This window comes from Maniola jurtina, chromosome W (genome assembly GCF_905333055.1).
Source record: "Maniola jurtina chromosome W, ilManJurt1.1, whole genome shotgun sequence".
NCBI classification, from domain to species: Eukaryota; Metazoa; Arthropoda; class Insecta; order Lepidoptera; family Nymphalidae; genus Maniola; species Maniola jurtina.
Window position 1 is genome coordinate 5,464,672 of NC_060057.1, and position 144,179 is coordinate 5,608,850.

At 37.5% G+C, this 144,179-nt stretch overlaps 2 protein-coding genes and 1 long non-coding RNA gene across 3 annotated transcripts; 2 read left to right on the forward strand and 1 right to left on the reverse strand.

The window, feature by feature from the left end:
* Positions 1 to 26,175: 26,175 nt before the first annotated feature.
* On the forward strand, positions 26,176 to 28,104 carry LOC123879936. The gene has a single exon (XM_045927798.1). It carries the CDS (start codon positions 26,256 to 26,258, stop codon positions 27,225 to 27,227), a length of 972 nt encoding a protein of 323 aa, XP_045783754.1. The 5' UTR covers positions 26,176 to 26,255; the 3' UTR covers positions 27,228 to 28,104.
* A 1,456-nt stretch (positions 28,105 to 29,560) lies between these two features.
* On the reverse strand, positions 29,561 to 29,927 carry LOC123879870. The gene is made up of 2 exons (XR_006799082.1): positions 29,861 to 29,927; positions 29,561 to 29,810 (listed from the first exon to the last, which is right to left on the reverse strand). It is a non-coding gene; the product is annotated as an uncharacterized LOC123879870 (long non-coding RNA).
* Positions 29,928 to 41,974: 12,047 nt separating this feature from the next.
* On the forward strand, positions 41,975 to 117,982 carry LOC123879832. The gene is made up of 8 exons (XM_045927725.1): positions 41,975 to 41,979; positions 49,274 to 49,278; positions 56,576 to 56,640; positions 57,558 to 57,643; positions 64,667 to 64,835; positions 113,050 to 113,167; positions 116,703 to 116,869; positions 117,720 to 117,982. Exons 4-8 carry the CDS (start codon positions 57,569 to 57,571, stop codon positions 117,890 to 117,892), a joined length of 702 nt encoding a protein of 233 aa, XP_045783681.1. The 5' UTR covers positions 41,975 to 41,979; positions 49,274 to 49,278; positions 56,576 to 56,640; positions 57,558 to 57,568; the 3' UTR covers positions 117,893 to 117,982.
* The last annotated feature ends 26,197 nt before the right edge of the window (positions 117,983 to 144,179 follow it).

Sequence of the window (144,179 nt, forward strand, 5' to 3'; positions counted from 1 at the left end):
GTGGCACCCTTACTCCATTTTTTAATGAATGGCGTATTGTTCCAGGCTGATTTTTGTATGTCTGTAATAAATTTGGCTACTTCCAAATTGAGCTGGTCTGGGCATTTTAAGGGGACCTTTAGGTTTATAATATTGGCTAACTCTATTTTAAAGCTCTCCCAGTCTGTATTGTTATTCACAAGAGTGAGCTTGCTTTCCTTGAATGCAATGTTATGTTTATCCAATATTAACAATATTGGCGAATGGTCCGAATTCATATCGTATTTTCCTTCAATATTTAGGTACTTTGGTGAGATATTCTTAGATATAAAGAAATCTATCAGATCTGGGGTTTTTCGAGGATCAGTAGGCCAATAGGTCGGCATACCAGTACTGATCACGTCGCATCTTAGGTCTTTAATCGCACTCAACAATTCTTTTCCTTTTGTTGTTGTTAGTCTAGAGCCCCAGAAAATATTTTTGGCGTTAAAATCGCCACCAATTATAAATCTGTGTCCATATTGACTCAAGAATCTTGTGTATTCATATTTTTTTAGAGAATGCCGTGGTGGGCAGTATATGGCTACTATTGTAATTGGGTATCGTTCTGTTTTGATATTTACTGCCACTGCTTGGATTTCTAACTCCTCATGTTTACTTTCTTCGTAATGGGAAATATTCTCTTTTATTATAACAGCACTACCTCCTCTGGCTGAATTATTGGGATGTAGGGCATGGTATACTTTATATCCCTTAAATTTGATATAGGATTCTTTTGTAAAATGTGTTTCGGAGATCAGACATATGTCTATATTTTCAGTATCTAGGACTACTTGTAGCTCATATTGATGTTGGAATAGTCCATTAGAATTCCATGCCAATATTTTTAGTTCCTTTCCCATTATTTGGTTTTAAAGGGAGCTTTGTTATTGCTTTTTTCAAGTTTTCGCAAGCGATCATCAAATGATGACAATAGTTTTAGGATCTCGTCTAGTTTATTTGAGGTAGGATCGCTCGTGTTATTACTGTCGGACATTTTATTTGATGCTACTTGTGCATATGTTACCTTTTTATTAGGATTTCCTTTGTTGATTTCGGCAAGTCGGTTCTTAATAGCTGGAGTTTGTTTTGCTTTATCACTTGCTGCTTGAGTGTTTTGAGAAGATGGATTTTTGTATTTCTTGTTCCTAATGGATTGCATCTCCTTGGCTACTATGCAGCCTCTATAATTAGCTGGATGAGCTTCCCCACAGTGGATACATTTAGGTTTCTGCTCAGCTGGTTTTTTGCATTCAATACTCAGATGTTTTCCAGTGCATTTGACACATCTTGGCTCTCTAGAACAGTACTTTTGGGTGTGCCCATACGTTTGACATCTATTACATTGTGGTATGAGCTTTGATGATCTCAGTGGATGTATTTCCACTTTGCATCCAAGAATCGAAGTGATTCTATAAATTTTGTTGATGTCTTCTCCATTTTTAAAGCTAAGCAAGAACATGTTTAGAGGTTCCTTATTTTTCCACCTTAGCTTGTTGACGGCATTTTCAACCTTAAACCCCTTATTCTGTAGGTCTTCGATTATTCTTTCTGGCTTGCAAGTAAAATGCAACTTTTTGGCCATGACTTTAATGGGCCTTTCTTGCTTGTTTTCATAAGAATGCCACAGGAAATTCCCTGCAGTCAGTATCTTAGTGATTGACCGATATGTATCTTCGTTGTTGGCATTTATTTTAACATTGTTGCCATTTAACATTTTGATTCGAAAAGAGTCTCCGGATGGACCTTCTGTTAATAAGTCATAAAATGACTGATAGTTTGTTACATCGTCTACAATTATTGGCGGGGGTGGTGGGACTTTCTTTGTCCTTTCTTGAGGGGAATCATCATGCTGATTTATAGATGTGGACTGTGCAGGTGTGTAAGTGTTAGATGAATTATTCTTATGTTATGTATTTTTTTTTAGAATGCTTTGGATTGGCATTTATTCAATTCATCGTCACAAGAAACGTTCGGAAATGTTGTATATAACGGAGGCCGAGGGTGTTATCAGGTTGTCGTGGGCATATTTTTCACTTTTTTTATTACTTAGTTGTGGGTAGGCGAACATACAATCGTGAGTTCGCAAACAGATGTCGCTCTACAATTCAGTAGTACAACCATTTCATAACAGATGGTGCTTTAAATAATGGCCACTTTAATGTTAGTCTCCGATATATTATATAACTAGCTATTACCCGCGGCTTCGCTCGCGTGACTCAAGGTTTTAATAATAATTGAGGTTTGTTACAGTATTTTTTGGTGCAATGCCTAAGTTATTTTATCATGTGTTTTAGCATGCTATCCTGCGGGAACCATTTGTTTTTGGAAAGAAAAAGTAGTCTATATTACTTTTTTCCTCGACTATGTCTATGCAAAAAATGACGTCAATTCATAGGTCTGTTGTGGCGATATTAAATGACAAATGCATGAAAAATAGTAGTATGCTATCTTTTTTCTTCAATTATATCTATGCAAAAAGTGCCGTCAATCCGGAGCTCTGTTGCGGCGTTATTGAACGACAAATGCGTGAAAGATAGCGTGCTATCCTGCGGGAACTGTTTGTTTTTCCGGGATTAAAAGTAGCCTATATCCTTCCTCGGAATATAACCTAAGTCGGTACCAAATTTCATTCAAATCGGTTCAGCGGTTGAGCCGTGAAAGCGTAGCAGACAGACAGACACACTTTCGCATTTATAATATTAGTATGGATTATGTCCTCAGCTATGTCTATGCAAAAAATAGCATCAATCCGTAGCTCTGTTGCGGCGTAATTGAATGACAAATGCGTGAACGATAGCATGTTATCCTACAGGAACTGTTAGTTTTTTTTTTTTTTGAGAGAAAAGTAACTTGTATCACTTTTTAGATCCTCAACTATGTCTATGCAAAAAAATGCCGTCAATCCGTAGCTCTGTTGCGGCGTTATTGAACGACAAATATGCGTGAAAATAGTATGCTATCCCGCGGGAACTATAAGTTTTTGATGTGACAACGTCTTATAATTCGATAGCAGCCGGCTGCACGCACGAAAAAACATGACTCATGCGGCGTTACCTCGCCGCGGGCGAGGTAACGCCGCGATCGGCCTTTGTTGTCACGTTCAACTATCGTCAGGAAACCGACTTTACAGACAACCAATTTTTTTTTTTAAAGTTGCCTATATCAATTGCTAGGTCTTCAACTATGTCTATGTAAAAAATGCCGTCAATCTGTAGCTCTGTTGCGGAGTTATTGAACGACAAATGTGTGAAAGATAGCGTGCCATCCCGCGGGAACTGTTCGTTTCTTTCGGAAAAAAGTTGCCTATGTCCTTCCCCGGAAAATAACCTAAGTCATTACCAAATTTCATTCAAATCGGTTCAGCGGTTGAGCCGTGAAAGCGTAGCAGACAGACAGACAGACAGACAGACGGACGGACGGACGGACGGACGGACGGACGGACGGACGGACGGACGGACGGACGGACGGACGGACGGACGGACAGCGTAGTCTAAGTAGTAGGGCGAATTACATACGTATTACGTACAAAACATCTCACATAACACCCCTGAAGTATAAGTATTTACATATACACCAAAATATACAGGGCTTGTCTGGCAAAGAATATGAAATTGAACTTTTTATTAAAAATTAGATATTGATATTCTATGCCTTACTGAGCATTGGCTCAATAGTTATCAATTAATTGTCAATCTTGGGAATTATTCATTGTCAAGTGCGTTCACAAGAAAGAAGGCTATTCGCGGAGGATCTATGATAATAACCCGCAACAACATTAATTACAAGGAACGAAAAGACATTCTTAATCTTTCGGTGAACGCACTATTGAGCTGTCCTGTGTTGAGCTGGAGCGATATATTATAGTTTGCGCATACCGACCTCCTTCAGGTGACTTTTCTCTGTTTGAGGACGTCATGGAGGAGGCACTGAGGCGGATATGTAGGTCATCAAAAAAAATATTGATTTGTGGAGACTTTAATATTGATATTTTACTTCACACCTCCTTTACAGACAGATTACTTAACTTTTTAAAAGTTTTAATTTAGAAAACATTTTTGTTGAGCCCACACGTGTAACTGCAACTTCAGCTACTTGTATTGATAACATTTTTGGTGATTGTAAAATTGTTAAAAAATCCATTATCACCACTCTTAGATCCGACCACTGTGGACAAATGATATCTGTTCCCAGCTCTCAACAAAATATAACAAAAGTTATAAAGTATAGGCCAGTCACCACCAAAAAAGTAAGGCAATTCAAACTCAATATTTTATCTACTTTACCTACAATTGACCTTACACAGGGTGGTCCGGATGAACTCTATAAAGCTTTTTTTAGCTGTATAAACTCCCAATTTAATTGTATTTTTAAAGTCATAGAAAAAAGATTGTTTAAAAATCTTAAATTTAGTGAGTGGGCTACTGCTGGCATTTATAAAAGTAGGAACAAGCTGTTTGACTTGTATGCAGAAAAGCAATATAATTATACTCCAACATTTGTTCAGTATGTAAGAAATTATTCAAAATTATTTAGAAATGTTTGCATACAAGCTAAGTCAATTCACATAAAACAGAAAATTATTAATTCTGATAATAAAATCAAAGCAGCTTGGGATATCATCACAGATGAAACTGGGAAACGTAAAGTGGAAAATAATAAATTGGAACTTAAAATTAACAACCATATTACTGACTCCGACTTAGAAATAGCAAACGTATTTGAGGACTTTTTTCGAAACATTCCAGTTACCACTACCAGTTCCCTTAACTCGTCGCCAACGGAAGCCTACACTCTTCTAAGGAGCAATGTTTCTGAGTGCAGTGTATTATTTAAATTTGAACACGTTACCCCATATGATATTGTTAAAGTATTCAAATCGCTACAGTACAAAAAAACAGGAGACCTATGGGGAATTTCAGTAAAAGTAATCAGCAATATTATTGATATTGTTGCTCCATATCTTGCTCTAATCTTTAATGAGTCCGTAGATTCAGGATCCTTTCCAGATCTTATGAAATACAGTAAATTAATTCCTCTTTTTAAATCGGGTAGTAAAACTGACCCAAATAATTACAGGCCAATTTCAATTTTACCGACTTTTAGCAAGATATTTGAAAAAATTATGCTCAACCAACTGCTCCAGCACTTTAATCTGAATAAATTACTTCATTCGGAGCAGTATGGTTTTACTAAAGGTCGATCAACAATCGATGCGGGCGCAATGCTTTTAAAGCATATATTCGATGCATGGGAGAACTCACAGAATGCTATTGGAATTTTCTGTGATTTGTCTAAAGCATTCGATTGCGTTTCGCATGAGACTCTCTTGGCTAAATTGAACCACTATGGAATCAAAGACTCTGCGCTTAGTCTCATTGCGTCCTACCTCAGTGATCGTATACAAACTGTATGTGTAAATGATGTGAAGTCATCCGGATCAGCCTCACTACCCATTAGTGAGGCTGATCCGGATTCCACAAGGCTCTATCTTAGGTCCCTTCATGTTTTTGGTATATATAAACGATTTACCATATTTCGTCCAAAATAATTGCGATATTGTATTATTTGCTGATGATACGTCTTTGATTTTTAAAGTCGATAGAAATTATAATAATTTTGACGATGTAAATAGAACCATATCGCAGGTTACTCATTGGTTTACTGTTAATAATTTGCTTTTAAATGCAAAGAAAACTAGGTGTGTCGAATTCGCATTGCCCAATACTAAGACGGCAAATGATTTTAATTTAATGGTAAATAATGATATGTTGAAAGTAGAAGAAACTACCGTGTTCCTAGGGATAACTTTAGATGCAAAGCTTCAATGGAACGCCCATATATCAACACTTGCTGGTAAACTCAGCTCTGCTGCTTACGCTGTTAGAAAGATTCGACAGATAACTGATGTGGAAACTGCAAAAATTGTATATTTTGCCTATTTTCACAGTATTATGTCTTACGGTACTATAGTAAGATTACTATGGGGTAAAGCGGCAGATATTGGAAAAATTTTCGTATTACAAAAAAGGGCAATACGCGCAATCTATAATTTAAAACCGCGCGATTCCCTACGAGAGAAATTTAAGGAAATAGGTATTCTTACAGTAGCTTCTCAATATATTTACGCTAATATAATTTTTGTACGACAAAACATTCATAGTTACAAAAAAATCGGTGATTTCCACGACCGGCAAACTAGAAACCGTAATAGGCTCGCATATCCTACGCTCCGCCTCAGGAAAGTGGGAAAATCGTTTGTGGGAATGAGTGTAATATTTTATAATAAAATTCCACAATCAATTTTAGACTTGCCTTTACACAAGTTTAAAAAATCTATTAAAAGTATGCTCCTGAAAAAAGCTTATTATACAATCGAAGATTATGTAAATGACAAAAAAGCTTGGATTTGATTCGCTCCAGCAATATACGGCGCTGCAATTGCTTGTATACAGTATTATTGTAAATTGTACATTTGAAAAGAGCAACCGCCGAGTTTCTTGCTGGTTCTTCTCGGTAGGAACAGCATTCCGAACCAGTGGTAGATTATTTTGACGATTCAAAAGCACTTGTAAAAGTTTAATTGAATAAAAATAATTTGAATTTGAATTTGAATATGTACGGAACCCTCGGTGCGCGAGTCCCACTCGTACTTGGCCGATTTAGGTGAAAAATTAAAATGTTAGGCTTATTCAAATGAAAACTTAGTCAACTAACCCCGGTCTCCCCTACTCCATAACTTACATAAGTAAGTAAAAAATTGTTCTGTAAAAATTGATATTATTCTAATTTTATTCTATCTAAATTATTAAATATATTAATAGGTACCTAGTACATCCAGACACGGATCCTGGGCTAGCACACATAGGTACCTACCGACACATAATTTTATTACAAAAATGTTTAGGTACTTACGTGTCTTGTTCAGTAGGTATATTGAAGAATGATAAGTCCGGTTTATTGGAGTCGTTATTGAGACACCCGAAGACACCACAATAAATTTTGGCTTTTTTTGAAGTCATAATTGTTATTAACAAAACAAAAAAGAGCGAGCGTGCAACGTAATACGCAATTGCGCGCGATTAGCATGGTGGCGCGGCCCGTACTGCCGGCCGCTTGAGCCGGTTGAGACTATGCGAATGTGTGCGTGAAACTTCCGTGCGTACACGGCGCCCGTTGCTCACGCATACATTCAAACCGGCGGCGGCCACTTTGTATGAAGTTAAACTACTGTTCTGTTTGTACTGTGCTAGTACGTATCGAGCACAAATAATCCCTAACCAATACTACAAACCGCAGTTTAGACAAAAAGGAGCATTAATCTTGTGGGTAATCTCATGTGGGCTTAATGTGGGTAATCCCACTTCTGATATAGGCAAAACAGGATGATCCCTAAGATAATAGAAACGAATAAACTGCCATCGTACTTCTGATGTAGTCACTTCTAATGATTATTAAGATTGAAGCATGATCTAACCACTAGTAAACCTGGATAATAACTAAGCGGATACGTCAGGATAGCAACCTTTAGATTAACCGAGCCTTCAGAGGCGCACTAACGATATTCTTGGAATATCAAATGATATTCAACTACCCGCAACTACGAACATGATAACTCTCACTTACTGCACGTGACAACTTCCAGCGTGACTAGGTAAACCTTTTTTTTTTTTTTGTTCTCGTGAGGAAAATCCATCATGGATACCACTGACTACGGGGGAGCACAGTGGTTATGTCGGACTCCTACCGACTAAAAACCTCACGAAGTTCCATCCCACCGCTGATGATGGAGCACAAGGGACCGTAAACACCTCGTTACTCCGCCAGCGGATGTCTGCCTCAGCAGACCCACCACTGGGACACTACGTGCACCCAAACACCGTTAGAGGCATGCCGGAACCACAGCACGCCAACCAACCCGAGGACCACATAGTGAGCGACAGACCACCCCGTGTCCATCACCCACAGGTCCTCCTGAGGGCTAGGGTTCGCGGGAAGGGCAATTTCCTTTTCCACGTACCCTATCCTCAACATCTCCCTCGCCCGTCACCAAACTGGACAGGCGAGAGACCGGTGGGGCAGCCAGTGACTGGATGGGTGATGAAGCCCCATCACCAACCACCCAACACAGCCGCACCCTCCGCTCATGGGGCTATGCCCCATGGGTGCGTCTACTGCGCCCTCTGCTAGGGACACCCAGAGGGACGCGCGGACAACACCCCCTCCCCGCCAGGTCAATTAGCCATGGCTAACAATATCCCATGAAGAGAAACTGTTAACCATGTTACCAGGGTACACCGGCCCAAGCGCTGCTCTTCCCGAAAGGGACTCGCAACACTCAGGCACACGAGGAGGTTACCTGGCTGGTACCCCGTGACTAGGTAAACCTAACCTAACCTACCTAGACCGGCTCCGCCACCCCTACACCGGTCGGAGTACAATGTTGAGGCTGTCCGTCAGAGTGAATAGCTTTTTGTCAAGTCTAAAAGCCATTTTGGTCTCGTTCCGCTTCGTACTTTATATTTAAAGTGGATACCACTGCTTTGACTGCAAGGCCAGTTTTGAGTTCTCGCGTATTGAAACATAATACATCTTGAGTTGTAATGGTATTTTCTCTGTCGATGACTCACTAGTATGATGTACACTAGCCGTTTATATATTTCTTTATCTGTTACAACGTAATCCAAAAGATACCTATTGAAGTGAACTGAGACCGTCTGAAAACAGATTCTCTAACCACTATACAAGCTCGGCTCGCACTCTTCCAGAAAATGATGTTTGGTTTTGCGAGTATGCTTCCGATCACAATTTCAGTGACTTAGAAACGTACGGCAAGCAACCTTTCCCGGTGGGTGCTGATGGTCGCAAAGTTGAGATACCCTAAAAGGCGTTGCGCCTGTTTGAGGGCCCAACTGCCGGTTTCTAAGAGAGACCACAGACTCTGACCAACTTTTGTTATCCCGTCTGGGGGTAGGGACTCCTGTTGAGGTGTGTGTCCGATTTTACTCCCCAATAATCGCGGTCGAAAGCGATCTCCTTTGCGTTGTGATCGATTTCTCGACATTGAAACCTAGGCCGGTTAAGAGTGATAGCCAGTAAGGTTATGAGCTTTCAAAATTTTCTTGGACTGGTGACAATGTGAAGTCGTCCAAATACACCAGTAGGCGAAAACATTTGTCGCGCACTACTTGAGCAGCCCAATTTGACACAAAGGCGAAAGTGGTGCGGTCGCCAGATATAAGGATAAGAAAGTTATGTTCCAAAACCAACATGTCGATTGGGTGATTTAATTTTAGGCGCAATAATAAGCCAGACTTTTGAGCATAGAGTCGTCCGTTTAGAAACTGGTATTTGAATGGTAAAGAAAACCAAACGCATGAATATGTATCGGTTGCAATATTCTTGGGTATCAGTCCATTCAGTCAGTTTATTTGGTTACGTGACCTGGTACACATATCTATGGCGGCGCCTCCACCTGAACCAATTTTATCTCTTAAGAGAGAGAGAGAGAGAGAGAGAGAGTGAAATATCAAGGACAAGAGCGAATTAGACTTTAGGCCGCAGGGCTACGTGAGCCAAATTGCACTTTATTTGCGTTGTAACGAGTCATTATTTATTGTAAGGTTAATTTTAAAAATTGATTTGAACTGTCAACAATAATATAAAACTATTAATGAATCCAATGAAGGTAGTTTGATAACATCTATATTTGGCTCATTCGACGTCATACAATCCGTTGCTAGGAGGCCAACAAGACTGAACCTGCACGAATACGGGTGTTTTGAAGGTTTCAGTCCAGTTCCCATCTGAGATTCGGAGCGACATCGCACCCCTTCGGCATTTGGACTGCGAACCTGTAGTGAAACGACCAGCTGCTCGATAGTGACTGCTTCATTCATAAAGTTTTCTATCTACTTACCTTGGATACAATATTTAAGTAGTTACTTACTTACGTATACAACATCTTTCCCCTAACACAAACAATCTAAGAAACAATAAAACTAAACGAGATCTAAAATATTACAAAATAGAACACCGTATATAATACCAAAATATAACTTATACTAAACATTATAATCAATAAAACTTAGACTAAACCTTATTTTCTATTAAAAAATAATGCTAGTTGCTCACGAGCTTTACGCGCTGCCGTTCGACCCTGACCGTCATCCAATCCACTAGGCGAGGCACTAGCCGACCGATAGCTAACCTCGTCGTCAGAGCAGCTGCCGTATGTCGCATCCTTAACGCGTTGTAATTTGTTGTCACTGTATGGTAAGTTGTTTAAAAGAAAACAAGCCTGTGCATCGACTTCCGATGATACTTTATCGTGCATGGGTTCCGCCAGTGCCGCTCGCGATAACGTATCGGCCAGGTACATGTACTTTCCAGGTTTATCAACCACATTAAAATCATAACACTGAATACGTAACATCATACGCTGTAATCTCGCAGGAACTCCATCTAAAGCTTTTTTAAAAAGAGATTCGAGTGGCTTGTGCTCGGTTTCTATCACGACGTCCGACCTTCCATACACGTACTGGTGAAACCTCTCTAATGCAAATACTATCGCTAGCATCTCTTTTTCGATTTGCGCGTATCTCGTCTGGGTCTCTGTGAGCGTAACCGAAGCGAATTCTACCGGGCGGCCCGCCTGCAACAGCGCGGCCACGGGCGCGGCGCCAAGCGCGTGCGCGCTCGCGTCCACCGTCAGCAGCACGGGATGCGTGCGCGAGTACAGCGCCAGCACCGGCGCGCGGCACAGCGCGCCTTTCAGCGCTTGCACCGCCCGCTCGTGATTACTATCCCAACACCACTCTGCACCTTTCCGCAATAAGCCTCTAAGAGGATTCACAAGATTGGCATAGTCGGGAATGAACTTTGACAAATAGTTTGTCATGCCCAGAAATCTCTCTAATGAGCCTCGGTTGCTCGGACTAGGCGTGTCGCTAATAGCTCGTAATTTATTAGTATCGATTTGCATACCCCTCTCACTAAACGTATGACCTAAGTACGTAACCTGTTGAACACAAAACTCGCATTTGTCGCGATTAACAATTTGCTTTTAAATGCAAAGAAAACCAAGTGTGTCGAATTCGCACTGCCCAATACCAAGACGACAAATAACATAAAATTAATGATAAATAATGATATGTTGAAAGTAGAGGAGACCACCGTGTTCCTGGGGATAACTTTAGATGCAAAGCTTCAATGGAACGCCCATATATCAACACTTGCTGGCAAACTCAGCTCTGCTGCTTACGCTGTTAGAAAGATTCGACAAATAACTGACGTGGAAACTGCAAAAATTGTATATTTTGCCTATTTTCACAGTATTATGTCTTACGGAATCTTGCTATGGGGTAAAGCGGCAGATATTGGAAAAATTTTCGTTTTACAAAAAAGGGCAATACGCGCAATTTATAATTTAAAACCGCGCGATTCCCTACGAGAGAAATTTAAGGAAATAGGTATTCTTACAGTAGCTTCTCAATACATTTACAATAATATAATTTTTGTACGACAAAACATCCTCAGCTACAAAAAAATCGGTGATTTCCATGACAGGCCAACTAGAAATCGTAATAAGCTCGCAACTCCTACGCTCCGCCTCAGAAAAGTGGGAAAGTCATTTGTGGGAATGAGTGTAATATTTTATAATAAAATTCCACAGTCAATATTAGACTTGCCTTTACCAAAGTTTAAAAAATCCATTAAAAGTATGCTCCTGGCAAAAGCATATTACACAATCGAAGATTATGTAAATGATAAAAAAGCATGGATTTGACTCGCTCCAGCAATGCGCGGGTCTGCAATTGCTTGTATAGTATAGAATATTATTGTAAATTGCACAATTGAAAAGAGCAACCGCCGAGTTTCTTGCTGGTTCTTCTCGGTAGGAACGGCATTCCGAACCAGTGGTAAATTATTTGACGATTCAAAAGCACTTGTAAAAGTTTATTTGAATAAAAATCTATTCTATTCTATTCTATTCTATTAAACCTAATACCTACCTCACGCGCCCTGTCTAGTAACGATTTCAGTCTGGCATCGTGTTCTTCGATAGTACGTCCGTGTACTATAATGTCGTCGACGAACGACTCGACCCCATCTAAATCCTCAAGAAATTGGCGAATTTTCGCATGGAACACCTCACTAGCACAGCTCACGCCGTACGGTAGCCGCAAAAACTGATAACGACCAAACGGAGTGCCGAACGTGCACAGGTCAGCACTCTGGTCATCGAGTTCGATCATCCAAAACCCCGAGCGCGCATCTAATTTACTAAAATACTTTGCGCCGTGCAGCGTGGTAGCTATCTCGGTGAGCGTGGGCAGCGGGTAGTGCGCGCGGCGGATGGCGCGGTTGAGCGGCCGCGGGTCGAGGCACACGCGCACGCTGCCGTCTTTTTTCGCTGGAAGTACGGTCGACGTCGAAAGTCCATACATAGCTTAAAGGCTAAAACCGTGCAGCAAGGAATGCTTTGAATCACTCGCATGCTCACTCACACAAATAAATATTAACTGTCAATAATATTATCAACCTTAAGTAAACTACATAAGGTTCAAACGATTTCAGTTCAATACTTCCATAAAATGTCTACAATATCAACCTTAAGACAACAACCATTAAGTTTAAAATAATTTTCTATTCCTACTCGACCTATCTATTGACTTTAGTGATTGTTTATTTCATAACTCTGCGTATACTCACTCTCAGTGTCGTAGTAACATAGTCGGCACACAATGCATTAGCTCCAAATGATCTAGGTTCGAATCTCTTATTGCATTTTTTTAGTTTTTAATAAAATGACTTTTTGTTTATATAATTATTGTTTATTGATATTATAAAAAGAGTAAATAGGAATAAAACACTTTTTACTAGATAATCGACTTTATTGTGATCTTTTCATTGTTATCTTTTTACATTTGCTAAAAAGTAATAAATAGATAATATTAGCTATTTTTTTTCAATCTATTTTAAAGGTTATAGCTTAAGTAATCGTTTTCATAAAGAAAAGAAAATTGAAGCTAAACCTTACAAAAACTAGTAATCATTCGGCGGCGCTGCTTTTGTTGTCTGTTAAAGATATATTATTAACATAATATAAGTTAAGAAAAGAAAATACTTTATGTTCTATGTTTAAAGACTTAAAAAGTAAAATGGATATAACTTTATAAGTAAATTGTTTAAGTATTTAATATAACCTCCACTATTTTCAATAACAGCAAGCAAGCGCCACCGCATGGATCCGACTATATTGAAACAGATATTATCCGTTCTTCTAATATTCTCCCACACTTCCATATAGTGAGCCTCTAATTCCTCTGCAGTCCTCTCGTTTCGCATATTCCGTCTGGTGATCTTGCTGGCCAGGGAATAATAGTTATGTCTGGGTTTTCATTAAGCCAATCACGCACTATATGTGCTCGATGCAAAGGACAGTTATCATGCACAAAAGATAGTTGTGGCATATTAACAACTGGATACACACACCACACAGTCGGCAACATGCTGTCACGTAACACTTCCACATAATGTGCAGCTGTGGGGCGCCCTGCAATTGACACTAGTTCACCAGGTGCAGCGGCAGTCATCCAGCCCCACATATTGACAGATATCCGTCCAGATTCCATGTTTGGGACAACATCTTCATATTTTTCGACCATAGATCTCCGCTGTGAATCATTAATATGACGTGGGTGGCCACTTCGCGGTCTAGATGTTAAATTACCTTCTTCTTCGTGGCGCGACACCCCCAACGCTTTTCGGTGATGCACTAAAAACCAAACAGTGAGATTAATATAACACCAAATAAAACAACACTTTAACCTACTAAGTATCTTGTCTAAATTTTATGAATATTCCTTCGATCACTTATTCGAGTATTCGAGTATTATTTACTTACAAAACTTTATGTAATGCTATGTTTATGAACACAATTTCTTAACCTAATACACGTTATCTAACAATAAAAACAATACTCACGGTGAAATCAGTTTCATTGCAAATGTTCAAAATCAGTTTTATCAACAATACACATTAGCCTGCATTATTCTTGAAGACAAGTAAAATAAAACGTTTTCAACACTTAAGAAACAACATGAATTAATGTTGTAGCCTTTGCAAGTAACGACTGTCAAAATCTTTTGTCCGTCGGTACTCAGTGACCATATTTTATCTAACTTCGTAACTGCGATTTCTTAAACTACCCACTTAAGCTATTATTAGTCTAAACGTATCATTTAAAAAAATAAAAACAGAAAAAAGCTTACACGGACCCGAGATTCGAACCAGAAACCGTCGCGTTTGCAGTCCGGGTACCCCCGCGCTGCGCCATTCAACTCTTTTGCTTTATATATGAAATTTTTAGATATTACTCAGGCTTACAAATTGAATGACTTGTATAATATTACAGTGCAAGTGTGTGCGTGACAGAGTGCATGCAAGGCAACTTGTTTACTTATTCTATATGGACTTTTGACGTCGACTGTACAATGGCATTCACCCAGGGCGTCGGATGTGTCACTTTTCTTATTATACCCATCTGTTCCATGTTTTCTAGTTCACTTTTTAATTTATCTCTTATACCTATTGGTATTTTACGAACCGGACATACTGACGGGCACGCATTTTTATCTATTACGATTCTACTCGTATACTTTCCCGGCAACTTACCTACACCTCGAAACAAATCACTATAATAATCTATATTTATTGTATAGATACGCTTAATAACGCCTATGCTCTCACAGGTATCCTTTCCGAGAACATTTTGAACATTCATCTCTGGATATAACAAAGTTAATAACATATTCATTCTGTTTATACGACCACAGCATATCCAGTGAGCCTACGATAGGCAAATAATTTCCACAAAATGATTGAGCCCTTAATTCACATGTTTTTAAATCATTTACCGTATATCCTAATTTCTTAAAAGTCTTAAGTGATAATACATTCAAATCCGAACCAGAGTCTAATTTAAAATATTCTGACATACCATTTTTACACAGTGTTAATTTTTCAAACCACTTACTGTTTTTATTCCGGATATCGTTTTGCAGAGTAGACACATAAAATAAGTCATTATCGTATTCCTTATTTACTTCAAACACTTTTCTAGTAGCTTTTAATGGACAGAAGTTTTTTTTATGACCCCGGTTATTACATAAAAAGCACTTTATTAATTTCGATGGACACATCTGGGAATTAGAATGAAATTCACCACACGAACACTTTGTATCACTATTTGTATTCGACCGAGAATCGAACCGGCGACCCGTTGCGTAGCGCGCGCCGCGCACGAAGCTGGAGCCTGCGAGCCGTCCGCCCGCGCCCGCGCCCGCGCCGCCGGCCGCGTCGCTCCCTCCGGCCATCGCCCGTGCGCGCGCACCGAACAACGCATCCACGCAAGTCCCGCTCGCCGCTGAGTTGACTTCTTCAATTTGTTTTCCTTCTGTGAGCGATATTTCATTGGCGTGGCAAATCTTCATAGCTTTTTCCAAGGTTAAGTCGTCCGTTCTAAGTAGTCTATCTCTCACTGTGTTATCAGAAACTCCACAAACTATGCGGTCTCTTATCAATCCATCTTCCAAGTGTTCAAACTCACAGTGCTGACTTAATATACGTAATGCTGTGACGTATGCGTCCACGTTCTCCCCGGCTTCTTGATTACGTGTGAAGAATCGAAATCTGGCCATCGTTGTGTTAGGTTTAGTTTCGAAGTATTCGTTAAATTTTTTAACAAGAACTTCAATGTCATCCTGATTCTCATCCTTCGAAAATTTGAAGGCCGAATATATATCGTAGCCATCCGGTCCAATAAGATTTATAAGTAGACTCGCCTGTACCTCTTTTGTCTCTTTATGTACTCCCGAGGCCTTCAAAAACACACTAAACTGTTTGTACCATTTACGCCACGCGTCCGCCCGACTAGTTGGGCCACCCTCCAATATCAAATCGGCAGGAGGCCGTGCGTGCTCCATCGTAAATTCGTCGAATCCTAGTTGCACGTAACTAACTATCCGACATTTAAACAGTTCAAAACCAAATTCTACCGCGAATCACTTTAATTATAATAAATAAAAGAGCAGCGCTGTCGCCATGTAGTGAAACGACCAGCTGCTCGATAGTGACTGCTTTATTCATAAAGTTTTCTATCTACCTACCTTGGATACAATATTTAAGTAGTTACTTACTTACGTATACAACAGAACCGGACAACCAGATGTTGCGACAGCAATCCCGCTCTAATTAAATTAGTCTTTTTAAATTAAAACTCTCTGACAACCTCCACTCATTGAACCAATGTTCCATGCGAAGGTTTTGGGAGGACATTCCAATAATTCGATAAAAATATTTAAATAATACCTGCTTTTCTGAGTGACCCCAATATTATTAAAATGTATTTGCAGAGTGAGCGTTCTGTAAGGTACTAAGTTAATGTCGTCACGCTTGACCACAATAACACCCGATGGAAGGAGATGATGCGGTCCAAGATGGGACGCGTTCACATAGAAGATACTCATTCACTCTTATTCCAAGGACATCCGAACTACAATTCGGCAGGAAATACAGATCGCGGAAAAGTATTCCAAACCTTAGCCAAGTATTTTGAACAGCGATGAAATAGACGATGTAGTTTGCAAGGCTGGTTTAAGTAGATACCTGATTTTATCAAAACCCCGAATTTGTAAGGTAATGCTGCGAAAAGACGGTACTTTGATACTCTTTTAGAAACTTTTAAAGTTGAAGGAACCAATGGAGATTGATTTAAAATAATTCAGGCTTAGTTACGTAGTTCGTAAAACCCATATACCCCATACCTACCTGTCTTAATATTGTTTGAGACAGTCGCCCGAAACAACTTTTTAGAGTAATTTTCATGATTTTTATTTTATGAACTATTTTCATATGGCTCCCCCTTTTTCTTTCCATCAGAGAAGTCACTTTGTTTTTTTATATTTTTCTTATTGTTAAATTATGAAATTGTATTTCGAAGAAGAGAGCAGTTCTAAAATTCTTACGAAAGTGCTAGACACTTTAAAAGTTATTGATTCCCTATGATCTGAAGAATTGAACTTATTTGACAATGCCGCACACTACGTCACATATTTTGAAACCACGAAATATTACCAATATTTTGCCTGGGGGCCCCAGGCTGGGGCGTAAAAAAGGGAACCCGTAAAACACTAGTAGTTGTTTCAGTAAGAAAATATGAAGCCTAGGAGGTAGTTGAATTTAGTAAATTCGGTTCGGGCATTGGTAATTTAGCACAAAATATTTCAATTTGACTCACCCTTTGGAAGGTAACTCAAACCTTAGTTTCAACTTTTACGAGGCACAATGTGCTCTGAGCTGCTACGGCGCCCTGATTGATTGCGGCGCCCCACGCAGCTGCGGTGCCTTGAGCGATGCGGCGGCTGCCGCGCTCCGAGCGGCTGCGGTGACCTGAGCCACTACGGCGTTCTTGACGAACTTTCACTTCCCACTCACACATTTCATACTTCACACACCACACGATGACGAGTTTTCTGGCCGAACTATTTTGTCGGCCTCGGACGGCACGGAAATTTCTACCATTTTTAAAGATCACTCCTTCTCGATGAGAGAAAGGGATCAAAAAATATATATACGATTCAATCTACGAATCGCATGCACAAATTCACTTACGTAACGGAAAAATATTTAGTAAAAAACCAAAATTTTCTACTTAAATAATCATAAAACTTTTTACTTCTATCTCAAAAGTTTTATATAAAATCTAACGACTTGCGTGGTCGAAAGACGACGCAACAATGACGAAATATGTTGGCTTGTTGTGGCTTGTGTTAGTTAGTTCACAGAATGGCTGTTGGCGGCGTTGGAGGCACGGGTTGCGTGATGGAAATCAACGAGATCTAGCGAAAAGGCGTGAAAGGAGCGATGTACTCTCTTCATATTGGACTTCATATTGGACTTCGGACGTCAAACGGAACACATAATAATAATATCATCATATTTTATGTTACTGATCCACGATTTTAAAGTAAACGTCTCCATCACTTTAGAAGAGTTAATAGCTTCTGTTTTGGTCTCACCATATGTGACAGCAAACAAAGGTTTCTTTTTACTGAGCCAATATCTTGATTCACCTACATTACTAAGTTTATCTAAACTATACCCGCCCCCCCAACCTGATCCAGCTAATATTTTTAGAATATTTAGATATTTAGTTGCTCTTTCACTAATCTCATTTAAGTGTCTCGTCCACCTTAAAGATTTGTCTAACCAGATACCCAAATATCTTATATTATTTACAATTTGTACAATTTAACCGTGAATTTTAATATTAAATTGCTCTGTTTTCCGCTGTCTTGTAAATAAACATATTTTAGTTTTAATAATAATAATAATAATAAATAGGCTTTATTGCTTACTTATTGCTAGTGACAAACATACATAATTGTTATAAGTAAATTAAATCTATAAAAAAAAAACTAACAATAGCAATAGGCAAAATAATTTACTAGGAGAGAGTTCCAAGCCAATTAGCCTTAACTTTTCCACCACGATATTAACGGTACATTGCATTTTGAAAATTAGTTCTTGCCAATTAGTCCCTTTTATGTAGAACACAAAATCATCTGCATATTGACTAATAGCTACATCTGGAATAATATTTTGTGTAATTCCTCGCGTTACTCATAAATTTCCATCTTATTGTACCAACTTTCTCGCAAATAAATTATCTTATCTTATCTTATCTTATCTTACTATATTAAATATTAGTGGAGAAATTGGGTCACCTTGAGCTAAGCCCATACTAGTCCATCTCACTATATTTGAACCTCCCTTATTATCAGCTACAATTCTTAAATACCTTTCACTTAAGTAACATAAATATCTGCATATTTGCGAACCTACACCGATTTCATCAAGTGCTTTGACAGCTTCGCTTACAACAACATTATTATATGCTCCTTCTATATCTAAAAATAAAGCTAATGTAGGCACGTTTTTAGAAAATCCTTCTTGAACACATGAAGTTACACGAGTAATACAGTCTAAACAAGATCGACCTCTTCTAAAGCCAGAGGTGCTTTGAGATAATAATTGATATTTTTCAACAAACCACTCGATGCGTTTCGTTAACATAGAATGAAATATCTTACAAATGCATGAAATACGTGCAATAGGTCTTAAATTATTAGAGACAGAACCATTAATACCTGGTTTTGGAATTGGCACAATCGTCACCTCTCGCCACTGATTCGGTATTTGGCCACCAACAATAATGGCATTATAAAGGTTGAGTAACTCTAATTTCGCGTTTAAAGGTAAGTTATAAATCATCGAATATGTTACTGCATCTTCTCCAGGTGCCGTGTCTTTCTTTTTTAAACACGCTATCAACTCTTGTAAAGTAAAAGCTGATTCTAAAATAGTGTTCCTAGATTTTAATTCTGGCATCGATGCTAATGCATAATCTGATGCTAGCTTAGACAATAATTCTACTTTTTGGACATCAGAGGCATACACTTTCCGTTTTTTGCATCCTTTTACCCATCGCATCTTATCCCACATAACAGACGCGGACGTTTCCTCACAAATACTATCACACATATTCTGCCAATCAAGTGACTTATAACGACATACGACCCTTTTAGTCTCTTGAATTTTTTCCTCTAATTTGTTAAGATTACCGGGTGTTGGATTGCGACGAAAATTCTTCAAATCTAACCTACGCTTAGCGACAGCCTCCGATATAGGATCACACCAATAAGACTGGGGTTTAAATTTTGACTTTGGACTAGTGCAAATTTTAATCTTAGGTAAATGTTTATTAGCAGCATCATTTATTCTGTCTATAAAGGAATCATAACTCTGTTGTATATTTTGAATGTTCATAGGAGAGTGAAATGATTCTTGAAGTGTTTCCTGGTAAGAATCCCAGTTAGCCTTTTTAAAATTACGCTTTTCAACCAATTGTACCTTTTTCATAAAATTGATAGTAAATTTAATTACTAAATGGTCACTACCTAAATTTTCTTTAGTTACCTGCCATCTAATGCTAATCGCTATATCCGAAGAGACAAATGTGACATCTGGAGAAGTTTCTTGCAAATTATTCTGATTTAATTTAATCCTCGTAGCTTCACCATCATTAATTGTAACCAAACCAGAGTCAAGACAAGCATCCTGTAACTGGTTCCCTCTAACATCACATTTATTCGCCCAATCAGTGTGGTGACCATTAAAATCACCGGCAATTATGCTACTTTCCCCGAATTTTGAGAAAATTCCATCCCAATCAGCCTGTGTAGTGCGAACAGATGATGGACAATATACAGAGACAATGTTTTTTAAATTATTACAGTTAAGAACCTTAATATATACTATTTCTATTCCTACATTACTAATATCTATATTACAAAGTCTAGCTTTTACACTCTTATGCACTATTATCGCTACACCACCATAACCATAAATTCGGTCTTTCCTAAATATTTTGATAACGACATTTATTTTGAAATCCAAGATGGCAGACATGCATTTTTTAAGAAAAAATCGATATGGGTGTCGTTTTACGGGTTTTTCGGGGTGAATTGTGCATCTTAATAAATAAATTCAACCGAACCACGTCACGCGAGCTGCTTTAGCAGCTCGCGCACCGAGCGAAACACTAGTTTATTATACTATATACAGGGTGGTCAAAAAGTCGTGGATCAAACGCAATAGGGAGATAGAGGAGGTCATTTTCAGCAAAAAAGTTTTCTACAGCATGGCCATATTTAAATTGCCCTAAGAGTTATGAATATTTTAGTGTTTTTTAACAAAATACCAAATTTTCTTACAATTAGACTAATTAAAAAAAAAATGAGATAAAAAACAATAAAACAAACGATGTTGTGTCATTACTAGATAATGTATCAGCACTACAAACCTTCTATTGAGGCTCTGGCTATCAAATTACAAGAGCAATTAATTTTTTTCCAAAACTTTTAAAGCGTTACCAAAAATTAAGTGTCACTTTAAAAGCGCACTGTGAAAAAAAAATGTACTACGGAAAAGTGACCCTGTATCAGAAAAACTTGCTGATTTAATGCCAATTTAAATGAGTTATAACACATTACTTTTTGTTTCGTAATTCTAGTATTATAATCGTTTTTTCATGTCAAGATGCAAATTTCAGTAGATTAGTTTAATTCAAAATAATTTTGAAGATTATCATGCTGCTAGTTAAACTGCTAGTTTTTTGTACGTTGGAATGCTAGAAACATCACTGTGCTTGTCACACTTAAAATTTGTTAAAAGAACAGAAACTCTTCACTACCACCACGTGCCAGAACTACCCAGAACGCCCTCTTTTCTAGGAAACAAAAGGATAAAAAAACTATGCCTCTCTTTCACATCCTTCCTTATTCCAACAATGCAAATAGAAAGGATGATTAGTGTGAACGAGAGGCATAGTTTCTTTATCCTTTTGTTTTCTAGAAAAGATGAACTACTTGTAAGACGGTCGTTCTGGGTAGTTCTGGCACGTGGTGGTAGTGAAGAGTTTCTGTTCTTTTCACAAATTTTAAGTGTGACAAGCACAGTGATGTTTCTAGCATTCCAACGTACAAAAAACTAGCAGTTTAACTAGCAGCATGATAATATTCAAAATTATTTTGAATTAAACTAATCTACTGAAATTTGCACCTTGATATGAAAAAACGATTATAATACCAGAATTACGAAACAAAGAGTAATGTGTTATACCTCATTTAAATTGGCATTAAATCAGCAAGTTTTTCTGATACAGGGTCATTTTTCCGTAGTACATTTTTTTTTCACAGTGCGCTTTTAAAGTGACACTTAATTTTTGGTAACGCTTTAAAAGTTTTGGAAAAAAATTAATTGCTCTTGTAATTTGATAGCCAGAGCCTCAATAGAAGGTTTGTAGTGCTGATACATTATCTAGTAATGACAAAACATCGTTTGTTTTATTGTTTTTTATCTCATTTTTTTTTTAATTAGTCTAATTGTAAGAGAATCTGGTATTTTGTTAAAAAACCCAAAAATATTCATAACTCTTAGGGCAATTTAAATATGGCCATGCTGTAGAAAACTTTTTTGCTGGAAATGACCTCCTCTATCTCCCTATTTCGTTTGATCCGCGACTTTTTGACCACTCGATTACCACTGACTGACTCATTGACATAATTGTTCTCCTAGAAAGAGAAGGAAAATGATATAATGATGTAGGGGAGATGTGTTCGGGTGGGGGAGTCGACTGGGGAAAAATTATGACATTTCGGAAAAACAAGATGGCGGCCGACGTGATTTTTGCAGCTCCTTTGTTTTTTAAGGGATTCCGTTCAAACTCGCAACTATTAAAGAATGTAGTAAATGGTTAACAAAAAATGTGGAAAAAATTGGAAAAACAAGATGGCGGCCGAGCCGTAGCGTTTTCAAAATTTTGATTTTTCGACCCCGAACCGCGGCGCCACAGATCCGAAACGGGGTAATCGAGGATAATTAGTTTTTCTGGTTTCGCCCACGATTATCTTGTATTTTGACAGAACGGGAGTGGTTTTTAAAAATTCAAGATGTCATGGAGGCCGTTTCGTTCGAGGTACGAAAAAACGCAATTTTAAAAGTTAAATATCTCAAAGTTGGCAACATCGGAGCGATTCGGTTTTTATGAAGCGATTGTACGTATAGACTCGGGGTATAGATTGGAGGACAAAAATTACCCCACTTTTAGGGAAATTTCAAGATTTTCGGGAAATTGTAAAAAATCGAAATACGCACTTTTAGCAAAATCCGAGTATGAGCGATTACGTGTTTTGCTCGTACAAATGACATTTGGGTATTGTTGTCGCCGGAGACTGGCAACACTGGAATTTATCAAAGAAAAAGTGATTTTCGACGTGGTGTTTTTTCAGGGGCGATCGTTTCACGTGGGTGCGAGCGAGAGGAGAGATTGCAACGTCATCGGGAGCGGTATATCCTGTAGTTATTGGAAAAGTTGTACAACGATGTAATTTATTTCTGTAAAACGAGTTGGCGGCCATTTTGTATTTTTTTTAATTTTTCGAAAGTTTGAACACGTTTTTGAGGCAGTTGGCAACATTTTGGAAAGTCAATATGTATGAATCGATTGTGTATCTCGGCTGGCAGTATGGAGATATGCAACCGGTGTTGCCACATTTGGGGAGATTTTCGAGATTTTCAACTAGAAAACTCCTGTAAAATTTTGTATGAAAAATTTTTTTTTCACTGATAGTGTCGTATAGAAAACAAAAAGTTAGTAAGCCAAAATTATGGAGAGAGCTGATGATTGAGGGTTTCGGAGACGGATGGAGGGCCCGCTTAAGGTATTGAAGATAGGTGGAGGGTGCTCGAGCAAATGTCATTCATGACGTCATCCAATTGCCAAAAAGCTGAAAAAAAATTCAAAATGGCGAAGAAAAGATGGCCGCCATACAAATTTCGCCGGCGTCCAGCTCGGAGGGTATAAAAGATGGAGGTGTGGTTTCTTGGAAAAAGAGAATCAGGATCCGAAGGTCTACTCGATGAATAGAAAAAAAATTCAAAATGGCGGAATTTATTTTTCCATACATTTTGTATGGCGATTATGAATGTCTCATTTTCCTAGAAAGAGACGCAAAACAATACATTGATGTATGGGAGATATGTTCGGATGCGCAATATGAGTAGGGGAAAATTATGACATTTCAGAAAAACAAGATGGCGGCCTATATGATTTTCGCAACTCTTTTGTTTTCCAACCGATTTCGTTGAAACTCACAATCTTTGAAGAATGTAGTAAACAATTAATAGAAAAAGTGGAAAATTTTGGAAAAACAAGATGGCCGCCGTACAAATTTCGTCGGTGTCTATCTCGGAGGCTATAAAAGATGGAAGAGTGGTTTTTGGCAAAAGATTATCAGGGTCCGAAGGTCTACTCGATGAATAGAAAAAAAATTCAAAATGGCGGAATTTTTTTTCCCATAGAAAATGTATGGTGAGTATTGGATGTCTCATTCTCCTAGAAAGAGACAGAAAACGATACAATGATGTTAGGGAGATATGTTTAAGTACACGATATGAGTAGGGAAAAATTCTGTGGTCGTAAGGAAAAGGGGCACAAGTCAGATACGCGGCTACAGCTCGTTTCGCCAGTACGGACCAAAGAAAGAAATTAGTCGAGACAGCGTTTCTTAAAATCAAGATACCGTTTGAAATATACATTATATTGTGATTTAATTTATAGTTTTCTTTTGTAAATGAGCTCATATAATAAATAATCCAATTTTTTTTAATTTATTATTATATATTTTAAATTAATGTGACTTGTGCCTCTTTTCTAAACCCAACTTCGGCTGCCAACCTTACGTCATACTAACTTAGGCCATTTTTTAGTAAGCAGTTATTAATAAAAACGAACAAATTAAGATAATTTGTTTGTTATACTATTCATTAATTTGATAAAAATACTTATAATCTTAGATCACCGGATGTAGCTGGTTCAAATCTCAATAATTGGAAGTATTTGTGTTATTAACACAGATTTTTAGATGATTCTATGTTTATGTAAATGTGATTTTGATATTATATTATATTAAATATTATATTATATTAGATTTAGATTTATATTAGGTACATTTAATTTTTGGTTGTCTGTAAATTATTTTTAAAAGTGATGTTAACAAGAATTGCTGCAAACCAAAGGTAAACCTTTATTTGCTGAAGGGTTCTTTGTTTCTTCAATTTTCTAGATTAGCAAAATCTGCTTTTATTTGATGACTGTCAAGTTGGTGTCTCTTTTTCAATGGGCTCTACTAATTTAATTATCATATGTATCGCTTCATAGGTATTACACGTGTCTAGAACTGGCTTTTGAATTTAAGACCAGTGCTCTTAAATATTTTGCCAAAGTGTAATCTGGAAACTGGATATGTCTTCTTTATACATTTCGTACCCACATAAATTGTTAAGTTCAAGCCTAATAGAAGATAGGCTTTGCCTGTGTGTCGTCGTGAATAATGAGATCTATAAGTTAGGTAAGTCATAAAGTAAGTAGATTATGTGGTCAAGAATTATTTATTCTTTTCTTCCGAAATTTTAGAAGGTGGAGTTGTAAGATCTAGTTTTGTCATTACTTGTAATGATGCCGGATTTTTTTTTTTTTTTTTTTTGGAAGAAGGATTTTTAATAACTGTTCGCATAAATTTGTCTGTCTCACAAAATGTCTGTTTGAAAGATTCTTATTTCAACTAAGACTTCTAAACTCCAGACAATCTAATCCCGAAATACATGGTCAATTGGTTAATGTAATTGACATTTCTTCCAAAAATAAATTTTGTCCACTGATCGTTAAACGGACCTAAATCTTTTTAGGACCATGTGAAATCAGTTGTGCTAAATATAAAACTCTCTTATTGAAATCACTATGATTTCAGTACTCTTGAAATATCTGACTTTGCTGCTCAAAGGTAAATTTTATAAGCAGATTTCTTCCTGCAATCTGATTAATGTTTTACTCATAGATATGTGTTTTACTTTACTCGCACTAACTATTCTTCCTTTTTGGTTTATATAATGTATCCTCTGTTTCTTTTAAGTTTTATAATGGACCTTATATTGTTAGTCTTCCTCTTTCTTTCGTTGTGAGTAAGATGAATCTAGAATAAGAAATATAGTTCTGAATTTACCGGTAGTATACAAATTATACAACAAAATTATAGGAGTAGGGCGTAGGACTACGGACACGTTTTGACAATAAAAAAATAACAAATAAGTTATAACTAAACCGTTAACTAAGTAATAATAAATTAGAAAACTTATTACCTACTTAGGTACTTCCGAAGTGGTACAAAAGAATCCATAACTGACTTAAATGAAACAATGGTGGTGGAATCTTGCGCAAAGGTCCAGGTGCCTAGCAAACAGTGTTGTCCTGTAATGGGATCGGTGACCTAACGGTTCGATAGTAATAATTGGCCCAAAAAAACACCAAAACAATTAAACAGTGCAACTTCGGTCATTTATCATGAGCTTTTTTTGTTCTGAAACGCAACGATTTGAGAACTAAGTAGACATGATGCCATATTCCAAACCAAAAATTTTGCGAAACCTTGTTACAAGTAGGAATGATTTAAGTTGTGCCCCTATTAGTCGTCGACTAACGGTCGCACGTAACACACGCACGTTAAGCGATCACATACATAATTCCAATAGTACCTACTTAGTACCCACCTGCAATGCAGTCTAAGTGTGATGTGTGTAAAAGAACGATTACAAAATCACTACCGGGATTAGAATGCAGTAAGTGTGACAGAGTTGTGCATCTTAACACCAGATGCAGTGGTCTGACTGGTAAGCAAATCGCCGCCCTCAAAGCGGCCACCAGCTTAGAGTGGACTTGCCTTGAATGCCAGCGGGAGTCACCAAGACGCAATTCATCAATCATTATGCCGGAAGAAGACGACGAAGACGACAACACACCTGTCCAAATTGACGCAAAGAAGCTGTTGAGCAACATCTCCAAGGAAGTTGAAAAGGCGATTAAAAGCGAAATGCGTGAACTTAATGAGGCATTGCAGTTTCATAGTGGAAAGCTAGACGAAGTCGTGGAGTGTATGGACGCATTTAAACAAACCATTAAAGTACTCGAAAGGAAAAATGTGGAGCTAACCAATAAAAATAATAACCTAGAAACTCGTGTTGGAGCCCTCGAGCAAAGGTTACAAGAAATCGAGCAAGAAAAGCTTACAAATTCAGTGGAGATTGCAAATGTACCATACCAGAGCATAGAAGCGGACAGTAAAATATTGGAAAAGGTGGCCCTGAAACTCCAACTACCCACTGGAGGTATAAAAAGCTCACGAAGACTCCAAGGGAAGAAAGAACAACCGCCGAACATTAGAGTGGAATTACAAGACGAATGTACTCAAGAACAATGGATTACGGCTGCTAAAAGCATCAAAACTATGGTAGTGGACCTTTGCCCCTCCGAGAAAAATAATAAGGATATAGTTTACATTAGTGAAGCAATGACGAAAACCAACAAGACTTTACTGTGGAAGGCTAAGCAAGAACTAAAGATTAACCAGAAATTCAAGTACGTATGGTTTAAAAAAGGATTCGTAAAGGCACGCAAAGACGACGGTTCAAAAACCTATATTTTACGAACAATGGCGGATGTAAACGCCCTCATAAAGAACAAATCATAGGCATTATCTGTTAGTCATATTATTTCATTAAAAAAAAAAGTTATACCTGCGTTTTAATATGGACAGTTCACTAGACGAAATCTACGAATTATCGGACTGTATGAATATTAATGACTTTTTAAATAACATCTCTAATACAAACATAAACCTATTGTGTGTACATTTCAACATTAGATCTCTTATAAAAAACTTCGCCACGCTTGAACAGTGTATACTTACTTCAAATAAATGTATTGACGTAGTTATCCTCACCGAAGCTAATATATCTGATAAAATTAGTTGCCTTTATCATATAAATGGCTATCAAATGTTCACAGCTCTAAGAAAGTCAAGAAGGGGCGGTGGCATTATCGTTTATGTACGTAATAAAAACAAATGTAGCATAAAAAATATTAGAACAAACTACTTCGAAAATATATTATTTACAATAACCACCCCTTCTAACTACACTGCGAACATTTGTGCTACTTACCGTCCTCCTAATACAAGTAAAAATCTATTTATCGACGAACTCTTTACCACTATTGATAAATTCGCAAAAACCACAGATTTTTACTTTCTAGGAGATATTAACATAAATCTGAGACTAGACAACCCTATAAAACATAAATACAGTAACATGCTGCACAGCCTAGGCCTTATGTGTGGGATCACTGCACATACTAGGATTGAATTATGTAATGGCAAAATAAGCAAATCGTGTATAGATCACATTTATGCTCGATCCCGCACACAAGACCTGTATACGGCGGCGATCGGTACGACACTGGCTGACCACCGGGCGGTGATACTCGCTTGCCTCGGCGCTCGAGCACAGGATGTTCCGAAATATAGAACTTGTCTTAACAACCAAAAATTATTCTCATCATTAGAACAGATAGAATGGGGGTCTACAAATAACATGACGTGTCCAATATCTATATATAATTACCTAAAGACTAGACTTACGGAATGCTACAAAAAATCTGAATATAAAATAAAAATAAAACCTAACAACGTACGAAGTCAAAACGTATGGATCAATAAAAAAATTATTCAAGCATGTGAGTATAGGGATGATTTGTTCATAAAATGGATAAAAAACACAAATGATCTAATCGCAAAACAAAAATACAATAAAGCCCGAAACTACGCGAATATGTTAATTAAAAAAACTAAAAATAAAACCACAAAGTCGGACATCATCGCAAACAAAAATAACCCTAAAAATCTATGGAGTATATTGAATAGGCTAACTGGCAAAATGAAGTCTTCAATAGACGAAGTACTGCAAAGTACCTTTGGTGGTCATTGCAAAGACATTGCAAACAATTTTGCGGATACGTTTAACAATAGCGTCAAACGGATAATTCCTAAATGCTCCGAACCATTGCTCGATAATTCAACATATAGCTCTTCAGCAAATGTCACCATGCGCTTTAAGCCTGCAGATCCCAAATCTGTAGAAAAAATAATTAAATCTCTAAACAGTAATAAAGCACCAGGAGTAGATCGGATAAGAGCTATTGACATAAAGATGCTAAGTGAAAAAATTAAAGCAATCCTATCGAACCTGATAAATGCAAGCGTAATTACAGGTAAGTATCCCACTGAACTAAAAACTGGCATTGTAAGACCAATACATAAAAAAGGTAGTAGGTTGGATTGTGATAATTATAGACCGATAACGATATTACCTACGGTTGACAAAATAGTCGAAAAATACATAAGTAATCAAATACACAATTTTTATGATAGCAATGACATACAATGTAACGAAGCGTTACATGTTATATTGTATTTATATTATTATTTTATCTATTTATTATTAAAAATCATATTTTTTGATATAACTAAGTATAATTTATAATTGTATGCAATAGTATATAAAGTTAAGTGTTGCAATTACCGAACGCATATTTTAATGGCGTCCTGTTTTCTAATGTCAGCCGACTTTTGACGGCTGAAGTCAGCTTGTTTGACAGGAGATTTTCGGTTCGCCGCCACTCCTGGATATATTTTTTTCATCCTGAATAAATATCTGGAATACGTGTTTTTTTTCAAATGTTTTTTTATCTAAAATAATTTCTGCTGTGTAATTTTGCTCCCGTTAAAGGGTAAGTTTTGGATGGTACTTAAAACAATGTAAATCGTAGTTATTGCGTTGTCATTTTTCCGCCATGTTTCATACTTAGTAATTTTTCAAATTTCGATTATTTTGTTAGTTTATTGTAATAATCATAACCTTAGTAGTTAATTTTACCCTTTGCATTAACTATTTCGTAGTTTATTCATTAGAATTTTTCACGTAGATTGCATCATCATTTAAAATTCTCAGCCGACCCTCATTTTTATATTTTTTTGTTAACAATTTCGTTCTTTTAATATTTTGGGCCTTCTGCCATTTATTTAGCCTACTTAATTGTAAACTCCGTTCTGGTTTCTTAACACCGGCAATTCTACCACGTCGAAGTACCTACCTTGTGTTCGACGAGGCCCGGGTTCGATTCCAAAACGGAGATTGATACACCAGTTGATAACCCACCTTGGTTATCAATTTCAGGAGCAGAGTTTGGACTTTAAAGCCACGTTTGTGGTTAAAACCTTCAGCACGCCCATCCACGTCAGCACCGTCGGGATCCCACGGCCAAGACTCGCTGACCAATACTCCGCGCCTCACACCACCTAAGAGGCCATCGTCACAGGGGAGTACGGTCTCACACTCCCTAAGGAATTTGCCGAAATCGACCTATACCACGACCCTACAAATTTGTGTGCCACCGACTAGCTAAGCCGCGGTAGTTTCTGTACCATTTCTAAACTTAATTAGTATTATTAAACTTTACCGTGTGCTAATCAATCTTCCATTTTTTTAATTCTTATTAACTTTTCTAACACCCGGTACAACTAACAAACAATCAATATGGATTCCAACCACGTAAGAACACTACTCAACTGCTTTCAGCATTCACAGATAGTATATACAAACATATTGACAATAAAAAGCATATTCTGGCCGTATTCATTGACTACAGCAAGGCTTTCGATACATTAAGACATAATAAACTATTGCAAACCTTAGAAGACAGCGGAATTAGAGGTAAGCTACTCACATGGTGTGAAAACTACCTGCAAGAAAGATCTTACAGGGTAAGAGTTGGTGACGAGGATAGTCTTCCAGTACAGGTAACGGAAGGAACGGCACAAGGATCTGTACTTGGACCTTTGCACTACCTTACTTACGTAAATAGTCTGTCCAACACCATAAAGAAGTGTGAGATCTACCAATTTGCAGACGACACTTGTTTAGTTGCCGCGGCCGACAATATAGAAGAGGCGCTCACGCAACTTCAAGCTGATTTCGACTCGCTGGCAAAATGGTCTCACGACGCTGGGCTGGTGCTCAGTGCCAGCAAAACTAAACTGATATACATTAGCACCAGCCACAATAGAAGCTCGTACAAGCCTAAACTAATAGCGCATAATCACCATTGCCTTCATGTGAATACCGCTAAGAATCTGACACCTTGTACCTGTGATGCAATCGACGTAGTTGACAAGCACACCTATCTTGGGCTTGTCATCGACAGTCGACTTAACTGGACAGACCACGTAAACCATGTATGTGACAGGCTTAGAGGGATTTTAGCTAAATTTTCGCTAATAAAATCTAAAATACCATACAAAACTCTCTTATTACTGTACATATCTTTGGCTGAATCAGTTATATCATATGGGTTGTCAAGCTACGGGAGAACATACAAAACTCACCTGGATAAAATATTTGCACTTCAAATACGCATCCTAAAGCAAATAGTTCCAAATAAAATCAAATTAGCTCATAAAGATGATTACCGTAAACTATTTGCTTTCTGCAAAATAATACCAGTACATGAAAAAACAGAACTGACATTATTACTTGAACAATATTTTAATGAAAACTTAAGGAAAGTGCAGACCCCATATTCAGCTCGAAGAATTGACAACCCTAAACTCCTCTTACCTAAATATAACAACTTATATGGAAAAAGAAGATTGAATTACGTCATACCTAACTTAATTAATCAGCTCCCTAAGTCATTAACCGACGTAATAAATCAAAAAAATATAAAAGTTAAATTAAAGGAATACTACCAACAAATTATAATTTCGAAGTATAATAATTAAACTGTATATTAGGCAGTTTAATTATTGTACCTATTTAATTTTGTAAATAACGTGCCATAATTATCGAAATATTGAATTTAGAAATAAATATCTACTTGCTACTATAACTAACACTTACTAATAATATTAATATCTTAATTCACTAATAATACTAACAACTAAACTTACTTATAATACTTATAACTTGCAAATAATAATACTAACAACTTAACTTACCACTAACATATACTAATATCAAGCAATATTTAGCATCATAATTGATAGTTGAATTACTTGACCTAAACATTGCACTTACACAAAACAAAATCATCCTGTACCAAAGTTATAAATCACACACGAAGTAGTGTTAGTAAGATATCATATTACATGAAATAGTGTGAGTGAGCGTCAACTGGTTTTACCACGTCTTACGCTATTTGCACCATCCTACCTACCAACTTTTTTTTTATCTACCTACATATATTCATAATTCTTAATGATAACCCATATTTAGCCTAATGTTGTTAGTTTATAAGTTTAGTAGTAAGTACCAGTAGAAATTGTTATACTAGATTAAATTATTGTTACGTGCACTACACATTGTCGACGACACCTATAACAGGTGTGCGGAAAAACTGATCAAGTTTATGTACACACCTGTTTTGTAAAATTTGTAAAAATTTGTTCCTAAATAAATAAATTATTATTATTATTATTATTATTCTTTGTTAAGAAGTGGTTAAGACAAACGATAATCGACTTGTGCCCAATTTTTGTTTAGTTTTTATTCTGGAATAAATAAAGTTTTCGTAAAATATGCCTCTTTCCCTTGAAGCTTGAAATAATATATTTCATTAGTGAGTTTTTGTAATTTTAGTGAAAAATGCGACTTGTGCCCCTTTTCCTTCCGACCACAGAATTATGATATTTTAGAAAAACAAGATGGCGGCCGACGTGATTTTTGCAACTTTTTTTGTTTTCCAACCGATTTCGTTGAAACTCGCAATCTTTGAAGAATGTAGTAAACGATTAATAGAAAAAGTGGAAAATTTTGGAAAAACAAGATGGCCGACATACAAATTTCGCCGGTGTCCAGCTCGGAGGGTATAAAAGATGGAAGTGTGGTTTCTCGGCAAGAGATGATCAGGGTCCGAAGGTCTACTCGATGAATAGAAAAAAAATTCAAAATGGCGGAATTTATTTTTCCATACATTTTGGATGGCGAATATTTTATGTTTTATTCTCCTAGAAAGAAACAATAAACGATACGATGATGTTTGGGAGATATGTTCGGGTGAACGATATGAGTAGGGAAAAATTATGATATTTCAGAAAAACAAGATGGCGGCCGACGTGATTTTTGCAACTCTTTTGTTTTCCAACCGATTTCGTTGAAACTTGCAATCTTTGAAGAATGTAGTAAACGATTAATAGAAAAAGTGGAAAATTTTGGAAAAACAAGATGGCCGCCGTACAAATTTCGTCAGTGTCTATCTCGGAGGCTACAAAAGATGGAAGAGTGGTTTCTTGGCAAAAGATGATCAGGGTCCGAAGGTCTACTCGGTGGAACAAACTCTGCATGCTCGCGGACCACTTTAGTGGTCCGCGCACCCACGCACCCTACTTTATTAACCTCAACTACCCCGTTTTTACAAAAAATGATATGGATGTCGTTTTCAGGGTTTTCCAGGGTGCTGATTATGATAACGACATTTATTTTGAAATCCAAGATGGCGGACATGCATTTTTTAAGAAAAAAATCGATATGGGTGTCCTTTTATGGTGTTTTTGGGGTGAATTTTGTATCTTAATAAATAAATTCGATTTAATACAATATAGTGAAACCTAACCACGTCACGCGAGCTGCTTTAGCAGCTCGCGCACCGAGCGAAACACTAGTATTATATATAACGCTGACGTCTATCACTTAATTTCTTTTTATCATAATATATAAGCAAAGCCTGTCGATATTTACAGTTTTCTTCACACATAATCTTCCTGATCTCCTTTTCTTTGAGAAATACTGGACAGGACATTCTTTCAAGTGCCATATAATTCCCATTGCAGTTAATGCAAGAATATATCTTGGTCTCACAATTTGAGTGTTGTTCTCCACATTTTGGGCAAAAATCCTTCTTCCTTGGACAAAATTTCTTTGTGTGGCCATAGCGCCAGCAGGAAGAGCACTGCGTGACAGGAAATGTGAATGGTTCCACCTTAAACCTGCACCCGTATATAAGTATATACGAGGGTAAGGTAGGACTCCTAAAACACACCCTCACTGATTCACTCTCAATCCAGTCACCATTATCTAAACATCTCCTTAATCTCTTAGTAGATAAAATTTCGAATTCACTTTCGAAACTCGCCAGCATTTTTTCCTCTTGAACATCCAAATCAATATTTCGTACTACACCGAATATCATTTGCAACCACTCATTATCATTAACTGACATCTATAATCTGCTTCCGCAAACCTTTTATTGCTTAGTAGCTTATGAGCATTTTCTTTGTCACCAAACTCTGTCAAAACTTTAAAAGGACTTTTATATTTAATACTCAATATGCTTAGTATATTTTCTGATCGTAATAGTTTCGCTAGTGCCATTTGTTTAGGCAAAATTTCCTTTGACGTAACCCTCACCTCAATCTTCTCATTTTCTTCTGTTTGTCACATCATATCGATGTCATCATTCAAATCACTGCTTCCCGACTTGCGTACAACGAGACGTTTGGTACGCCGCCGCGCTACCATTGTAAATCCTTCTTCGTCAATAGTAGCGGCGCGAGTATCACGCAGTTTGTCACGCAAACTTTTTTCCCGTTGCCTTTTTTCGCATCGTACACTTTCGTCAAATTCATTTTCACACGAAATATAACGTTCGCACTCCATTTCCTTACTAAATTCACTCATATTCCCATTTGATTATTTTGGTGAGGGTAAACAAAAAACTTTTATCAATTATTGAGAAAGCGCCCGCTCCAAACGAGTGCGTTCGCACGAATGTAAATTACATTTGAGTGAAAGGTGTTACCTGCGATAACTTTTCGACTTTATTAGTTGCATGACTATTAACTAGCTACGACAAAAAAGTATATAATTGCATTAAAACCAATCATTTTATAGCAGATACATTAAACACACGTTTGAAGTGAAACTTAAAACTACTACATTTAATTTGTAGATCTATTGTGTAGCGTTTAATATCTTTTATCCTGCGCACGCCTCCGTCCCTGGATGACGTCTATGTCTGGTGCAGTTGCTGAGAAAGAAAAAAAAAAAAAACAATAAGAAAATTGAATTTGGCTATTTCCCGAATTCCAATAAGTGGCCTCCAATCTACTGTCGTGATTCGATTTTTACTGTTTAATAATTCCATAATTATTCAGAGTTTTGAGCAAATCGTGTTTGTCCATAGTCAATATTATTTTCAAGTGGCAACTTTAATAATATCATTTATTATGTCCACATTTTGGCCAAGTCTTTATACATATTTTAATATAATATTCCTCTTTAATATTATTACTCAAAGAATATTGCTTATTTTTACAAAAAATGTGAAAAAAAATTCATTCTCTTGCAGCCACACCTCCACCCGCCCAAGTGTTTGCGATGGCACAGGTACCTGCACCCGCCCAAGTATTTGCGATGGCACAGACACCTCCAGCGGTGGTACCCATGTAAGTAAATAATACACTTTGTACTGATATTTCTATAAAGCTACTAGAGGATGCCCGCGACTTCGTCCGCGTGGATTAAGGTTTTTAAAGATCCCATGGGAACTGTTTGATTTTCTGGGATAAAAAGGGGATAAAAACTTGCCTATGTCAATTACAGGGACGCAAGCTACCTCGGTACCTAATTTCATAGAAATCGGTTAAGCGGATGGGTTTTAGGGAATCCCGTAGGAACTCTATGTTTATTCGGAATAAAAAGTAGCCTATGTCCGTCCCCGGGATATAATAAATAAATAAATAAATAATTAAAAGTTTATTTAGCTCAATTACAGAATCACAAAAAAAAACAGGAATAAAAATAAAAATACAATTAAACTTAAATATTAATTAAACTTAAAACTAGAAAATACTATTAAACTATTGTTGTGTCTGTGAGCTAAAAGGGCTCTGCCTCAGCAAGATGCTGCAGTATTTGACTACTGCAGCGCTGATTTTCAGGCAGAGCCCTGGTGTCACGACCTGACAACGAAACAGTGCATCTGCATATTAGATTAAATAACAGAAATAAAAAGCAATCTAAAAAAAAAAAGAATTACTAGTAGGGTAGAAAAAATATTATATACAGGGTGGTCAAAAAGTCGTGGATCAAACGCAATAGGGAGATAGAGGAGGTCAATTCCAGCAAAAAAAAAAATTCTACAGCATGGCCATATTTAAATTGCCCTAAAAGTTATGAATATTTTTGGGGTTTTTAACAAAATACCAAATTCTCTTACAATTACACTAATTAAAAAAAAAATGTGATAAAAAACAATAAAACAAACAATGTTGTGTCATTACTAGATAATGTATCAGCACTATAAACCTTCTTTTGAGGCTCTGGCTGCCAAATTAGAAGAGCAATTAATTTTTTCCCAAAACTTTTAAAGTGTTACCAAAAATTAAGTGTCACTTTAAAAGCGCACTGTGAAAAAAAAATGTACTACGAAAAAATGACCCTATATTAGAAAAACTTGCTGATTTAATGCCAATTCAAATGAGGTATAATACATTACTTTTTGTTTCGTAATTCTAGTATTATAATCGTTTTTTCATGTCAAGATGCAAATTTCAGTAGATTAGTTTAATTCAAAATAATTTTGAAGATTATCATGCTGCTAGTTAAACTGCTAGTTTTTTGTACGTTGGAATGCTAGAAACATCACTATGCTTGTCACACTTAAAATTTGTGAAAATAACAGAAACTTTTCACTACCACCACGTGCCAGAACTACCCAGAACGCCCGTCTTGCAAGTAGTTCATCTTTTCTTTTCATCTATTACTGATATATAACAGATCACTATCTGAGGGTGAATTTCCAAGGATGTGGAAAAAGGCTAGGGTGGTCCCGGTTTTCAAAAGCGGGGACAGAAAGGACATAACTAAATATAGACCTATATGTATTTTATCGGTGTTTTCAAAAGTGTTTGAATCATTAATCTGTCCAGTATTAACATGGTATATGAAATCAACAATAATAGAGAACCAACATGGGTTCATTAAGAAAAGATCAACTACATCTAATTTAGCACTTTTTGTTGATGACTTATCAAAAGCCCTCGACCAATCTAAACAAATAGATTGTGTTTATACTGATTTAGCCAAAGCATTTGATGTAGTCGATCACAATATCCTGTTGGCAAAGCTTGCAAAATACGGTATTTGTGGAAATCTTCTTAATTGGTTAGAGTCATATTTAAAAAACCGCAACATGAATGTGGTCATCGGAGGATATCAATCCAATTCCTTCGTTGCAACTTCAGGAGTACCACAGGGATCCATTCTTGGCCCTGCGCTATTTGGTATATTCATTAATGACATTGCCGAATGCTTTTTGTACTGTCAATTCCATCTTTATGCAGACGACCTCAAATTGTATAACACAATTAATAATGTTAGTGATGCCATAAACATGCAACAGGATATAAATAGACTTTCAGTGTGGTGTAATAATAATAATTTAAAATTAAATTGCTTAAAATGTTATAGTATAACATTTAGCAGGAAAGTAAACAATATTAACTTTGATTACATTATTGATGGCAACATTTTAGAAAACGTTAAACAAATAAGTGACCTTGGGATCATAATCGATCATAAACTCAGCTTTATACCACATACGGATTACGTTATTACAAAGGCACTTAAATTATTAGGTTTTATTATTCGAAATACCAAAGAATTTAAAAAGTCTTCTACGAAACTAACACTTTTTAACTCATTGATCCGAAGTAGACTCGAGTATTGCTCTGCGGCCTGGAATCCGTACTACCAAGTGCATAAAAGTAGGATAGAAAGGGTGCAAAAGAAATTTTTACGGCACGTAGCCTACAAAGAAAATATTTTAAAGGAAATTAATAATTATAATGATCTTTTAAAACGTTATAAAACCCTTTCACTATCCAATCGCAGAGAAATGATAGATCTCTGTTTCTTACATAAGATTATAAATGGGGATATTGATTGTCCAAATTTATTAAATAGAATACGACTGTCAATACCAAAACAAAACGCAAGATCACTTATAAAGAGCAAGCAAACATTTAGGGCCAGAATATGTAAAAGTAACCTTGGTAGTGCTGCTCCTCTGAATAGAATTGTGATATCCTATAATAATGTGTTCAGAAAAGCTAACCTAGATATTTTTCAACACTCCGCTTCGTTATTTAAAAACAAAATTAAAAACCACCTAATGAGTCTTTAAATATTCCATAGTAACTCTAATATAAAATATTTAAAGATTCATTTTGAAATTGTAGGGTGCTATTTTTATTCTTTTTAGTTTTTATTGTTAGTTTTAAAAATTGTTGTACTTTTGGCTTTAATTTAATTATTATAGATCTTATGCAAAGAATGTCTTAGGTTAAGTTTTACTATTTAGAAGTTTTAGATTAAGCATGTTGAGTTAGCCTGTAAGTGAGTATACATTGATAGTCCTAAGTTTATATAAGTCGTCATAATTACTTTTCTTTGTATACCGTTGGCTTCCTATTAAATAAAATAAAATAAAATAAAAAATAAAATTTAAATATGGCCATGCTGTAGAATTTTTTTTGCTGGAAATGACCTCCTCTATCTCCCTATTGCGTTTGATCCACGACTTTTTGACCACCCTGTATATATTATAATTTATTGTATATACATACATATATAGATATTATACAAATATAAACATGAGTAGGGTCGACATGTCTTCAGCAAGGAATACGATTTTTTAATTTTTTATCTTTACTGTAGACTTCATGGAACAAAGAGGCAGCTTAGCATTATGGGAAACTGGTGTAGGTAGCAGGTATAAGTATAGTGCAGTGCATGGAAGATTTGGAATGAACCTTAACCCAACGCTTTTTGTTTTTCTAAAACATATTTTTTTAATTTTTTTTTTAAAAGAAATTGCGGATTTTAATACACGGGCTGGGGGCGGGAGATCATTCCAGATCTTGCAGGCTGCGTGTTTAAAAGTGCCTCGGAATGCGGCAGTTTTGTGCCTTGCCATAGCAATTCGGGGTGCAGATCTTATACTGTATTTGCTTTTTTCTTTGACCCATTTTATTTTAGCGTGCAAATATGCTGGCTTCCCTGCCAGAAAGTATGCCAAATAGCATTGTCGCTAAGTGTAGGTTACGCCGCGATTCCATGTTTAACATATTTGCGTTGTTTGTATGTGGGCTGACATGTGACCGAGGCGCTATGGAGAAACAAAATCGGGCACAATCGTTCTGAACCCTCTGCACTAACTTTGCTGACCTGGCTAACAAACATGGCCCGTAAACAGTGTCAGCATAGTTTAATTTTGATAGGATCAAAGCATCACGTAGACGTATCCTAACATCAGTACTCAGATAGGGGCGCATTTTGTTAATGACTTTTAGTCTATAGAAACAATTTTTAACGATATTTTTGAGGTGTGTTTCAAAACGCAGATTTGAATCAAAAAAAAATTGGTTGTCTGTAAAGTCGGTTGACTGACGATAGTTGAACGTGACAACAAAGGACGATTGTGCTTCTTTGTCGCTCGTTCCACGCTCTCGCTTGCACTTCAAGCCTTAAATGGAACGTCTCAGAGCGAGGTAACACCGCATGAGTCATGTTTTTTTGTGCGTGCAGCCGGCTCTATCGAATTATAAGACGTTGTCACGTCAATAACTCCTAAATTTCGTGCTTCATAAACTCTTTCCACCACCTCGTTTCCTATTTGAATGGTAGGGTTATATGATTCAATTTTAGCTATGGTTCCCTTTGTCCCTATAATCATTAGTTTAGTTTTTTGAGGATTAAGGTTGAGAGAGTTTGAATCTGACCAGTTTGCTATATTTGCAAGATCCTGACTAATTTTATCACAGCTTCAATTGTGTCTGATGGCCGGAAGGAGTAATAAAGTTGGACGTCGTCTGCGTATAAATGATATGAGCAATGTTTGATACTGTGAATCATATCTGCAGTGTACAATGCGAACAATATGGGGCTTAATATTGACCCCTGAGGAACTCCCCTACGGACTGGTAAGGTTGAAGAGGTTAACGTGTTGCCATTCGTTTGGCTTGTAAGGACTAACTGTTCCCTATTTTTAAAATAGCTGTCAAACCACTTAACCGTCTTGTTAGTGAAACCATAGTAGGTTAATTTGGATAGGAGTAAGGATGTATTAATGGAATCGAAAGCCCTGGAATAGTCTAGCAGAACCGACATGGTCCCCATGCGCTGATCTTGTGCAGTAAGTATATTATCTACTACATCCATGAGTGCTGTCGTTGTGCTATGGCTTTTACGAAAGCCAGATTGAAAAATAGGTAGTATATTTTTCTCCTCAATGTATTTGGTCATTTGACTGCATATCACCTTTTCCAAAATTTCGTCAGCTAATTTAAAATGAAAAGTGTCAGGACCAAACCTATTAAATTCAAAGAAAGTATAAGTGGACAATTTGGTCGTATTTTTATAAGGGACTAGCTGATACCCGCGACTTCGTTCGCGTGGATGAATTTTTTTTTTAAATTCCCGTGGGAACTCTTTGATTTTCCGGGATAAAAGTAGCCTATGTGCTAATCCAGGGTATAATCTATCTCCATCCTAAATTTCAGCCCAATCCATCCAGTAGTTTTTGCGTGAAGGAGTAACAAACATACACACAAACACACACACACACACACATACAAACTTTCTCCTTTATAATATTAGTGTGATGTGATTTCTAAAAAGTGCTTATTAATAAGTTCTGGGTTATTTAAAGACGTAGGGAGCTCATGTTCTTGCTTTTTTTTAATTACTAAAAATGATTTTAGATTTTTCCACATCACTACTGGGTTCTTAATATGTATGTTTATAAAGTATCTATAATAGGCATGTTTTTCTGCTTCAATGGCTTCAAGTACAGTTTTTTTAGGTCTTTGTAAAATATTTTATGTGAGTCTTTTTGCGTTGATTTGTACCTCTTGTAGCTTGCGTTTCGTAATTTAATGATTGATTTTATGGTATAAGTTATCCATGGACACTGCTGTTCTTTTTAAAGCGTTTTTTTACGCGGGGCGTGGAGATCAAAAATGTTTAATATATTGTTATTAAATGAAGCTAGCATGCTGTTTACTTCGCTCTCAATATTTATGTCCTTCCAGGGTACGTCGTTCAGATGCTGGTTAAAAAGTTGAGGGTCTACGTCTTTTAGAGGTCTGGTCATTATCCAGCGGGGTTTACTTTTTTCTTTCTTTATATTTAATGTGGTTGTAACTACCGCATGGTTTCCTAAATCGGGGATATGTTTCACAGCAACTTCTCGCACCTTTGCATCCGTACAGATTAAATCTATGAGAGTTTCACTATGGTCGGTGAAGTGAGTAGGTTGCGTCACTAACTGAGTCAGGTTTATGCAATGAATAAAGTCTTTAAAAAGCTTTGATTTAGCGTAGCTTAGATTTATCAAATTTATATTAAAATCGCCAAATAAAACCATGTTATCACAATCAGACGGACAAGTGACAGATTGCGTTAGTGCGTCTAGAAACAAATTAACATCCTGCCATGGCGGTCTATACGCTGTGCCCACGACAATACGTCTACCATTCGTTTTAGTCTCTATCCACATTTGCTCTACAGAGTGAAGGTTGGGGTGATCGCATATTTTAATTCTGATGTCTTTTTTTAAATAAAACCCCACTCCACCACCTCGGCCGCCACGAACGTCAGCTGGGCGCGGCTTATGGCGCAGCTTGTATCCCGGAACTATCGGCGCGAGTCCCTCTTCCCCTTCACGAATCCAAGTTTCATTAATTGCAATTATGTCCACATTTATTTCAGCCATTGCCTCAATAAACTGCTCATGTCTAGTTCCTAGAGAACCGTCATTAAATAATCCAATTTTAAAGTATGTAGACTTATCTTTTTTAACATTCATTTTTTTGAATTTTAAAAGAATTTTTGTGCATGTTAGAATTTTGTGCTGGTGTTTTAGTTTTAAAGTAAAATATAAAAATACACAGACATATAAAATACGTAACTTGTTTAGTAGGGAATTTACATTAGAAGTCTTAAAAATATCATACAGAGTAATCTTTCTTGAGACAGCGACCCGTCGACCTTGCGAACTAATCAAATTATAATAGATGAGTATTTGCGTGTAGCGTTTTATTTCTATTGTAGTAATATTTTTATAAAGATTGCTCATGACTAGGTGTGCGCACTGCAGAGAAGCACCTTGTATCTGTACTCTACATAATTTCCGGGAAAAAAATAGTAAAACTGTTCGAATATATACTCGGAAATGTAAATAGCTAAAACATAGTAATATAGTAACATAGATCTTAAATAATAAAGTTTTTATCTTAAAATAGTTCTTATTTTTAGAAACGCCATCATGGTCGTATAAATAAACACTAATAAGTAATTTATACAAAGTCATAACAATTGCTAACAACAGTTTAGAGACACATTTTCCTAGTTTTTCTTCAACCCAACTGGCATATCGCCAAAAATCCGTACTAGATCACCTTCTGATTTTATTAGGTGAGCTGATTTACCATCTCCTTGGCGCACATACCTATATTTTGCCGCGCTTGGTCCATGAGTATCTCCACTGCATATGTTTGGCTATTTCTCGAACTTGATAAAAAAGTTGCTTGTTTTTTCTCGTTAGCCTCTCGTTCACGTAGAACCGCCTAGCCGGCGAGTCGAGGCCCAAGGCTTCAGTGGTGACACCTCGGCGCGTCCGGGCACTGCGTAGGAATTCATCACGCAAGTTTCGTCGCGACAGCCGCACCACCATTCGACGACCGCGGCCGGCCTCCGCTGTTTGCGAGCTGTTTTCGATCTTTTTACCGACTCTTTCCGCGAAAATGATATCCCTTTCATCGAGGCTTAGCCCTAGTATAAGTTAACCCTGTACCAAATTTCGTCGGTTAAACTGTTGGGCCGTGAAAAGGTAACAGACAGACAGACACACTTTCGCATTTATAATTTGTTGCGCCAGTTTAAAATAAAATATAACTAATTAAATTAAAATATTATTTACGCGGTGTCTTCCAAAAAAATCCACTTTCCTACACCCTGAAATAAGCAGCACTGAAGAAATCAGAAAGGCGCGAACCCCGAGCTTCCTTAATTGACATAACAATCGACTAAATTAAAAAAGTTAACCACAATGGCTATTCTCTTCACAAAAATCATGGACGCAAGTCGTTGAGCTCGAAATTTTATAAAATAATTTAAATTAACGTATTCCCGAGTGTGTTCATTGCGAAAGTCTTGGGACCCCCATAAAACTTTCTATATGAGTGTGCCGAATAACATAAGTGAAGTGATTTTGCGTTGTGTTTTTCGGAGACAAGGGAATTGAAGAAGAATTGGCGCCATTGCAGAAGAAGAACAAAGGTTTAGTGCTGCATTTCCCGTCTAGATTCTGAATTTCCTATCCTTCGTATTTAACACCCGCGTCATTTCGATTTATTTACTACAGTCCACATTTCGATTAGAATACTACTGCCATACATACCATAACTGGCGCAATCATATAAGTGGTCCTTCGAACCGGATATAAGTGGTTACTTCTCCGGAATATTCCAGCATATTTCGTTTGTTAGAATACTTTTTAGGCTCTAACAAATGATATTTTATAATATTTACATATAATATTCATTGAGAATATATGTATTTTAGTTAAAAAGAAAAAACGTGGCAATTGCATCATCTTTCTTCTTTGCCTAAAATACTGGCATAAACAGCTTATAGCATTGAGTTAGGCATACTGTTTATTTACGTGTATTTATGTATATTTTGATAAATACATAGCTTATTTGTATAATATTAACAATTAAAATAAATCTTGAATATCTTCGATACTTACCGTCTGTTTTACGACAACTTGAAAAAGTTATTGCGGGTTACTTGACTCTTAAGTTCTAACGCATAAGATTGAGATTCGTTTGAACTAAACGCGAGTCGATCATAGATTGCCGCGCGTCGGGCGGCGCCACTGCGCTCGCTCTGACGGCGCTCGCTCGCTGATTACGTTAACTACGCAATTCAACTGACTGCTTATTTATTTTCGTATTTTAATAATTTACCTATACAATTATACATTTTGTGATTTTGTTTACGTATTAATTACTTACGCGTTATAAAAATGCCGCCTAAAGTTGATTCTAAATCGAATGAAGACTCGAGTGAGGGTGAAGATATTCAAGATGCTAAATTGACCATTTTACTTGCCAAACGTGAAGCTACATTTGGAATTATGCAAAATATCTTCGAATTGTCTCGTGATGACGACATTCATACTAATGACGAAAAAAGGCAACATTTTCTCGATGAATCGTCACAGATTGATTCGTTGCGCGAAAGATTCGAGTCCATCGTGGACGATTGTGATTCTCGTTTATTGCAATTAAATCCTGAAGCAACTCCTAATTATCACTGTCTGTATGCTTTTGAGACTTTGTATAGTAGGGTCAAACGGATTCTGTCAAAATGCTCAACTTCCGATTCGACACCGGAAACATATTATACTGTGAGTCCCGCGCTTCTAAAGGCCAGGCCAAAGCTGGCTCCCAAATCGATATTAGATTTCGATGGTGACATAAAATCCTTTCAGATGTTCTATACGACCTTCAAGTCAGTGGTAGATAATAATCCATTAATTTGACTGTACCTTACTCGATGCTTAAATAATATGAGATAGGCGCCATTTGTCCCGCCTTAACGCATCTATCTCGCTCTATCATATAGCGCTGTCCCTCTCTCTCCACCACCACCGCCAGCAGTGTGGAACGTGGCCACAAGTTGGCCGCGTTTTCCATTTTATTCATTGGCGTTTTGTTTCCCGCCGAGAACGGTTGTGTTTGCTAAAATGCAGCACTCTGGAGAAAAAATTACCTGGATTGGATAAAGTATTATAATACTCATGCAAGAGTATAATTACTTAACAATATTTCATAAAGGTTGTAAACCAGGTCACGTGAGTTTTTCAATTTATTTAATTCTTATAAATGTTTGAGTATAGAAATGCTTTTATTTCTTAAGCAAAATTTTACTGCATAGCTAAATTCATTGGCTATTTATGAAAATGTCATCTTAGAGGTAGTTTGTTAATTTAAATACATGATTCAACAGATAGTTTGACATCGAATGAATCGAATATCGATTTTATTAAGCTACCGTCAATGAATCCTATATAATTTCCAACAATTAATTGTGAACGAAAAACTACTTCATAAGGTAGGTTGTTTTTAAAACATTTGCCGTTTTTGTTACATTCAGCGCCACAAAAACCACAGTTGGTTTTACCTGGCACTGAGTTAATTAATTATAGCTATACAATAAAAAATAAAACTATAGAAACCAGCATAATGCCAGATTGGTAATGTAGGTACATAGTGTTTAATCTTGTGGGTAAGTAAGAACAATGTGCGCGACGCGCAACGTCGTGAACATTCACGTCATTCGTACTTTTAAATGCTATCATTTCTAGGGAAAAAAATGTTGAAATATTTATTGGTTAAAAAAACTAATGCTATTTATGATTTAATATGAAAGGTATCCGGTAGTACCGGTGCTTCCGTTTTCATTTACTTTTAGATTCTTGCAGAGTAAAAGTACATAATTGATTACATTGAAAGGAAAAGGTTCAGGTACCAGTTTTCAGATTAATCGAGCCTATTGAAAGTGAACAAATTTATAGCTTATTAAATGATGTAAAACTTTTGTGCCTACCCATCTACCACGATAAATATATTATCTCTCACGATATGTTGATAATTTGACCGGCTTTCATGAACTGAACCCGTGGTAGATGCCTTTTACGATTCAAAAGAACTGGTATAAGTCTAATTGAATAAAAACATTTTGAATTTGAATTGTATTCATGGTCATATTCAGAACAACGGTATTAGAGTTACCTAAGAGAAGCGAAAGTCTAAGGCTCGAAGAAATGTTAAAAGGCCTTTTATAAATCTACCTTCGCCGCGCAGGCGTATTTTTGGAAATCTGAGTGACTCTTCGTGGGAGTATACATGGCAGTGTTTTTGGTCATTTCAGAATCTAGCTCCGCCTCGCAGGCGCAGCTTAAAAATTAAATCCCACCAAAAACATTTCATGTAAAAAGGTAGACAAGACTCACAAGTTCATAATGTTTTCACTGTTAAAAAGTTATGAGATCTCTAATAGAGCCAAGCCCCTAGCTGAGCTTGTAAGTAGAGTGATTTGTTATTTATTGTTATAAATGTGATACAGTCAAGAACATTTAAGAGCTATATTTCTTTGGACTTCGGATAGGTCCCATGGCCAGCACAAATCTAAGCTCAGCTAGGGGCTTGGCTCTATTAGAGATCTCATAACTTTTTAACAGTGAAAACATTATGAACTTGTGAGTCTTGGCTACCTTTTTACATGAAATGTTTTTGGTGGGATTTCATTTCTTTTTGGTAGGTGCCCTAGATTTTTTTGGATCTATTTTTTGTAGGTACATCATTTTCATGGCCCACTCTCTATCGTTACCTCTTTTTTAAAAGCTTTTATTCAACTTGCAATGTACTCGTATGTAAATATGTTTGTTCGGGTGGAATCTTGCAACTCAATTTTGAAGCAGATATACCAAATTTCAGTCTTTTAGGACTTCAGGAAACACAGATACTTGGTACGTAATGATAAATCTGCCACGGACATCTTATCCTGAAAACTTAAGAATTCGAGCAACAGATTTTACAGATATGCATCTCATATACGAGAAGATGGAGGGGGACCCGATTTCTTAATTTATCTGTTGCTCATAATTCTTGAAATTCCTACTTAATGCCAAATTTCAGTCTTCTTGGACTTCAGAAAGTACCCTAGAATTTGTGACTAAAGGTTTTGAATGTCGATAAATCTGAAACTATAAAAGCTAGACAATTGATACTCAGTGCGTTTAATGAATCTGCCAAGGACATCTTATCCTGAAAATATCAGCATTCTAGCGATAGAATTTACAGATTTGCTTCCCCCATACAGAGGCGTAGAGGGATGAAATTTCCAATTTCTTAATTTTCCTGTAGTTTGTATGCAATTTCTAGTCTACATACCAAATTTCAGTCTTCTAGGACTTCGAGAAGTACCCTAGAGTTACTGAATAGAAGTTTTGACTGTCAATTAATCTGAAACTATAAAAGCTAGACAATTGATACTCAATGCGTTTAATAAATCTGCCAAGTACATCTTAACCTGAAAATATCAGCATTCTAGCGACAGAATTTACAGATTTGCTTTTCTCATAAGAGGCGTAGAGGGGGGAAATTCCAATTTCTCAATTTTTCTGTAGTTTGTATGCAATTTCTAGTCTACATACAAATTTCAGTCTTCTAGAACTTCGGGAAGTACCCTAGAATTACAGACTAGAAGTTTTGACTGTCAATAAATCTGAAACTATAAAAGCTAGACAATTGATACTCAATGCGTTTAATCAATCTGCCAAGGACATTTAATCCTGAAAATATCAGCATTCTAGCGACAGAATTTACAGATTTGCTTTTCTCATAAGAGGCGTAGAGGGGGAGAAATTCCAATTTCTCAATTTTCCTGTAGTTTGTATGCAATTTCTAGTCTACATACCAAATTTCAGCCTTCTAGGACTTCGGGAAGTACCCTAGAATTACAGACTATGAATTGTGATGATCATCAGTGAGGGACGAAAACGGCGTATTTTAGGTTTTAAAATTTTAATTCATGGATGAACCAAAAACTACATGTTCTGACTTTATTTATTGATTTTTCTCGTGCATTTGACACATTAGATCACAACAAGCTTATTACAAGATTAGAAAACTCAGGTATACGGGGATCTCTTTTAAATTGGTGTCAAAACTATCTGAGTAATAGAAGCTACCGCGTTAGGATCTGTGACAGCTATAGCGCACCAATCACAGTAACTGAGGGCACAGCTCAAGGTTCCGTGCTTGGACCATTGCATTTTATAGCTTACGTGAATGATATGAATAAGATATTTAGCCACTGTACTACGTACCAATATGCTGATGATACATGCATGCTTGTAGCAGCTAAAGATGTCAATGATGCCTTGCTAATGCTACAGGAAGACTTTGATAATTTAAATAAATGGTGTCATGATAGTGGTTTAATATTAAACTCTCAAAAGACAAAATTAGTCCACATACATTCACCAAATTTAAAAGCTAACAGCATGTTAAAACATAAACTTATTGCGCATAATCATAATTGTTTGCACCAACCACATAGCAACTGTAATTGTCCCACTATTGAAATAGTTAACTCGCATAAATACTTAGGATTAATAATTGACCATAAGTTCAACTGGCATGAGCACATAAAGCATGTCTGTGATAAGCTCAGAGCATTCTTGGCAAACTTATTTATAATTAGAAAGAGGTTAAATTTTAAAGTCAAATTGATGCTGTACAATGCTCTTGCCGACTCCATAATTGCTTATGGGTTGAGTAGCTATGGTCGAACCGACAAGTCGCACTTACAACATGTTTATCAGTTGCAACTGAGGATTTTAAAAACCATTGTTCCTCTAAATATTAAACTACTTGCAAAAAATAATGAAAATCTTATATTTAAGTATTGTAAAGTGATTAATATTTATGACAAAGTACAATTTACGCTTCTGAAAGAACAATTTTTTAATTTAGCCATACAAAAGGAAGTTAGTAACAAAATTCAGACACGCAAAGTAACTCAAAAAAAACTAGTTACCATCTTTGCAAAAAATAAATATGGTGAGCGCACTAGCGCGTACATGATCCCTCGCCTAATAAATAGTTTAGATAATAGTTTTAGATCAGGACTTACCGAATGTAACCTTAAACACAAGTTAAAATCATACTTTCAAAACAAATATCAACAATTCCCATTTTTGAAAAATTAAATATAACAAATTATTATTTTGTAACGTTCCCTAGTGCTTCTATAAATAATGTATATATTATTTATGGAAGCACTATACCCAAAATCTTTTAATGGACGGAATGATAAGCAACAATACTAAACCTTAGTGGTTTTTTTTGTTGTGTTAAAAGCATTTGTAAAACGTTCAATATTTGATAGTTAATAAAAAAAAAAAAAAGGTATCAATAAATCTGTAACCATAAAAGCTAGATATTTGATATTTGGTATATTTGGTAAATTTGCTGAGGACACCTTATACTGAAAATTTCAGCTTTCTAGCGTCATCCAGACCGAAGTTATGACGGGTCGAAAATACGGCGAAACACTTGGAGAAAAAGGTACTACGTAGCGCCCCGGCCGCCGTTTGGCTCGTCTTGGCGGGGGCACTGCCGTGCCCCCTGATGCCTCCTCGTGGGAGGGCATGGGCCATTTAAAAACCTAGACCCACCTCGCAGATGCAGCTTAGAAATTAAATGCCTCCTCGCGGGAGTGCATGGGCCATTTAAAAACCTAGATCCACCTCGCAGGTGCAGCTTAGAAATTAAATGCCTCCTCGCGGGAGTGCATAGGCCATTTTAAAAACCTAGATCCACCTCGCAGGTGTAGCTTAGAAATTAAATGCCTCCTCGCGGGAGTGCATGGGCCATTTAAAAACCTAGATCCACCTCGCAGGTGCAGCTTAGAAATTAAATGCCTCCTCGCGGGAGTGCATAGGCCATTTTAAAAACCTAGATCCACCTCGCAGGTGTAGCTTAGAAATTAAATGCCTCCTCGTGGGAGTGCATGGGCCATTTAATAAGCTAACTACGCCTCGCAGGCGCAGTGTAAAAGCCAAGTAAGCAACTCCTCGCGGGAGTGTGCATGACATTGTTATGGTCTCAGTGGAATATCTATCAGTCGCTCTTGGGCGCCACCGATATATTTTATGCTAAGGTTTACGCTCCGTTATACCTGTTTTTTCGTCGAAACCTCCTTTGGTTCGTCTTGGTTGAGGAAAAATATCTGAAGAACTTTAGCTCAATTTTACAGGTATAGGCTTATGACCTAATGTTTTTGGCCGAGTAAAAATCTAGCTACGCCTCGCAGGCACAGTTGAACTACGCGGGCTGGTCAGCACACCTCGTGCATTTATGTTTGTAATGGTTCATGCCTACTTGCCCTTGTAGGGTAGTCGTTGCTAGGAGAACAGCTGCTCTCGTTTCAGTCACGACGTAAATAATTTTATGGTCTTTTGCATGACCTTATTAAGGAAGTTATAGGTTCAAAGCGATACCGAATGCAAATATATTGATATAAATTTCAGAGGCCACTTGCGTCGCGTTATAAACAAATTGGGAAAAGTAAAAGCTCCGAAATTACACATAGGAATATAAATATATTCTTATATCTCATAAAGCGTATCGCATACCGCTTTTTACAAGCTCCCGATATTTTTAATGGGAGTCATCCGAACATCGCAGTCCTATTGCCATAAATTGACATCTACAGTGTGTAGGTACAGTGAGCAATGCAATCATCTTGAATCGGCTGTCGCTCTTTTGCTGCTGGCTAATTGCAGCAAGTATTAAGTTTATAACAATGTGTTATTCACATCTCTCAAGCTAAAGGAGCCATACTTCTGACCAAGTAAAGGTGCCTATAAATAACATGAAAGGAAAGCCAAAAAAGCAATTTATTATTTTTATTTGGAAAACTTAATTCTATCATTACACGCTAATTCAATGGATAAGTTAACCTAAATTCATTATCATGATAAACGCATCACCAGCTCACTACAGAGCACGGCTGTCTTCAATAAATGAGAAGGGTTAAATAGTTTGAATTATATAATACTATTTTTACTATTTACAACTAACCTAATGACTCTATACTCGTCATATATCGTTGTGGTCTATATGAGCTTGCCCAGTGATCAACTGATCAGGTAGATTTGTTCAGTGACTGACATGAGCGTGCGAACTTCGTGCGTGAGTGGCGCCCGCAGCAGTACGCGAGTGCGAGTGCATGTTTGCGCCAACAGTGGCGGCTTGCGTCCACGTGACCCACTCTTTCGGCTCTCGAAATTGTATTTTCTGAAGAATAGCAGGTTTTTGCACCTTCTCTCATATTATTGGTCTGCATGAAGCGAAAGATTTGAGATGATGGTATCAGAATCTCCTTTCTTCCAGCTACATGCCTTTTGCAGTTTATTCTCTCACAAACAACGTTGTATGGACATCGCGTTTCGTGCTTGATTGGGCAGACTTCTCTTTGTCGAGCCTTGGACCAAACCGATGCATTCCAGGAGAAATTTACGGTTATTGTAAGTTTCAATCAATCAATATATTTTTGATGTAAATGCATGTATGCTAAGTGCAATGCATTTGATGGAAAGTCAACAAGGATGTTAGAGTTTATTTAAAAGTATCACCTCATTTCCAAGGTCATGGTCAGCTTTTTCGACTAGCAGGGACTTATGACAGAAGAGGACGCAATCTGCTCCTCTCTTGGAACTGGCATTGTGGCTACCAGATTACTATTATCATTATTTATTATTTATAATAGACTAAGCAGCTTTCGCTGATTCGTCTATATCAGAAGTGCTTCGAGTTTTCTGAATGTTTGTTTAATGTTTAAAAAAGTTTAAAAAATCTATTAAAAGTATGCTCCTGAAAAAAGCTTATTATACAATCGAAGATTATGTAAATGACAAAAAAGCTTGGATTTGATGCGCTCCAGCAATACACGGCGCTGCAATTGCTTGTATACAGTATGGCATATTATTGTAAATTGTACATTTGAAAAGAGCAACCGCCGAGTTTCTTGCTGGTTCTTCTCGGTAGGAACAGCATTCCGAACCAGTGGTAGATTATTTTGACGATTCAAAAGCACTTGTAAAAGTTTAATTGAATAAAAATAATTTGAATTTGAATTTGAATTTGTTTTCTTGAACTGGTTAACAGAGCTTGTCATAACCACATCCTTGAGCAATTATTCCATATGTGACCGACTCTGTTGGTCAGAAAGTGTTTTAATGGATTTGACAATGATAAGGACATGTAGCTTCATATAATGCCTAAATCTAAGATTGCTCCTTCTCCGAAACATGCTTTCAAAGTTGGGACATTTAATAGTTATTTAGTATTTTGTACGTTTCGATCCTGGATCGTCTAATACATTTTCAGTTTTGCAACAAAACAACGGTCATGCCGACTATGTTTCTAGACTTGGCATTCCTCTGAATTAGCATTTGCTAACCGCATACTCGTATGGCGGAGAAAGACTTTAGAATGAAATGCTAGATTTATTCGCACCTAGCCGTGCCTGGCGTAGCAAAGCTTTTTTAAATTGTGCTGCTATCTCATTCTATAATCTTAAACAAGACAGCCTTCTTACATGGAAAATTTAATGTTAACTGTTAAAATCGTTTTCCAGTTCAAAGTCACATGACAAAAATTTTCATATGCTCTGCTCGTGGCAGAAGATTCATGGTTATACTTTTAAAATAAAACAACCCATTTATTTTTCAAAATTTTTGGTTCAGAAACTGATGATCTGATGAGCAGACAAAAATTCGTTTCAAATCTATCGAATTTTTATATTTCGAATAATAACTTTGATCCAGCCTGATGTATCAGAACTTAAGATCTGTTTAGGGGTTGTGATTTAATTTCATAGTTATTCGTAATTGTGACATGGTTATTAATTCTGAGTGAATTAGATCTGTGTGCAAGGATGCTACAAGAGGCATTTACACAATACCTTACCTTGTATATGTTATAAGTGGGCTGTAATCCTAAAATCTACGACATCTTCTATGATGTTGCTGGATTTAAAAGTCATGTGTAGGTCTGGATCGTAAAAGTTCCAGCAGCAAGGTATGTCCGACGCTGGAGCGATATCAGTCCAATCCAAGATGTCAAATGAACAGGTTAAGACAGTTTTATTGTACAGTTTGTTCGGATACTATTGTGCAAGGAATGAATTTTCGTACCGAATCAGCTTACCGTGCCCCTAACTATGTCCTGATCCTCGACACGGGCTATTTGGGTAACATTACCATAAAACTTTCAATAATTTGAAACTGTGAGAATATTCCTTGTTTACACCAGTGAAATATCCACTTTTATGATTGAGCTTGGTCGATTTCTTTTCATATCTTTTGTGAATTGTACGAGCATTGCTGACTGTCTTCAAGTCAGCGTAGTTAAACATTGTTGTCATAAAATGTCAAAGTCAAAAAATTATTCAAAGTAGTACTTACCTACCTTGTCTTTGTCACTTTTCGATTGTCAAATTTTGGGTTCTTATGATGATGTATTGGTGATACTTAAATACGTAAACTTCAAAACTAAAGTAACGAGGGTTCGAAATGCGCCCAGGTATGAGAAAGGCTCACAAGGCTCAGCTGGGTCCTGTTCTTTAAATTATCACCCCTTCACAAAATTATTAATATTTAATAATAACAAATCTTTATTGACTTCACAAAATGTAGTGTTTACAAGCTATCGGAGTTGTTAAGAAACTCATTCCTAAGCTTTCTTATTATTTAAATAATCCTTTACATTGTGATAGGATTTCCAGTAAGTTTCGTTTTATGAAACTTTAAGCTTGTTGAGAGACGTCTCCAAAAGGTTTTTATTCCTATTTTGCTTCGAAGTTAAAATCTTTAAAACATTGTAATATTGAGCGCGCCAAGATAGATCTTGGAATGACTAAGCATTGTGCCAGAAGACAGTTTGTAATAACTACGTTTTATCACCATAGCTGGGCATTAACTCATTAATCCCTTCATCATTAATTAATGAAGTCAACATTTCGGCTAACAATAAGTCATTACAAGTCCTTGGTCTGGTTCAAAGTGTCCTAGCTACAGCCGCCCAACGCAAGTTGTAGAGTGTTACTTTATAGCTTTTTCATGCTTAGTTTAAAATAAAAAAAAAGTTGGTAGGTAGGATGTAGTGCGAATAGCGTAAGACGTGGTAAAACCAGTCGACGCTCACTCACACTACTTCATGTAATATGCTATCTTACTAACACTACTTCGTGTGTGATTTATAACTTTGGTACAGGGATGATTTTGTTTTGTGTAAGTGCAATGTTTAGGTCAAGTAATGTAACTATCAATTACGATGCTAAATATATGATTGATATTATTATATGTTAGTAGTAAGTTAAGTTAGTATTATTATTGCAAGTTATAAGTATTATAAGTAAGCTTAGTTGTTAGTATTATTAGTGAATTAAGATGTTTTCAACAATTCTCAAAATTACCAAATTGACAACCAGTAATTAATCTAATCACGATTTAACATCAAAATAAACCACCAAAACATTAAAATGAAAACAACCAATCAATAATAGAAAACTATACGACTCACAGCAAATCACACTTATCACCTAAATCATAACCTCACCGCTCAATGACTGCAGAAAAAGTACCCGCGAACGTGGAAGCGATCGTATTCTATGCCGGTTGTTTGTGACGGTATCAGGAGGTACCTAACAATACATATTTTAATATAATATTCCTCTTTAATATTGTTACTCAAAGAATATTGTTTATTTTTACAAAAAATGTGAAAAAAAATTCATTCTCTTGCAGCCGCACCTCCACCCGCCCAAGTGTTTGCTATGGCACAGGCACCTCCAGCGGTGGTACCTATGTAAGTAAATAATACACTTTGTACTGATATTTCTATAAAGCTATTGATTGAAGAAGATAATTGCTGTAACAAAACCTGCATGCCTGAGAGTTCTCCATAAGGTTCTCCAAGGTATGTGAAGTCTGCGAATCCATTTTTGACCAGCGTGGCGAAACCTTCTCATTCTGAAAAGAGACCCTGGGTCTCTACTACAATAAGTGCAATCCTTTACGCGGCATCCTACGTAAGTCAGTGTCCTGAGTGACGGCGCACCACGCAGGCGGAAAGAACGGCGCATTAGGGTGGTGGCATAGTCACGCTCACCGCCAGCGCCGGCGGTGAACGCGCGGGACACAAGCCTGATAGTTTTTATATCGTTTCATAGTGAAATTGACCCGCGCTAACGGGCCGCGCTGTATAGTAAACCGCGCGCGGTTCGTCCATCACGAATGTCCAAGCCGGCAAGCTGAGCGATACTAAACACTTTTCATAGTTTTGCGCGGGTCATCAGCGCGATTACAAGCCGCGCTTGCCGCCCGCGCTGGCGGTAAATGTGACTATGCAACCACCCTTAAACACATTTGTTTCGACACGTTTGAATCCGTCCGTAGTGCGAGCGGGTGCGCACTTCCCCGCGTGCACTAATCTATCTGTTTATATCATAACGTCATAGTCAAAACTATTTCACGTCACCTCAACTTTTAATACATTTATGATAATATTATAGGTAAAAAATGAAAGTTCATACCATTATTATTTTATAAATAAATATACTTACTGGTGTAAACTTATTAAAAATATTATCATTTATTAAGCCCACATTTTAACCAAGTCCTTATATATATTTTAATATTATATTCCTCTTAAATATTGTTAGGTACTCAAAGAATATTACTTATTATTGCAAGAAATAAGGAAAAAATCCATTATTTTGCAGCCGCGCCTCCACCAGTGGTACCTATGTAAGTACAGATCTATATATTTTATTATATAAGAGCGAAAGGTCACCTACTGATTAAACACGAGATCTCAAAAACTATCGTACCTACATCGCGCGTCATTTAAAGCTATAATTTCGCAAGTAGGTAGTTAAGATATGTCAGCTAAGAAAGGATATTTGGAAATTCCACCCCTAAGGGGGTAAAATAGGGGTTTGAAGTTTGTATGAAAGTCCTATGTTTTTTTATGTCCTATGAAAATATACATAAAGGTGGTCAAAAAGTCGTGGATCAAACGCAATAGGGAGATAAAAGAGGTCATATCCAACAAAAAAAATTTCTGCAGCATGGCCATATTTAAATTGTCCTAAAAGTTATGAATATTCTTGGGTTTTTAACAAAATACCAAATTCTTTTACAATTAGACTAATTAAAAAAAAGGTGATAAAAAACAATAAAACAAACGATGTTGTATCATTACTAGATAATGTATCAGTGTAGTGGGGTTATGAACTAGATTCAGTAATAAACGAAGCTTGGAACATTTCACACGTGTTTGTTTTATACATCCACTCTACGGGACCCGTCAGGGGTATCACCACATGGCGACCGTACAGCGGGCGGACTTTGCGCCGGCAGTGGCAACCGCGCGCGCTGCGATAGCTACACGTGTCAAGAGAAACATTAATAGAATTAAAAATGGGACCGAAGTGCTCCAAATGCGTGTGCGAAAATAAAGAAGTAACACCGCAGAATGGGGACTCCACCATGGAGCATCCCCATATATACCAACAACATCATGGTGGCAGCAATCCTAGCAATATGTAGCGCAGCAGTTCTTTACATGGGAGTTACTAAATACAGACAATGCCACAGGAACTGGATTAATGAAGGAGTGAGAGTGGACTCTATAAGGAGGTTGCAGGAGCGGGTGTCTACGAGAGGAGATCGAGAGGAGAGTCGAGTATGATGTGTGGCAATTAAAGTGATGTGTGCGTAAAGTGCGGAAAGTGCGGTGAGAAAATGGACTTAATGGAAAAAACATTTAAGTAATAATAAATAGTGAATTAGAGTATTTAAGAGTAAGCATTAGGAAATTAGGACCAGGTAGGAGTCCAAAGGGTCCAGTTTGAGAAATTAATACTAGTATCGACTAATTTGTGAGAATAGTCGATACTATAATTAATTTTTTAAACTGGACCCTTTCAAGTAAAGATTTTTATATAAACCTGTGAGGATGATATTGTTATTGTCGTAAATAAAATAACCATAAGCGTACGTTGTCGTATTAGTTTACAAATTGCGAAAAACCAAATTTTTGAATTTTGCGGGCAGGCCGGTCTCATGCCCCTTAAGTACTGAAGTAAGTTATGACATAGAGACTGAGATGTATAGAGCGCACTTTGACTTTGCTCCGACTCAAGACACTGTTTAATCGAGACAGTGTTATACCGCTGGCATAAATCTGTCTCGTTTTAGCTGAAATTTAAGTCTTAGCAAAGTCAAAGTGCGCTGATTTCAACCTGAGAGGTTCTTTAATATTAACTTTTTTTGCAGGAACAGTAATGCACTTGCAGTGCAAGAGTCAGCACTACAACCTGAATCAACAAAAAATGTTCCAGGTAAAATTTCAAACGACCCGATACTCGCTCTATCCTTACTCTGTCAAATTCTCTTTGGATAAACAGAGGCACACTACTGGGTCACGTGACCCGAGTTCCCCTTCGATCTTATAAGTAAGAGAGAGATGAGATAAGAGTTCTTCATTGTTTGTAATCTTTAGACTACTGTGTGAGCTGAATTGCACTTTATTGCGACCTAACAAAAGTCGCTATTTATTTAAACGACTTGCCAGAGTGACTCTTCTGTGCCTGTAAGGTATTATTAAGCATATGTGTTAAGATTATTTTATAAGACTGTTTTATGCACTGTTGATTAGTCAGCTTTGATTCGGACTCTCAGACTAAACACAAAAAGCGACCCAACCATAATAATCAAGTAAGCTGGAAGACCACGACAAGTGACTGTAGCTGTGTGGTTTGATTGGTGAAATAATGTTGAAGTCAGCTACATATAATATACCTACCTTTTATTTTACACATTGTATTTACATTGATGTCTGTCCGTATTTACAATGACGATTGGCTCGCGAACTTTATAGAATTCAAATGCGTTGTATGTGGTACTGATGGAATTGCTGAGAAGGAAATGATGGCTCTTGATGAGAGGCGAGAAAAGCAGGACTTCTTGAATTTGTTCCATGTTTGAATTGATGTTTGATGTGACAGATCCATAGAAGTTTTTTTAATTATTTCGTTAATTAAAATAATGTTGAACACAGCTACGACTCCAACTCAACTGCATTTCTTATATGTGTTGAATGTGGAACAAATTGCAATATTAGCATTTGCTAATTTAACTAGACCAGAGCGACTTGTAGACAGTGTGTGATAGCACTAACGGAGTACAAGACTCTTTTCTTCATATGAGATGGTTGTCTTCAAGTGGACAGCAACAAACATTTTTTTATTTTTTACAGAAACTTCACAGATGCAAAAAGTTCAACCTCATCCAGATGCAGAGGAGAAGAAGACTGTTAAATTTAAAATTACTAAAAATAATCAGGTAAGTAAATACGTATTTCTTACATTTCTATCATCTAAATACATAAATAGAAATGCTGACTGACTGACTGTGTGCATTGATAGATCACTATCAACGTTCAACTCAAACTAACTGGACGAATCGGGCTGAAAAGAGAATGACCAGCACTCTATGGAGTTTGGGCCACTTACAAATATTTTTGTGTCTCAATGAAAGTTTACATATAATAAAGTTTGATATCCCTACTTTCATATAAAAAAAGAATTTTTAATTTATTCCTCCCAGTTTCTGAGAAAAAAAGATTTATGTAAAAGGTTAGGTTAGGTTTGGTAAGTAGGTTTTATTAGGTAAAGTAAAGTAGGTAGTAGTTTCCACATATCACCAAGACGATTTTAGTGCTGCCTATATGGTGCAAGTACATAGTTATTCCCAATGAATCACTAGTTGAAGATGTACAAGGTGCCATTGCATTTACCTATACCTATATTTTTATGATGAAGTTATAGCATATACGGAGCTTAATACGAAGGAAGTATAGTTCTCAACTCGACGTACAAGACAACGCGCAACGGTCAACGATATGGGATTAAAATATCTAAATTCGAACCACCCTGAAAACTGCAATCAAAGAGTATGTGAACACTACCACTGCAATTATCGAAATTGACAGAAAGCAAAAACCATAGACCTGCAACTAGCACTTATCGAGTTGATTCGATTCGATCAAGATGGTTTGTAAAAAAATATTGATTTTTTTAATGTTACTATGAAAATAATAGTCTTTAATCGATTATAACTCGACCACCACCGATTTTGATCATCGATTTCGTAAAATAACATCACTATGGTATGTTTACCGATAAAAATGGAGACTGGATTCCTGTATAGTAACAATTGAAGTACTTTTAAAATGAGGAAAAAATCTCGGGATAGTCAGCACTTTATTTTTTATGCCAAACTGAATTATAAAATAAAACATAAATTATGAAAATAATTATCTTCTGACACAAGCGTGGCCCGTATATGATCATTCTCCTTTGGCATGCAGAAGTTATTACGATGTAGATATCTGCTAAGAAAGGATTTTTGAAAGTTCAATCCCTAAGGGGGTAAAATAGGTGTTTGAAATTTGTGTAGTCCACGCGGATGAAGTCGCGAGTATAAGCTAGAAATAAAAAAAAATTTCAAAAGAAAAATAAAACCGACTTCAAAAACCAAAAACACTAAAAAGTAGAAAATAATTTTTGTTTAGCTACACATGTAATGTACCTAGGTATGAAGTCGCGCGAGCATATTAAAACAAAATTAGAAATCCAAGAGTGAAGCTCGCCCGACTTCATACCTAGGTACATTACATGTGTAGCTAAACACATTCGGCCGCCGCGCGCCGCGGGTACATAACTTCAGTGTAACATCTCCGTTGCAAATTTAAGTTTTTAAAATAAATTAAGCACAATTCAGCTACCAGTTAGTGTTTATTACGTTTTTGGACACGAAAGCAAACTGGACAATCATTATATTAGCAACGTGGAATGCAGTAAAGTGCTATAAACAGTGAATCAATTCTTAACCAGTGCACAGTGTATAATCTAAGTGAAGTGTCAACACTCAAACTACCTTCTTAGATATACATATTCTCTGACGTAAACAAAGTTCACGATTCCGAAACATATTTTTACCAGTGACTATTGTAACTACAATGGCGCAGTGTACAATGTAGCAGACTGAATATCTATAAAGCCCGTATATTCCTGGTTCAAACCCCACTCATCTAAAAATTTTTTTTTTTTTTTTTTTTAATCACTTTTTATGATTTATCTGATATATTTTAAATAAGAAAAATATTTTGAACTTTTGGCTTTTCTAGTTTTGTTATTTTAACCGAAAATGCCCGGCTTATGTGCAGCTTGTAATAACAATGTCCTAGTTACACAAAAAAGATTGAAGTGCTCTGTCGGGAGTTGCGCTCTGCTGTACCACAGTGAATGCGTAAACTATGACGACGTCAACCCATCAATTCGAGCGACATGGGTCTGTCCTTCTTGCACGGTTAGCAAGCCTAAACAGGATAACAGCAATACACCAATTCAAGGCAAAAATCGCAAGCAGCAATCGCCCGATAATGCAACCGTCTTGCCGCCACTATTGGGCACGACAAGTAGTCCAAATCAAGATGTTATTATAAACGAGATAAGAAATTTGCGTCGAGAAATGAAGGAACACTTCGAAAACCAACAAGTAAGCCTTAATAAGTTCGATGCCAAGCTTACCGAAGTCCAAAAAGAAGTAAGGGACCTTGGAGGCAAATTTTGTACACTAAAGGAGGAAGTGGATGAGCTCACAAAGTCTGTGCAATTCTTGTCTAATGCTTATGATGACCAGGTTGGGTTAAATGAAGAATCCAAAAAGTCCCTTTCGAATTTAAATACGGAAAACCAAACTTTGCGATCGCAAATGATTGACTTGAATAGCAAAATTGATCACCTTGAGCAGCAAGCTAGAGATTGTAACGTTGAGCTTCAGTGCATCCCGGAAACCAAAAATGAGAATATCCTCACCATTGTCCAGCAGATGGCATCAGTTGTCTCTTGCGACCTAACAGATGGCAGCATACTGAACTTTCACAGAGTTGCTAAGATGGACACACAATCACAACGACCGCGAAGCATTGTAGTGAAATTGTCCAGCCCAAGAGTACGAGACGATTTACTTGCGGCCGTTAAACGTTTTAATAAGAAAAATCCACAGAACAAGCTGAATACGTCTCATTTAGGTTTCGCTGGTCAGACCACACCTATATACATCATGGAACATTTATCCCCGAAGAATAAAAAATTACATGCTGCCACTAGACTAGCTGCGAGAGAGAAGAAATACGAATTTGTATGGATAAGAAATGGTCGTATATTTGTTCGTAAAAACAATGGAGCTGCAGCACTGTGGATAAAAAATACTGAAACTCTAAACGGCTTACATTAGTAAATCAATTCTGTATGCATGCATTAACATTTTTATTGTATAAAATTCACGCTAAATATTTTTTACCAAAATGTACGAGGTCTAAGGACCAAAACAGAAGATATCTATACAGCGGCTCTATATCAGGACTACGGTTTAATAATTTTAACCGAGACTTGGTTGAACAACACGATTTTTGATAATGAAATCCTAGATAGTCGTTATATCTTACACAGGCGAGATCGCTCTTCGTGTCCACTATCTTGCCATAAAAAAGAAGGTGGTGGGGTAGCAATTGCCGTTAGTAAAAAATTTGAGTCCGTAAGGAAGTACGAATGGGAATCTGTATGTGAAGATGTATGGATAGCGATTAAAGTCAGTCATAATATTTTTATATATGTTTGTGGTGTCTATGTTCCTCCGCCTGTCAAGGAAGATTACTTGGAATGCTTTTTTAAAAGTGTGACTGATATTTGTAACAACAAAATAGGTCAAGATTCACCAACTCTTATCATTGGTGACTTCAATTTACCTAACATTTCTTGGGCAACCGATTCGAATAGTAACGGCTTAATGTCTGGTCAAATAGGTAGTAATATAGATAGTCTCTTTTTGGAGCACATTGCTTTCAATAACTTGAAACAATGCAATCTTATTGAAAACATAAACGCCCGTATTTTAGACTTAGTTCTTACAAATAATACTGATTGGATACAAGTAAAAAAAGAAGATAATGCTTTGGTCACAATAGACAACCATCATCCACCACTACAAATTATTTTAACATTAAATTGTAACCGCTACATGAAACCTTCTCGTACACCATTTCTCAATTTCTTCCAATGTGACTATGATAATGTCTGTAATGAACTGGATCAAATAGATTGGTTGTCTCTATTTCAAAATTCTTATTCGGTCGATGCAAAATTAGATATATTTTACCAGACACTAATGCCCATTATTTATAGACATACACCCATGCGGAAACCGCGAGATAGTCACTATCCTATATGGTTCTCAGGTCCATTATTACGAGCACTTAAGGAAAAGGCAAAAATCCACCATAAAAGCAAAAAGTACAATAACCCAATGGACAAATTTGCATAAGAATTATTGCGCGAACGTTGTGCCATCTTGATAAAAGGTTCCTACTTTTGGAAATATTTTAAACAACAGCGTAAAAATGGTACCAATTGTATTCCGAATGAAATGATTCTGGATAATTTTGTAGCTAAAGGTGGAAAGAATATATGTGACGCCTTTGCTAAACATTTTTCATCGGTCTACATAGAGACCAGTAACTGTCAAGTAGGAAATTCGCCACTCCCAAACAATATCATTCCCAATGTTCCATTGGGTTCTTGTATACTAACAGAAGAAGAAGTCTTAAAACATCTTTTAAACTTGGATTCACTTAAAGGTCCCGGTCCAGATCTTCTTGCCCCAATATTTCTTAAAAAATGCGCTCACAAACTAGCTAAGCCACTTACCCTCATATATAACTATTCTTTGCAAACGGGTACATTTCCTACCAAATGAAAAATTGCATATATCACACCAGTGCATAAGTCTGGCAACTCAAAAGATATAAAAAACTACCGACCTATATCTATTTTATCAATCTGTGGAAAAGTCTTAGAAAGCTTAGTTCAGAAAATAATTTATTATCACATAGCCCCATATCTTGATCCTAACCAACATGGGTTTCGTCCTCGCAAATCAACCACTTCTAACTTAGTTAGTTATATATCAGACATCGCTGAGACTGTAGATGCTACTGGTGAGGTACATGCAATTTACACCGATTTTCGAAAAGCATTTGATATGGTGAATCATAACATTTTGTTATTGAAAATTGAGTCTTTGGGAATTCATGGCTCATTGTTACGTTGGTGTGAATCTTACTTAAGAAATCGGTCACAACTTGTTGCTGTTAATGGTTTTAAGTCTTATGAGATAAAAATATCATCGGGAGTCCCTCAAGGATCTCATCTAGGTCCCACGTTCTTTTTAATTTTTATAAATGATTTGGCACTCAAGTTAAAGTCTAAATTTAAAATGTTTGCAGACGATATAAAAATTTACAAAACCATTAACAGCCAAGCTGATGTGACAACCCTACAAAAGGATATTGATGCTGTTCACTCTTGGTGCACTACAAATGGTATGTCCTTAAATATTGAAAAGTGTTTCCACATTAAATTTACCAGAAAAAAAAATCCGGTAGACTGTGTCTATAAAATAAACAAGGTTAGTCTTAAGGAAGTTTATAGTATGAGAGACCTTGGTGTTATTGTAGACTCGGCTTTAAGTTTTCGTCCACATATCGAGCAAATAACATCTAAAGCTTCAAAAATATCCGGACTAGTATTCAGACAAATGAAAATATTCAAGGACCCCAGTTTATCTATACTGGTCTTCAACAGTGTTGTCCGTAGCATCCTTGAATATTGTAGCACTGTATGGAGTCCAGGGTATCAAGTTCATTCTGATAGAATAGAACGAATTCAAAAAAGGTTTCTATACCATCTAACTTACAATGACTTCAAATGTGACAAATTGTTTTCATACGAATCTCGTCTCTCTTACTATAAAATGAAATCCCTTAGAGACCGTAGAAAGATTACGGATGTCATTTTTCTGGCAAAACTAATGAAGGGTCTCATTGATGCGCCTGAGTTACTTGAACGCTTGAAGTTCGTTGTGCCCCGTGACTGTAGCCGCTTACACAATCGCAAGACGTTCTGTTTGCCTCAAACCAAAACCAAGCTTGGGCATCATAGTCCGCTATATAGAATGCAGTCTCTTGCAAATAGTTACAGAGATGTTATAGATATCTTCTGTGACAATATACCAAGAATAAAAAGTAAGTTAAGTACACAGATAAGTAATTGTTAGAAAGTAGTTTGTATAAGGTTTTTCCTATTTTGTTGGTAGCTGTTCTGGTTTAAGTTTTTGTTCCTTGTTTGTTAAGTTTATTTTGTGTTGCGCTGTAGTTTTGTACCTACATACTTTAATAGTGCATGCCGAGTCCACATCGAGAAGACGCAATTGCGCGCATGTATCTTTGTCCATTTATCATATTGTATTTTTTCTTACCAATTGTAGTCGGTTTTGTGGACTGAATAAAAAAAAAAAAAAAAAATATTTTCTACTTTTTAGTGTTTTTGGTTTTTGAAGTCGGTTTTATTTTTCTTTTGAAAATTTTTTATTTCACAATTTTTAGTGGCCCCACTGTACTATAATATGCTATGCCCAGTTAAAACCCTACTGTTTACTAAGCTATTACAGTGATCGCGAGCAATTTGCTCTTATCCATTGAGGAGTTCTGTTCTCCATCTCCGAAGATATTCATCAGATCTTCACCAAATTTATATGGGACCACCTGCACAGTATACCCTTTCAAACAAAAAAAAAAAATTTCCAAATCGGTCCAGGGGTCTTTGAGTAATCGGGGAACATACATAAAAAATAAAAAAAAAAAATAAAAAAAAAAAACAAGATCCCGACGAATTGAGAACCTCCTCCTTTTTTGGAAGTCGGTTAAAAAATGAAAATATTTATTTCCTGTAGGGCAAGTACCACCGGTTCATTTAAAACCTTGACGTCAACATTTTCAGGGTTCCACACTCGAAGTACCCGTAATTACTGCACGTGGTCGTCACGACAGAACATCGCATCGTCCCGTCGTGACCACGTGCAGTTCGCACGGGTCGAAATATCGAAATATCGATAAATCAAAATTATCATATTGTGGTGTGTAAGGTCAGCCTCAGAAATCAATTCCGAAATAGCAATTCCGCGAAACTATTGCATCAAAAACTTGTCGCACTTGTGACCTTTTTCAACAAACACGCCACACACACCTAACGCATGTGCATAACCGTGCCACGTGAATATGATCATTAAGGTGCTAAACGACTTACATATACGGTCTTTGACTGTACCTATAATTTACATTATAATATATCGTTAAACCACGAAATAAGCCTAAAATCATGACCCCCCAAAGTTTTTAGCACCTAATGTGGCATGGAACCCCACTTTATGCATGCCCTGAGTCCTTGATCAGGTTTTTATTTGTAGGAGGTGCAACTAGAAGGTCACTGGCACCAACTCAGCCCGCTCCTGGCGCACGTGCCTCAACTGTTTCAAAAGGAAACAGATCCTGTAATGGCTAGCAGTGTGAGCTCCAAAACTGGCTCACTGGCGCCCGAGCTTATAATGGAAAGTGACAGATCTACTCCTAGTGAAGGTAATACTCATATTATTACACTATGTCTCCTATAAGCATACCAGAAGTGAACCTCAATAAAAATATAAGAATAAGAAAGAATAAATATAACCCTTATTTGCATGATTAAGGCTTGATACTCAACAAAACTAAGTTAGCGCAATAACAACAGATTGATAAAACACGTCCGCACACTAAGATCGACCGAACCAAAGTGAGCAGAACTCTCGCAGCAGGGTTGCCAACCAAAAAAAAGATTCCTCGTACATGTGTAGCTGAAAATCTCGTATATTGACTTTCAAACCTCGTACAATATTATATACATTAAAATTTATTCAGGGCCAATATACCCCTGAGAATTACCGATAATTTTGTTTGACGGGTTTTCAGCCATAATATGAAAATAATCGTTCGAAACTTTACAGATAGATTATTTAGTTTATAATTTAGTGTATTCTCGTAAATTAAAAATATATGGAAACAAATAAAATTACAGTTTTAATATCATCGAGAAATCTGCAACGTATGAAATTAAAAATATCAATAATGAGTTGTCACACTAATATTATAAAGGCGAAAGTTTGTATGTGTGTGTGTGTGTGTGTGTGTGTGTGTGCGTGTGTGTGTGTGTGTGTGTGCGTGCGTGCGTGCGTGCGTGCGTGCGTGCGTGCGTGCGTGCGTGCGTGCGTGCGTGCGTGCGTGCGTGCGTGCGTGCGTGCGTGCGTGCGTGCGTGCGTGCGTGCGTGCGTGCGTGCGTGCGTGCGTGCGTGCGTGCGTGCGTGCGTGTGTGTGTGTATGTTTGTTACTCTTTCACGCTAAAACTACTGGACGGATTGGGCTAAAATTTAGAATGGAGATAGATTATACTCTGGATTAGCACATAGGCTACTTTTTATTCCGGAAAATCAAAGAGTTCCCACGGGACTTTTAAAAACCTACATCCACGCGAACGAAGTCGCGGGCATCAGCTAGTTAAAAATAATTCAGGAAGGAGATTTCACAGCTTTTGACTAAAATCATTCATATGATGCGGATTAAATATTCTTTGGTAGTGAATCAAATTAATTATCTTGATTCTTGTCACAGCATAAATAATGATAACTTTATCATTTGCATGACTTTGTAAGATGAAGTAACTATACTATTGAAATTAACTTGCAAACATAACTACAGATGGCGATATAACAGTATTCAATACTGATGTTAAAGAAGGATGCTCATTATTAAGGGTGAGGCCAAACGAGCGTAATTTTGTGAGTTGTAAGTCGCGTAATTTCGGTCGCGTAATTTCTGCTGTATTCGGTTTCATACAAAGGTCCAGTTCGTGCCACACGGCGCACAACTCATTTTGAGTCGCCGTGTGGCACGAACTGGACTTTTGTCATGTTGTGTATGTTTCGTCATAGCCCTTAGCTACCAGCCAGCTTTTAACTGCTCTGGTTAGATTGAATTTATTTATTCTGCTTATATTGATACCTTTGCTAACCCTGTTAAATATATTATATGCATCAATTTTAGAGTGGAAGCGCAAAATTATTGAACATAAGTATTGTTGTCGGACATTAAGTACATTGCATTCTTTATATAAATCATCAGTGGGATATCTAAGAGTGTTGAACCGGCATGAGCTATTTTTAAGCCATTTTGCCCCCCTATATTTTATTAAACACTGCATTTATGTAAAACATGTATATACTACTTTGTAGAATATTTCCTGTTTTATTAAATTGACAGACAACATTTTGCAATTTATTCATAGTTTATCTTTTATTGCCTAAAATACCAAAAGACTATTACTGAATTTTGGATTTCGTGTCATCTTTGACGTTCACTACATCAAAAGTTACTTGGTCGATTCTCACAAAGAGATATATTTACCAAAGAAAAGGTCCTGAACTAATAAGATGACAGAACCAAATCTTTCGTTTGGCATTTTTTACATTATAAAAATTCAAACAAAAAAGTCATAATTTCATAAAACTACAGACACATAAAACTGTCATTTAGGTGGGTTATTTTTCTTCATTTATAAATAAAACTAAGTACTCATTAAAGAAGAATATATTTGCAATATAAACAGAAAAAAAAATTTAAATTTAATTAATATTTGTTTCCAAAAAAAAATCTTGAACACACTACAAAACCGTGCAACAAGCAATAGTAAATTGAACTAGGAAATTAGTATCGGCCGAGGCCTCTCCGAGAACGGACGTAACGCTTGTTTGCTTAGCAATTGTTATCGGATTATTTACGATTTACCTGAAATTTTAGTGCGACTATCACTTCTCAATACTAGGTATTTTTAATACTCGCTATTTTTTTCTTAGAGATTAAAGATAGATTAAAACTTTTTGTATATTTTTAAATTGTGTTTATATGATGCTGTAAGGAATTGCATTCCTAAATCCTGGTGATCCCTCGGGATTTTTAAAGGATCATCCGTTTAGATGTTTTTTACGTGGTACAGAAATGCGTTGCATCCCGGGGACGGGCTGTTACGGATAGGCTACTTTTGTCCTAGAAAATCAAAAGTTCCTACGGGATTTTTAGAAACCTAAATCCACGCGGGCGAAGCTGCGGGCATCAGCTAGTTAATAAATAAGTATTGCCTCGAGAAAATAGCTGCATTGGTATTTATTGTTCCCTTTCATTGAAAGGGAACAATTTAATTTTCAAAATTTGAAAAGATTGTAAAACGCGATTTCGGTAGAGAATAGATCAATGCCTATCAGAGCAGTGGCATTGATCTATATTTTTAATAATTTCTAAAAAATAAATTTTTAACTGTTTAAATTTTACATGGGTTTCACATTTATTTCAAGAGCTTTTATGAATATGTAAAACTCAATACTCAAGGTTTCATTATACCGTTTGTGATAAGGAAAACCATGTTTTTTAAATAAACGGAAAGTTGAATTTTGTATAATTTAGTTATTGACTAGAATTATAATTTTTCTGAATTAAATATTCTTAAAGGCTTATAGTTTTACAGTTATTACTGGCTGACAATGCTATATGCCAATACCCTTGCTATTTGTCCTAGCCGCTAAATAAAATTTTGATGATTCATCGTCCTTTTATGGCATTAGCGCGGTTTCTTGTATTCCATTATGATTTCTTTTTTTTCATTTGCATAATAGCATTAGTTTATTGTCTTTTACAGCATTAGTACGGTATTTTGTATTTAGATTTTGGTTGTATACATTGTACACTCTACCATAACACCTGAAACAATAGGATAATTACTATCATTTGCACGTGGTCATCCCTCGTGGATCTTTATGATGGTTTTATTTTTGAACTAGCTATTACCTAGCTATTATTAGCTAGCTCGCGTGATTCAAGGTTTTAATAATAATTGAGGTTTGTCACAATATTTTATGCAATGCCTAAGTTATTTTATCATGTGTTTTAGCATGCTATCCTGCGGGAACTATTTGTTCTTTTGAAAGGAAAGTAGTCAATAATACTTTTTCCTCGACAATGTCTATGCAAAACAACCGGCCAAGTGCGAGTCACACTCGCGCACTAAGAGTTCCGTACTCGGCTATTTTTTCCAACATTTTGCACGATAAATCAAAAACTATTATGCATAAAAATAAATAAAAACCTGTTTTAGAATGTACAAGTAAAGCCCTTTCATATGATACCCCACTTGGTATAGTTACCTTAGTTTGAAAATTGAAACATTTTTTTTTTAAATTCGCAGTTTTCAGATTTATTCCTGTACTTGTGCTGTAAGACCTACCTACCTGCCAAATTTCATGATTCTAGGTCAACGGGAAGTACCCTATAGGTTTCTTGATAGACACGACGGAAAGACAGACAGACGGACAGACAACAAAGTGATCCTATAAGAGTTTCGTTTTTGCTTGAATCCTAAAAAAATGACATCAATTCATAGCTCTGTTGTGGCGTTATTGAATGACAAATGCGTGAAAAATAAGTATGCTATCCCGCGAGAAGTGTTCATATAATATTTTTCGGGAGAAAAAGTTGCATTTATTACTTATTAGATTCTCAGCTATGTCTTTGCAAAAAAAAGCGTCCATCCGTAACTCTGTTGCGGCGTTATTGAATGACGAATGCCTAAACGATAGCATGCTATCCTGCAGGAACTGTTTGGTTTTTAGAGAGAAAAGTAGCTTATTTCACTTTTTAGATTCTCCACTATGTCTGTGCAAAAAATGCCGTCAATCCGTAGCTCTGTTATGGCGTTATTGTACGACAAATGCGTGAAAAATAGTATGCTATCCCGCGGGAAGTGTCCATATTTTTCGGGAGAAAAAGTCTCATTTATTACTTATTAGGTTCTCAGCTAGGTATGTGTCTTTGCAAAAAAAAGCGTCAATCCGTAGCTCTGTTGCGGCGTTATTGTACGACAAATGCGTGAAAAATAGTATGCTATCCCGCGGGAAGTGTCCATATTTTTCGGGAGAAAAACTCTCATTTATTACTTATTAGGTTCTCAGCTAGGTATGTCTTTGCAAAAAAAAGCGTCAATCCGTAGCTCTGTTGCGGCGTTATTGTACGACAAATGCGTGAAAAATAGTATGCTATCCCGCGGGAAGTGTCCATATTTTTCGGGAGAAAAAGTCTCATTTATTACTTATTAGGTTCTCAGCTAGGTATGTGTCTTTGCAAAAAAAAAAGTGTCAATCCGTAGCTCTGTTGCGGCGTTATTGTACGACAAATGCGTGAAAAATAGTATGCTATTCCGCGGGAAGTGTCCATATTTTTCGGGAGAAAAAGTCTCATTTATTACTTATTAGGTTCTCAGCTAGGTATGTCTTTGCAAAAAAAAAGCGTCAATCCGTAGCTCTGTTGCGGCGTTATTGTACGACAAATGCGTGAAAAATAGTATGCTATTCCGCGGGAAGTGTCCATATTTTTCGGGAGAAAAAGTCTCATTTATTACTTATTAGGTTCTCAGCTAGGTATGTCTTTGCAAAAAAAAAGCGTCAATCCGTAGCTCTGTTGCGGCGTTATTGTACGACAAATGCGTGAAAAATAGTATGCTATCCCGCGGGAAGTGTCCATATTTTTCGGGAGAAAAAGTCTCATTTATTACTTATTAGGTTCTCAGCTAGGTATGTGTCTTTGCAAAAAAAAAGCGTCAATCCGTAGCTCTGTTGCGGCGTTATTGTACGACAAATGCGTGAAAAATAGTATGCTATCCCGCGGGAAGTATTCATATTTTTCGGGAGAAAAAGTTGCATTTATTACTTATTAGGTTCTCAGCTATGTCTTTGCAAAAAAAGCGTCAATCTGTAGCTCTGTTGCGGCGTTAATGAATGACAAATGCCTGAACGAAAGCATGCTATCCTGCAAGAACTGTTTGATTTTTAGAGAGAAAAGTTGCTTATTTCACTTTTTAGATCCTCCACTATGTCAATGCAAAAAATTGACGTCAATTAATAGCTCTGTTGTGGCGTTATTGACCGACAAATATGCGAGAAAATAGTATGCTATCCCGTGGGAACTGTTTGTTTTTTCTGGAAAAAGTAGCATATATCACTTGCAAGGTCTTCAACTCCCCCCCTTGAAGACGGGGGGGGGGGGGGGACGCGGGGGGGGGCCGCGGCGCGCGGCGGGTACATAACTTCAGTGTAACATCTCCGTTACAAATTTAAGTTTTTAAAATAAATTAAGCACAATTCAGCTACCAGTTAGTGTTTATTACGTTTTTGGACACGAAAGCAAACTGGACAATCATTATATTAGCAATGTGGAATGCAGTAAAGTGCTATAAACAGTGAATCAATTCTTAACCAGTGCACAGTGTATAATCTAAGTGAAGTGTCAACACTCAAACTACCTTCTTAGATATACATATTCTCTGACGTAAACAAAGTTCACGATTCCGAAACATATTTTTACCAGTGACTATTGTAACTACAATGGCGCAGTGTACAATGTAGCAGACTGAATATCTATAAAGCCCGTACATTCCTGGTTCAAACCCCACTCATCTAAAATTTTTTTTTTTCTTTTTTTAATCACTTTTTATGATTTATCTGATATATTTTAAATAAGAAAAATATTTTGAACTTTTGGCTTTTATAGTTTTGTTATTTTAACAGAAAATGCCCGGCTTATGTGCAGCTTGTAATAACAATGTCCTAGTTACGCAAAAAAGATTGAAGTGCTCTGTCGGGAGTTGCGCTCTGCTGTACCACAGTGAATGCGTAAACTATGATGACGTCAACCCATCAATTCGAGCGACATGGGTCTGTCCTTCTTGCACCGTTAGCAAGCCTAAACAGGATATCAGCAATACACCAATTCAAGGCAAAAATCGCAAGCAGCAATCGCCCGATAATGCAACCGTCTTGCCGCCACTATTGGGCACGACAAGTAGTCCAAATCAAGATGTTATTATAAACGAGATAAGAAATTTGCGTCGAGAAATGAAGGAACACTTCGAAAACCAACAAGTAAGCCTTAATAAGTTCGATGCCAAGCTTACCGAAGTCCAAAAAGAAGTAAGGGACCTTGGAGGCAAATTTTGTACACTAAAGGAGGAAGTGGATGAGCTCACAAAGTCTGTGCAATTCTTGTCTAATGCTTATGATGACCAGGTTGGGTTAAATGAAGAATCCAAAAAGTCCCTTTCGAATTTAAATACGGAAAACCAAACTTTGCGATCGCAAATGATTGACTTGAATAGCAAAATTGATCACCTTGAGCAGCAAGCTAGAGATTGTAACGTTGAGCTTCAGTGCATCCCGGAAACCAAAAATGAGAATATCCTCACCATTGTCCAGCAGATGGCATCAGTTGTCTCTTGCGACCTAACAGATGGCAGCATACTGAACTTTCACAGAGTTGCTAAGATGGACACACAATCACAACGACCGCGAAGCATTGTAGTGAAATTGTCCAGCCCAAGAGTACGAGACGATTTACTTGCGGCCGTTAAACGTTTTAATAAGAAAAATCCACAGAACAAGCTGAATACGTCTCATTTAGGTTTCGCTGGTCAGACCACACCTATATACATCATGGAACATTTATCCCCGAAGAATAAAAAATTACATGCTGCCACTAGACTAGCTGCGAGAGAGAAGAAATACGAATTTGTATGGATAAGAAATGGTCGTATATTTGTTCGTAAAAACAATGGAGCTGCAGCACTGTGGATAAAAAATACTGAAACTCTAAACGGCTTACATTAGTAAATCAATTCTGTATGCATGCATTAACATTTTTATTGTATAAAATTCACGCTAAATATTTTTTACCAAAATGTACGAGGTCTAAGGACCAAAACAGAAGATATCTATACAGCGGCTCTATATCAGGACTACGGTTTAATAATTTTAACCGAGACTTGGTTGAACAACACGATTTTTGATAATGAAATCCTAGATAGTCGTTATATCTTACACAGGCGAGATCGCTCTTCGTGTCCACTATCTTGCCATAAAAAAGAAGGTGGTGGGGTAGCAATTGCCGTTAGTAAAAAATTTGAGTCCGTAAGGAAGTACGAATGGGAATCTGTATGTGAAGATGTATGGATAGCGATTAAAGTCAGTCATAATATTTTTATATATGTTTGTGGTGTCTATGTTCCTCCGCCTGTCAAGGAAGATTACTTGGAATGCTTTTTTAAAAGTGTGACTGATATTTGTAACAACAAAATAGGTCAAGATTCACCAACTCTTATCATTGGTGACTTCAATTTACCTAACATTTCTTGGGCAACCGATTCGAATAGTAACGGCTTAATGTCTGGTCAAATAGGTAGTAATATAGATAGTCTCTTTTTGGAGCACATTGCTTTCAATAACTTGAAACAATGCAATCTTATTGAAAACATAAACGCCCGTATTTTAGACTTAGTTCTTACAAATAATACTGATTGGATACAAGTAAAAAAAGAAGATAATGCTTTGGTCACAATAGACAACCATCATCCACCACTACAAATTATTTTAACATTAAATTGTAACCGCTACATGAAACCTTCTCGTACACCATTTCTCAATTTCTTCCAATGTGACTATGATAATGTCTGTAATGAACTGGATCAAATAGATTGGTTGTCTCTATTTCAAAATTCTTATTCGGTCGATGCAAAATTAGATATATTTTACCAGACACTAATGCCCATTATTTATAGACATACACCCATGCGGAAACCGCGAGATAGTCACTATCCTATATGGTTCTCAGGTCCATTATTACGAGCACTTAAGGAAAAGGCAAAAATCCACCATAAAAGCAAAAAGTACAATAACCCAATGGACAAATTTGCATAAGAATTATTGCGCGAACGTTGTGCCATCTTGATAAAAGGTTCCTACTTTTGGAAATATTTTAAACAACAGCGTAAAAATGGTACCAATTGTATTCCGAATGAAATGATTCTGGATAATTTTGTAGCTAAAGGTGGAAAGAATATATGTGACGCCTTTGCTAAACATTTTTCATCGGTCTACATAGAGACCAGTAACTGTCAAGTAGGAAATTCGCCACTCCCAAACAATATCATTCCCAATGTTCCATTGGGTTCTTGTATACTAACAGAAGAAGAAGTCTTAAAACATCTTTTAAACTTGGATTCACTTAAAGGTCCCGGTCCAGATCTTCTTGCCCCAATATTTCTTAAAAAATGCGCTCACAAACTAGCTAAGCCACTTACCCTCATATATAACTATTCTTTGCAAACGGGTACATTTCCTACCAAATGAAAAATTGCATATATCACACCAGTGCATAAGTCTGGCAACTCAAAAGATATAAAAAACTACCGACCTATATCTATTTTATCAATCTGTGGAAAAGTCTTAGAAAGCTTAGTTCAGAAAATAATTTATTATCACATAGCCCCATATCTTGATCCTAACCAACATGGGTTTCGTCCTCGCAAATCAACCACTTCTAACTTAGTTAGTTATATATCAGACATCGCTGAGACTGTAGATGCTACTGGTGAGGTACATGCAATTTACACCGATTTTCGAAAAGCATTTGATATGGTGAATCATAACATTTTGTTATTGAAAATTGAGTCTTTGGGAATTCATGGCTCATTGTTACGTTGGTGTGAATCTTACTTAAGAAATCGGTCACAACTTGTTGCTGTTAATGGTTTTAAGTCTTATGAGATAAAAATATCATCGGGAGTCCCTCAAGGATCTCATCTAGGTCCCACGTTCTTTTTAATTTTTATAAATGATTTGGCACTCAAGTTAAAGTCTAAATTTAAAATGTTTGCAGACGATATAAAAATTTACAAAACCATTAACAGCCAAGCTGATGTGACAACCCTACAAAAGGATATTGATGCTGTTCACTCTTGGTGCACTACAAATGGTATGTCCTTAAATATTGAAAAGTGTTTCCACATTAAATTTACCAGAAAAAAAAATCCGGTAGACTGTGTCTATAAAATAAACAAGGTTAGTCTTAAGGAAGTTTATAGTATGAGAGACCTTGGTGTTATTGTAGACTCGGCTTTAAGTTTTCGTCCACATATCGAGCAAATAACATCTAAAGCTTCAAAAATATCCGGACTAGTATTCAGACAAATGAAAATATTCAAGGACCCCAGTTTATCTATACTGGTCTTCAACAGTGTTGTCCGTAGCATCCTTGAATATTGTAGCACTGTATGGAGTCCAGGGTATCAAGTTCATTCTGATAGAATAGAACGAATTCAAAAAAGGTTTCTATACCATCTAACTTACAATGACTTCAAATGTGACAAATTGTTTTCATACGAATCTCGTCTCTCTTACTATAAAATGAAATCCCTTAGAGACCGTAGAAAGATTACGGATGTCATTTTTCTGGCAAAATTAATGAAGGGTCTCATTGATGCGCCTGAGTTACTTGAACGCTTGAAGTTCGTTGTGCCCCGTGACTGTAGCCGCTTACACAATCGCAAGACGTTCTGTTTGCCTCAAACCAAAACCAAGCTTGGGCATCATAGTCCGCTATATAGAATGCAGTCTCTTGCAAATAATTACAGAGATGTTATAGATATCTTCTGTGACAATATACCAAGAATAAAAAGTAAGTTAAGTACACAGATAAGTAATTGTTAGAAAGTAGTTTGTATAAGGTTTTTCCTATTTTGTTAGTAGCTGTTCTGGTTTAAGTTTTTGTTCCTTGTTTGTTAAGTTTATTTTGTGTTGCGCTGTAGTTTTGTACCTACATACTTTAATTATAGTGCATGCCGAGTCCACATCGAGAAGACGCAATTGCGCGCATGTTTCTTTGTCCATTTATCATCTTGTATTTTTTCTTACCAATTGTAGTCGGTTTTGTGGACTGAATAAAAAAAAAAAAAAAAAACTATGTTTACGCAAAAAATGCCGCCAATCCGTAGCTCTGTTGCGGCGTTCATCATCATCATCATCATGCCTACCTACTACACCTAACTAGACGTTCTTTGTTTACTCTGTGTTAAAAAATTGTGCTTTAGTGGTTAAAAGTACATATAATTATAATAAAACGTAATATTAGTGTTATATATAAACAAATCAAGATATTGACGATAAAATTCTGGGGATTATTAGCCGTAAAAGTGTTAAAATTTCTTCAAAAATACTCAAGTTGCAAGTGACGAGCCGGCGTTACCCTCATACATTGAATGTTTTTATGTGTCATAGTGGTCAATGATTCCTATTCATACTATACATAAGGAATATTATCGCGGTACTTCATTCACAAAAATATTAACCTCTTAAAATGACAAACGAATGTAAAATTTGCAAAATTAGCGTACAAGTTACCCAAAAGAGAATAAAATGCATTAAATGTCAATTACTATACCACTTTGAGTGCATTGTACCATCTGGAAATAAGTCGCCTGTGGCCCGTGGTCAGTGGATTTGCCCGCACTGTCAAAGTAGTTTACCGTCGATTTCGCTTGAAAGTAACCTAAATGAAAACACTACCGATTCTAACGACTGGTTATCGGATATAAGGAAAGAACTGAAGGAAGTCATCTCTCAAACAGTAAGTGTGGAGTTAAGAAAAATCCGCGAGGAATTAAGCGGGCTACAAACCATCAAGTCTTCTCTCGACTATTTGTCAAGTCTATTTGATACAGCTAAGCAAGAGTTGGAGGACGCTAAAAAGGAGATTATAATTTTGAAGAAGAGCAATAGTGATCTCAGAGAAATTATAAACAGTCACACAAATACGATCAATATACTCGACAAGGAGGCAAGAGCCAGCAATATTGAGTTACATTGCGTTCCGGAGTTTAGAGGCGAAAACTTAGTCAAGACGGTAGAACAAATAGGAAGAGTAGTAAACATTCCTATCGCTGAAGGGAGTCTAATTAAATGCACCCGTGTCGCTAAACTTAACAAGGAATCGCCCAGGCCTAGATCTGTAATCGTCAAGTTCAGCTCCTCTCTGCTGTATAAAGTGAATAAAGACGACAAGTTGAATACAGCACATCTTGGAATTTCTGGAGAAAAAAAACCGGTGTATATTTCAGAGCACTTGTCTTCAACATCGAAGGACATCTAAGCCGCAGCGCGTACCTTTGCAAAGAATAAACAATACCGCTTTGTTTGGTCACGTAACGGTAATATTTTCTTACGGAAAACCATATCTAGTGACATACTATTGGTGAAATCTAAAGAATTCCTGGAAACATTGGCCTGAAGTATTTTCTTATATCTATTTTTGATTCCTAGATTTTTGTATATTTTTGTATCTATCTTTAATTTAACAGTAGTAACTTTCATTTGATGGTAAAAAACTTAAAACTTTTTTATCAAAATGTAAGAGGAGTACGAACAAAGACAAATGATATATATCTTGCAATTCTTAATTCAGACTTTGATATTTTGATATTTACTGAAACTTGGCTTAACAGTGGAATATCTAATAATGAGTTCATTGATGATAGGTATAACGTGTTTCGTCGGGATCGCGAGACTTGTGATACGAGATACGACCGACTGACTGACTGACTGACTGACTGACTGACTGACTGACTGACTGACTGACTGACTGACTGACTGACTGACTGACTGACTGACTGACTGACTGACTGACTGACTGACTGACTGACTGACTGACTGACTGACTGACTGACTGACTGACTGACTGACTGACTGACTGACTGACTGACTGACTGACTGACTGACTGACTGACTGACTGACTGACTGACTGACTGACTGACTGACTGACTGACTGACTGACTGACTGACTGACTGACTGACTGACTGACTGACTGACTGACTGACTGACTGACTGACTGACTGACTGACTGACTGACTGACTGACTGACTGACTGACTGACTGACTGACTGACTGACTGACTGACTGACTGACTGACTGACTGACTGACTGACTGACTGACTGACTGACTGACTGACTGACTGACTGACTGACTGACTGACTGACTGACTGACTGACTGACTGACTGACTGACTGACTGACTGACTGACTGACTGACTGACTGACTGACTGACTGACTGACTGACTGACTGACTGACTGACTGACTGACTGACTGACTGACTGACTGACTGACTGACTGACTGACTGACTGACTGACTGACTGACTGACTGACTGACTGACTGACTGACTGACTGACTGACTGACTGACTGACTGACTGACTGACTGACTGACTGACTGACTGACTGACTGACTGACTGACTGACTGACTGACTGACTGACTGACTGACTGACTGACTGACTGACTGACTGACTGACTGACTGACTGACTGACTGACTGACTGACTGACTGACTGACTGACTGACTGACTGACTGACTGACTGACTGACTGACTGACTGACTGACTTTCTTTCGCATTTATAATATTAGTATGGATAAAACAATTCTTTATCCAAGAACGAAGTATAGTACGTGACAGGTCGAGATGGCAATCGAGGTATGAGGCGGGGGATGTTATGCACACCCGCACGTCACCCGCGCTATCTCGCACCGGATTAGCCCAGGGGTTGTGTGGGTGTGCGGGGCGTCCCCACCCTGATTGCCATCACAACCTGTCACGTGTTGTTGCGTGTTTGTTTGTTTATTGGCTCATCGATTCACTTATTACTGCCAAACTGCACATTATAATAATAATAATAATATGCCGTGTGGTACCGGCAGAGTAGAATGTTGCCACCCCCTCTCATCCCGTGGGTGTCGTAAGAGGCGACTAAGGGAACTGGGGAACTGATCAACATCCAAGTTCCCCAAAGCTCGGCGCGCTGGCCGCAAACAGCCTCCTCGGGGACCTGAGTGGGCCCCGAGTGATGTAGCCGCCGCTCACCCCCCCCCCCCCCCCCCTCCCCCTCCCCCTTTTATATGATGGATAAAGAAAAAAGGAATAAGCGAATAGGGCCGCTGCCTGGGGGTCGCCAGGGCGCGCCTGGAGCTGGCGCTGGCAGCATGCGGGCCGCCAGTGCCACCAGTCGACCGGCGCTGCCACCTAGCCGGTCGACATATCCATCATCCCCACCAGATGGCTTGGCTCCGACAGGGTCCACCAGGGCCCAATCTTCGGCGCCCGCCGCTGGTGGTGTACGCCGCATGCGCTGGACTTCTCTCATGAACGAGAATGTCATGCGTGCGTACTACAGGGCGACAGGAGGGGAAACCGGACGGACTGGCTACCGAGCGGCAATGTACCGCGAGTTCCTGCTGCTCGAGCCAAACTTAACTGTCACGGAACAAAACCTGGCAGACCGGGCTCGGTATATTCAAATTCAAATTCAAATTCAAAATGTTTTTATTCAATTAGACTTTTACAAGTTCTTTCGAATCGTCAAAAGCATCTACCACTGGTTCGGAATGCCTTTCCTACCGAGAAGAACCAGCAAGAAACTCGGCGGTTGCTCTTTTCAAAGATTTGATATACAATATTATGCCATGTATAAAAGCAATTGAAGTCCTGCGCATTGCTGGAGCGAATCGAAGTTCAAATCCACGCTTTTTTATCATTTACATAATCTTCGATAGTATAATATGCTTTTCTCAAGAGCATATTTTTAATAGATTTTTTGAACCTGTGTAAAGGCAAGTCCAAAATTGACTGAGGAATTTTGTTATAGAAGATTATACCCATTCCCACAAATGACTTTATTCAGCGATCTAACATCTTCAACGCTACCGAGCTCGAACGATTACGACGTGAGGCTGTCCCGGAAGTCTCAGCACCTGCCGCAGAGCAAATCGTCTCCCAGGCGGCGCCTGTCCGCGAAGAGACAATTACCACGTCACAAGATTTGCCTGTGGAGGAAGACACTGAGGGAACAGTCTCCCTTGATATAGAGCGGATGAGAGGGATTCTAGAAGAGGCGATTTCTGAAATCCGGAGCGCTCCTCTAGAGAATCGTCCGCGGCTCTCCCGACTTACACTAAATGTAGCGACGCGGGATGTCATTGAGGCCATAAACAAAATGCTGCCACAACATCTGGAGAGCAGCACTGGCCTGGGTGATACGGCTTCTATCCTCTTCGGAGCGGCGCTAGCCGTGCACCGATTCATCGGTGCCAAAACTCTGGGACCGGGGCGTGCTGCTGCTACAAGGCACAGCGCGGAACCGGCCTGGAAGAGGAGAATAGAACACCGTATCACTCTGGCTAGAGTCCTCATTGGCAGACTGCAAAGCTTCAGGTCGGGCAACACTAGGCCAAGGATTGTGCGCTCTGTTAGAGTTGCGTTTAACGGGTGTGGGGTCAGGTTGGACCAGCCTGACATTGCGCAAAAGCTAACAGAGCGCATCGACGACCTGAAGCAGAAAATCGCTGCATGGGGGAACCGCATCCGACGATACTCGGCAAGGGTTGAGCGATTTCAGCAAAATCGTCTCTTCTCGAGTGATCAGAAAAGGTTCTACAAAAGACTGGAGTGCCCAGCAGTCTGCTCTACCTCTCAGCGACCGGACCCGGCCGACCTAGTCGCTTTCTGGCGGGGGGTGTGGTCGAGAGAGGTGGAACATGAGGAGGGCCCTTGGATTGCGGCGGTAAAGGAAGCATGTGCCAGAATAGAACCGATGAGCCCGATTGCCATCTCTGCGGAGGATGTAGCTGGTGCAGTAAGGCGGGCCCCGAACTGGAAAAGCCCGGGACCCGACGGACTGCATCACTACTGGCTGAAAGGTTTTTCGGTTTGCCATGCGACCTTGGCTCGACAATTCCAAGAGGCTCTCGAGCAGAGGGCGCTCCCGAACCTTTTCACTACCGGGATCACTCACCTAGCACCAAAGTCCACCGATGCCACCGATCCGGCTAAGTATCGTCCCATAACGTGTCTTACTACTATCTATAAGACACTGACGTCCGTTCTGAGCCTCAAGATCTCCCGTCACATAGACGAGAATAACATCATGTCTGGGGCTCAGAACGGATGTCGGGGCGGTAGTCGTGGTACTAAGGAGCTCCTTCTCATCGACTCCGTTGCGGGCCAACTGGTCAAACGCAACCGTCGGAATTTCTCCGCCGCCTGGATCGACTACAAAAAGGCATTCGACTCGGTGCCCCATTCATGGCTCTTGAGGGTCCTTGAGCTGTACAAAGTTGACAGTGCAGTTCGAGACTTCCTTGAGGCATGCATGGGGCGGTGGAGCACGATCCTGTGTCTCCATGGTGAGCGGTTGGCGGCTGCCGATGACCGGATAAGGATAGGGCGGGGTATCTTCCAGGGTGATTGTCTGAGCCCGCTATGGTTTTGCCTGTCTCTGAACCCACTGAGCACCCTGCTGGAGGGCTCGGGGATAGGCTTTCAGTTTCGGAGAGGAGGGACAAAAGTACCTCACCTTCTGTACATGGATGACCTCAAACTGCTGGCACCCAATGCCACCCGCCTGAAGGAGCTGCTGAACATCACCACTGAGTTCAGCAATTCCATCAGGATGGAGCTTGGACTGGACAAGTGTGCGGTCATACATGTGGAGAGGGGACAGGTTACTCATTCGGCCGAGATTAGTCTCGAGCCATCCAACATTAAGACCCTCTCTGAAGCTGAGTCATACCGGTATCTGGGCATGTCACAATCCCTAGGTGTAAAAGAGGCGGACATGAAACAGTCTGTTTGCGAGGCCTTTTTTGGCCGTCTGACAAAAATCTGTAAAAGTTATTTGTCAGGCGCCAATAAGGTCCGAGCTTATAACGGCTGGGTTATGCCCGTCCTCATGTACACCTTTGGCGTGCTCAGTTGGACTCAGACCGAACTTGACGCCCTGGACAGAAAAGTCCGCACGACTATGACTCTCTATCGCATGCACCATCCAAAATCGTCTGTGATGAGATTGTATATCCCCCGGAAGTGTGGAGGTCGAGGCGTATTAAGCGTCAAGACCATGCATAACCGGGAGATATCCAATCTCAGAACCTACTTTGAGACGATGAGGGGGTCCCCCATGCATAGAGAGGTCATAGAATGTGATAAAGGACTCACTCCACTATCCTTAGCCAAAACCGAGTGGCAGAAACCGGTGGTACTTAGCACCTCTGACCGGGAGACCGTATGGAAGGAGAAGGAGTTGCACGGACGCTTTTTTAAAGCTCTTAATGAGCCACACGTAGATAAAAAAGCGTCCGTGCAATGGCTGCGCTTTGGTGACCTCTTCGGGGAAACCGAAGGGTTTGTCTGTGCGATACAAGATCAGGTGGTCAAGACGCGGAACTACCGAAAGTACATTCTGAAGGATGGCACTCACGACATCTGTCGAGCTTGTCGCCATCCCGGCGAGTCACTCAGACATGTGCTTTCGGGATGTTCGGCGCTTGCCAACACTGAGTATCTGCACAGACACAACCAAGCAGCCAAAATCCTTCACCAAGAGCTTGCTCTGAAGTACGGTCTCCTGGATGAGAGGTTGCCGTATTACAGGTACACACCGGTGCCGGTACTCGAGCGCGACGGAGTCCGGCTCTATTGGGACCGGTCCATCATCACGGACAGGACTATTCTAGCGAATAAGCCTGACATCGTGGTGGTGGACCGGGCACAGTCGAGGGTGCTTTTGGTGGACATCACCATTCCATATGACGAGAACCTCGTGAGAGCTGAGACGGAGAAAAAACGCAAGTATCTTGATCTGGCTCACGAGGTTTCCGACATGTGGCATGTGGAGTCCACCGAAATCATCCCAATCGTCATATCTGCAAACGGGTTGATCCCAGTCAGCCTCGCTCACCATCTGAGGCGACTGGGGTTCCATGGCAGTTCGCTCGCAGCCAGGATGCAAAAAGCGGTCTTGCTAGACTCGGCTAGGATAGTCCGCCGCTTTCTCAACCTGTCGCCCTGACCCCCGGCCGTTTGGTCTCCCCTGCCGGGGCGTAATCCTCCGCCCGGTACAAATATGTATTTATGTAAATGTGTATGTAGGTTTATTTATTTTTATGTATGTAAATATATTATATTCCCTTTGGCTTTTATATATATCTATTTTGTAACCGGGCGTGAGAGTAAGTTATATAATAAAAATCGAGCTATATATAGTATAATAATAATAATAATAATAATATAGCCTTTATTTACTGAAATTCCATTCAATTATTACAATTTAATGCAATTATTTACTTAACATCTTATATATTTAATATTATAATTAAACCGACTTATCCTATTAAAATATTTATTCACATTTATATTTATTTATATCAGACTTAATATTCTATATCACCACTAGTTTATAATTAATAATTTTCCTTATCTTGTATTTACATATTATTATTTTTTAGATATAATGTACATGTTACCATCTCACATTACTACTAATTTTCTTATTTTAATAGGTAAGTATATACATTTTCCTTCTACATTTGTTTTCAGTACGCCCTTTGGACGAAGGCCTCCTCCAGTCTTTTCCACATTTCTCTGTCTTGGGTCAATCGTTGCCATGTTGCTCCCATAATTTTCACAACTGCACATTAAATTTTGATAAATGAGATCTCTCTTTGGCTTCGCTTTACCATTCTGTGTGTTAGAGGCTATATTGTCATATGTCATAAAATTTTCCGATATGTCATAAAAGAACTTATCATAATCAAAACGAATGTAAGAAATATAACCTACAAAACCCAAAAAGTATATTGAAATTGGTTTACCTACACATGACATGAAAAAGAAATGTATATCAAGAAAAAATAAACTTGAAATAGATGGATCGAGTTTGATATCAAATCATAGCAGTTACTATGAAAATTTCGAATACATGTATATAATGATTTTTACATATTCAAATATAAATCAATCATCTGCGGTGAAGTCTTTAAAAGTAGTAGGTGGGTTTTTGTACTTTTAGTTAGAACTTTATCTTATTTTGTTTTTGTATCCCCTAGCTTACTCGTGTAGCAATGCACTTATTTTTGACTAGCTGTGCCCGCGACTTCGTTCGCGTGGAATAGCTCTCAGCGCGCTTTATATAGCCACGGACGCTCAGGCGCGAGGCGTGTAGTACGTACTCTGTACGTTAAAAATGTTCACCGTGATTCTTTAAATTGACATAACTTTTTTATTTATGAACCGATTGACATGAAATAAACACTAAATGTTAAGTGAAGCTTATTACAATATATTAATGAAATCCGTATCTAAATCGAATAAGCCGTTTCTGATATTAGCGTGCACAAACACACAGACAAACAGACAAACAGACAAAAAAAATAATTAATTACAATTTCGGGTTCGCCATCGATATAATAACAACCCCTGCTACTTTTTTTTTTATATATTTCCATTGTACAGACACCACTTTTCTACAATTTTATTATATGTATAGATGAATAAATACCTACTCAAGTGTAACATCTGCATTTTTGTACCTGTTAATCCCTTTCATTGTACTGTCCATTGTTTTGCGCTTACGGTAAGTACGATTTAGTACTAACAATAAAATTTGAAAAGATTGTAAAGGACCATAAATTAAAAAAAAAAATGCTCAATGTCTTTATGAGTATTAGCATTGCATTATATTTTTGATAATATTGCAAATTAAATATTTAGGACTGTTTAAATTTTAGACGGATTTCACATTAATTTTAGCCTTCATAAATATATATGTGAAAATTATTATAGTAGGTGTAACTATTTATACTGTGCATGATAAGGGAACCATATTTTCGTAAATATGTATAAGGAAAGTTGAATTTTGTATAATTTCTTGACTCTATTATACTTATACAAGTATATAAAAGATTAGTATTAAGTACTGACTACAATTATAAGTTTTATTCACTCGTACTTAATTTATAAAGACAATACACTGTTTTAAAAAACATCACTGTTTTGAAAAAAACGACAAACTAACACCACATACTTAAAAATATTGAAAAATTAATCCGTTTGAAAATCGTCTATGATCAAAACGGTTTGTTATAAACTAAACTGCACTGGGTACGTCCGTTCACGGAAACAAACAAAGAACCTCGGGTAAATACCTAAACTTGTGAACCAGCCTCATGCTTCAACGCTCGTTCTAGCCGCAACATAAAAGTTTTGCCAGCCCCACCCCATGCACATATGCAATAGGTCATAATCGAAAGACATAGTGACTTGTAGACCATCATAGTTGTTTCGATAGGGGCAATATCTCTTAGATTCCTAAATAATGGGATAAATTTCTTGATTTTATTAGAAGTGTTATGGATATGAGTTGACCAGCTAAGATGTTCATCTAATGTAATTCCAAGATATTTAACAGTTGTCTCTTTGGTTAAAATGTCACAGCTACAACAAGCGTCTAGCCCACTTTTCCGATTACAAGGATAAGTGTGAATAGGAAGTTTAAAGTCTTTGTCTGGGTTATTCCGAATTGATGTACTGAAACACACATACTTTGTTTTCACGGTGTTGATTGTAAGTAGGTTGTCCTCTAACCATGTCGTGATTTGCTTAAGACCTTCTTCAGCAAGCAACTTCACTTCTTTCCAATCACTGCCTTCAAATAAAACCACAGTATCATCGGCAAAACAAAATATGCGTCCAGATTTTGGGGACAGATTACAGAGTGGATTTATATAACTAAGAAATAAGGTGGGGCCCAGAACACTCCCCTGGGGGACACCATATGTAATGTTAGTAAATTCACTGGTAACATTACCAATTTTAACGCATTGTTGTCTATCCCTAAGGTAGCTCTTGAACCAGTCTAATGTACTCGTAATACCCCTAATACCCATGTCGGAAAGTCTGTCAAGCAAGATAGGGATTGACACAGTATCGAAGGCCTTTTGCAAGTCAAGGAAAATACCAATACATTTCCTTCCCTTATCAAGGCACTTTGTAATATGATTGGTCACTTCTAGTACCGCGTCCAAGGTAGATCTATTGGCTCTAAAACCGAATTGGTCGGATCCAAGGAGATTTTTCTGTTCAAGGTACTTTATTAGTCTAACGTTCACCACTTTTTCCACTATCTTACTTAATACACTTAATAGCGATATAGGTCTGTAGTTAGAAATTGACTCTTTGTCTCCACTTTTATATACTGGAATTACGACTGCTTTTTTGAAACTATCAGGAAAAACACCAGTAGATAAACTTAAATTCACCAGATGAACTATGGGTTCTAAGAGTAGATTTTTAAATCTTTTAATAAAGTACGTAGCTATTTGATCATGGCTTGGAGCACTGATGCTAGATTTTAGCTTTAAGATAATTTTATGAATTTCGCATATATCAGTGGGATAGAACATTAGTGAATTAAGGGGTGCATCGGATGCCATATTGGGGTTATTATTTTTGCACTGCGCTCCCAATTTATTAATAATTGAAGTTGCAAGGTTATGCCCTATACTAGTAAAGTATTTATTTACCTGAGCTAATGACTCCTTAGGGGTATTCATGATATTTATCAAGGCTGTAGCAGGCGCATTTGATGTAGGTAGGTTACAAATTTCTTTTACTATGTCCCAAGTGCCTTTAGAATTACCTGCATTTTGTTTTAATTTTCCTTGTAAGTAGTTTCGTTTAAGTGACTTCAGTAAAGAGTTACAAGCATTTCTATACTGCGTATATGTAATTTTATTTAGTTCTATTGGAGATTTTTTAAATATTCTATGAAGGCTATCCCTTTTTTTCATACATTTAACAATGTATGAAATAGTTAATCCATGGTTTAATAGGTTTTAGTTTTTTAGGAACAGTTGAGACATGTGTATTAATAATGATTATGTCCTTCATATTGTCAATTAGGAAATTTGCTGCAAAATTAGTGTCACTTGAGCTGAAATAGTTTACCCAGTCTAACTGTGTTAAGCTTTCCTCCATAGCTTTGTAGTTGTGAATATGCCTAGTTGCAATTTGTGTTGATGAGTGTATTACTTTATTACGTAGTTTTAAATTTAATAAAATAGGGGCATGGTCTGTTATTGTAGGTTCTTGAATCATTTATGTTTTTGATAGCAAAGTGATCAAGACAACGTAATTCTCTCGTAGGACAATTGATAGCTGGTATGAGAGCATTTAAAGCGAGAATATTTTGATACTCTTGGCTATAAGAACAGTGACTATCAGGTAAAAGGTCAAGGTTTAAGTCTCCAGTTAAGATGATTCGCCTATATTTTTTGCTTTCCAGAAACGTACCAAGAGATTCTAAAAACAGTTACGGGTTACGAAAGCCTGCTGGACGGTATAAAGCTATAATATGAATATCCTTGAAAGTAATTATTATAAGACAGCTGGCCTCTGAAATTGAAGCTTCAAAAGTCGAGGCATGTATATGTGTTCCAATATGTTGTATACAATAACTCCATCATTTTGGTTATGGTTATTTTTTGTGTGAGAGCTCGAATAACCATCAACTTGTAGAGGATTCACTATATGCTGTGTCCAACATTCAGTTAAAACGAGTATGTCAGGTTTTATTTGTAATCGTGTTATGAAGACAAGGAAATCATCAAGGTTCTTGTTTATACTCCTAATATTCATGGTTAATATATTTAAGTAATGTGAGGTAGTATTATTGCTTAACATATAAGTATTATAAAATGTGTCAGGATCAGCCACTGCCGTACACGGCACTGAGGTATGCTGATCAATATCAGATGTTAAACTGTTCTGTATGTTATGATTGAATTTAAAAAGTGATAAAAATATACTAAAAGTTTATGTTGTTTAGTTTTAATTGTACCTATAAAAATGTTTTTTGTTGAGTATGATTCCAATGATTTGTAGTATTTAATGTAGTTAAGATAACAACATAATAGTTTACATAGGAAAGTATAGATCTGTTTGGCATATCTGTGTGGATGCATCCTACTCGAACTTTTATAATTACCTATTATTACAATTTATGTCATTGAGTTCAATTTTTGTATAAACTTATAAATTGTAATTATAAATTGTATAAACTTTCTTACAACTGATATGGCCAGCTTATAACTTACAAAAACCCTGCATAACATTATAACTACCTATTATACCAGACATTATCATGTTGGTGGGGTATAAAATATACAATCTTATACTAAGTCTTAGTAGTTTATCTGTGTGCAAAAAATGAAGAGTTACAGATTTTTTTATTAGTTTATCATAATTTAGAACATATGGTAGTAGTAGTATAACCAAATTAATTAACTTAATTTTATGATAAAATAGTGTTATAGCTTTAAATAAGTGCCTTAAATATTTTATCACACTTATATTCACATCATTTGTCACACCTATTACATATTTTATCTTGTACTTTTCAGTGTTTAAATTATTATTATAGCACCATGACAGTAGAAAATGTAGCTTGTCATAATTTAGAACATAAAGTATCATTAGAGTAACAAAACTTATCAAATCAGTTTTATCATAAAATATTGTAATAATTTATAATAAGTGGTGAAAACAACAGTGCCTTAAGTATTCTATAACAATTTTCCTACAGGTTTTGGTGCCTAAATCACAGCAGTATGTCAATAATAAATGCAAAATATAAAGCAATAGTATAACAAAACTTAGTAACTTAGTTTTACCATAGTTTTTTTGTATTTGTTTAGATTGCATAAAATATAATATTAACTGAGTATTTGAAGTATTATTCTTAAATGTAAGTCTTTGGGTATTATAGCCGTATATGTAGATATGTATGTAGGGGTGCCCTGTATGTAACTTATTATTAACATTAGTAATATTAAATAGCGAATTAACTGGCAATCTTATACTAATTGTATCTTTGAGTAACACTGATATAATACTTGTTAACAACTACCTCAAGATGCTGCCTTATATCATGAGTCATAGACATCTAGACCTATATCAGATTAATTATTATTATTTATAAATAATTGGCGGGAATGGATTATAAATCACATTTAGTTAGTTATTAACTATTTAGATCAATATATATTGTGTCGTATTTTACATTTAGCTGATATAATTGTTACGTTAATTGTCTATTACATCACCATGTTTTTACCTCTGTGGTAATTTGTCAAATAGCTTTCCGAAAACTAGTACCTACCTACCTTAAAAATATGTCTGTCAAACTGATATAAATAGCGAAGGTATCGAAGAAAGACGGGTATTGAGAAATAATAATTGTAAGAGAAAACTATTCTCAAAAATACAGTGAAGTGAAATTCGAAAGTGTCTATTATTCAAACCTATCCCTATACTTCTGCAACAGTCAGAAGTGGGATCACAAGAAGCGAAGAGAGCAGAACATTGAAGAACGTGAAAATAAAATTTTTTTTTTCTTCTCTTCTGAAGACACCACGCCTCTCTTAGAAAATAACATCATGGGCCTATATCGACGCAAACTCATCTTCAAGATACGACCCGAGGACTGTCCTGTGTATTATAATATCAGAGGACTTGAAGTTGAAATACCTACGAGCAAAATTACGGTCTACCAATACCACAAGCCCTACTTACTTTATTGAGGGTACCTACTTTATCATCATCGAAAAATTGTAGAAGAATCTACTACTTCGGCGCAGGTTTCAAGATGAAGAAAAGGGGAATAAAACTTTACTACGTCTTCGCCACGCGGGGACAAGAAGCGCAGCTGTAATCTACTGACGGGCTAGCCACCACTCGCCGCACCGTGCTAGCTGCCACTCGCCGCACCGTGCCAACCGCCACTCGCCGCGCCGTGCCAGCTGCCACTCGCCGCGCCGTGCCAGCTGCCACTCGTCGCATCGTGCCAGCCGCCACTCGTCCTCTTGTGTCGCCATAGCAACAAAGTCGAGCATACCCGCACCCGGTGAGTCGTTTTAGGTATATTCACTCTAACCATCAATTTTCTGAGCATATGCAAATGCCTCTCAAAATATTAACATTAGTGAACATAGAATATTTGCCTGCCCACATTGATACTGGAAGTTATTTTTTCAAATGATTTGATAATACCATAAGTATCTAAAGTTTTCATCATAAAGGAGGTTTTGGGTGCGCATACATACAATTCACTTAGCAACAGATCGTATGGCATTGAATGAGAGAAATATCGATTTTGTCAAACTACCTTCGTTAGATAAATTAATAATTTTAGGTATATCATCAAATCCTTTTTTTTTTTTTGTGAGATTATTATTTACAAATTAAATAACCTGTATACGCGTTTTAAGTAGGTACTTCAAACACCGCTAATCCTGTGGAATGAATTGAATCACAAAAATTCTGACAACCGCCTCTACCGCCATAGCTCAGTGTGCTGATTAATAAAGTAGTTATATACAAATACAAAATACAAAAATATTTATTTCGTTAAAATAATTTTACAGAGAACACATAGAAATTAGGACCATCCCAGTAAGTGCCTAGATTTGCTACTAGTACTTGTGGCAGACGGCCCCGCTCTTCCATAACATCTTTTACAATTGAAATAAATGAGTAGTTCCTAATAGTAAGTAACATTCTAACTTGTGACAAAATAATTTAAGCTATTTCATTTCTGGAGGTCTTAACCGCATTGAAATATGTAGGTATACAACTTATGAACGTAGGTGATGTAGCAGACTCTGTACTAGTCCAAAAATTAAAGGCTCATGTCTAAATGGAATTACTCTGTTTTGTTAGGATAAACCGCAACTAGCGATGGCCATCAGTTCATCATGGTACTTTGAAATGTGAGGATAATATGTTAATAATTTAATCCTTAGCTAACTTTAGTGACTGTGTGACCTATTCATGCTAACGGGTGAATGACTCGCCAAATATCTATATAAATAAGTCTGTGTGAATTATGCAAATTAAAGACTGTATGACAAACCCAATGAAAGTAAGAAAAACAGCAATACTTCCAGCCAAATAATCTGAATATACATAATTAAATTTATAAAATTAATTATAATAGAGATTACTAGATGATACCTAACTAGAAAGACCAAAAAATAGAGCCAGATTAACCTATATCGGAAACTTAATTTTTGATAGTGCCAGTATGTACTGAACTTTTTTTAGATAAATGTATACTTACCTACTATTTTCATAGTTAAAAACAAACCATTTATACAATTGGGAACACTTTGATCGTCAATTGAATTATTTAAAGATAATGATGTAATGGTGACAATTAATTGCTTAAATTCAAAACTAAGCGAGGATTCCAAACGTGCCTAGGCTAGGTCTGAGTAGAGCCTACAACAAACTGAGCTACTAGTTTTATTTTATTTGTTTTTGACAAATCATATGTAATAAAAATGGGTACTTATACAAAAGAGACTATTGTACCAAACTACGTTAACTATTGGCTAGTATTGTTCAATCCCCATCGACTAGATAATCTTATTTCGTTTAGTTTTAGAATTTAGTTTTAGTTTTTAGATAGGTTCATTTAAATTTAGCGGCAGATCAATTAGCTGCAATAGGTATATCGTTAGAATCGTTCGTCGGGTTGATATAAATATATTCGCCAGTGAGGGTAGGTAGGTTACCGCTCATTGGCAGAGTCGCTCTCGCGTGAAGACAGACGACACACGTCGTCGGCGCTCTAAGCCCTAAATCCATCACGCTGGGGCCATCCCAAGTGCTACAGTGAAGTGCATTGTGTCGGTACCGACTGGAGGAGAGACGGCGACGGCGCTGGTGAGTCGAGTTTTCATATTTTCTCCTCACTGGTGTCGCGTTAAAACTAGGTATTCGTTTCGAAAATACAGTCCATCGGGAAGCGATTCGAACCCCTTCACCCATGCCAACTGGCTGGAGTGAACATTGGTCCTTCCACCGCGGATTTGTTTCGTTTGAACCACACCAACTCTCGTAAAACTCGGCCATGTTGGCAATTTGTTTGTAAGAATATTCGATTCTTATAACCAAATTCTCGAATCGCTTCATTGTTTAGGCGTTGATCTGCCGTTAAAACTTATTTCGCATAGTAAAATACAATATAATAGGTCCCTAATTGTCGTAAAACCTACGAAAGAATAGGAACTACGCATGAAATTGTGTCGTGTCGTTGTTAATATTCGCGTAGAAGTTCGTTTCTAGACCTCCTTTAAAACTCCTGTAGCACTTGCATTTCGTATTGTATTATAACATATCGTGTCGTATTTCGTAAATTGTTTCGTATCTCGTTGAATAAAAATCGTTTGAATTCCATTTTATCTTTCACGCGGTATTGGATATTATGCGATCAAATAAAATTGTCGTTGTTCTCGTATGCATTTAGTAGTAGTAAATGCTATCATACTTGGTCGCATAATATTTCATAATCCGCCATATTTGTCGTTTTAGTCATTGGTCGGATGCTATGCAGTCAAATTAAGTTGTCGTTGTTTTCGTATGCGTATCGTGATAGTGAACGCTCAATCATACTTGATCGCATAACACTGCATTCGCCATTACTAAAAATAACAATTAATTTCGTAAGTTAGTAACCTTTTGTTCTCGTCTCGTTTTAGTTACTACTTGCCTAATTAATGTTTGAAAATCGATTTTGTTCCTAAATACCTAGTAGGTATAGTAAATAAATATACTTATCTACCAAATAGTTGTCGGATTGAAATACTTAGTTGTAGAAATAGGTAGGTAGGTATCCACTCGTATTCGATTCGAATTGTCTTTCGGAATCGAGCATAGATCGTTACCGTATACGTTACTATTTGTTCGATTGTCACTTTGTTGCATACAATCGAAGTTTCGTTCGAGTATCGTTAGTTTCGTGTTGTGATTACGTTTTAAAATAGTTTTAAGATGCCTCGATCGGATTTAACTGCAGAAGGACGTCGTAGTCTGCAATTAAAACGCGAAATAGCCTTGAAGCGTATCGATGAATGTTTGACAGCGGGTTTAGAGGCAAAGGATGATGCATCGAGATTACCATTGTTTCTATCACGCTACAGTAGACTCGAAAGTTATTGTACGAGTTTTGAATCACATCACTTGAAACTTTGCTCGGAAATATCGGACCCTAAGGAGTTGGATGAGGAAGATGAGGTTCGTAGTGATTTTGATAATAAATATTTTAAGATAATTGAAATACATCAATTATTAACTTCGAATGTCGAATCACGTCCACTTAACGAATCGCAATGTTTTGATACTACGGTAAAATTACCTAAACTTAACTTGTTGAACTTCGAGGGAGACATCAAGTCGTGGGGTACATTTTATGACATGTTTAATACTATGGTACACAAGAATAAGAGATTGTCTAACATTGAAAGATTTTCGATACTTTTGTCACTTCTACGTGGTGAACCATTGGAGCTATTAAAGGGTTTTCCACTTTCTGAAAACAACTATTTAGATGCATACGCGGCTTTAATTGACCGTTACCAATGTAAACGTAAATTAGCATTTCACCACTGGGAAGAACTACAACATTTCAAGTGCACCTCCACATCTCCTCGCGAGTTACGTCGTCTCGTTGATACTTTTAAGAAAAACATAGCGGTTCTTAAGAACTTAAGATTACCGGTCGACGATTGGGATTTTCCATTGTTTTATTTGATGATAACTAAACTCGATCAAGATACTCGTCGTCGCTTTGAACTCCAAAACAATAAAAAGGACATTCCTTCGTTTGACTCGTTGCTCGAATTTCTTGATAAGGCAAGTCGGGCGCTCGAGCTAGCTGAACTCGAGCCTACTAGTAGCGCGGTCGCAACATCCGCCACGTCGTCGTCATCCCCGCGCCAACCGAGAACGCCTGCTGCCAACATTCGTGTGCCGCGTGAGAGGAATTCGAATCCTCACACAAAGGCCTTGATTACCAACACTACAGTCTCCTCTGACTCTCCATGTGTTTTGTGTCATAAAATGCATTCGCTCTCGCAATGTTCTGAATATCAAAAAAAAACACCTCGCGATCGATTTACTCTAGTAAAGGAACATAGGTTGTGCGTACTTTGTTTAGGCCCTGGCCACGTCCTTAGACTTTGTAAATCTAAGGCTCGCTGTTCAAAGTGTGACATGCCTCATGCCACGAGTCTACATTTTGATGACTCGAATCCTAAACCTTCTCTCGATGGTAGGGGAAATGCACCTGTTGTCAGCACTCTGTCTCAAGATTCTTCGAATGTATCGAAATCTGAGTCCAGCGCCGAGACAACAAGTGTCGCTCTTCTAAGTGACTCAGTGCCATCTCACACTTCTCTTTTAGCTACAGCTATCGTTAATGTCGTTAACAATTTCGGTCATCATTCTAAAATTCGTCTCGTAATCGATAGTGGCAGCCAATCAAACTTCATTACAAAGAAATGCGCCCGCCGCCTCGGACTTCAGTTACGCAAAACAAACATCTCTGTTGAAGGCATCGGGCAAACCTCTTCTGTCATATCTTGTTCCACCAATTGTCGTATCGTGGGTCTGGATGGGAACGTGGATATTGAAGTTCAAGCTTTGGCCGCACCTACAATTTGCAGCCAGATGCCACCTGCTAAGTTTGATAGTAAGCAATGGCCTCAACTTAAAGGTCTTAAGTTGGCAGATCCGAATTTTAATGTACCTGGACCAATCGAGGCCCTTATAGGTGTAGACGTATTCTGCAAAATATTCTTAGGTGATCGTATCGCATGTGGTGAACAGGGACCCACAGCATTTAACACAAAGGTAGGCTGGATCGTGATGGGTAACACCTCACCAACGATTTCTCGTGCCTCCTTACCTTGTCGTCTCGACAAGGTAAGGCAACCACATGACTCGCAACTTCGTAAGGTTTGTGAAGTTAATGATCTCCCTAGGTCGTCAACCATGGGTGAAGAAGAAGCTTTATTGGATAGCATCTTTACCAACACTCATACTCGTTCAGATGTTGGTAGATATGTCGTTGAACTACCTTTATCTCGTAATGCCCATCTCCACCCTGAGTATAACACGTTCGTGAGGGACTATGTCGAAAACTCTTTGCATAGTGAACAACTTGTTATCGAACCGAAGCTACAGGCTGACATCCTTTCGAACGATGTCTCTCGACCTCTCCATGATGTCGCTACTCGCGCCGATTTACCGGAGCCAACGCCGAACTTGTTAAATCATATCATCGAGGTTCTACGCCGTGGTTGTTTTGAACTCAGGAAGTGGGCCAATAATTTCTCGTTGTTGTTAGACAATATTTCTTGTGACTATCGTGGTGGTCAATTGTTATTGTTCGTTGTCGAGAGCCAACTCTCAGTTAAGGTTCTAGGCCTGGAGTGGAGTCTATCCCTAGACAATTTCTCATTTTCGTTAAGACTGAAGCATGAAGTTTGCACCCAGCGTAATGTAATGTTAGAACTTAGAACTCGCTCGTACTTTCGACTTTTCGAGACTCCTTGAACCTCTTATTATCGCTTTCAAGTATATCGTCAAACAAATTTGGGCGCCTGGGCTAGAGTGGAAGTCACCATCCTCTCGTTGGAAGACATACTTCGCTAATTGCTTTGATCGCATTCAGGAGACAATCCCTCCTAGTCATTGGCACCTCATCAGGACCGAGGATAATCCGGCTGACTGTGCCTCTCGAGGCCTATTGGTTCAGCAATGTATCGATCATCATCTGTGCTGGTCTGATCCTAAGTGGCTGTCGTATTTTGAACCCGCTTGGTCTAATGCTTGGATCATCGAAGAACCCGCTACTGCTAAAGCAGAACAACGCGATTCAGTTGTGTCGTTATTCGTCGCAGTGGATCAATTTGACAACTATCTCGAAAGATATTCGAGTCTTAAAAAGGTTCAACGTATTGTAGCTTATGTCCGTCGCTTTGCTCACAATTGTCGTAGCGATCACAACAATCGTAAAAGTGGTCATCTCATTGCGTCTGAGATAAATGACGCCATGCTGTGTCTTGTCAGGCTGACGCAAGCTTCTGCATTTCCAAATGAAATTCAACGCTTAAAGACCGGTTCGTTGCTTTCCAAATCGTTACGCAAGTTGCATCCCTTTATCGATGAAAACGATTTGGTCAGGGTGGGCGGTAGACTAGTTCATTCGGAACTAGATCACGGTTGTAAAAGCTCCTTGTCATTACCTCGACAACCGCGTTTAACTTCGCGTCTCGTCAATCAAATGCATGCTGATAACATGCATCCTAGTCTTAGAACACTAAGCTACTTACTAGCTCAGAATCATTGGATTCTTTCGTCTCGTCGAGTTATTAGTAGTCAGCTGTCTAAATGTGTGAAGTATTATCGCGATGATCCTAAATCTTTAATATTTCGTATGAGTGGCTTACCCAAATTGAAAGTTTTGCCACTTAAAACTCGTTCGTGGTACCCCTGGTGGGACCCTGGCGGTTATCAGAGTCGATTTCGTGGGACCGTTTCCCTCGTACATTTAGCGTTGTCGTGGATCTCGTACCTATCGTCTCGTAGAATTGCGTTTCTCGTGTCGCTCTCGCTACCAGGACTAGGTCGGGTCGACTACAAAGACCATAGAGTCCGCTACTATTTATCGATATTTAAAATACACGTATTTTGGTGGGCGGAATGTTCAATCCCCATCGACTAGATAATCTTATTTCGTTTAGTTTTAGAATTTAGTTTTAGTTTTTAGATAGGTTCATTTAAATTTAGCGGCAGATCAATTAGCTGCAATAGGTATATCGTTAGAATCGTTCGTCGGGTTGATAGAAATATATTCGCCAGTGAGGGTAGATAGGTTACCGCTCATTGGCAGAGTCGCTCTCGCGTGAAGACAGACGACACACGTCGTCGGCGCTCTAAGCCCTAAATCCATCACGCTGGGGCCATCCCAAGTGCTACAGTGAAGTGCATTGTGTCGGTACCGACTGGAGGAGAGACGGCGACGGCGCTGGTGAGTCGAGTTTTCATATTTTCTCCTCACTGGTGTCGCGTTAAAACTAGGTATTCGTTTCGAAAATACAGTCCATCGGGAAGCGATTCGAACCCCTTCACCCATGCCAACTGGCTGGAGTGAACAAGTATAGTACATAGAATTCAATAATAGGATTATGTAAAGGTCAAAAGTTTATAAGTAACAGTATGATAGGTTTATTTTATTTTATTTTACAAATTATAGGAAGACAATTTGTTCGATTGCTGAAAGACTGTATCAATCATTATTACAATCTCAATTGCTGTGATTGGTATTCTTATCTCAACAATGCATTGACATAGCCGGGAATGAGTGAGCGTCGACCAATTAGAGGTGATTGCGATTGTGACATTATGGCCTTATTTTGCCGTAAACGAGCTAGGACGTCGTAACGTCCAAGCATAAAATTTAACTTAAGTATTGATTTATTTAATAAGAAACAATTAAAATATACATATTCTACATTTATTAAATACTTACGCACTATAACATACACTGATATGAATATCAACGATAAGTGTACACAACGTTTGCCATTTATTGTGCCAAGTAAACTTAATATTATGGTGGGTAGTTAGCAAGAAGAACGATAAAACTAAATAAATACGAGTATTAATTATTATTTCACAATTACATATTAAAATTAACAAATACAAAATTACTAAACTGACGACAATTAATGCAATTGATGAAAGTCTAATGCAGAAAATTAAGCTGGCAGCGCTTACTTTAAGATTCTTTATGAGATTTCTTTGTCTTTATCTTTATATGCAGAAACATTTTTTTAAGTGCTATTAATAGATTAAATAAAATACATAATACTATAAATACACAGATTATAGAATATATAACCTAGATAATATCGTATATCGATAACCTACTAAAAACAACGGTTATTAATTTTGAATCGAAAGAAAATCTTATGATATTACTAAAACAGCAAATGCTGATTAACATCAAGATAATGTCTGAATGTCTTCGCTAAAGATATTTCTGAGTATCTTCACTTAAAGAAATAAGTGACATCCCTATCTGAATGTCTGAGTGACTTCCCTAACGGAACGTCTGTGTGACTTCCGTAACGAAACATCTGAGTGACTTTCCTATCTGGATGTCTGAATGACTTCCCTAATGAAACGTCTGCGTGATTTCCGTAACGAAACATCTGAGTGACTTCCCTATCTGAATGTCTGAATGACTTCCCTAATGAAACGTCTGCGTGACTTCCGTAACGAAACATCTGAGTGACTTCTCTATCTGAATGTTTGAGTGAAATCCATAATGGAACGCCTGTATGACTTCCGTAACGAAACGTCTGAGTGAATTCCCTGACAGGACGTCTAAATAACCTCTGTAGCGAAACATCTGAGCGACTTTCGTAACGAAAAGTCTGAGTGACTTCCGTAACGAAATCCTCTTCCTCTTAAAAAAATATGTCAACATCGAGAGTGAAGATTGATAAAATACAACAATAGATAATGTAGTAAAAGAGGCTAGTAGACTCAAGAGTCAAGACTACTTTACTTTGTTTTCACTACCGTTGATAAGCATTACAGTAAATAACTTCCTCTTCTTGTTAGCCCTTATTTATCCATTGTTAGACATCAGTAGGTCTCCTCACGTACACGCCATTCTTCTGAAGGCTGGGTGAGCTTCCTTCAAGTTTTCCCCGCAAGCTTGGTGATGTCGTCGGACCAACAGTATGGTTGTCTTGAGTAAATATAGTATGTTTCAAAAATACAAAAGTCATGAATAAAATAAAATATTTTTTTAAAACTTATGTCTAAAGCTCTATATGCCCTAATTAATTACTAATCAACTTTTGACATGGATGGCCCATTAATGGAGTAATATTGTTTTATAAAATAAGAAATTCCTTTTGTTTGCATTCTGGTATCTAATATAATAAACTGAGACATGATAATATTTGCCAACTATCTCCAACCTCGGTAAATTTATAAATTCTCAAATAGTGCGGATAAGTGCTAAAAGACATTCTTTCATTTTCGAAATTGCTCTCCTAGATGCCTTGTTTTGTATCAAGCCTGTTTCTGTTTCTTGTGGAAATAAGATTTGTTCCCTTGTACTTATGCTTTATTTTGTTCCTTATTTCTCATAGAAATTCACCTTTTGAGTAAAAAAAAAATGCATTTTAAGTACAATGTCTGTACCTACTTTGTGGCATACCCCTAGAATATGTCTGTGAGATCTTCCTATGAATAGTCCGTACGAAATCACAAAGAAGACTGCATGACCTATGCAACGAATCTGAATGAGCTACTTATTCGACGCACTCTGTCGCCTACGCAAATAATCTGGGATACCTGCACAAATGGTCTATAAGACCTACATAATGAGCCTGTGTGACCCAAGCAACGAGTCTGTGTGACCTGTGGAACGAGTCTGAGTGACCTACGCCACGAGTCTATTTACTTATCTAGTCTATTTACTACTTATTGTATACCTATTATAATATCTGTGTGACCTTTCAATGATAAAAATTTATGCTGCATGATTTATTCAGAATGGGAAAAATATAGGTATATGTGCTACGTATGTACAACATAATTTGAAAGTACCAAAAATAAACTCTGCTAAAACAAAACCCTCTGCCGACCTGTTAATATCTAGGTATAATTATAAAAATATCAAGTAATTGAAAATTACATATACATTAGAGAAAAATGAGTATAAAATTCAATAAACGTTTAGTACGGATTAAAAGAAAAAGGGCTAGAAATGAAATTTCGTATAAATATGGACACTGTTTTGCTCTCCAGGTTTATAGGTGTCATCCCCGTGGCAAATTCATCTTTATAATAGAAAACGCTAAAGCATCGAAAGTCAGTTACTTACCTAGTTACTAACATAATAATAGTATTTCGTTAGCGACCTCGAAAGATACCACCGAAACCTGCAAGATGTTACAATTTGATACCTAACTTTTCCCGTGCACCACAATAAGCAACTAATAAGTGCTGAGCCAATCATAATTCTAAACCAATTTTAACTTCTTAATAAAGTTGTCTCATGAGTCATGACGTCAGCTGTATAGAACTTATCTTGATAGTCATTTAAGTACCTACAATTTTGTATTGGCGTCACTCAGAAAAGCAGGTATTATTTAAATATTTTTATCGAATTATTGAAATGTCCTCTCCAAAACCAACACAAAAAAACACAAGTTTAATGTGCAAGGTTATCCGAGAGTTTTAATCTAAACAAACTAATGCCAAAATAAATAATTTAATTAGAGCGTGATTGCTATCACAACATCTAATTATCCAGTTCACAACCCAAATACTGAAAATATGCGATATCGCTCCGAATCTCAGAAGGAGACTGAACTAAAACCTTCAAAACACCCGTATTTATGCAAGTTCAATCTTGTTGGCCTCCTAGTAACAGATTGTATGACATCGAATGAGCCAAATATCGATTTTACCAAACTACCTTCATCAGCTAATTTTATATTATTTTTGACAACTCAAATCAACTTTTTAAAAATAACCTTACATTTGGATAGTAGGAAGCTACAACGAAATCTGTTACTTATATTTCGTCAATGTTAATCACATACCCACTGGTAATCAAAAGTTATTTTTATTTAATACCTAAATCTTATAGCAAATCATTAAAAAAAAAGAAGAAAATCAATAACAATTTTAATATGAAGTAGGTAATAACTAAAATGAATCTATTGAATATTATATCATATGTACATATTTCTAATTTAAATTATGAATGTCTACTTGATCATGGTTGACTAAGTGAGACACTATTATTATTTAGCCATTTAATGTTGGTCACTTGGTGGCGAAACAGATTGACCAAGCGTTTTTTTTAGGTAACCTCTTAAGTGCATATTACTGTTCGGTGTTTTTCTTTTGCCAGGTGGCCAATGATGCGAAAGCCGGGATGTTATCTGCGGGCCGTGGGGCACGGCCTTTCCAGGATGGCCGAGTGTTAACAACTACCTCAAGATGCTGCCTTATATCATGAGTCATAGACATCTAGACCTATATCAGATTAATTATTATTATTTTTAAATAATTGGCGGGAATGGATTATAAATCACATTTAGTTATTAACTATTTAGATCAATATATATTGTGTCGTATTTTACATTTAGCTGATATAATTGTTACGTTAATTGTCTATTACATCACCATGTTTTTACCTCTGTGGTAATTTGTCAAATAGCTTTCCGAAAACTAGTACCTACCTACCTTAAAAATATGTCTGTCAAACTGATATAAATAGCGAAGGTATCGAAGAAAGACGGGTATTGAGAAATAATAATTGTAAGAGAAAACTATTCTCAAAAATACAGTGAAGTGAAATTCGAAAGTGTCTATTATTCAAACCTATCCCTATACTTCTGCAACATACTAAAAACATAAAGTAATAAGACATTCAATAATAATTTCATAAAATTAAAAAACCAGAATTTAACGACACACCTAATTATTCTAATATTATCCAGTACATATAATGTTATAAAAAACATCACTAGTTTAGGTTTTGCCAGGAAATACAGTTTTCCAAACAATAATAAGAGGTACGAGTATCTTGCAAGAGTAGCAATGACAAACCTACACCAATAATAATAATTGTTATTATTTAAATTATTGACTGTTATTTTGTTATACAATGACAAGATGTTTTGCTTTTTACAGTAATTTGTATATATATCATAACAAAGATTACTTTTCTTCCGCAGTGATCTGAAATAACATGTAGAAACATAAGGATACCCGCACACTACATGAAAATTGTACCTATAAAAAAGTTGAAAGTACCTATAAAGATGTTGTTTTTGTTTTATTGATAAGTGGTTCCAGATCTTCATGATTGCGGATAGCACTAGCAGATTTTCCTTCGCGTGCTCGTACGTAGATAGTCCCGTTATTGCACCAGCAGAATTCGTATCCCAATTGTTTTGTTTGTATGCGGCACTCACGAAATAACAGTCTGTTTCTCTGCGTAAGCCGCTCGTTTATAAAGACTTTCTGTGCCGGTCCGGGTAGGTTCAAGTCGGTGCTAGTGATATTTCGGCGTGATTTGGATACTTTGAGAAATTCGTCCCTCTTAGACCGCCGCAGTAAACGTACGACGATCGGACGAGGATACTTTCTCGCGTTTCCCGTGGCGTTCACAGCCGACAAAACACGCGGGCCCGCCCGTGAGGTCCAGTCTATATCTTGGTCTGAAACTTCCACACCGATTTTCTTCGCTAAAAGCAAGGCTAAATGGGTTGCATTCTCATTGGGACATTCGGGGATGCCACACACATTTCATTTTTGAGATGATTTTGTGCTTGGGTGTTAATTTCCTGCTGTAGTTCGCCAATGGTGCATTTCAGAACGTCTATTTCTTCGTTGTGGCGCTCGAGTGCATAGATTCTCGTTTCATTTGAGGCTACCGAAGACGTCAAGGTGTCGAGTCTCTCATTGCAACGGTTTAATGATGCTGTGGCTTCCTCTAATCTATTTTTAAGAGAAGAAATCTCTCCCGTGAGTAGCCTCACTGCTGATAATAGGCTTTGTACCTCGGATGTATCAGAGACATTAGTAATCTCGGTTGCCTGCTCTGATCTCTTACGAAGCGTGATATTTTGGGCATCGACGCTTAATTTAACGGGAGTTGAACTATTGTCAACACCCTTCCTTTCTTGTGCGCTGCATTCAGGGCATAGCCAATTTTTTATACGGTCGGGTGTCAATGAGTTTATGTTGATGCAACCGTTGCAAAAACGCCTTTTGCAAACTGGACCATTACATCCAATAGACGATCCTTCTTTGCTGCTCTTTAAACACCCAGCGCATTTCATTTTTATAACAGATAAGTAGTGTCATGATTCGATTAAATTACTGTTTAATAATTCCATCACTATTTGAAATTTTGAGCAAATCTTGTTTGTCCATAGTCAATATTATTTTGAAGTGGCAACTTTAATAAACAATGGCAATACAATTTTTATGTTGGTAATTTTGCGATATATTTGAATTGACGAATAGCAATTTGGCGTGTGGATTTTAATCAAAATGGCGTTAGAGTGGTAGGGATATTTTGGTGAGAGATACGCTAACGACGAGTGGGGAATTCATTACGTGTGGCTCTTCGACAGTGAAAGGACTCCTTGAGTCAGTACTGTGAAAGTGATTTTGAGTTGCAGTGTATTTTGGTAAGTCCTCTTGTATCGTTCCAATTTGTACAAATACTGTGAATTTAAATATGTGTGGATATGGTTGATTAGACGGTTGAGAGAGTAGTTCCGATTTAGGTTAGGGTACCGTCACCCAGTTACTTGTTATTGTAATCAGAGTTCTACAGGTCAGTGATAGATCTAGTTATAGAATCCTGTGGTGTTCTATGAATCTTAACATTTCAGAAGTGACAAGAATCCAAAATAAAAAATAACGTAGGTAGATAGAAATTCCTTATTAGTAATTTTATTTTTAAAACGAGATTGCTAAACGCCCACTTTATCAAGTTTATTATTTTTACGATTAATTGGTTACGTGAGTCGTGATGCTAGACATTAAGTCAGGGCAACTCCCTTATAATGTGTTGTTGTGTAGATTATGTGTAATAGTGTATGTGGGTACGTTTTCTGGTACCCACTCAGAACGAAACAATATCTTCTATTAATAATTTTTTCATAACCTTCACTGATTATTTTGATAATTATTGTAAAATTACAAGCAATGCTAGATAAACATAAATTTTAAGGTTATTATTTCTAAATTTTTTTTATGAATTGGGCTGTAATTGAAAATGAAAATGAAAAATATTTATTTACCAAATACAAAGTCTTATACAGTTTTTCTGTCTGGTGGTACCCACACGAGGCAATCCGGTATCGTGGGTAGGTACCTGATTCACTATAAGATATGATACAATATTTATTTGACAGTCGGTTCACTAATTAAAGTATATTCTAAGGATAAAAACATAAAGATGTAAAGTATTTTGTTGCGTTGCATTATACGTCTGAATGAATAGAAGTAACAAAGTGCCCTTATTTTAGATGCAGGAAAAGTTTCTCGGTTTCATCGTAACCTAAGGATAGTAAGTTATTGGAGTATAATATGCCCTTTCTAATAGAGTTAAATAAATTAATGAAAAGTTGTCTAAGTGATATGTGGCACAGATATGATTGTTCATCAGATAATGTCGTTGCACTTCTATATAATTTTTATTATCAAAGTTTAGAGTTAGTCATCAATAATTGATTTGGGTTTTTATTATGTTGACATTTTAATCTTTATTTTAGTATTAAAGCTGGGACACACCAAACGCGTATGCAGCACGTAAGCGTAGACGTAGCGCGTACCATGACGTTGTAATGTATGGAACTGTATGAGATATGGCAAACCGCTTGCGTGACGTGAACGTTCGCGTAGACGTAATGCGTGCTGTCATGTCTATGGATTCACGCGCGTCACTACGCGCGTGGTCACGTGTACGTGCTTGGTGTGAATCGGCCTTTATTCTGTACTTTGCTTGTGTAAAGTCTATGTATATCTTAACTGAATATGTTAATCATGTGTTTTTATTTTATTTCATTGAAGGTAATATTCAAAGAATTTTACAGTGATAAAGTTACAATGATAAAATGTATAAGGCTCATCAGACATTATTTCAACATACACAGTACATACCATTTATTCAATTCGTATAAGATGTTATTGAAGGGCAGGACCGCCTGCAACAAATACTCTAATAATATTATTGGTTCTACCGAAATAAATGTTAGTTCATGGGGCGTACTAGTAATCTTACCGGTTTATCAAGTGGGTATGTTTCCCGCTGGTTATTGAGTGGCTTACTAGTCCGCGGATTATGTTATGTAATAATATTATTGGTTCTACCGAAATAAATGTTGGTTTATGAGGCGTACTAGTAACCTTACCGGTTTATCGAATGGGTATGTTTCCCGCTGGTTGTTGAGTGGGTTACTAGTCGTCGGATTATGTTATGTCTACTGAAATAAATGTTGGTTTATGAGACGTACTAGTAACTCTACCGGTTTATCGAATGGGTATGTTTCCCGCTGGTTGTTGAGTGGGTTACTAGTCGTCGGATCATGTTGGTTTAGAGGCCGTGCTTCACTGGTTTATTGAGTGGGTATGTTTCCCACTGGTTGTTGAGTGAATCACTGGCCGTTGGATAATGTCAAGTTAGGGGGCGCACTAGTGACTATAAGAATACCAAGACGTGAACCGCAATAAAAATATAAAAATGAATAAATATAACCCTTATTTGCATGATTAAGGCTTGATACTCAACAAAACTAAGTTAACGCAATAATAACAGATTGATAAAACACGTCCGCACACTAAGATCGACCGAAACAAAGTGAGTAGCACTCTCACAGGCCATTTTCAAGATAGTTTTCCGAGGTGGCGCCACGGTTGCGTTCCTAAAAACATTACCAACAGATGTCACGTGACTTCCGTTCAAAAGCGCGGCAAACATGTGCGATAACACGGCCGTCCTGTGCACGCCTCCGTCCCTGGATGGCGTTTATGTCTGGTGCAGTTGCTGAGAACAAAAACAGCAATAAGAAAATTTGATTTGGCTATTCTCCGAATACCGAGACGTGGCCTCCAATCTACTATCCCATCAACGGCCAGCAACCGGAGGTCCACATGTTCCAAATTCCAATACGTGGCCTCCAATCTACTATCCCATCAACGGCAAGCAACTGGAGGTCCACATGTTCCATATTCCAATACGTGGCCTCCAATCTACTATCCCATCAACGGCAAGCAACTGGAGGTCCACATGTCCCATATTCCAATACGTGGCCTCCAATCTACTATCCCATCAACGGCAAGCAACTGGAGGTCCACATGTCCCATATTCCAATACGTGGTCTCCAATCTACTATCCCATCAACGGCCAGCAACTGGAGATCCACATGTCCCGTATTCCAATACGTGGCCTCCAATCTACTATCCCATCAACGGCCAGCAACTGGAGGTCCACATGTCCCAAATTCCAATACGTGGCCTCCAATCTACTATCCCATCAACGGCCAGCAACTGGAGGTCCACATGCCCCGAATTCCAATACGTGGCCTCCAATCTACTATCCCGTCAGCGGCCAGCAATCGGAGGTCCATCCAACACATGGAATTCGCAAAATTTAAGCAATTAAAAATGATTTATGAACAACCTATTTCCCGAATTCCAATGAGTGGTCTCCAATGCACTATCCCATCAACGGCCAGTAATTGGAGGTCCATCCAACAAGAACTTCGAGAAATTTAACCAATTAAACAAAGGGATGTACGAGCTACTTGTATATCTGATACGTAGACTTATTCTGAACTGTTTCATCGGCGGCCAGTTCATCTTACTATAAATCTTAACTTTTATTGTAATTGATTAATTCTACACGATTAAATACCGTCACAACTTTTATCTTCGTAACGATAGACAAGTTTGAAGCATAATGCACTAGACAAGATAAGGTAAAAATAAGGCTCATAGTAGGTACTTTAAAATAATATCAATCCATCCAAGAACCATGCGATGCATTAAAATGGTATTATTACTTGAAAACATCTTAGGCCATCTCTAAACGCTTGTCACAAGTACATGTCATGGGAACGACCCATCTCCTATCATATTCAGTCCGTCGGTGGGTATATTTTATTTTCTACATCTCAGTAATCAATTATTGTTTTTTTTTTAGCTCGGCTTGTCCTGATCTTAACAATGAAGAGCAAAAGAACTTTCGTATTTAATACGATTCTAATAAAAGTACTAACGGAAATCTAAAATTAAAATGAGACTGACTCGATTGAAATCTTTTTGGCTAAAGTAAGTCACATGTATACAGTATACACATTATAAGCACTTCCCTTTTATGAAGTATAAGAAGCATTATTAAAAACATAAGTATGTCTAATTGGTAACTGGCATTATAACGTTTCTCAAAGCATTGAATGTGCCTACGTATCAACACACTGGCTTGCATATCTCACAAGATCAAGTCTAAGTCGGTATGTGAGTAAGAGTCACTTACTGTGCTCGCAACTTATTCAAAGAAAGTGCCTCATACTACAACACATACCGACATCATGAACACAAGTAAAAACAAACTGGAATGGTCTTACCAAACAGCATAAACAAACGCTTAGCAGCACTTATCATATTCCCTCATGAGACAGGCAGCAAATCTCACTGAGATGCCACGATGAGGTACCACGTACGTTTCGCAGCAACGTGCGTGGCGTAGCACCACAGCACTATCGACATGTCACGGCAAGTGACAAGCCTCGCATCCACGTGGAACGCGCAGTATTGCACCGGAAATTTCAAAGAAAAACAAGGTAAATGTGAGCACAGAGTTCAAATGAAGGAACTCTCGTTCGGTAGGTAACGTAGGTAGGTTTTCACGGAAGGTGACAGTAATAGAAATGACACATTAATTTACCGGCTTCTTTCTTATTTTCTTAATAGATATCGGACAGTGGAAGAACCAAAACTAGTTCACAAAAACCATAGGATATCACAGTTTGAACGGAAATAATTTTTCAGTTTTACCTACATCGACAAAAAATCTACTGTCACTGTAAATTATTATTTATGGCAGTATCCTAAACGTGAGGGTATGCGATAACCCTTAGTACTATGACAACAATCAACAAATTTAAACATTCGTTAAGCCACACACTCGTTACCGTGTAATATTTTCCACACCAAACGTTGATATTGAAAATATGCGCGTCAAAGTTACAAATGAAATAATTATTAGACCTTACTTTAATCAACGAAGATGCAGGTAGATGTGCGGCTAGCAGTCGATTCGTCGCCACGCACAATGTTGGTACCTGTACCACTCGTTAGCGCGGGTACCGGGCAGCAGCGATTGTCGAGTGTCCACGCAACCTGTAAACGTGGCTCGGACGACGGTGGAAGGATAACGCTTTCTTACTTGAATCACGTTTTCGTTTACCACAATGCGATTGTTCGTACATTGAAACAACACTCACACAGATTTCACAAAAAGCAAAACTACTACGAAACTTTAAAAATCAAGTTTAAGTACTTTATTTTGATTAATCGATTCTAATGTCGGTCAGATGAACCAAAAGCGAGTGGGCAATTAGGTTACCATCCCACTTCTGATATAAGAATACCAAGACGTGAACCGCAATAAAAATATAAAAATGAATAAATATAACCCTTATTTGCATGATTAAGGCTTGATACTCAACAAAACTAAGTTAACGCAATAATAACAGATTGATAAAACACGTCCGCACACTAAGATCGACCGAAACAAAGTGAGTAGCACTCTCACAGGCCATTTTCAAGATAGTTTTCCGAGGTGGCGCCACGGTTGCGTTCCTAAAAACATTACCAACAGATGTCACGTGACTTCCGTTCAAAAGCGCGGCAAACATGTGCGATAACATGACTTCACTGGTTTATTGAGTGGGTATGTTTCCCTCTAGTTGTTGAGTGTGTCACTAGTCGTCGGATTATGTTGGTTTAGAGGCCGTGTTAGTGACTTCACTGGTTTATTGAGTGGGTATGTTTCCTACTGGTTGTTGAGTGAGTCACTGGCCGTCGGATAATGTTAGATAAGGAGGCGCACTAGTGGCTTCACTGGTTTATGGAGTGGGTATGTTTCCCACTGGTTGTTGAGTGAGTCACTGGCCGTCGGATAATGTTAGATAAGGAGACGCACTAGTGGTTTCACTGGTTTATGGAGTGGGTATGTTTCCCACTGGTTGTTGAGTGAGTCACTGGCCGTCGGATAATGTTAGATAAGGAGGCGCACTAGTGGCTTCACTGGTTTATGGAGTGGGTATGTTTCCCACTGGTTGTTGAATGGGTCACTAGTCGTCGGATTGTGTTAGAGGAGGTGTACTATGTGGCTTCATGGGATTTTGCATGAAATGAAATGAGATGAAATGAAATTATTTATTTTGCCATATGCGAGTAAAAATAAATGATGGTACATTGACAGGTAGTCTTTTTCACATTTTGCCATTTATGTATGACAGGCAAAATATGTAGTGAAACTGTTAGATACAATAACCAAAAAAAAAAAAAAATGAAATTGGAATGACCACGCGACGCGTATATTTTCTCATGTTTCCTGTTAAGTGAGTCACTGATCGTCGGATAAAATTGTTTCTATGAACACCTTAGTAGCTAGAGCCAGCAAGGAGTATTATTGAATAGCATGAACCTAAGGTAAAAATAAAGAAGGTGCAATAGATCTCTTAATAAAGACATCAACAGTTCACTTATATATCAAGAGTTACATTAAATAGCTGTTGATATTTCCAATAGTGGGTACCCACGTTCATGGTGTGTTAGTTTCACAATTTAGTACTTAACTCTGCATTGTCACCAAAAATGAATATGTAAGTAGGCAGTAAACATATTTTAGTTGCTGTCACTGTTGTCAGTGTTACCACAGATAAAACGGAATAGTAATTACGTTAATAAATTATTTTAGTGATGTTTTATTTCACACGTAGTTATGATAACCAAAAATCCAGCCACAGCATATTAGAATTTATTTTACATCCACAGTGTTACTAGGCAATTATATTGTATTGTTTTCTGTGCATTCTATGTTGAATTTGGTTATGTATGCTATAACGAAACTAAGTATATTTTGACAATTTTGGCTAAGTGTGCCACAACGATATTGAGTTCAAGATTTTAATAATGATTGAGATTAAGATTTTGATATCGAGTTTGAAGTTTTTGGTGTCAAGGTATAATATTTGATTCTGAGTAAGATTGTAAGATTGGTCATCATAATATTTCATATTTATTCAATCATATATATATATGATATAATATCATATATGATATAGCAAAATGAGTCATGGTTAGGACAACCATTGTGCGTAGCACTATTTTGCTTAAGAATTACAGAAGTAGGTACAACTAATGATTGCTCGAATATCTTTATTATGTGTTATGCTTTAAATATGCTTGATTTTGGTTGTTTAATTTGAATGGTTAAATATTTACGATTTTCTATAAAACTATCAGGAAGTTGTGGAACAGTTTTTGGTTGCTGTTTAAAAAAAATTAATTTTGTTTACGATTATATAAGGTTTTAATTAAAACTGAACTTTGCATTTACTTTAAGTTTTATATTGTTAATTAATGGATGAAGTTTGGTGGCATAGTTCGTTTAGTTTTTCGATTTTAACGGATCCATAAAAATAAAATAAAAATAAAAGGAAAGACACACGCGCACACATCATTTTAAACATAATTTAGATTTGAATTCTGTTATGTATGGGTTCTATTATGTATAAGTTTAAGTAAATCTAACTTATATACAGTTTTACATACTTATTTGGCTGTGATCGGCTCGACATTACTATTAAGTGGATTTAGCTTTTTGATTTTTTTATTTTTTTTTTATTCTTTTTTGAGTTTTTTTTATTGAGATTTAAAGCTTCTCATTCAGATTGAGTTAGTGGTTACGATCGAGCTATTGGTTCAGAATGGTAACCTTTTAGTACATCCGAATGTCATGATTTATGAGGAAACGTCACGTATTGTTAACTTACTATAAATACAGTACACATATTTTATTTGAGGAATTATAATTGGTAAAAGTCAATGTTATCTGGCTTATTAGTGCCTGTGATTTGGATGTGCACCGGGAGGTTGCACATGGTTGGATGGCCGAATGTCATGATTCGATTAAATTACTGTTTAATAATTCCATCACTATTTGAAATTTTGAGCAAATCTTGTTTGTCCATAGTCAATATTATTTTGAAGTGGCAACTTTAATAAACAATGGCAATACAATTTTTATGTTGGTAATTTTGCGATATATTTGAATTGACGAATAGCAATTTGGCGTGTGGATTTTAATCAAAATGGCGTTAGAGTGGTAGGGATATTTTGGTGAGAGATACGCTAACGACGAGTGGGGAATCCATTACGTGTGGCTCTTCGACAGTGAAAGGACTCCTTGAGTCAGTACTGTGAAAGTGATTTTGAGTTGCAGTGTATTTTGGTAAGTCCTCTTGTATCGTTCCAATTTGTACAAATACTGTGAATTTAAATATGTGTGGATATGGTTGATTAGACGGTTGAGAGAGTAGTTCCGATTTAGGTTAGGGTACCGTCACCCAGTTACTTGTTATTGTAATCAGAGTTCTACAGGTCAGTGATAGATCTAGTTATAGAATCCTGTGGTGTTCTATGAATCTTAACAGTAGGTACCTGTTAGGTAGAAATTCGCACCGATCAACAACTGTGAGCGCGATGTTATTGACGTTTGCACGGCGCGACGACGGCGCGGCCCCGCGGCAGCGTCAGACGCGCAGTGACCGTTACTATTTCGCAAATAATAATTTAACACTGTTTTATGGGTCAAAACACACTTTTTAGAAGAAATAACTTTATCCCACCAAAAACATTTCATGTAAAAAGTTAGCCAAGACTCACAAGTTCATAATGTTTTCACTGTTAAAAAGTTATGAGATCTCTAATAGAGCCAAGCCCCTAGCTGAGCTTAGATTTGTGCTGGCTATGGGACCTATCCGAAGTCCAAAGTAATATAGCTCTTAAATGTTCTTGACTGTATCACATTTATAACAATAAATAACAAATCACTCTACTTACAAGCTCTGATTCTACAAACCCTACATCTTGGTAAAAAAAGGACGGCTTGGCCGTTTAATGTTCGTAAAACTATTACATGACATAACATATTTTAAGGCCTTAAGGAATAGTTTGTTCGACAATTACTAATTTGTATTGTACTTCGTGATGGTCGCAGAAGCTATTCCGGGCTTAAATGTCATTTCAGATAAAAAATCCACGAACTGTAAACGGCCAAGCCGTACTTTTTTTACCAAGATATAGGGTTTGTAGAATCAGAGCTTGTAAGTAGAGTGATTTGTTATTTATTGTTATAAATGTGATACAGTCAAGAACATTTAAGAGCTATATTACTTTCGACTTCGGATAGGTCCCATAGCCAGCACAAATCTAAGCTCAGCTAGGGGCTTGGCTCTATTAGAGATCTCATAACTTTTTAACAGTGAAAACATTATGAACTTGTGAGTCTTGGCTAACTTTTTACATGAAATGTTTTTGGTGGGATTTCATTTCTTTTTGGCAGGTGCCCTAGATTTTTTTGGATCTATTTTTTGTAGGTACATACATCATTTTCATGGCCCACTCTCTATCGTTACCTCTTTTTTTAAAAGCTTTTATTCAACTTGCAATGTACTCGTATGTAAATATGTTTGTTCGGGTGGAATCTTGCAAGTCAATTTTGAAGCAGATATACCAAATTTCTGTCTTTTAGGACTTCAGGAAACACAGATACTTGGTACGTTTGATAAATCTGCCACGGACATCTTATCCTGAAAACTTTAGAATTCGAGCAACAGATTTTACAGATATGCATCTCATATACGAGAGGATGAAGGGGGACCCGATTTCTTAATTTATATGTTGTTCATAATTCTTGAAATTCCTACTTAATGCCAAATTTCAGTCTTCTAGGACTTCAGAAAGTACCCTAGAATTTGTGACTAGAGGTTTTGAATGTCGATAAATCTGAAACTATAAAAGCTAGACAATTGATACTCAGTGCGTTTAATACATCTGCCAAGGACATCTTATCCTGAAAATATCAGCATTCTAGCGATAGAATTTACAGATTTGCTTCCCCCATACAGAGGCGTAGAGGGGTGAAATTTCCAATTTCTTAATTTTCCTGTAGTTTGTATGCAATTTCTAGTCTACATACCAAATTTCAGTCTTCTAGGACTTCGGGAAGTACCCTAGAATTACAGACTAGAAGTTTTGACTGTCAATAAATCTGAAACTATAAAAGCTAGACAATTGATACTCAGTGCGTTTAATAAATCTGCCAAGGACATCTTATCCTGAAAATATCAGCATTCTAGCGACAGAATTTACAGATTTGCTTTTCTCATAAGAGGCGTAGAGGGGGGGAAATTCCAATTTCTCAATTTTCCTGTAGTTTGTATGCAATTTCTAGTCTACATACCAAATTTCAGTCTTCTAGGACTTCGGGAAGTACCCTAGAATTACAGACTAGAAGTTTTGACTGTCAATAAATCTGAAACTATAAAAGCTAGACAATTGATACTCAATGCGTTTAATCGATCTGCCAAGGACATCTTATCCTGAAAATATCAGCATTCTAGCGACAGAATTTACAGATTTGCTTTTCTCATAAGAGGCGTAGAGGGGGGGAAATTCCAATTTCTCAATTTTCCTGTAGTTTGTATGCATATTCTAGTCTATATACCAAATTTCAGCTTTCTAGGACTTCGGGAAGTACCCTAGAATTACAGACTATGAATAGTGATGATCATCAGTGAGGGACGAAAACGGCGTATTTTAGGTATCAATAAATCTGTAACCATAAAAGCTAGATATTTGATACTTAGTATATTTGGTAAATTTGCTGAGGACACCTTATACTGAAAATTTCAGCTTTCTAGCATCATCCAGACCGAAGTTATGACGGGTCGAAAATACGGCGAAACACTTCGAGAAAAAGGTACGTAGCGCCCCGGCCGCCGTTTGGCTCGTCTTGGCGGGGGCACTGCCGTGCCCCCTGATCACTGTTTTCACTAGATGCTATGTATTATTTTGATGTATGGTTTACTTTTGTACGAATACTTTAACTTGAGTAATAGGTAAATATAGCACAGAGCAATTTTATTACGATGTTACCTGCGCCTAGTCCGCGCGCGATAGGTTGGCGTTAATGAGTCCAGACTTATCTTTTAATAGGTGCATGGTTGTGTAAGTGTGAGTGAATGTTGCGTGTTTGAGCGTGTACGTGCGTATACACGTACGTGCGTGCGGATGTCAAGAAAGTCTGAGGCGAAATTACAAATTACTCTGTGTATTTACATCGAAGCAGAATATAGACAAATCCACATATGGAAGAGGTCCACTGAATTGAGGCAACCAAAGGGTGGGACTCCCATTAAACCATGTCAAGGCAGACGCCAAAGACAGTAGGCCTTTTTACGTGACGCCAACTATACTGCTTTTATGAAATGGAAAACAGTATTAATAATAGTTATGGAAATATTTCTTTCAGAAGTGGTAGAAAAAGTGAACCAGAGAGAGAGAGAAATTGCGCAAGATATCGAGCGGTATCACAAAGAAGAAGCGGCTGATATCGAAAAACCTCCACAGACGCAGAATATCACTAAACGGTAACTAACTTTATAACATTATAATAATATTTAGCGCGACTGTAGGTCTGATGATGGTTGTTTTTCATAAATGTTATAACAAAATCAATTCAATTCAATTTTCTTTATTGCAAATTTGGGTCAGTTTACAGATCTTAATATATATTGTTAGTGTTCTGCCAAATTCTACCTCACGGCATGCAATAATACAATAATACAGTCATGTCTTGTTATTAAAATATTATTTCTACATACATATTTTAAGAAGTACTAAGAAGTAATAATATTTAGCGCGACTGTAGGTCTGATGATGGTTGTTTTTCATAAATGTTATAACAAAATCAATTCAATTCAATTTTCTTTATTGCAAATTTGGGTCGATTTACAGATCTTAATATATATTGTTAGTGTTCTGCCAAATTCTACCTCACGGCATGCAATAATACAATAATACAGTCATGTCTTGTTATTGAAATATTATTTCTACATACATATTTTAAGAAGTACTAAGTAAGTAATTCTAGTCTAAATATTTTACATTTCTTATACCTTGTCAGTTATATATTCATAAATGGAGTAGTAACCTTTCTCTATTAAAAATTTCATTAATTTTGCTTTAAAGGAAGAAACCTCATTCGTGGCTATAATATCTTTTGGCAAGTGATTATAGAGTATTGGCCCAGTGCAGAAGAGGCTTTTTGAGAAGAGAGAACTCTTACTATGTGGGTGGCGTATTTTCATGTGTCTTCTAATGTTATTGCAATGTTCGAACAGACTTGGGTTAGAATTAATAAAATTTATTGTCTCATAGATATACATACATGCTTGGCAATGTCAATAACTTGTATTTCATAAAATATGGTTAAAAAAGTTAGTTAAAGTATTGATAATTCAAAACGAAATTGAGTTTTATTACAAAATCAACAATAAAAGCAATATCAAAGTCACAGTGCAATACAATAGAAATGTATATATACAATATACAATATAATACAGGATACAATAGAAGATGCTATAGAAGCAGGCATTACTTTGGTTCTTGTCCCTTGTATACACTGTGTACCAAAAACCCTGCGGTTCATGTTAGCTACTTTATGAGAATCGATATTCAAACATATAAAAGCAACTTATTTGGAAAAACTCTCAAATTAAAATATTCAAATTAAATCTTAATTAATTATTATTTTTAAAATGAAAATAGTTTCTCACCTCTGTGATGACGCAGCACTACGCGCGCGCGCCCGTTGGCCGCAGCCTACAGCTACGTAGCTTCTGAGTTCGTGAACTCGTCACGCGTTATCAAACACCACTCAGCTGTTTACTACACTTTAGCGCTTTTTACACTTTTGCAGCACTTTAGCGACCACTAATTTGGTTTAACACTTTTGGAACTTTTAAAATGTTAGTTCATCCAATTTATTAGCTAAGTAAGTAAGATTGAGTAGGTAAGGTAGGTATCCTTCCTCATCGTAAATCACTAATTTATGACAACATCAACTTCAGGTTTACGGAGATGTTGTTCGATATGTCCGCCTTGTAGCTCTAGGCATTTGCCACACCGTTTAATAATATTTGCACGGACGCGTCGTAAAACTGATGTATCGGACTTTAATTTATTAAATGCTGCGACTATTCTCAAATGCATTTCGGCCTCGGTGTCGCAGGTTTATTTAAAAACGGACTGTTTGACAGTACCCCAGAGAAAAAAAACCAACGGTGTGAGATCAGGTGACCTCGCAGGCCAATTGACTGGTCCACCCCGGCCAATCCACCTTTCGCCGTATTCTGCATTCAAATATTCTCTCACCGGGCGCGAGAAGTGCGGTGGTGCGCCGTCATGTTGAAACCATAAACGGCGCACGAGATTGAGATTTAGTTCGTCAAGTTCCTCGCTCAACTCTTCTCGCAGGAAGCGAAGGTAGTTCCCACCGTTCATTGTTTGGGTTAGGAAACAAGGTCCAATTATTTTGTCCCCTATTATTCCCGCCCAAACATTAATCCTCCATCGGTGTTGAAAGTGGCTGGGTTTAGTGGCATGCGGATTAATGACTGACCATACGTGTTCATTGTGAGAGTTAAATACACCTGTTCTAACAAATGAGCACTCATCAGTAAACAGAACATGGCTCAAGAACTCTCTATCCTCTTCAACCTTGTCTAGTACCCATCTGCTGTACACCATTCTAGGCTCATAGTCCGTGGGAAGTAGAGACTGAACTCGACGATAGTGAAACGGGTGCTGGCCATCATCTTTGAGGATCCTCCAAACACGCATGTGGTTCACACCTAATTCGCGTCCCACCGAGCGTGTGCTTCGCGTTGGATCTTCCCCAAACATGTCCAGGATTTGCTCCTCAATGTCACCGTCGTGAATTCTCGGCCTTTCTGCGTCAGCACGATGTTGATCACGGCCATGTACACTGCCAGTGTTGTACATACGTATGTGCAGTCGTTGGAATGCCATCGTCGATGGTAGGGTTACGTTCCTTGGTATTGCGAAGAGCTCTTCATAAAGTCGACGCGCCTCCGCATAATTACAGTTGCATCTCCCGAGACACATCAACATACTAAAATACTCTACATTTGAATAAGACATTTTACGTAAGTAATTTCGCAACGCAATGCGCGCGTACGTCGCGTTCGGTCATAGGCAAGCTGCGCGAGCGACTGGAGTCGAGCGCCTGAGCAGCGGGAGGGCGGCTCTAGCCTCTAGCTCCGGCAAGGCGGCGCGCGCCATATTATGACGTATCAAAGGATGCCGCCGCGCCGTCGCGGGCGCGGCGGCATCCTTTGATACGTCATACGGCACGCTCCGATGTCGTGGTAAATTCAGGTGTTAGAAACATTTTTTTAAAGTGTCCATTTTATTAGATATTTTAACTATGAACAATAACTGAACACTACTTGATATTTTTTAAATATTATTTTCATTAGTGGTACGGCTTTATGATTATGTATACGTACCTACATGGAACAACAGGGTTTTTGATACATATTGTATAACTAATTGATAGAAAATACACATTTTGATAATACGTATAAAAATTTCAATACTGTATGAAGCCCACGAATTCGTCCGCGTTAGTTTCGGTTGTATACAATCTGTGCAACTTTGATTTCCCAGAATACTGTCTTTCTCCAAGATGCAAACTATCTCTGTAACTATGATCAAAATTGTTTAAACTATAACAAACTACTACTGCATTAAAAATTCTATCTTACGTACTAGTTACAATTCAATTACAGCTGAAATAAATAATCACTCTATCGGTAAACTGTCGATAAGTTACTTAGCAACATTGTTATTTTTTTCAGAAACAATCATACAATTTGCTAAGCAACATATCCACAGTTTACAGATAGATTGATTATTAATTTCTAGCCTGACCAGAAATATAGAAAACTTGCTCTGGAGGCGCCGCTGGGATATCGATCGTAAAATATTAGGATAAGGATTATTTTAGCAATCCGTCAGAAAAGTTCCCAACCGGCGATCTTTGGGTACATACTGAGTAATATTTTGTTACATAAAAAACGCAATTTTGATTAATTCCAGCAAAGGCAGACCGAGAAAAACTTCTCCAGCCGTGCCTCCCAGCCCAGCAAAAATCGCTAAACTCGATGTTACTGAGCAAAGAAACACCACAGAAAAGACATCAGTTGGGGAAAATATTTCTACAATCACTACCCGCACAAAAAGAACACCGAGAAAGTTGATTTCAGGTTTGTAAGACTGCTATTTTAGGATTTACACTGACACAGGATTTTTAAAAATCCAGTTCAGTGCAAGTCGGGCTCACACACAAGGCGTTCCGTGCCATCCCACAAGATATTTTTTTATATACATGGCAGCCATTTTGAAATTTTATTATTTGTTGTTGTAGTGGCAGAAAATAGAATAGAAACAGTTTATTCTGTGAAAATTTTAACTCTACCTATTACAGTTTATGAAATACAACCCGCTGATTGATAGACAGACGTATGGACGGATTGCGGAGGCTTAATAATAGGGTCCCGTTAGTACCCTTTGGGTACAGAATCCTTAAAACCAAAATCCAAGCATCATCTTAGTACATAATATAACAAGCATCATCTTAGTACATAATATAACACGTTCCTATTGTTTTTTACCTCAAAAGGAAAAATGGAACCCTTATAGGATCACTTTGTTGTCTGTCTGTCTGTATCTGTCTGTCAAGAAACCTACAGGGTACTTCCTGTTGTCCTAGAATCATGAAATTTGGCAGGTAGGTAGGTCTTATAGCGCAGACACAGGAATGAATCTGAAAACCGCGAATTTGTGGTTACATCATTTAAAAAAAAAAAAAAAAAAAATGTGTTTCAACTTTCAAAGTAAGATAACTATACCAAGTGGGGTATCATATGAAAGGGCTTCACTTGTACATTCTAAAACAGATTTTTATTTATTTTTATGTATAATAGTTTTTGATTTATCGTGTAAAAAGTTGGAAAAAATACCCGAGTACGGAACCCTCAGTGCGCGAGTCTGACTCGCACTTGGCCGGTTTTTTTTTTCAAAATTAAGTTATTTATTTGTAAAATGTCTTTACAGAAACAGTTGAAGTGAACCAAAATACAATAATAAGGACAAGGAGGACCACGCCGAAGAAATCCCTCGAGAAGATAGCGTATAGTAAACAGACTAACCCTGAAGATCCGGATGCCGATATCCGATACAAATTCCCCACCCAGCCGCCCACCACCCGCAAATCATATACTAAGTAAAAAAAAACGCAGCGCTAAAAAATCCAGGACAAAGCAATACTAAAAGGTAGTGAGTAGATCTTATTTTGTATCATTAATTTATGTTTAAGCTAATCGTGATCTTGGCTCAGGCCTTGTAAAAGCATTGTGCATCCTACGTACGTAGATATGTTGCACAGGTAGCGTACTGGCTCGGGTCTTGTAAAAGCATTGTGCATCCTTGCACAGGTACCGTACTGGTTCGGGTTTAACGAAGCAGGCAGGACGCTCATACTTGACGCTGAGTATGGGCACCGTTACGATATTGTCACGACCGCGTGGTATCGGCCGGAAGGCGACATGCACTTCGCGTCGGAGGCCAGGTTCGACTGAATTAGGTCAATGCAGTGGCCGCGCGCCGAGTTACATTATTTTCTATGCGCCTGCGCAGCCTATAGTGAGGGCGCATGGTCGACGCTTGCCGATATCGACAAGATTGTCGATAAAATATATAAATTATGATTAAAATGAAATATATGAGTGAATGTGATCTGAATGGAACGTGTGTGTAAAATAATATGTGTGATGTGGTGAAGGTCCCCATACTGAGCAGGTAGAGTGTATCATCGTACTCCGTCACTCTATGGAGCCAGACGTCACACTGTGTTAGACTCTTGAGGGTATAGGTAATGTTCCATTCGCTCTTGTCCATCTTGTATATCGAGCACGCGTGATCCTGGAGATAAAATAAATGTACACTGAACTGGAAGAGATCACTATAGTTATAAGGTCTCCATTTGTTTTTCTAAGTCTATTCTATATACATAATATATTTAGTATTTTATTCTTTGTCATAGTATTAAAAGATAAGCAATGAAGAGGTTTAAATTACTACGCCCTATCCGCAGAGTTAAGAATACATTAGAATATTAATATAAATAATTGTCGTTAAGGATGTTGCAGTTTAAATAGCAACAGGTAAAATGTTTTAATTAAAAAAAAACCCCTATCCCCTAGGAAGTTAGTATAGTCTCTCTCTGTTACGTAATCCCATACAAATGATAGAGGTAACAAGGGGTAATTAAAAATTTATAACACCCCCGACAAGTGAAGGTTACAGTAACTAGAAAAGGGCTGATAACTTTCAAACGGCTGAACCTACGATTATATTTATTATATTAGATTATAGCTAAGAACACTCTCGATCAAGCCACCTTTCAAACAAAAATAACTAAATTAAAATCGGTTCGTTAGTTTAGAAGCTACGATGCCACAGACAGATTCACACATACACACGTCTTTATAACACCCCTCTTTTTGGGTCGGGGCTTAAAAATCTCAGTGAACGCTAAAAATTTTGAGAAACCAAACAATCACAAACGAAACTATGTTTTCGAATTGAATTCCGAATGTTTTTTGAAAACATTTTCGAATTAATTTCAATGTTTTTTGAAAACATGTTTATGACTGGTTGGTTTGTCAAAATGGTTAACACCCGCTGAGATTTTTGGTTATTCTGGTAATTTCTTTCCGCGGATAGGGACATTATGATGTTTGCGATTTCTTGCCTGAATTTACATTTAAAAATACATTCAATTGAATAATTTAATGGGGCCGCCTTTGCACCATCTAGTACAGTTTCTTCTAATTTTTTCTGTATATAAAATATAATATATATGTATATGTTTGTGTGTGCAATAGTTTTTCCAAATAAATTGAGAATTCATGCAATCAACCAGAGAAAAAGAAAATAAAACACTTACATTTCGAATATGGCAATCTAGCAAAAGTATGGACCCGGCCCAACCGCAAAACACGCATTCGACTGGTTTGGAAATACCAATACTGTGTCCTATGGATGGAGAAATACTGCATTTTAACTATTAATACACAGTAAGGATGACCAACCAACACTGAGCTATGCTGCGCTATGCTATTGTTTATCGCTTTCCTTAGATTATAATGAAGGTACAAATAATCCAACAAGTTTGTTACCTCTGACTTACTTTGTAACTGACCACAAGCTTTTTTGGGTTCCGTACCTCAAAAGGAAAAACGGTATCCTTATAGGATTACTTTGTTGTCTGTCTGTCTGTCCGTGTGTCGTGTCTGCCAAGAAAACCTATAGGGCACTTCCCGTTGACCTAGAATCATGAAATTTGGCAGGTAGCATAGTCTTATAGCACAAGTAAAGGAATAAATCTGGAAACCGTGAATGTGTGGTTACATCACAAAACAAAATTAAAATGTGTTCATGAACAAATAATAATTGAATTTTCAAATAAGGATAACTATACCAAGTGGGGTATCATATGAAAGAGCTTCACCTATACATTCTAAAACAGATTTTTATTTATATTTATGCATTAGTTTTTTTTGATATATCGTGCAAAATGTCTGAAAAATACCCGAGTATGGAACCCTCGGTGTCTCGAGTCTGACTCGCCGGTCGGTATTTTTAAGGGCTGGATCCGCGCCTGGATGAAAACTAGTGTAACAACTTACTGAGTCGTGGCTGACGACCTCGAGCCCATCTTCGAACATCTCGGACAAGCTGTACGTCGTATTCGGCATGTCACTTGACGAAGAGCTCAAAATCTGATTGGATGAGATCAATGACAAAAAAAAGCTGCATTAAAAACACAGTCAAACACAATAGATAGCTATAATCCGAGAACTATAGTTAACTTAGAATATAACGCGTTTTGAATTATTATTTATATTTATTTATTTATTACGCCGCCACAGCCAATCACAACGTGCCATTCAAACCAGCCGCTCCGAGCTCAGTCAAGCCAAGCTGGCCAATAACCGCCAAGACGGCCAATCATAGCCTACTGCCGCCATGACAGCCAATCAACGCCAAGACCGCCAAACGCAACTCAGCCACCACTACCGAACGCCTACGGTGGGGATAACGCCATATAACGTTTATTAATTCAATAATTACAATATACCTTTACCCTATACATAACCAAAATAAATTATTAATTAAGCCAGCTAGTTTTGAAGTGATAAACGAAGAGGTCAGCTTCTAGTTCTACCGTCTACGGAACAATACTCGTAGCCACTTCGTAGCTGTCAAGTACGTAGCCGGGTATTGCCGTAGACTGCCTTTCTCAAGTTCTAAATACCTGCGGTTTAGGCTGTGCATTTATAGATCAGTCAGTCAGTCAGGACAACTATTTTTATCAACTTATGTAGATTAACCTGAGGTTCTGCTTTATGCAAGTTTTCCGCGTTCGGTGATAGTTTAATGATTCGCCACGCCCATACTTTCCAGCTGCTTCGGTTCCTGATGTTTAGTTCAATGTCCTTAGTAACAGTTCGCACAATTCATACATTTCGAGTATCGAATCACTATAACGTAATTCTAATTTTTTTTTCATTCTTTGACAAGAATCTATAACTGATATCTGTGGTAGTACCTAAATTATGCAGTCTAAGATGCAAGCAGGACTTCGTCTGTGTTGATATTAGCTGACGGGCCTGCTCAGCCTTTTTGGAGTGTTTTTTTTTGTTAAAACTGACTGGAAAGCGCTCTAAGGGGGTGCCGTGCGTATGTCGGCGAGCGCCGGCACAGATGGGGTCTATACTTGTATAGTTTAACTAACTTGTTACAAATAACTACAAACTTGACATTAGCTAATCTTTGTAAAGCCAGACGAGAGAGGAAAAAAAAATTGCAAGCAGGATAATGTGGTTGACAGTTTTTTAAATTAAACCCATACTTCTTATATGTTTTTACTTTGTACGCAGCATCGTATCGGAGCGCTAAATTGCTTGGCGGTACATCTTTGCTAGTAGCACCGGTGCTTGTGGTTACTAACCATGGCCGAAGCTTTCCACCAGACAACATCAAATCAAATTGTCCCTACAGGGAATCGAACTAGAGACTTCACACATGCATAGTCTTCGCCACTGTGCATGTGCATGCATTATAGTAAAACAGGTATTTAAAAACCCCCTTGCTTTTAATTCGTGCATTCAGCTAATACAGATTATTCTTTTTCATAGTTTCTGTTTCAAGCGCTGCCTGTAGTTAGATGTAGGGTCGAGTTCGAACCTTAAAATATTACGGCCTAAGCCCACTTTACTTATACGTGTTTCTATTCTGGGAAACTATCAACGTTGTCGAGACGTGCAAATCGTCCTAAGTCTATTGCGATCTTAAGTTTATCTCTATTAATGTCTATTCAGACGGACCACACCACGACCACAACGAAAGGGTATAGCAGGGCAAACAGTGGTCGAGTATGAATGTTGAAGTTGCAGCTTCATGAACTTCGTTATTGCAGCCACTAACTTCTGAGGGGTAGATACTAATGATAAATGATTAGGTTGTAGGTAAGTGTGCAAATGCTGCTATGTGTGCCGATATTTTCGGTGTTCACCATACGAAACGGTGCTTTTCATATAATTTTTATTCATAGATATTTTTAGCGATGTCGTGTGATTGTGGCCCGTCTGAAAGGACCCTTACGTTTATCTCTATTAGAAATAATAGGTCCTCATTAAAATAATCCTTTCATTTATATAATTGATGCCATCGACTTGATTTGCATTAAGTGTCGTCAATTAAGTTTATGTAATTTTACAGCCTATAACTTTTCTTGGCGGCGCGTACTTAGAAAAGTAAATAGATACTTTAGAGTGACGTACGGACTATTATTTACATTTGCTGGTGTAAGTCAATGTTCTAAGAAAGACAACCGTAATAATATGTCTAGTACTTGTTGTATAATATCTAAATCCATACTAATATTACAAATTCGTATCAATTATTTGTTAAATATATTTCAATAATACCTGCCTTTTCTGATTGCCGGTATCAGGGAAGAACATAGGGTACTGCACTGTTTATCGCGGAAAACAAAGAATTTCCACAGGAACTTCTGAAAAACCTAAAATCCATGCGGATGAATTCGCAAGCACCATCTACTAGTACAACTGTAATGTCTAGTTTGTAAATTATCATAAAAATTAACTATAGTTATTGAAAATTACGTTATATGTATATAGGAGATATGAGAACGTCTACACTTATGCCGATGTCATCATTTTAACCCATCGATGGCCCACTATTGAGCATTGGTTCTAAGAGGCAGAAGAGGTTGGCACGAAACTCTAATAATAATTGTATGTATTTGGATAATTTCTAAGCTGTCTAACACTTAACAGCACCTCCTAACTAAATTCAATACCTGACCTAACAATATACGTAGTTACACAGAAGTGTGCTCACTTATCTCTATCTATTCCAAAAAGCAATCTACGTACCACCTACATAGGCTACGAGTACGTAGACTTTATAGGGAATCTTAGGCGCCATCTCCACGGACGAGAGAACCGCAACGAGTCCGACCTACTCGTACTATCGTTGGCGATAGTCTGTTCCCTCTTGTCTTCCCAATCGAATGTCAACCCCGAATCGCACTTCGAATTCATTTTATGACATTATAGTTTTTTTAATAATCGTTTATGCAATCCATTTCAAAGAGGTTTTACTAATGACATTAATTTTATATTATTAACTAACGTAAGTTATACAGACATACAATTCACTACATCATGCGCCTCATAAGCTCTTAATTATTATTACACATAAAATTATATCACATATTAGTAATTATTTTCAATAATAAGCATACGACCCTAACAAAAGTTATCAGCTCTTTTCTAGTTACTGTAACCTTCACTTGTCGGGGGTGTTGAAAATTTTTAATTTACACTGAAATTTACTCAGAAATTTTAATGTCTTCTTAAGTTTATTTATTTTTATTTATTTTAATACAAGTTACTTAGCCCTTTACTTAGACCTGGTCTTAGTGGTGGTAAGAGATGATAGTCAAAGCAGATGGAAGCGAGCTAACCTAACACCCCCCCCCCCCCCCCCCCCCCCCCCCGCGTAGAAACCCCTTTGGTTTCTACGCGGCATCGTACCGGAACTCTAAATCGCTTAGTAGCACGGGCCGCGGGTAGGGTGGTGATGGCAACTATCCACGGCCTCCCATCGAACTTTTTTTCTTTTTTTCTTTAAACATTTAATAATGATAAGTTTATCATAGAGATTTAATACTGACTCTATCATGATGTAGAAACATTCATTAACCCCCGACCCAAAAAGAGGTTATAAGTTTGGCGAATGTATCTGTGTATCTGTCTGTGGCATCGTAGCTCCTAAACTAATGGACCGATTTTAATTTAGTTTTTTTTTGAAAGGTGGCTTGATCGAGAGTGTTTTTAGCTATAATCCAAGAAAATCGGTTCAGCCGTTTGAAAGTTATCAGCTCTTTTCTAGTTACTGTAACCTTCACTTTTCGGGGGTGTTATAAATTTTTAATTTACACTTGTACCGAATAAAATAACCAGTGGTAAGTAACTCCCGCGATCATTTTGCTTTTATTGTTTTCTTAATTGTACAAAATGATTTACGAAGTAGGTTTGGTACGAAATTGGCTTTCAGTCGTGGATTAAGGTAATGACCGAGAGTGGCTACAAATAGCCACAATTAATAACACTTAATCATGTCCGAGCCAGAACACCTACACTTTTGTGGAACGTTTCTTTTCACGCTTGACTCACAACGGAATCCAGAGGCCTACCGCTGTAGTTTGACAGCTAAAGTTTTTTAGGGTTCCTTGCCTCAAAAGGAAATAATAAACTCTTATAGGATCACTTCGTTGTCTGTCAAGAAAAGGGAATCAAAAACTATAGAGTACTTCCAGTTTACTTAGAATCATGATACTGTAGAAACGTAGGTACGTGTTGAAACCCAAGTTGAAAGCTCACCAGTGTAGTATTAGATCAATTCTTTCAGAGGTATTAGATTAAAAGTGATTGCAATCGCCAAAGATTTAGAGCCTTATTCAACTGTTAAGGAGTTGACTGAAATCCAAAATGACGCTGATTCAAACCCCACCCGTTGCACTAACTAATATTATTAATCCGACAGTGTGTTTGTCTATCTATTTGTTACCCTTTCACGGCTCATCTTCTTTACCAACGTCGAACATAATGGGTTTGATTTCGCCAGCTAGCTCCAGCTGTATTTTTTTTTAAAGGTTGTTTGTTAAGGGCCGATTTTTCAATCATCAAGGGTATTTTTCCAACATTTTGCACGATAAGTCAAAAACTATTATGCATAAAAATAAATAAAAATCTGTATGGTACTGCAACGTGTGTGTATGACTTCAGTTTAAGTTTGAGATTGAAACTCACTTCAATGAGTGCCGAAATCTGAATAACGTACTTTGACTTTATTGTTTGTATGTCTTTATGTGTTTTTTCTTTTGTTCACAGACCCACACTCAAGTGTCAAGGCCGTTCAAATGTCACGCGTGCCCCAAAACCTTCGTGTATCCGTCAGAGAGGAAGTTCCACTTATGTTTTTTATGATGTTTTTATGTATGTTTTCTATTATTGTCGTTACATTAAGAGGGGTCTCTCCGTCATTCACTCCATACAAACGTAGTTCGTCTCTCATTGGAATACTAACCAATTCCGTTCAAAACTAACGACACGCTGTGGTTTTCCAGATTTCCGTAAAAATATTCGGTTTCAAAGTTATGCGGTCTCAAAAATTCACATACAAATGTTTGAGCCCCTGTAATTTTAAAACTACGTAACTATTTTTAGCAAAATGTAAGACACCACAGGCACAGATATTAGTTTCTAGAATATGTGTGCAAAATTTCATGACCTTTGGTTGCTTAATATTCAAATGAAATTGGGACTACGATTGTATGGAGTAAGTGACGGAGAGAGCGCTGTTAAGGTTTGGCCTCACAAAAAGCTCCAAGTTGTAATGCAATGTGAGCGCTTCAATACAGCTCCTTGTCTTACAAATGGACACGCATACATTCAGTGTGATCTCCCATACTGCTATCTTTGTACTTTGCGTGTGCAGATCTTAATTTATGAAACATTTTTTTTATTACACTTTATCATAGATATACAAGAGTTAGGGCCGGCGCACATATGGCAGAGCGCGGCGGAGCGCAGCGCAGAGCATGCCCGCGAAGTTTTCTAATCGCTTGACATATTACGCGAATTTGTACCAGAGAATGCGCGAGTACGCGCGGGACTGCGCGCGGATGCGCGAGTATTCGCACGGATGCACAATTGATTTTAGATATTATTTCAATGAGGACAATGTCCGATAATGAGAATAATATTTTGACTGTGAAAAATGCTCTGCGCTGCGCTCCGCCATATGTGCGCCAGCCCTTAGTGATAAAAGTATCCCACCAAAAACATTTCATGTAAAAAGTTAGCCAAGACTCACAAGTTCATAATGTTTTCACTGTTAAAAAGTTATGAGATCTCTAGTAGAGCCAAGCCCCTAGCTGAGCTTAGATTTGTGCTGGCCATGGGACCTATCCCAAGTCCAAAGTAATACACTTTTAACGTTTAATATGTTATGTCATGCAATAGTTTTATGAACATTAAACGGCCAAGCCGTACTTTTTTTACCAAGATATAGGGTTTGTAGAATCAGAGCTTGTAAGTAGAGTGATTTGTTATTTATTGTTATAAATGTGAATGTGTTAGTCAAGAATATTTAAGAGCTATATTACTTTGGACTTGGGATAGGTCCCATGGCCAGCACAAATCTAAGATCAGCTAGGGGCTTGGCTCTACTAGACATCTCATAACTTTTTAACAGTGAAAACATTATGAACTTGTGAGTCTTGGCTAACTTTTTACATGAAATGTTTTTGGTGGGATTTCATTTCTTTTTGGCAGGTGCCCTAAATTTTTTTTGGATCTATTTCTTATAGGTACATCATTTTCATGGCCCACTCTCTATCGTTACCTTTTTTTTTAAAAGCTTTTATTCAACTTGAAATGTACTCGTATGTAAGTATGTTTGTTCGGGTGGAATCTTGCAACTCAATTTTGAAGCAGATATACCAAATTTCAGTCTTTTAGGACTTCAGGAAACACAGATACTTGGTACGTTTGATAAATCTGCCACGGACATCTTATCATGTAAACTTTAGTATTCGAGCAACAGATTTTACAGATATGCATCTCATATACGAGGGGATGAAGGGGGACCCGATTCCTTAATTTATCTGTTGTTCATAATTCTTGAAATTCCTACTTAATGCCAAATTTCAGTCTTCTAGGACTTCAGAAAGTACCCTTGAATTTGTGACCAGAGGTTTTGAATGTCGATAAATCTGAAACTATAAAAGCTAGACAATTGATACTCAGTACGTTTAATGAATCTGCCAAGGACATCTTATCCTGAAAATATCAGCATTCTAGCGATAGAATTTAAAGATTTGCTTCCCCCATACAGAGGCGTAGAGGGGTGAAATTTCCAATTTCTTAATTTTTTTGTAGTTTGTATGCAATTTCTAGTCTACATATCAAATTTCAGTCTTCTAGGACTTCGGGAAGTACCCTAGAATTACAGACTAGAAGTTTTGACTGTCAATAAATCTGAAACTATAAAAGCTAGACAATTGATACTCAATGCGTTTAATCAATCTGCCAAAGACATCTTATCCTGAAAATATCAGCATTCTAGCGACAGAATTTACAGATTTGCTTTTCTCATAAGAGGCGTAGAGGGGGGGAAATTCCAATTTCTAATTTTCCTGTAGTTTGTATGCAATTTCTAGTCTACATACCAAATTTCAGCCTTCTAGGACTTCTGGAAGTACCCTAGAATTACAGACTATGAATTGTGATGATCATCAGTGAGGGACGAAAACGGCGTATTTTAGGTATCAATAAATCTGTAACCATAAAAGCTAGATATTTGATACTTAGTATATTTGGTAAATTTGCTGAGGACACCTTATACTGAAAATTTCAGCTTTCTAGCGTCATCCAGACCGAAGTTATGACGGGTCGAAAATACGGCGAAACACTTCGAGAAAAAGGTACTACGTAGCGCCCCGGCCGCCGTTTGGCTCGTCTTGGCGGGGGCACTGCCGTGCCCCCTGATCTAAGAGTGAAATAAATTTTAATCTAAATAAAATAAATTAAATTTAAAAGGACAACCGAAACCACTGTGATTTTTTTTTGTTCTTTACAGTTCTGAATTCTTATTTAAGTTAAACATGTCATTAGTCTTAGTTAGTAGTATGTAGTTAAGTATATTTTGAGTACATTTTCTTTGATATTATTTTAAATTTCCTATTATACAAATAAATAAATTTAATAGGTACAGTACTTACCTAAACATCAATAACGAGTTTCGTTTAACTTTTGCTATTGTAATATTTTAGTTATAATTAAATTAAATAGATTCTTCACCATAGTGTTTGTTATTATTTCACCTAGATACCTACCTGTTTACTTAAACCTACCAATTAAGTATTTCGCAGCCTCTCAGTGGATTTAAGTTTTTTTTAATCCCGTGGGAACTCTAATTTTTGGGGTTTCGTAACTCAAAAGGAAAACGGACCCTTCATAGGATCACTTTGTTGTCTGTCTGTCCGTCCGTCCGTCTGTCAAAAAATACCTATAGGGTACAAATAAAAATTGATGTTATATAAAAAGCGCCCGGGCGTCGTTGCTATTTGAAGTCCCGAAGGCCCCATTCGCACGAGAGCTTTTTTAACGTCCGTTAGAAACGCGTTCGAATAGAACAAATGCATTCCCAAGTAGCTGTTCACACGTCAACGCTTTTTTAACGCGCACTTTGTATTTTCAGCGCAACACCGGGTTTTAACGCAACGCTTTTTTAACGCTCGTGCGAATTAGGGCTAGCGGCCTTTTGAAGTGCGACAAGGATCTTTTGGCGTGTGACCAATATCGGAACTAACGCCGCCATCTTGTGAAGTGTCACGCTGCCCCCCGTGTACAGTCCGACAAGGCTCTTTTGGCGCGTGGCCAAAATCGGAACTAAAGCCGCCCTCTTGAGAAATGCACTTGTTGATAGCTCTCAGCTCCGTGCCGGCATAAAGCTACAACAGCGTCCTCACTCAAGTACCTACCAAAAGAGCCTTATCGGACCATCGATATCACAATCGATAATCGATATAATAGATTAATTTATCGGACTGTACGTGGTGTCGCTACATAAAAAAATCTAAATATCAGTTTTTTTTAAGTATTACAGCCATTTTATACACATAACTTCACGATATATCCCGATAATAAATACAGCATAAATGTGTTCTGCATCTTATATTCAAATCCAAAATATTTTTATTCAATTAAACTTTTACAAGTGCTTTTGAATCGTCAAAATAATCTACCGCTGGTTCGGAATGCCGTTCCTACCGCTATATTTAGCTATATTTAGCAGAAGGTAAGTACAGAATTTGAGAAGGTAAACATGATAGGTTGCAAGTCCATGACCTTTCAATGGTTTTTTTTTTTCCCCCCCAAGACAAAAAGTGTGCGTTAACCATTTTGAGCGGTCAACCAATAACACACAAACCTGTGTATTCGAATGATAGAGAGAGTTCTATAAAAGAGTAAAAAAAAAAAAGACATTAAAATTTAAAAAATATTCACATATATTTCAAGTTTCAGTTCCTCATCCTACATAAGTCTTAATATAAAAGCACTTAGTACAATATTTACATATTATTCCACTTATATATACAGCCGTAAATGTGATTCTTTAACATAAGAGGGGCATTCATGGATGCGAACACTCGTTGGTGGGTAGAAACTGGTAAAGCGGAAAATCCATAATCCGTGAATTCGTGGTGCCATCACAAAAAAAGCGTTATTTCTCATACGATGGCAAGTGAACCCTTTGGTGCCCGGACTGGACTCGCACTTGACCGATTTTTAAAAGTATTTTAGTCTTCAAAGTTCTAAATGAATGAGGCTGCTTGTTCCATCTGTAAAGAAATAATATCAAAAGTCGAGTAGACGACTCGATAATTTGTAGAACATAATATCTATGTTTGTAGAGTGTGAGGGGTTACCTTCCCATTCATCACATCATCACGTGCCTTCTTCGAAACGAAGTTTGGCGATCAGCATCCGAAAAGCTTCTCTATTAAAAGCCGCCTCTTTCAACTTGTTGTAGCTAAGCCGCTATTATTATTAGCTATTAGCTATAACCAGCTATTAATCACATAACAGTGGGATAATGATATGGAGGGCTCCCAGATTTTTCAGCAAAACAAAATTTTATATTAATAATGGTACCTATTGTCTAATTGGGATGGCGCCTACGTCAAAAATAAATTATTTCTTAGCAATTATTAAATAGATCCTAGAATATAAAATTCATAAAATCCAAATAACTTAATTTTCTCAGGCCACAGATACACACGCCGCTCTTCTTACGGTACGGCTTGTGGCGGTGCGCGTGCTGCACGTGTCACATATTTATTTTTTATTTATTTATTTAGTAATAGACTTAATTTAAAGAGAAACATTTTTCACCATTTTTTATAGACCAAAGCACTAGATAAAAAACAGACTGGTGTTTGGAATTTTGCAGCCCAAATAGACCGTAGTCTGTGCTAGGGCTGACAAAAAGAAAAAAAAGATTAATTTATTTTATGATTTTACGAGTTAAGCCTATATTTCCATTTTTTACAAACAAAAGAATAAAAAAATATTTTTTTTTTTTTGTGCAACAGTGTTTATATAATAATATTTCAAAAAATATATAAAGACTAGTGTTTCGCTCGGTGCGCGAGCTGCTAAAGCAGCTCTCGTGACGTGGTTAGGTTGAATTTATTTATTAGGATACACAATTCACCCCGAAAAACCCGTAAAACGACACCCATATCGATTTTTTTCTTAAAAAGTGCATGTCCGCCATCTTGGATTTCAAAATAAATGTCATCAACAAAATCAGCACTCTGGAAAACCCTGAAAACGACACCCATATTATTTTTTGTAAAAACGGGGTAGTAAAAGATAATAATTTAGTAGGGTGCGTGGGTGCGCGGACCACTAAAGTGGTCCGCGAGCATGCAGAGTTTGTTCCACCGAGTAGACCTTCGGACCCTGATCATCTTTTGCCAAGAAACTACTCTTCCATCTTGTATAGCCTCCGAGATAGACACCGACGAAGTTTGTACGGCGGCCATCTTGTTTTTTCAAAATTTTCCACGTTTTCTATTAATCGTTTACTACATTCTTCAAAGATTGTGAGTTTCAACGAAATCGGTTGGAAAACAAAAGAGTTGCAAAAATCACGTCGGTCGCCATCTTGTTTTTCTGAAATGTCATAATTTTTCCCTACTCGTCTCCCCCACCCGAACACATCTCGCCTACATTATCGTATCGTTTTCCGTCTCTTTCTAGGAGAGTGAGACATTCAATATTCGCCATACAAAATGTATGGGAAAATAAATTCCGCCATTTTGAATTTTTTTTCTATTCTTCGAGTAGACCTTCGGATTTTGATCATCTTTTGCGAAGAAGCCACACTTCCATCTTTTATACCCTCCGAGCTGGACACCGGCGAAATTTGTATGGCGGCCATCTTTTCTTCGCCATTTTGAATTTTTGCAGCTTTTTGGCAATTGGATGACGTCATGAATGACATTTGCTCGAGCACCCCCCGCCTATCTTCAATACCTTAAGCGGGCCCTTCACCCGTCTCCAAAACCCTCAATCATCAGCTCTCTCCATAATTTTGGCTTACTAAATTTTTGTTTTCTATCTGACGCCATCAGTAAAAAAAAAAATTTTCATACAAAATTTTACAGGAGTTTCTTAGTTGAAAATCTCGAAAATCTCTCCAAAAGTGGCAGCACCGGTTGCATATCTCCATACTGCCAGCCGAGATACACAATCGATTCATACATACTGACTTTCCAAAATGTTGCCAACTGCCTCAAAAACGTGGTCAAAATATCGAAAAATTAAAAAAAATACAAAATGGCCGCCAACTCGTTTCACAGAAAGATTTTACACGGTTTCATAATTTTCCTATTAACTACAGGATATACCGCGCCCGATGACGTTTCAATCTTTCCTCTCGCTCGCACCCACACGAAAGGGGATACCGTGAAAAAGACCGTGTCGAAAATCACTTTTACTTTGATAAATTCTAGTGTTGCCAGTCTCCGGTGACAAAAATACCCAAATGTCATTTGTACGAGCAAAACACGTAATCACTCATACTCGGATTTTGCTAAAAGTGCGTATTTCGATTTTTTACAATTTCCCGAAAATCTTGAAATTTCCCTAAAAATGGGGTAATTTTTTTCCTCCAATCTTTACCTCGAGCCTATACGTATAATCGCTTGATAGAAGCCGAATCGCTCCGATGTTGCCAACTTTGAGATATTTAACTTTTAAAATTGCGTTTTTTCGTACCTCGAACAAAACGGCCGCCATGACAGTCGCCATCTTGAATTTTTAAAAACCACTCCCGTTCTGTCAAAATACAGGATAATCATGGACGAAACAAAAAAAAAATAATTATCCTCGATCACCCCGTATCGGATCTGTGGCGCCGCGGTTCGGGGTCGAAAAATCAAAAATTTTAAAACGCTACGGCTCGGCCGCCATCTTGTTTTTCCAATTTTTTTCACATATTCTCTTAACCGTTTACTACATTCTTTGATAATTGCGAGTTTGAACGGAGTCCCTTAAAAAACAAAGGAGCTGCAAAGATCACATCAGCCGCCATCTTGTTTTTCCGAAATGTCATAATTTTTCTCCAGAGGGTTTTGGAAACCAAACACAACTCCCCTACATCATTATATCATTTTCCGTCTCCTTCTAGGAGAACAATTATGTCAATGAGTCAGTGAGTGGTAATCGAGCTATATATAGTATAACTAGCTTTTGCTCGGTGCGCGAGCTGCTAAAGCAGCTCGCGTGACGTGGTAAGGTTAATTTTATTATATAAAACCAAATTAATTTATTAAGATACAAAATTCACCCCGAAAACACCATAAAACGACACCCACATCGATTTTTTTCTTAAAAAATGCATGTCCGCCATCTTGGATTACAAAATAAATGTCATTATCAAAATCAGCACCGTGGAAAACTCTGAAAACGACATCCATATCATTTTTTGTAAAAAACGGGGTAGTTGAGGTTAATAAAGTAGGGTGCGTGGGTGCGCGGACCACTAAAGTGGTCCGCGAGCATGCAGAGTTTGTTCCACCGAGTAGACCTTCGGACCCTGATCATCTTTTTCCAAGAAACCACTCTTCCATCTTTTATAGCCTCCGAGATAAACACCGACGAAATTTGTACGGCGGCCATCTTGTTTTTCCAAAATTTTCCACTTTTTCTATTAATCGTTTACTACATTCTTCAAAGATTGCGAGTTTCAACGAAATCGGTGGGAAAACAAAAGAGTTGCAAAAATCACGTCGGTCGCCATCTTGTTTTTCTGAAATGTCATAATTTTTCCCTACTCGCCTCCCCCACCCGAACACATCTCCCCTACATTATCGTATCGTTATCCGTCTCTTTCTAGGAGAATGAGGCATTCAATATTCGCCATACAAAATGTATGGAAAAATAAATTCCGCCATTTTGATTTTTTTTTCTATTCATCGAGTAAACCTTTGGATCCTGATCCTCTTTTGCCAAGAAACCGCACCTCCATCTTTTATACCCTCCGAGCTGGACGCCGGCGAAATTTGTATGGCGGCCATCTTTTCTTCGCCATTTTGAATTTTTTTTCAGCTTTTTGGCAATTGGATGATGTCATGAATGACATTTGGTCGAGCACCCCCCACCTATCTTCAATACCTTGAGCGGACCCTTCACCCGTCTCCGACATCCTCGATCATCAGCTATTTCCAAATTTTTCCTCGATTTTTTTTTTGTTTTCTATACGAAACCATCAGTGGAAAAAAAAATTTCATACAAAATTTTACAGGAGGAGTTTTTGGGGAGAATCTCGAAAATCTCCCCAAATGTGGCAACACTGTTTACATATTTTGATACTGCTGGTTGAGTCACACAATCGATTGATATATGTCGACTTTCCAAAATGTTGCCAACTGCCTCAAAAACGTGGTCAAAATTTCGAAAAATAAAAAAAAATACAAAATGGCCGCCAACTCGTTTCACAGAAAGATTTTACACGGTTTCATAATTTTCCTATTAACTACAGGATATACCGCGCCCGATGACGTTTCAATCTTTCCTCTCGCTCGCACCCACGCGAAAGGGGATACCGTGAAAAAGACCGTGTCGAAAATCACTTTTACTTTGATAAATTCCAGTGTTGCCAGTCTCCGGCAACAAAAATACCCAAATGTCATTTGTACGAGCAAAACACGTAATCGCTCATACTCGGATTTTTCAAAAAGCCCGTATTTCGATTTTTTACAATTTCCCGAAAATCTTGAAATTTCCCCAAAAAATGGGGTAATTTTTTTCCTCCAATCTATACCTCGAGCCTATACGTACAATCGCTTGATAGAAGCCGAATCGCTCCGATGTTGCCAACTTTGAGATATTTAACTTTTAAAATTGCGTTTTTTCATACCTCTAACATAACGGCCGCCGTGACAGCCGCCATCTTGAATTTTTAAAAATCACTCCCGTTCTGTCAAAATACAGGATAATTGTGGGCAAAACACGAAAAAAATAATTATCCTCGACTACCCCGTCTCGGATCTGTGGCGCCGCGGTTTGGGGTCGAAAAATCAAAATTTTCAAAACGCTGCGGCTCGGCCGCCATCTTGTTTTTCCAATTTTTTCTACATTTTCTATTAACCGTTTACTACTTTCTTCAAAGTTTGCAAAATTCAACGAAATCGGTTGGAAAACAACGGAGGTGCAAAAATCACATCGGCCGCCATCTTGTTTTTCCGAAATGTCATAATTTTTCCTCAGTCGAATCCCCCATCCAAACACAACTCCCCTTCATCACTATATCATTTTCCGTCTCTTTCTAGGAGAACAATTATGTCAATGAGTCAGTGAGTCAGTGGTAATTGAGCTATATATAGTATAATATAACTAGTGTTTTGCTCGGTGCGCGAGCTGCTAAAGCAGCTCGCGTGACGTGGTTGGGTTGACAAGTATTAAAACGATAGTATTTATTAAGATACAAAATTAACCGCGAAAACACAATAAAACGACACCCATATCGATTTTTTTCTTAAAAAATGCATGTCCGCCATCTTGGATTTCAAAATAAATGTCGTTATCAAAATGAGCAACCTGGAAAACTCTGAAAACGACATCCATATCATTTTTTGTAAAAACGGAGTAGTTGAGGTTAATAAAGTAGGGTGCGTGGGTGCGCGGACCACTAAAGTGGTCCGCGAGCATGCAGGATTTGTTCCACCGAGTAGACCTTCGGACCCTAATCATCTTTTGCCAAGAAACCAGTCTTCCATCTTTTATATTCTCCGAGATAGACACCGACGAAATTTGTACGGTGGCCATCTTGTTTTTCCAAAATTTTCCATTTTTTCTATTAATCGTTTACTACATTCTTTAAAGATTGCGAGTTTCAACGAAATCGGTTGGAAAACAAAAGAGTTGCAAAAATCATATAGGCCGCCATCTTGTTTTTCTGAAATGTCATAATTTTTCCCTACTCATATCGCGCACCAAAACATATCTCCCTTACATTATCGTATCGTTATCCGTCTCTTTCTAGGAGAATGAGACATTCAATATTCGCCATACAAAATGTATGTAAAAATAAATTCCGCCATTTTGAATTTTTTTTCTATTCATCGAGTAGACCGTCGGACCCTGATCATCTCTTGCCAAGAAACCACACTTCCATCTTTTATACCCTCCGAGCTGGACACCGGCGAAATTTGTATGGCGGCCATCTTTTCTTCGCCATTTTGAATTTTTTTCCAGCTATTTGGCAATTGGATAACGTCATGAATGACATTTGCTCGAGCACCCCCAACCTATCTTCAATACCTTAAGCGGGCCTTCCACCCGTCTCCGAAACCCTCAATCATCAGCTCTCTCCATAATTTTGGCTTACTAACTTTTTGTTTTCTATACGACACCATCAGTGAAAAAAAAATTTTTCATACAAAATTTTACAGGAGTTTCTTAGTTGAAAATCTCGAAAATCTCCCCAATAGTGGCAACACCGTTTCTATATTTCGATATTGCCGGCTGAGTCACACAATCGATTCATACATATCGACTTTCCAAAATGTTGCCAACTGCCTCAAAAACGTGATCAAAATTTTGAAAAATTAAAAAAAATACAAAATGGCCGCCAACTCGTTTTGCAGAAATAAATTACATCGTAAAACAACTTTTCCAATAACTACAGGATATACCGCTCCCGATGATGTTTCAATCTCTCCTCTCGCTCGCACCCACGCGAAACGATCGCTCCTAAAAAAAGACCACGTCGAAAATCACTTTTTCTTTGATAAATTCCAGTGTTGCCAGTCTCCGGCGACAAAAATACCGAAATGTCATTTGTATGATCAAAACACATAATCGCTCATACTCGGATTTTGCGAAAAGTCCGTATTTCGATTTTTTTCAATTTCCCGAAAATCTTGAAATTTCCCCAAAAAATGGGGTAATTTTTTTCCTCCAATCTATACCTCGAGCCTATACGTACAATCGCTTGATAGAAGCCGAATCGCTCCGATGTTGTAAACCTTGGGATATTTAACTTTTAAAATTGCGTTTTTTCGTACCTCTAACATAATGGCCGCCACGACAGCCGCCATCTTGAATTTTTAAAAACTACCCCCATTCCGTCAAAACTAAGGATAATCGTAGACGAAACCAGAAAAAAATTATAAGTTTCAATTTCCCGTTTCGGATCTGTGGCGCCGCGGTTCGGGGTCGAAAAATCAAAATTTTGAAAACGCTACGGTTCGGCCGCCATCTTGTTTTTTCAATTTTTTCGACATTTCCCATTAATCGTTTACTATTTTCTTCAAAGATTGCAAAATTCAACAAAATCGGTTGGAAAACAACGGAGCAGCAAAAATCACGTCGGCCGCCATCTTGTTTTTCTGAAATGTCATAATTTTTCCCCAAAGGGTTCCCGAAACCAAACACAACTCCCCTACATCACTATATCATTTTCCTTCTCTTTCTAGGAGAACAATTATGTCAATGAGTGAGTCAGTGAGTCAGTGGTAATTGAGCTATATATAGTATAACTAGTGTTTTGCTCGGTGCGCGAGCTGCTAAAGCAGCTCGCGTGACGTGGTTAGGTTTTACTATATTGTATTAAACCGATTTTTTTTTTATTAAGATACACAAATTACCCCGAAAACCCCATAAAACGACACTTATATCAATTTTTTTCTTAAAAAGTGCACGCCCGCCATCTTGGATTAAAAAATAAATGTCGTTATCACAATCAGCACCCTGGAAAACCCTGAAAACGACATCCATATCATTTTTTGTAAAAACGGGGTAGTTGAGGTTAATAAAGTAGGGTGCGTGGGTGCGCGGACCACTAAAGTGGTCCGCGAGTATGCAGAGTTTGTTCCACCGAGTAGACCTTCGGACCCTGATCATCTTTTGCCAAGAAACCATTCTTCCATCTTTTATAGCCTCCGAGATAGACACCGACGAAATTTGTACGGCGGCCATCTTGTTTTTCTAAAATTTTCCACTTTTTCTATTAATCGTTTACTACATTCTTCAAAGATTGCGAGTTTCAACGAAATCGGTTGGAAAATAAAAGAGTTGCAAAAATCACGTCGGTCGCCATCTTGTTTTTCTGAAACGTCATAACTTTTCTCGACTCCCATCCCGCACCCGAACATATCTCCCGAACATCATTGTATCGTTTTCTGTCTCTTTCTAGGAGAATGAGACATTCGATATTCGCTATACAAAATGTATGGAAAAATAAATTGCGCCATTTTGAATTTTTTTTCCATTCATCGAGTAGACCTTTGGATCCTGATCCTCTTTTGCCAAGAAACCGCACCTCCATCTTTTATACCCTCCGAGCTGGACGTCGGCGAAATTTGTAAGGCGGCCATCTTTTCTTCGCCATTTTGAATTTTTTTTCAGCTTTTTGGCAATTGGATGACGTCATGAATGACATTTGGTCGAGCACCCCCCACCTATCTTCAATACCTTGAGCGGACCCTTCACCCGTCTCCGATATCCTCGATCATCAGCTATTTCCAAATTTTTCCTCGATTTTTTTTTTGTTTTCTATACGAAACCATCAGTGAAAAAAAAAAATTTCATACAAAATTTTACAGGAGGAGTTTTTGGGGAAAATCTTGAAAATCTCCCCAAATGTGGCAACACTGTTTACATATTTCGATACTGCTGGTTGAGTCACACAATCGATTGATACATGTCGACTTTCCAAAATGTTGCCAACTGCCTCAAAAACGTGATCAAAATTTCGAAAAATTAAAAAAAATACAAAATGGCCGCCAACTCGTTTCACAGAAAGATTTTACGCGGTTTCATAATTTTCCTATTAACTACAGGATATACCGCGCCCGATGACGCTTCAATCTTTGCTCTCGCTCGCACCCACGCGAAAGGGGATACCGTGAAAAAGACCGTGTCGAAAATCACTTTTACTTTGATAAATTCCAGTGTTAACAGTCTCCGGTGACAAAAATACCCAAATGTCATTTGTACGAGCAAAACACGTAATCACTCATACTCGGATTTTGCTAAAAGTGCGTATTTCGATTTTTTACAATTTCCCGAAAATCTTGAAATTTCCCTAAAAATGGGGTAATTTTTTCCCACCGATCTATACCTCGAGCCTATACGTACAACCGCTTCATAGAAGCCGAATCGCTCCGATGTTGCCAACTTTGAGATATTTAACTTTTAAAATTGCGTTTTTTCATACCTCGAACAAAACGGCCGCCATGACAGCCGCCATCTTGAATTTTTTAAAACCACTCCCGTTCTGTCAAAATACAGGATAATCGTGGGCGAAACCAGAAAAAATAATTATCCTCGATTACCCCGTTTCGGATCTGTGACGCCGCGGTTCGGGGTCGAAAAATTAAAAATTTTGAAACGCTACGGCTCGGCCGCCATCTTGTTTTTCCAATTTTTTCTACATTTTCTGGTAACCGTTTACTACATTCTTTAATAGTTGCGAGTTTGAACAGAGTCCCTTAAAAAACAAAGGAGCTGCAAAAATGACGACGGCCGCCATCTTGTTTTTCCGAAATGTCATAATTTTTCCCCAGTTGACTCCCCCACCCGAACACATCTCCCCTACATCATTATATCATTTTCCTTCTCTTTCTAGGAGAACAATTATGTCAATGAGTGAGTGAGTGGTAATCGAGCTATATATAGTATAATAACTAGTGTTTCGCTCGGTGCGCGAGCTGCTAAAGCAGCTCGCGTGACGTGGTTAGGTTAACTTTATTATATAAAACCAAATTTATTTATTAAGATACACAATTCACCCCGAAAAACCCATAAAATTACACCCATTTCAATTTTTTGTAGAAAATGTAAGTCCGCCATCTTGGATTTCGAAATGAATGTCATTACCAAAATCAGCACCCTGGAAAACCCTGAAATTGACATCGATATTGTTTTTTGTAAAAACGGGGTAGTTGAGGTTAATAAAGTAGGGTGCGTGGGTGCGCGGACCACTAAAGTGGTCCGCGAGCATGCAGAGTTTGTACCACTGAGTAGACTTTCGGACCCTGATCATCTTTTGCCAAGAAACCACTCTTCCATCTTTTATAGCCTCCGAGATAGACACCGACGAAATTTGTGCGGCGGCCATCTTGTTTTTCCAAAATTTTCCACTTTTTCTATTAATCGTTTACTACATTCTTCTAAGATTGCGAGTTTCAACGAAATTGGTTGGAAAACAAAAGAGTTGCAAAAATCACGTCGGTCGCCATCTTGTTTTTCTGAAATGTCATAATTTTTCCCTACTCGCCTCCCCCACCCGAACACATCTCTCCTACATTATCGTATCGTTTTCCGTCTCTTTCTAGGAGAATGAGACATTCAATATTCGCCATACAAAATGTATGGGAAAATAAATTCCGCCATTTTGAATTGTTTTTCTATTCATCGAGTAGACCTTTGGATCCTGATCCTCTTTTGTTAAGAAACCACACCTCCATCTTTTATACCCTCCGAGCTGGACGCCGGCGAAATTTGTATGGCGGCCATCTTTTCTTCGCCATTTTGAATTTTTTTTCAGCTTTTTGGCAATTGGATGATGTCATGAATGACATTTGGTCGAGCACCCCCCACCTATCTTCAATACCTTGAGCGGACCCTTCACCCGTCTCCGACATCCTCGATCATCAGCTATTTCCAAATTTTTCCTCGATTTTTTTTTTGTTTTCTATACGAAACCATCAGTGAAAAAAAAAAAATTCATACAAAATTTTACAGGAGGAGTTTTTGGGGAAAATCTCGAAAATCTCCCCAAATGTGGCAACACTGTTTACATATTTAGATACTGCCGGTTGAGTCACACAATCGATTGATACATGTCGACTTTCCAAAATGTTGCCAACTGCCTCAAAAACGTGATCAAAATTTCGGAAAATTTGAAGAAAATACAAAATGGCCACCAACTCTTTTTGCAGAAGCAAATTAGATAATTTTACAACTTTCCTATTAACTACAGGATATACCGCTCCCGATGACGTTTCAATCTCTCCTCTCGCTCGCACCCACGCGAAATGATCGTCCCTGAAAAAGACAATGTCGAAAATCACTTTTTTTTTGATAAATTCCAGTGTTGCCAGTCTCCGGCGACAAAAATACGCAAATGTCATTTGTACGAGCAAAACGCATAATCGCTCATACTCGGATTTTGCGAAAAGTCCGTATTTCGATTTTTTACATTTTCGCAAAAATCTTGAAATTTCCCGAAAAATGGGGTAATTTTTCCCCACCAATCTATACCTCAATTTCATACGTACAATCGCTTGATAGAAGCCGAGTCGCTCCGATGTTGCCAACTTTGAGATATTTAACTTTTAAAATTGCGTTTTTTCGTACCTCTAACTTAGCGGCCGCCATGACAGCCGCCATCTTGAATTTTTAAAAACCACTCCCGTTTTGTCAAAATACAGGATAATCGTGGGCGAAACGTGAAAAAATAGTTATTCTCGACTATCCCGTCTCGGATCTGTGGCGCCGCGGTTAGGGGTCGAAAAATGAAAATTTTGAAAACGCTCCAGCTCGGCCGCCATCTTGTTTTTGCAATTTTTTCTACCTTTTCCATTAACCGTTTACTACTTTCCTAAATAGTTGCGAGTTTAAACAAAATCGGTTGGAAAACAAAAGAGCTGCAAAAATCACGTCAGCCGCCATCTTGTTTTTCCGAAATGTCATAATTTTTCCCCAGTCATCTTCCTCACCCAAACACATTTCCCCTACATCACTATATCATTTTCTGTCTCTTTCTAGGAGAACAATTGTATCAATGAGTCAGTGAGTCAGTGAGTGGTAATCGAGCTATATATAGTATAACTAGTGTTTTGCTCGGTGCGCGAGCTGCTAAAGCAGCTCGCGTGACGTGGTTAGGTTTATGAGTTGTATTAAACCGATTTTTTTTATTAAGATACACAAATTACCCCGAAAACCCCATAAAACGACACTTATATCAATTTTTTTCTTAAAAAGTGCACGCCCGCCATCTTGGATTTAAAAATAAATGTCGTTATCAAAATCAGCACCCTGGAAAACTCTGAAAACAACATCCATATCATTTTTTGTAAAAACGGGGTAGTTGAGGTTAATAAAGTAGGGTGCGTGGGTGCGCGGACCACTAAAGTGGTCCGCGAGCATGCAGAGTTTGTTTCACCGAGTAGACCTTCGGACCCTGATCATCTTTTGCCAAGAAACCACTCTTCCATCTTTTATAGCCTCCGAGATAGACACCGACGAAATTTTTACGGCGGCCATCTTGTTTTTCCAAAATTTTCCACTTTTTCTATTAATCGTTTACTACATTCTTCAAAGATTGCGAGTTTCAACGAAATCGGTTGGAAAACAAAAGAGTCGCAAAAATCACGTCGGTCGCCATCTTGTTTTTCTGAAATTTCATAATTTTCCCCTACTCATATCGCGCATACGAACATATCTCCCATACATCAATGTATCGTTTTCCGTCTCTTTCTAGGAGAATGAGACATTCATAATCGCCATACAAAATGTATGTAAAAATAAATTCCGCCATTTTGAATTTTTTTCTATTAATCGAGTAGACCTTCGGACCCTGATCATCTCTTGCCAAGAAACCACACTTCCATCTTTTATACCCTCCGAGCTGGACGCCGGCAAAATTTGTATGGCGGCCATCTTTTTTTCGCCATTTTGAATTTTTTTTCAGCTTTTTGGCAATTGGATGACGTCATGAATGACATTTGGTCGAGCACCCCCCACCTATCTTCAATACCTTGAGCGGACCCATCACCCGTCTCCGACATCCTCGATCATCAGCTATTTCCAAATTTTTCCTCGATTTTTTTTTTGTTTTCTATACGAAACCATCAGTGGGAAAAAAAATTTCATACAAAATTTTACAGGAGGAGTTTTTGGGGAGAATCTCGAAAATCTCCCCAAATGTGGCAACACTGTTTACATATTTCGATACTGCTGGTTGAGTCACACAATCGATTGATACATGTCGACTTTCCAAAATGTTGCCAACTGCCTCAAAAACGTGATCAAAATTTCGAAAAATTAAAAAAAATACAAAATGGCCGCCAACTCGTTTCACAGAAAGATTTTACACGGTTTCATAATTTTCCTATTAACTACAGGATATACCGCGCCCGATGACGTTTCAATCTTTCCTCTCGCTCGCACCCACGCGAAAGGGGATACCGTGAAAAAGACCGTGTCGAAAATCACTTTTACTTTGATAAATTCCAGTGTTGCCAGTCTCCGGTGACAAGAATACCCAAATGTCATTTGCACGAGCAAAACACGTAATCGCTTATACTCGGATTTTGCTAAAAGTGCGTATTTCGATTTTTTACAATTTCCCGAAAATCTTGAAATTTCCCTAAAAATGGGGTAATTTTTTCCCACCGATCTATACCTCGAGCCTATACGTACAACCGCTTCATAGAAGCCGAATCGCTCCGATGTTGCCAACTTTGAGATATTTAACTTTTAAAATTGCGTTTTTTCGTACCTCGAACAAAACGGCCGCCATGACAGCCGCCATCTTGAATTTTTAAAAACCACTCCCGTTCTGTCAAAATACAGGATAATCGTGGGCGAATACAAAAAAAATAATTATCCTCGATTACCCCGTCTCGGATCTGTGGCACCGCGGTTCGGGGTCGAAAAATCAAAATTTTCAAAACGCTGCGGCTCGGCCGCCATCTTGTTTTTTTCAATTTTTTCGACATTTCCCATTAATCGTTTCCTACTTTCTTCAAAGTTTCCAAAATTCGACGAAATCGGTTGGAAAACAACGGAGCTGCAAAAATCACGTCGGCCGCCATCTTGTTTTTCTAAAATGTCATAATTTTTCCCCAGAGGGTTCCCGAAACCAAACACAACTCCCCTACATCACTATATCATTTTCCTTCTCTTTCTAGGAGAACAATTATGTCAATGAGTGAGTCAGTGGTAATCGAGCTATATATAGTATAATAAATAGGATAGGATAAAGTTTAGATTATAGCATTGAGTTTCAACAGATCTTGTCATAAAGGCATTTAAAACTTTCAAAACCGGATTCTAGCAAAAATTTCTTTATATAGATTTTTAGTTTTCTCTGTAAGGAATTACGCTGGGCATATAAAAGCAATTTGGATATCTCCAAAGGAAGATTATTAAACAGTTTTGGCGCCGCAGCTGTAAAATGTCTACTCGTAAATCCAGATGTTCGTTGGGGAACTGAACATCTTTGTTGCCTTTGAGCAAACTCCCAGTCACCTCAGGCAAACGTAAAGTCGTCTATATATTTTTTTTGCCATATACATTGTTAGTTGCCATATGTATATTTTTCTTGGTGTTAGTACTTTACTCAGCTTAAATAGTTCTTCTGTAGGAAATCGTCGATTTTTTCTTAAAATAATTTTGAGATTGAGTTTTTGAGCCTTATTGAGTTTGTCTAATAAAGTTGATCCACATGAACCCCATGCTATGATGCCATACAATATTAACGACTGAGTTAAAGAGCAATACACTGTTAAGAGTATTTGACACTCATAATATTTCTTAGATCATTGTATATATAGCTCAAACTTCGGACTTTTTTAGTCAGCATGTCTAAGTGCGCGTCCCATCTTAGATGTTGATCAACAATAATACCGAGATAAGTTGTGCTATTGGTACATGATAATGTTTTGCAGTTTACACAGTCAGACTTATTCAAGCAAGAGTGCACTTTAATTTTCGGAGTCTCGGTCGGAAGACCGGCAATTGTCGGAGAGAAACACATGCATACAGTTTTTTCATCATTTAACGTTAGCAGATTATTGTCATACCACCCTTTAGCCAGGCGAAGGCC

Bases quoted from the DNA above. Each gene is read 5' to 3' on its own strand.
- LOC123879936 (XM_045927798.1), top strand. From the start codon at position 26,256: ATGCAGTCTAAGTGTGATGTGTGTAAAAGAACGATTACAAAATCACTA.
- LOC123879832 (XM_045927725.1), top strand. From the start codon at position 57,569: ATGCAAAAAGTTCAACCTCATCCAGATGCAGAGGAGAAGAAGACTGTT. The intron at 64,836-113,049 runs GTAATACTCATA...TATTTCTTTCAG, and splicing joins CAGATCTACTCCTAGTGAAG to AAGTGGTAGAAAAAGTGAAC. The intron at 116,870-117,719 runs GTTTGTAAGACT...ATGTCTTTACAG, and splicing joins ACCGAGAAAGTTGATTTCAG to AAACAGTTGAAGTGAACCAA.